The sequence below is a fragment of the Canis aureus genome, chromosome 6 (genome assembly GCF_053574225.1).
Source record: "Canis aureus isolate CA01 chromosome 6, VMU_Caureus_v.1.0, whole genome shotgun sequence".
NCBI classification, from domain to species: domain Eukaryota; kingdom Metazoa; phylum Chordata; class Mammalia; order Carnivora; family Canidae; genus Canis; species Canis aureus.
Window position 1 is genome coordinate 37,685,625 of NC_135616.1, and position 101,964 is coordinate 37,787,588.

A 101,964-nucleotide genomic window follows, 5' to 3' on the forward strand; every position below is an offset into this window, starting at 1 on the left:
ATGGGACGCGATCCTAGGGCTCCAGGTCCATGTCCTGAGCCAAAGGCAGATGCCCAACCGCTAAGCCACCCAGGCATCCCAGGAAGTTCATTCCCAGCAGTGGGCACAAGGAACTCCCTACCAGCCCCAGACACTCCTGCTCAGTGCAGTTGTCCTCTCCTGAGCCCTGTGACCATTTTTGCGACCCTCAATCTGAGTGTCCAGGGTAGAGAAGATCAAGGATATTGAGCCCGGTTACTGGGTCATCCTTTTGCTCTTCAGCTACCATCTGCCAAGGGTTTGCTGTGCAGACACTGACCCAGCTGTTTGTTAGGAAGATTGGAGCCCATCTGCCTCAGTGGAGCAGGTAACTCCATCTGTGCGTTTAAGCCTCACATTAGGTGCAAAGAGGTTTTTTGTTGTTGTTAAGTTTTTAAAGGGATCTTGGGACCACAGAAAAGAGATTAGAGCTGGACCTTGAGGGCAGCCCTGGTGGCACAGCGGTTTAGAGCTGCCTGCAGCCTGGGGTGTAATCCTGGAGACCCTGAATCGAGTCCCACGTCAGAGTCCCTCTGCCTGTGTCTGCCTCATTCCCTCTCTGTGTCTCTATGAATAAATAAAATCTTTAAAAAAAAAAAAAAAGCTGGACCTTGAAAGTCACTGGGATCCCTGGGTGGCGCAGCGGTTTGGCGCCTGCCTTTGGCCCAGGGCGCGATCCTGGAGACCCGGGATCGAGTCCCACGTCAGGCTCCCGGTGCATGGAGCCTGCTTCTCCCTCTGCCTGTGTCTCTGCCTCTCTCTCTCTCTCTGTAACTATCATAAATAAATAAAAAAATTAAAAAAAAAAAAAAAAGAAAGTCACAGTTTGGGGCACCTGGGTGACTCAGTGTGTTAAGCATTACACTTGATCTCTGCTTTTTTTTTTTTTTTTTAAGATTTATTTATTCAGAGAGAGAGAGAGAGAGGCAGAGAGAGAAGCGGGCTCCATGCAGGGAGCCTGACGTGGGACTCGATCCCTGGTCTCCAGGATCACGCCCCAGGCTGCAGGCGGCGCTAAACCGCTGTGCCACCACCACCGGGGCTGCCCTCTGCTCCTATCTTTTTTTTTTTTTTTTTTTTTTTTTTTTTTATGTTCTGTCTCCCTTTCTGATATTTCCCACTCATTTCTTCTCCTATCTTGATGAGGGTCGTGAGTTCAAGCCGCACACTGGGCCTGGAGCCTACTTAAGAAGTCAGGAGAGGGGATCCCTGGGTGGCTCAGTGGTTTAGCGTCTGCCTTTGGCCCAGGACATGATCCTGGAGTCCCAGGATCAAGTCCCACATCAGGCTCCCTGCATGGAGTCTGCTTCTCCCTCTGCCTATGTCTCTGCCTCTCTCTCTCTCTCTCTCTCTCTCTCTCTCTCTTTCTGTGTCTCTCATGAATAAATAAATAAAATCTTAAAAAAAAAAAAGTCAGGAGAGTTTCACAGAAGAGTAAGAATCTCCCAAGCACAGAAGCCTAAATGTGAGTTGCCTGCTGGGGAGGGAGTGTTCAGTGGGCCTCCATGCCAGGGTGGGAGGCAAGACACAAGGTCATGTAGCCTGGAGCCCACCTGTCTGCTAAAGAGCTTGGGCTTCATGCTTTGGGTAATGGGGAGTCTGCAAATTTTCAAGGAAGCTCGTGGGATGATGTACATACACATGATGCTGGGAGACCCTGTGGCTGTCGGGTTGGTGTGACCACTGGAGCGGGCTTGAACCTGCTCAGTGCAATGTGGCTGTGGAGAAGCCCACACCCTCAACGGTTTCCGCAGGGACATCTGGGCATCGGTCAGACACAAAGAGGCAGTTGGAGCAGCCCAAGCAAGCTGCCTGTCCCCATGGTGACCCCATGATGTCTGATCTGGAACCAATGGCAGCACTGCTGCCCACGGTCCAGTCGAGCCTCCACCACTGCTTCCCCCTCCTACGGCCTCATACCCTAGAAGGTGCCAGGCCTCCAGGTAAGAGCAGTTGGCTGAGGATCAGGCCCCCGCATCTCCCTCCCCTCTCAGGGATTTCCTGAGGTCTCGTTACTAAGCCCTGACAGCAGGGCTATGCCCAGACCAGCACCATAAGCCAGGCCCAAGAAGCTGGGACCTGGGACAAGGGCCTGGCCTCTGTCCCCTCTCCTCTTCCTACGAGCTGTCCTGTCCAGCCCTCTGAAGCCTAAATGCCCTTCCCCCAGTTTCCCAGGCAATGTGGGAGGGGCAAGGGGGCCCCATCCTCCATTTCTCTGGGCTCTGGGGACCTCTTAAGGATTCACTCCCCACAAACACAGACGCAGTTGACAGGGTCTTGAGTTCTGACCCAGGACCTCCAGATACCATCTCCAGGCTCCTGGTGTGTGGGACAGGTGTTGAGCTGCCACTGGCTGCCCTCTACTGTGGGAGTGGGCTCTCTGGCCTGCCCTGCACTCTGATCAGTGAGGGTCCTGACTGACCACATGGCCCAGGGGCAAAGGACAGCAGGATAGGGGGACCTGAGGGTGGAGACAGAGGCCAAGACGGCCATGGGGCCTGTGATAGCGGTAACAGTCCTCGGTCATGGTCCTCTAACTGTGTCGGGCAGGCTGGCCAGGAGGCCCCAGGAAACCTCTTTAAAGTATTCACTTGATTCTCTATTTAAGGCTTGATTTATTGGATTTCTTTGCCCTTTAGTGTAAGATGGTTATCAGCTAAATATTTATACCTATCTGTGGTGTGATCTTGTGGTTTATAATAAGAAACGTGTATTTGGTCCTCATCCCCTTCCTGGCACAGAGCTCCTAAAACCCATGGAATTTCCTGTGATAAGAGCTCTAAAGGTGTCTTTTGTTATGCTAAGGAGGTGGCTCCAAAAGCCCCTAGGTAGCCTAAGGATGGAGGCTGCTTGCCAGGGGAACCAACCTGTGATTGGAGCCCCCCCAACCCAGACCTCCAAGACAAGAGATGGGCTGGAGGTCCAGTCCATCACCAGTGGCCAGTGACTTAATCAATCATGCCTCTGGAATGAACCCTCCATAAAAACCCAGAAGACAGGGTTCTGAGGGCATCCTGTTGGTGAGCACGGAGATGTGGGGAGAGTGGTCCCCCCGGAGGGCGTGGGAGCTCTGTGCCCCTTCCCACACGTGTACCCCTCTGCATTGGAGTTAGATCCTTTTATAATAAACCGGCGCTCCAGTAAGGAAAATGCTTCTCTGTGACCCATAAGCCACTGCAGCAAAATAACTGAGCCCAAGGCAGGGGCTCTGGGGACCTCCAGGCTACAGCTGATCAGCCAGAAGCACAGGTGACAGGCTGGGCTTGCCTGTGACTGGTATCTGAAGGGGGACAGCCATCGTGTGGGACTCACTTAACCTGGGGGATCCGGTGCTGTCTCAGGTGAGGTAGGGCCAGGACTGAGTTCTCAGATCCCAAAAGACCTTGGAATAAGATGTGCACACAGTGGAAAAGCTACCTGGACGTCTTGGGCGAAATGAGTTCTTCCAAAATGCCCTAAAGCTTTCTCCTTTGCATTTTACCTCTTAAATTCTGCTTAAACCTGTTTAATGCACATGTTCCAAAGGAGTCACTTAGGTTGTCACCAGACCTGGACTTTATACCTGACCAAATGGCAGTTTCCCTCCCCCAGAAACTCAGTCTTAACTGGTCAGTCGTGATTATCCTGGTCAGCACCTGTCAGGAGCCCGCCACCCCCCACACCCCTACCCCATGCCCAAGAAGGTGAGGTCATCTGCAGACCCCTCTGCTTTTACCCCCCAAGGGAAGGGGACCTAGCCTGGAGCAATCCTTCTGTTTCTTTTGCTGATAACTCTTTACCCCACCCTCCCCCCTACAAAACCCTTCCAGTCTGTATGGCTCTCCAGAGTTGCCCTCTCCTGCCTGATTCATGACCTGCTTTAAAAAGCCAATTAGATCTCCAGATTCGTTAAGTTGAAATTTTGCTCTTTAACAAACTGAAAGCACATCCTCTAAAGGAATTTCATTTCTGGAGAAAGCCAGGTTAGCAACCAGAGAGAGGAGATTCAAGGAACCTGAAGAGATAACAGGCCAGGCCTCTGCAGCCTTCCCACACTCCTCAGCGCTGCCAGGGCCAGGCAGGACTCCACCTCAGCTTCTGACCCCTTATTTGTTTTGTTTTTTTTTGTTTTTTTTTTTTATTTTAATTTTTATTTATTTATGATAGTCACAGAGAGAGAGAGAGAGAGGCAGAGACATAGGCAGAGGGAGAAGCAGGCTCCATGCACCGGGAGCCCAATGCGGGATTCGATCCCGGGTCTCCAGGATCACGCCCTGGGCCAAAGGCAGGCGCCAAACCGCTGCGCCACCCAGGGATCCCCATGACCCCTTATTTGTAAGCAGGAATCCTGCAGTCTGACTGGTGAGCCCAGATATGGGGTTTGTGGGGGCAGCTGCTCTCCAGAAGGCCTTCTGCCAGCTCTCCCCATTTCCACCCCATCCCTGTGCTGATCCTTCCTTCCTCTCTGCCATTGAAGCATCATAGGGTTCCCTCAACCAAATTCTGATCTCCCAGAAAGCAGGGTGGATGAGCAAATTCCTGTCCCCTATCTGTGATGAAGTTTTGGAATATAAGTGAGGCCTGGAGCCAACGACCAAGAAAGAATTCTTGAGACATCTTTGGTGCAAAATGGTGGTTTTATTAAAGCCCTGGGATGGGACCCGCGGGCAGGAAGAGCTGCTGCCCCGGGGATGTGAGGGGTGGCTGATTATATACCTGGGAGTTGGAGGGGTTTGGCGATAGCGTACTCTCTGAGGAATCTTGGGAGCAAGGTTTCCAGGACCTTGAGGGGGCTAGCTGTGGTTGGGGAAAGGTTATTACCGTCTGATAAACCCTGAGTCATGAGACCCTTCAGATGGATATGGGTGGGCCATGTGCTTGGCGGATGACTGCCAACATGTATCTTGGGGGGTAGAGATAAAGGAAATTGCTGAGGAATTTTTATATGTTAAGGTAGACTTCCAGCCTCCTGGGGGTCCGGCTAAGATTGCCTTTTGCCCTCAGCAAAGTATGAACATTGAGGCAGTGGAGTCCGTAGAGGAATGTCCCTTTGCCTGTTTCAAGGACTTGTCAATGTGCTGCCCCAGGCTTGTGCCTTGTCCTCAGCTACCCCTGTGTTCCCCCATCATTAGGACCTGACTCTAGGGCCCCTCCCCCAATCAGGACCCTCTGAAAACCCTGACCACCCATCCCACTGCCCCACCCAGGCTCTGGACAAAGGGCATGGTGTGGCTGTACCCCGTGCCAATGCAGCTTCTCCCTGTGCATGGTCCTCAGGACCTATCCTGACCCATGGCCCGCAAAGAGGGGGCAGGTCAACCTAAAATCTCCTATGGCCTCTATGGGCAAGCCAAGAACTGAAGGCCACGGTTCTAACTCTGTAACCAGCAGGGAGGGAAGGCTTCTACACCAAAGACTTTGTGCCCTGATGCCTGGAATTCGATAAACACTTATTTTTTATTATTATTTTTTTTTTTATGACAGTCACAGAGAGAGAGAGAGAGAGAGAGAGAGGCAGAGACACAGGCAGAGGGAGAAGCAGGCTCCATGCACCGGGAGCCCGACGTGGGATTCGATCCCGGGTCTCCAGGATCGCGCCCTGGGCCAAAGGCAGGCGCTAAACCGCTGCGCCACCCAGGGATCCCTTTCTCTGGGTCTTTTGCTATAAATATAAACTTTACATCAGTGAGGTGTCAGAATGCTCTTTTTTCTAAGCTTCAAACCCAGCTTTTTTTTTTTTTTTTAAACCCAGATCTGGAGGACCCGGACCCCGGCCCCGCCCGCGGAGGCGCGGTTTCCCGGAAGTCCCCAGGCCACGTCCCGCCGGCAGCTCCCCGGCGCCCCCCGGCGGCGCACTTCAGCGCAACTCCAGTTCCCGGCGGCCCGCGCGGCAGTTCCCGGCGGAAGGGCTGCTCGTGATGGCGGCGGCTGGTTCCGCCGCAGTGTCTGGGGCAGGGACCCCTGTGGCGGGTCCCGCAGGCCGTGACCTCTTCGCCGAGGGGCTCCTCGAGTTCCTGCGACCGGCCGTGCAGCAGCTGGACTCTCACGTCCACGCCGTCAGGTCCGAGACGGAGGGGCGGGGCGGGGCCGCTCCGCGGGTTGTCCGGGGGCGGGGGCGGGGTGGCCCGGAAGCGGCGGGGCCTGCGTCGGAAGGGGCGGTGGGGCTGGCGGGAAGGCGCGCGTGGTGGCGGCGTCTTCCGGCGCTAGGGGAAACCCTAGGGAGTGGGCTTTCCAGTGTGGGCCTCGTCCCTCTTCGCAGAGAGAGCCAGGTGGAGCTCCGGGAACAGATCGACAACCTAGCCACTGGTGAGTAAGCGCCCCGCACCCTCGGGGCCTTGGGCTGAGGTGACCGCGGGGCCTCCATCCGGTGTCAGCGGCTCCCTCCTTCCACCCCAGAGCTGTGCCGAATCAACGAGGACCAGAAAGTGGCCCTAGACCTCGACCCCTACGTGAAGAAGCTGCTGAACGCGCGGCGGCGAGTCGTCCTGGTCAACAATATTCTGCAGAACGCGCAGGTAAATCGTCTCCCCGAGCTGCGAAAGCAGAGGGAGCGGCCTGCGAGGGCTGGCCCGAGCAGCCCCCTGCTCCCTCGTATTGGCTCGCGTCCTGGATGGAGCGAGCCTGGGGGCACAGGGAGCGCCAGGTCTTCCACGGAGCAGTCAGCGTCCCACATCTTGTCTCCTAGGAACGGCTGAGGCGGCTAAACCACAGCGTTGCCAAAGAAACAGCCCGCAGGAGGGCCATGCTGGATTCAGGACTTTACCCCCCTGGCTCCCCAAGCAAGTAACCGGCAGGAAGAGGGAACCCGAGCTGCCCTCTGGCCTGCCCTGTGTCCTCCGGGGCGCCCGCAGACCTCAGGACATGGAGAAGGCAGCCCCGGCGGGTGTTGGAAGCATTTATATCTTACCCGTGTAGAGCGGGACTCAAGATCCCAAAGGATTATGGCTCTTTCTTCCAAGAGTGAGCTGAGGCTTCTACACATTCACTTGATCTTAGCCAAAAGGCCGAAAAGCGATGCCTCTACACATTCAAAGTCCAACTCCTCTGCCTTCAGCCCTCGTTAATGAGGCGCTTCCTGGGTTGCATGTTCTCTGACTAGTTTTCCTTTATTTATAGAGGATTTGGAGAAGAGGGCAGGCAAAGTCATGGGAATGACTTCTGCCTACCCTCGTATTGATTGCACTTGGCTTGAATATAGTGGCAGTATTTCTAGAACCATTTAATTAAATAAATTCTTAAACAGTGTTCTTACTTTACTCTGGTATATGGAAAGGTTCCAAGAGTCTTCGTGCATTAATTCTAATAAAGCTTTAAATTGTGATCTAGCGTTTACGATGAAAAGACTCAAGTATCCTTTTCACTGAAGACTATGGAAAGCAAAAAAAAAAAAAGGTTGCCAGATGCCAAGGAAAAACAAGACCCAAGAGCCCTACTAGGAAGTATTTTAATCATTTTTCTTAGAAAAAAAAAAATTCCAGACACTTAACAGTTCACAACATTTCAACAACAAAGTACTGGTTGGAGAGGTTTTCAAGAACTGGGTTTTCTGAAGTCTTAGGAGAAAGGCTGGTATTGTTTCACTATACATGGATGGCATATGTCATAAATGGAAGACTTCTGGCTACTGAGCCAATCAGAACCCAGTGGAATGACACTTCCTGTCTCCTCTATCCCTCAGAAATGCCCCCTTATTAAAGCCAGGAGCAGTTAACTTAGGCTGCAGTCTTCCCCTTGGACAAGAAAGGGGGTGAAGAGAAAGGAAGGTCACTCTTGAGTCTCCATGCTTTCCTCTTCCTCTCCTTGAGGTGGTTCTTCCGTATTCTCCTCCTCTTCTTCTCCTTCCTTCTTCTCTGGTGGCTTCTCATAAGCTTTTTCTGAAGGTGTCACTATCACTCCATCCCAGGTAGATATTTCAGAAGCAAGATCTAGAAAAGAAAAAGTGATTTCAGGCCAAGTAGCCCAGCATACAATTAGTGATCTACACAGTGGAAATACCAAGACTATCTGAGTAGTGCAATGCTGCTTTACAGACCACAGAGTAGCATTAACAACCCTTGATGCAGTGATCACTCACAGCTGGCATCACCCTCCTGGCCAAGAATCTTCCGAAAACCACCATGTGAGAGGATACGGACCAGAGTCTGAGCTGTATAGCACACCATGTCCTGAAGGAGAACCAAGTGAGGATAAACAAGGTGAATCAAAATAACATTCTCATGAAAATAAAGATGAAGACAACTTTAATTTCAAGACCAAAGTCTGAGAACCCCCAAATCCGGACCCCTAAAGACATTCCCTTTGCATTCTGACCTGGAGATTCAAAAGTGGGTCACAACAGACTGTATCTGAGCCGTCCAAATACCTGTTGTTCCAGAGTCATGACTGTGTGTACTCTAAAGTTGCCACTTTCACAGGGGTCAGTGATTCCCACTGACCCTGGCAAGAACAGTCCTGCAGCCAGAATCTGTAAGCAACGCCTGAAACACAAGAACATTGAAAGAACAGACAAGACCACATATATCCAGCCCCAGACCCAAAACAGCATGTTTTACCTGTATGCCACATTTAGGGCCAAAGGCTGTCTGGTGGGATTGTTCATCACAGCATAGTGCCCCTGAAAAATAAACAATCTGGTTGGTGTCCTATAAACAGGACAAATCTAGCCAAGCAAACTGAGACCCCAAATCATCACAGAGAAAACTGGTTACTACGGCCTAGCTACAATGTTTAGAAGCAATTATGAAATGGTTGCTCCTTCAGTAACTTCCTTCCATTATCACATTATTAAAATGACATCAGTAATGAAAAGGCATAGTGGCATCAATTACTCCTTCAACTGAATATTCCAAAAACCCAACAGTAATTACTAAACATTTGAGTATTTACTGGATTACTTGTCCACCACGAAAATTTATTTTCAGATTCACCAAATTTCAGACCCTGATAGGTTTCAGAATAACTACTGTTAAAGAGGGATGATCAGAAACTCCCAACTGCCCTTGTTAACTTACGAGTAGGTCAAGGATCCAGGGTGTGAGTGGCTCAAAGCCAGGAAAACGAATCCTCAGGTCCTTCAGCAGTCTAATGAGAACTTTAACTCTGAAGATAAGAGGGACCGAGGCATTAAAAGTAGTAAGATCATGTATTTCCACCCCTGAGGTACAGAGCTAATGCTACTTCCAAAACTATACATTCTGTTTCTCTCAGTCTAAATTTGTTTAAAGTTTAAAAAAAAAAAAAAGAAAAAAAAAGAAATTATAGCCAAAAAAGTTCTGAGAGAGGTAGTATGGGAGATCTTGCTACCACTTATTACTAATACAATTAGAAGGATTAGATTATTTTAACTCAAATAAGGACTCACGTGGACTGAGAAGCATTTTCCTCAAACCAGCGGGCATGTCTGATGGCTGCTAAGGCACTCTGCAACACCTTGATATCCACTATAAGACAAATACAATAAGCTACGATGAAACACTCCTGTTATTAAGTGAACATTTCGACCCCATTAGCATAGTTCAAAATCTTGGAAGGAGACAGGTTAACTTCCTAACTTCTTAAACCACCCCATATTTCTCAGATTAGCGAATCACTTGTCCAAAAATCACACTATTCCTCCCCCAAACCAAATTTATAAGCATGCAAGATCTACCACTTTCCCAGAGAGCCTACACCCTCCATAAATATTTCTTCAATCCTTAAGTCCTGCACTCCAGTTGCTTTCTTGGCTATCCCATTTGACAGTTTCACTAACAACCTGGTAAAACGGTCTCCAAATTCCAGAGGGAAAGTCTGGGGATCAATCTAGGTCCAGAAGGTTTCACATGGAATAGCAACAAGCTAATAAGTAAACTCAAATGCAATCTTATGTACCATGTTTTGAATTTCCCAACTATCCCAGCAACGGAAAAAAAAAGAACTAACAATGGAGTTCTGGGTCCAGTTTTCGGAGATTGGGTGGCACTGTTGTAATGAGAATCTTCACTGTAGCATCAGAAGAACTGATCTCAAAGCCAGTTTCATTGGTCAGCATGGTTAAAACTGAAAGAAAGTAAAAGACTATAACTTTCCTATTTCCTTTACACGACCAGAGATAAATCTACAGTGGGAATAAGGGAACAGATAGGTTTTTAAAAAACAGCAAGAGTTCAGGGACACCTGGGGGACAGTCTACTGGGCTGTTGGCTCTTGGTTTTGGCTCAGGTCCTGATCTGTCATGAGATTAATTAAGCCCCGTGTGTGGCAGAGTCTGCTTGTCCCTCTCCCTCCCCCTCTGCTCCTTCTTCCCTGTGAAGGAACTCTCAAATAAAATAAATTAAAACATTAAAAAAAAAATTGCAAGAGTCCAGAATGAGGATTCAGAATACAATTTTTAAAGTAACAGAGATGGGGGACCTGGCTGGCTCAATTACTAGAACATGAGAATCTTGATCTTTAGAGTATTAGTTCAAACCCCATGTTGGGTGTAAAACTTACTTAAATAAACTTAAAAAAAAAAAAAAAAAAGGGCACCTAGGTGACTCCGTGGTTGAGTGTCTGCCTTTGGCTCAGGTCGTGATCCTGAAGTCTCAGGATTGAGTCCCACATCGGGCTCCCTGCATGGAGCCTGCTTCTCTATCTGTCTCTCTCATGAATAAATATTTTATTTATTTTTTTAAAGATTTTATTTATTCATGACAGACCCTGAGACAGAGAAGCAGACACAGGCAGAGGGAGAAGCAGGCTCCATGCAGGGAGACCCAAGCGGGACTCGATCCCGGGTCTCCAGAATCAGTCCCTGGCCTGAAGGTAGCGCCAAACCACTGGGCCACTGGGGCTGCCCTAAATATTTTAATAAAGTAATAAAAAACATAAAAAGCAGGAGCGCCTGGGCGGATCAGGTTACGTGTCTTACTCTTTTTTTTTAATTTGTTTATGATAGGCACACAGAGAGAGAGAGAGGCAGAGACACAGGCAGAGGGAGAAGCAGGCTCCATGCACTGGGAGCCCGACGTGGGATTCAATCCCAGATCTCCAGGATCGCGCCCTGGGCCAAAGGCAGCACCAAACCGCTGCGCCACCCAGGGATCCCACATCTTACTCTTAATTTTAGCTCAGGTCATGATCTCAGAGTTGTGGGATGGAGGCCTGCATCTGGCTCTCCACTCAGCACTTAATCAGCTTGTCCCTCTGTTCCTCCTCCTGCTCTAAATAGATAAAATCTTAAAAAAAAAAAAAAAAAAAAAAAACTAGGGGTGCCTGGGTGGCTCAGCTAGTTAAGCATCTGCCTTCAGTTCAGGGCAGGATTCCAGAGTCCTGGGATCCAGCCCAGCATCGGGCTCCCTGCTGAGCAGGGAGCCTACTTCTCCCTGACCCTCTGCCCCTCCCCCTCCCTCCTTATGCATGTGTGGGTGCACTTGAGCTGTCAAGTAAATAAAGTCTTTAAAATATATACATATATATATATATATATAAAGTAAAAGTAAAAGAGATGAACAGGATCTTAAACACTGGAGATCAGTGGCAAAAATTTCCCCAACACTGTACTCTGCATTCACTCCTCCTTCTAGCCTGATCTGGCTTTATTAAAAGTGTCCTTGTAGTTACAGACCTGCCTCCTATGACCATTAAATACATGTTCAGCAACAAACTCAAACCTTCAGAAGGATCCTGTGCTCTCAGGCTTTCCACAACTTTGTTCCCTAGGGCAGCAACAGCTTCCACTAGATTGAGAGAAAAGGACATCGTGAATATTATAATGATTTCTAGACATTCTATACATGTCTATACCACTCCACATTCTGATTTCTGCCCCACAGGCAAGGCTGGAGCAAAGGTAAGCAAGAATTAACACTTTTACAGGGGAAACTAGCACCTGAACACAAAAACTGGAAGACTCAGGGAACAGGATACCTCCTAGACCCACACCCTTATTTTTTATAGTACGGTTTCTCATCAATGGCACAAATGCCACTTGGGGCTGGATAATTCTTTGAGGGCTGAAGGGCAGAATATGTCCTATGCACTGTAGGATGCTTAGCATCATCCCTGATCTCTAATTCCTTTATTGCCAGTAGCCCAAACTGTGTCTAGACACTGCCAAATAGTCCATGGAAGAAAAAAATCACCAATTGAGAAACACTACCCTTTAGTAACAGCCATACATTCTTTCAGACACACAGTCCAGACCTTGTCCCTTATTACCCCAACACACGTTAAAAAATGACCTTTCTCACAAGAAATTTGGGCTTTGAAGACACCTATGCCTCAAACTCAACTTTCTGCTCCTGTGGCCAGAAAGAGATGCACTCACATGTTGGCAGAATCTTTAGGATTACCACCAGGTCAGCCACATTGTGTCCTGTAGTCATTGTTCCTTTTTTATAGGATCCCACCTGTCGCACTTCTTCAATTTGCTGTTGGAAAAGGGATTGGGAGATGCAGAAGTGAAAAAGACTATCTAGAGGGGCCTGGGTGGCTCAGTCAGTTAAATGTCTGAGTCTGACTTTGGCTCCAGTAGTGGTCTTGGGGTCCTGGGATCAGTCAGGCTCCCGGCTCAGCAGGGATTCTGCTTGTCCCTCTTCCTTTGCCCCCGCCCAATCCACACGTGCTTACTCTCAAATAAGTAATAAAACCTTAAAATTAATAAAGGACTGCCTAGTTCTTCTCAGAACTCAATTACAACACAATTATTACCCAGGTTTATTTTTTTTAAATGTTTATTTATTTATGATAGTCACAGAGAGAGAAAGAGACATAGGCAGAGGGAGAAGCAGGCTCCATGCACCGGAAGCCCGATGTGGGATTCGATCCCGGGTCTCCAGGATCGCGCCCTGGGCCAAAGGCAGGCGCCAAACCCCTGCGCCACCCAGGGATCCCATTACCCAGGTTTAGAAGTAGCAGAAGTCAAATCATAAAATAACCACATGGAGATGCCTGGGTGGCTCAGTGGTTTAGCCTCTGCCTGTGGCTCAGGGCAAGATCCCAGGGTCCTAGGATCCAGTCTCACATCAGGCTCCCTGCAGGGACCCTGCTTCTCCCTCTGCCTGTGTCTCTGCCTCTCTCTCTCTCTCTCTGATTGATAGATAGATAAATAAAATCTTTAAAATAATCTATCAACCGATCAATCAATCTACCCCATGAAGAGCCTAATACACGGCTAGCTGATAACACTGATACAAGTCTTGTCCCCAAGATCACCACCACAAAGGGATCCCACTGTACTTTCCTTCCCATCTTAGGCTTGGCTTTGGCGAATAAGTAACTGAAGACTTAAGAGACAGGAGGAGCGAAGGAAACACTACCCACACCACTAAGGCTGCCCTTTCCAATGATTAAATCACTAAAACTCACCACTTCGAATGTCCCTGGAGCCACAATCAAATTGTCAATCACATTGTTGATTTTTGTCACCAGAGAAAGGATAGATGCCTGAAAAACAGCAGGAAACAAAGATACCCTAAAGTGAAAAATTATAAGCAACTTCTCAGAGTTGGGGTATTTTTCCATAACTTTTTGACCTAAAGACGCATCCCTGAATAAAAACATAAATGCACATGGAATCTGTTGATATAATCTTGTGACACTCTCCCTGTACCCACAGTGAGAAATGAGATCAGCTGAGCCTCTGCGGAGTATAGGCTCTGGTAACAGCAACCTGGGTGGGAGGTTTTTAGAGAAATCTCAGGGAGAAAGCCCAAGAAGTAGACCTGTTCAGCAGAATTAGGAGCAAGGTCCTGATTCCTCTTCAGCAAGGCCTCACTGAACGAAGTTTCGTCAGGCGCTGGCTTGACCCGGGGGAAAGCCATCTCACACTAAGGCACAAAGAAACGACATGCTATTTACAAAAAATACTTGTTTTTACTCGTTAAGGTACTCAAACCAGAGTACTTGCTGGAAGGACCAGCCATCGTTTAAGTTCTCATTGCGCTACAGAAACAGATACACCAAAGAGGGCATTCATCATCCAGAGCAGAGACCACAGTCCTGTTAGCGCCCACAGGAGCCCCGTGAGCACACGGGCTTTGCAGGCGACCCGAAACCCTGCTGCTTCCTGCCGGCCCGAGCTCCCCGTGAACCCCGCGCACCCGCGGCGAGGCACGGGGTTCCAGGGCACTCGAGGTCAACGAGGGTCAAAAGGAGCTAGTTACTCACCAGATAGAAATCAAATGGAATATGTGGCACAAACGGCCGGAACCTGAAAGAGGAAAAGGGATCCCCGTTACTCCTCAGCCAACTCTCACCGCGAGCGGTGCCTCTGGCTGGCGGGCACTGGGGACCGGCACTCACCCGCCTCCTGGGCCTCCTCGGGACCCGAAGCGCCCGCCGCGCCCTCGTCCTCGGTCACCCCTAGGAAGGCAGACATTCCCGGAGGTCTTCGCTGCGTCCAAGGCACCGCCACCGCGCCGAGCTCCCCGCTCCCAGGGCCCGGGCTCCAACCGCGCGTCCGGGGGACGTACACCCCGGGATTCCCGGAGCCGTCGCCCCAGGTCAAGGCCAGTCCGCCCGCCGCCCGGCCCCCGGCCTGCCCAATCCTCGGCCCCTGGGCTCCGCCCGCCGCCTTCCCGCCCCGGCCCTTACCTCATGGCGCCCTAAGCCCCGAACAATGGAAGCCACCCTAACCGCCCCTCGCCTCGGAGGAGCAGACACCAGAGACGCGGCTGGCCGGAGCGTCCCAACAAACTCTGGCCCGATTGGCCCCCGCTCTACGCCGCCGCTAACGCCCATTGGCTTATTTTCGCAGACCGGCCTGCAAGCCAATAAGAAGCGCCTGCTGTGTCAGAAATTAGCCAATAAGAACAGATTTCACAGTAACAACTTTTTTTTTTTTTTTTTAAGGCAGGCACTAGGTGGCGCGGTGCAAAAATGACTGGACAGAGCTTCGTCTAGGACGCTGAGAGGCTACCGACACCAGTAGCAGAGTGGCGCAGCGGAAGCGTGCTGGGCCCATAACCCAGAGGTCGATGGATCGAAACCATCCTCTGCTATAAGGTGTTACATCTTTTCCTTGGGTGCTGCACGTACTTTTAGTGCTTATAATCACCTTTTCCTCCCTCAAAAATGCAGCCTTTAGAACCGTTTTTGCCAAAATGCAGTGAAGGGGATGGGAAGGGACTTCAGGCAACGCTACACGCCTGGGCGGGGCTCACCGAAGGCGGGAACCTGAGGCAAGAGAAGCTGATCAGACTCCTATCAGACGGAAAGCCCTGATGACAACGGGTTAGACTAGAGGAGAAACCGAGGCAGCCTTTGAAAGACCCTTCAGGGGCACCTGGGTGGCTCAAGGTGTGATGTCGGGGGTCCTTATATGTATTCCCGCATCAAGCTCCTTGCCTGGAGCCTGCTTCTCCCTCTGCCTGTGTCTCTGCCTCTCTCTGTGTGTCTCTCATGAATAAATAAAATCTTAAAAAAAAAAAAAAAGGTTCAGAAAAAGCGCTGAGGGGAGGCTGCAGAGGAGGAGGAACCCGAGTCGCCTGGGGAAGGTCTCGCTCCCCCAGGTTCCCCTCCCTCCGCGACCCCCAGGGCACCTGCCCCCCACCCCCGCCAGGTGGCTCCGAGCGCGCATAGGCAGGCGCTCTTTCTCCCGCCCCCGAGTCGCGGGCAGCCGGTCCCTCCCGGGTCCTTTCTCTCCGGCTTCTCGCCTTCTGCACCGGATACGTTTACTTCACTGCCCGCACGTTTTCTACTTTCAGCAGAGATTTGCGGTCTGTGTGCTTCCCCGCTGGTGGACAGTGTAGGGAGGACTCCGCTGCAGCCCCAGGGTCACACGCGGTGGCTGCTGGGTCACCCACTCAGGGAAGGCCAAGCAACATGCAGCACCGCAAGCTTTTCCTCTACTTTAACTGAGTGATGGGCTCCGCCGCGCAACCATCACCCAGGTGAGGACAAAGGACTTGTGTCTGCGCTCCTGACCCTCTGCCCGCCCGACGGGCCACCCCAACTCCGATTTCTGTGAGCACAGGTTGGCTGCGTCTGTTCTCAACTTCACAGAAATGTCTGTACTTTCTGTCCAGTTTCTCTTGCTTGACACGGTTCAAGCCCCTCCCACGTGTTTGCATGTATCAGCAATGTGCCGATTTTAGTTAGGAGTAGCATTCCATGACATCAATTCGTCCACTCCCCTGTAGAGTCCCTCTCCCACGTACTGGGCCCCGGGAACACATTTGGGTTGTTTCCACTTGGGAGCCATTATGAATAAAGCCGCTGGGAACATCTGTGTGCAAGAGTCCTGGGGCCAGTTGCGTGCATTTCTCTTGGTAGGTGTGTATGTATACAGAACTTAAATCCTGTATGTATTTTTTTTCTTTCTCTTTTGTTCTTTCTTTCCTGAGTTCAACATGGGACTCAAACTCAGGAGCCTGAGATCAAAAGTTGGGGCTCCACAGGCATTTAGCCACCCACGTGCCCCATAATTTTCTCTGGATAAGGAACTCTAGCTTGGAAGTTATTTTCTTTCAGCACATTTGCTATATTAGTTTACTATCTTTGGCCTCCATTTTTGCTGTGAAAAAACTTTTTTTTTTTTTTTTGCCAACCTAATGGTTGCTCCTTTGTTTTTTTTTTTTGTTTTGTTTTGTTTTTATTTATGATAGTCACACAGAGAGAGAGAGAGGGGGGCAGAGGGAGAAGCAGGCTCCATGTATCAGGAGCCCGACGTGGGATTCAATCCTGGGTCTCCAGGATGGCGCCCTGGGCCAAAGGCAGGCGCTAAACCGCTGTGCCACCCAGGGATCCCATGGTTGCTCCTTTGAAGGTAATCAGTCATCTTTTTTTCTATTTTAAATATTTTTTAAAGATTTTATTTTTTATTTATTCATGAGAGAGAGAGAGAGAGAGAGAGGCAGAGACGGAACAGGAGTCGGATGTGGGACTCAATTCCAGGACCCCAGGGTCATGACCTGAGTCAAAGGCAGAGGCTGAGCCACCCACGCATCCCTATGTTAAAGATTTTGCCTTTGATTTAATTTCCTGCTATTTCACCCTGGTGGGTTCAAATGTGGACGTCCTTTTTAAAAGATATTTTATTTATTTATTTATGAGAGACACAAAGATAGAGAGACAGGCAGAGGGAAAGGCAGGCTCCTTATAGGCAGTTGGATGCGGGACTCAATCTCTGAATCTGGGATCATACCTTGAGCTGAAGGCAGATGCTCAACCTCTGAGCCACCCAGGCACCCCCAAATGTAGACGTTCTTAATCTTGAGATTTGTTGAACTTCTTGAATCTGTGGCTTTATTCCCCACTCCTTCCTGGGTTCCAAATAAAGGTATGTCAGATTTTTTTCACATTATCCTATCTGTTTCTAACACTCTAAACACATTCCTGTTTAATCTGTGCTTCATTTTGGGTAGTTCCTCCATTCTTTCTTCCAGTGCATTACTTGCTCTTCACTTGAGTCTTACTGTTAAACCTATTGATTGATTCTTAATTTTCTTTTTTTTTTTTTTTAAGATTTTATGTATTTATTCATGAGAGAGAGAAAGGCAGAGACACAGGCAGAGGGAGAAGCAGGCTCCATGCAGGCAGCCCGATGTGGGACTCGATCCCAGGACTCCAGGATCACGCCCTGAGCCAAAGGCAGACGCTCAACCACTGAGCCACCCAGGCGTCCCCAATTGTGTTTCGTTTTGTTTTGTTTTGTTTTTAATTTAGGGCTGTGAATTTTTTTACTTCTGGTTTACCCAATTCCAAGGCTTCCCTCAGGAGGGCAGCTTTCAGGATCCTAAACCCAAATCAGAAGGTGGTTTGCCAGGTTTCTCATTTTGGGGGACATTTGGACTATAATTTTTGTCTCATTTGCCCCACACAGCTCATTTGCTGCCACCAGTTCCAATCTGCAAACAACCCCAAGATAAAAGCAGTCCTACTACTGGTCTCCCCTCTCTGCTTTCCTGTCTTTCATGTTCTTAACACCAATAATTCCTCACTGTCTTATTAGTGCTGTGAGTTTTCAAAGTACTTCATCTAACATTTTCAGTTGTCTTCAGCTCAGGGATTGGGCAAATTGTTCCATTCATTATTGGAAGAGGCGCTCAATTACTAAATTAGTTTTGAATGTAGTCGTTTCTCCTGAGCTCCACTCCACTAATCCAATAGGCCATTGGACACTTCCACTTGGGGATCTATAGGCACCCCCCCACACACCCAATAAACTAAAATTGTTATCACTCCCCAAAAACCTGCTTTTTCAGCTCTTCAGCAGATGGATCGATGTCACATAAACTTCAATTATGTGTATATTGTCTTTTCTTCTTGAAGTCCAATTGATTCTACTTATAAAATATTTCTCTATAGTCAACAATATTATGCACTTAAAAAGTTGTTAAGAGGGGCACCTGGGATGTAGTTAAGCATCTGCCTTTGGCTCAGGTCATAATCCCAGGGTCCTGGATCATGCCCTACATCCAGCTCCTTGTTCAGCCTCTCCCTCTGCCCCTCCCTGCGCTCATGTTTATCACTCTCTTTTGCTTGCTTACTCTCTCTCAAATAAATAAATAAAATCTTTAAAAAAGGAGGGGCATCTGGCTGGCTCAGTCAGTAGCACATGTAACTCTTGGTCTTAGGGAAATGACTTTGAGCCCCAAGTGGGGGATAGTTTACTTAAAAAAATAAAGGGGTTAAGGATGCCTGCGTGGCTCAGCGGTGGAGCATCAGCCTTTGGCTCAAGGCTTGATCCCGGGATCCTGGATCCAGTCCCACAACAGGCTCTCTGTGGGGGGCCTGCTTCTCCCTCTGCCTATGTCTCTGTCTCTCTCTCTCTCTCATGAATAAACAAAATCTTTAAAAAAATAAAACAAAGGGGTTAGTTAAAAACATTTTAAGAGGGTAGATCTCATGTTAAGTGTTGTTAATACACACACAAGGACACAAGGAAACAGTGGAGGTGATGGATATGTTTATTACCTTGATGTGGTGGTGATGCTTCACAGATGTAGTATGTATGTCCAAACTCATCAACTATATAAATAAATATGTATCGTTTATGCCATATCAGTTATACCTCAATAAAACTAATTTTTAAGAATGCCCCCCCCAAAAAAAGTGTCCCAATCTCCTATTTATCTCTCTTATCCTCCCATATAGGACAGACATTAGGTCTACCACACAAATGCTTGCATGACCTGCCCTCTACTGCCCTCTCTTGCCTCTCCTAGTCATTCCTGCATGCTTACATCACATCTCTGGACTGAAGACATAAACTCCTACAGCAGCCAGGCAGGTGGAGCACACTGGACAGGGTGGGTAGGAAGGATCTGTAACGGACTAGATTCACCTCAAGGAAGGGATGCAAGACTTATCTATTGCCAGCCCTCTGATATTTCAAGACAAGTCAGAAATCCAAATGTTCATGTGCCATCTGCAGATTTTATTTATTTACTTTGAATAAGCTCTGTGCTCAACTTGGAGCTTGAACTCAGGCCATCAAAGAGTCCCACCCTCAGGGCACCTGGCTCACTCAGTCCGTTAAGCATTAGACTCTTGATTTCGGCTCAGGTCATGATCTGGGGGTCCTGGGGTTGAGTTCTGTGAGGGGCTCTGTGCTCAGTGGGGAGCCTGCTTGAGGTTCTTTCTTTCCCTCTGCCCCTCCTCATCCCATTCTCTCTCACTCTCTCAAATAGGTAAATAAATCTTTAAAAATAAAAAGTAAGGGGATATCTAGGTGGCTCAGTGGTTGAGCATCTGCCTTCAGCTCAGGTGGTGATCCTGGGGTGCGGGGATCATGTCCTGCATTAGGCTCCCTACAAGGAGTGGTCTTCTCCCTCTGCCTATGTCTCTGCTTCTCCCTCTGCCTATGTCTCTGCCTCTCTGTGTCTCTCATGAATAAATAAATAAATCTTTTAAAAGCTAATAATAGGGATCCCTGGGTGGCGCAGTGGTTTGGCACCTGCCTTTGGCCCAGGGTGCGATCCTGGAGACCCGGGATTGAATCCCACGTCGGGCTCCCGGTGCATGGAGCCTGCTTCTCTCTCTGCCTCTCTCTCTCTCTGTGTGACTATCATAAATAAATAAATAAAAATTTAAAAAATGAAAGCTAATAATAAATAAAAATTTTAAAAAGAGTCCCACCCTGACCGAGGCAGCCTGGCACCCCTCATTTGCTGATTTTTAAGTGTAGGCAATTAAGTCAAATATAGAGAAAGAGAATGAATGCAGTCAGAACAAAACATTCCTGCATCTGAAGTTGGTCCCAGGGGTATACCATTTGTTCTAGACCATAAGAAAAAATGGTCCCAAAATTCTCCAAAAATTCCAGAAATAGGGAATATACTTCCGTATTCTGCTCTCTGCACAGAATCCCTGTTCATTGTTCTACTCTTGCTGAATTATTTCTCTTAGGAGATTTTCCTGGTCCCAAAGCAAGCAAAAGTTAAATCCTCACCTGGGCCTCTTAGCAGTTTATCCATCTCTGCGCTGCGGTCCTCGGTCAGATCACTCAGTACCACCACTCGTCCCACGCAGGCTCCTCCAAGGCACTACCGTCCGCATACTCACCTTCAGCCCACGCACAGTCGGCGGGCGGGTGTCGCGAAGGGGTCAGTGACCCCTGCCCGCCGCGAGGGGGCGGAGCGGCTCCACAACGGGGACAGGCGGCGGCGGTCAGGACCCCTAACCCGGCGCCCAGTGGATGCCTCCGGTGGTCGTTTCCAGCCCCGTCTCCCGCCGCCACTGCAAATCCCACTTAAATATCCCCCTCAACCCGAAACAAACTCACACTTGCCTTCCGGGAGCGGCCCCGGCGGTCCCCGGTCGTCGTCCCCCGCACCCCAGCTCCCCATCCCTAAACCTGTGTGGGAACTAAGGGTTAACTCCGCCCGGCCGCTGGGTCCCTGTACCCCACGAACCCGCCCGACCCGAAGCTGGGGGGCGGGGGCGGTCCTGGATGAGCCGAGTCACGAGGACCCGGGGCTCCCCCACTTCCACGCCCTTTCCAGAAACCCGCCCCCCTCGCGTCCACCCGCAGGCACACACACTTGCGCACACTCACACCTTTCCTTGCCAAGATCCCCAACAGCACAGCCCCCCCCACGGAGCCAGGGAGGGGGAGGGGCGAGGTGGGGCGCACCGCGGTCCCGCGGCCCCCTCAAGTCCCCTGGGTCCGCTCCCGCGCGCAGCAAGGAGGCCCCCGCCGCGAGCGCGGCCCTCGGAGCCGGAGGGCGTGGAGGGTCCCTGGGGAAAGCGCGCGGGCTGGGGGCGCGGGCAGGTCCGCCACTTCGGGGCGGGGACGAAGGGGTTAAAGATCCAGTCGCCGAGTCTGGGAGGGGAAGCGGCGGGAGGAAGGACTCGGAGCAGGGCTCGGGACCTCCCCTGTCCCCCCCGGACGGCCGGACGCCCCCGCTGGCACCCTCCCGGGGCCGGCGCTCACGCGCGCACACACACTCCACTCCCCTTCCCTCCCTCGCGCCCTCTCCCACCCTCCTCCTCCGACCGCTCGCTCCTCCCGGCACACACGCACCGGCGCGCTGGTCCTCCGCGCCCAGGTCCCCGCGGCTCGCGCCCACCTGCCCCCCCGCCGGCGCCCGCCACGCGCCCCCGACCCCGAGCGGCCCCGCTCGAGGGGGCGGCGTGCCCCGGGGTGCGCGCGCCGGGTGCCCGTGACGGCGGGCCGCCGAGCCGAAGGGGCGGAGGAGGCCGTGTACGGGGCGCACTCGCCCGCCGAGCTGCCCGCCGAGGCCATGCTGCGCCCCGGGCGCCCCGCCGGCGCCCTCCCGCTCCCGCCGCCGCCGCCGCCGCTGCTGCTGCTGCTGCTGCTCCCGGGCAGCCAAGCGGGCAACCTGACGGTGGCCGTGGTGCTGCCGCTGGCCAACACCTCGTACCCGTGGTCGTGGGCGCGCGTGGGGCCGGCGGTGGAGCTGGCTCTGGCCGCGGTGAGAGCGCAGCCCGACCTGCTGCCCGGCTGGACGGTGCGCACGGTGCTGGGCAGCAGCGAGAACGCGCTGGGCGTCTGCTCCGACACGGCCGCGCCGCTGGCCGCCGTGGACCTCAAGTGGGAGCACAGCCCCGCGGTGTTCCTGGGCCCCGGCTGCGTGTACGCCGCCGCCCCGGTGGGGCGCTTCACCGCGCACTGGCGAGTGCCGCTGCTGACCGCCGGCGCCCCCGCGCTGGGCTTCGGGGCTAAAGACGAGTACGCGCTGACCACCCGCGCGGGGCCCAGCCACGCCAAGCTGGGCGACTTGGTGGCGGCGCTGCACCGACGGCTGGGCTGGGAGCGCCGGGCGCTGGTGCTCTACGCCTACCGGCCGGGCGACGACCAGCCCTGCTTCTTCGTGGTGGAGGGGCTGTACGTGCGCGTGCGCGAGCGCCTCAACATCACCGTGGACCACCTGGAGTTCGCCGAGGGCGACCTAGACCAGTACGCGCTGCTGCTGCACACCGTCAGGCGCCAAGGCCGAGGTGAGGGGCGAGCGGGCCGGTGTCCTCCAGCTCCGCGCAGCCCCCGGGGCCCCCGGCCTCCGCCCGCTCGCCCCGGGGTCACGGGGTGGGGGGTGCCTGCTGCGCCCTGCCGCTCCGGGGGCCTCGGCTTCTGCCCGGCCCTCCTCCTCCTCCATTTTCGGCCTCCTCCCAGCGGCCTCTCCCTCCATCTTCCCCCCACACTCCCCCTCCCGCCGGCCCGCCTCCTCTCCCTCTCCGGCTGACCCCACCTTCCCCACCTTTGGCTCCGCCGGCCCGCCTCCAGCTAGCTTTGCTCCTTCCACCGCGGGCGCCCACCGACTCCTCCCAGCGCTCTCCACCTTTCTCCCGCCGCGGTCTGGAGCAGCCCGGAGTCTGGGGACTTCCTTCCCCGAGTTCCCTGACCCACTCCGCCGCGGTCTAGGCTTTTCTCTCTTTCTGACCACCCCCCTTCCTCCCCAGTTATCTACATATGCAGCTCCCCGGATGCCTTCAGAACTCTGATGCTTTTGGCCATGGAAGCTGGTCTGAGTGGGGAGGACTACGTGTTCTTCCACCTGGACCTCTTTGGACACAGCCTGCAAGGTGCCCCCGGCCTTGCTCCCCACAGGCCCTGGGAGAGAGGGGATGGGCAGGATGTCAGTGCCCACCAGGCCTTTCAGGTGTGTCCAGGCTGTAAACCCAGGCTGTGGGACTCTGAGCTTGTGGCACCTAGCTTCTAGGCCCTAGGTTCCTCCTCCAGGTCTGAAGGGGTTCCAGAAAAGAGGCTCTTGATTGCTCAGGAAGGTAGGTAAGCAGGCCAGGAGGGCTGATGGCTGTATAGAGAGGGCCGGGAGACTTCTGAGCCAGGAGGCTAAAAAGATGAGCGAATGGGCTTGAGGTGGGAGGATGCTCCATTGCCACCCACCAAGACACCTAGAGAAGCCATCCCATTGGATCCATGCTTTGGAGCAGGCAGCATCTGACAGCCTTTCCACTTTGCCCTTGAGCGAAGCAGAGATGCCCTGGGAGAGGTGGGCCCCAGGCTACTGGGAGGACTGGATCAGCTCTGACCCTTTCCTCAGGCTGCTAAAATCATTACCTATAAAGAGCCGGAGAATCCTGAGTACTTGGAGTTCCTGCAGCAGCTAAAACACCTGGCCCATGAGCAGTTCAACTTCACCGTGGAGGACGGCCTGGTAGGAGGGGTCCTGGGACCCTCCAGCATGGACATCCAGCCCCCTCTCCATGGCCCTCTGCTGGCAGCCAGCCTGTTCTCTCAGCCCTCTCTGTATGCCCGTGCCTCCCCTGTTTCCCCTTCCCCCAGTTGCCATGTTCTCCTGACGACCAAGAGGGACCTTGACAAGTTGCTCAGCTTCAGAAACTCAGGTCGTCATCAGTAAAATGATGATGACTTGTCCTGCCCTATCTGCCCAGTAGCATTCAGAAGCAGAGAGATATGTGGAGGCATCTTAGAAGCAGTAAAAATCTCTGTCCCGTGGGGATGTTTCCTCTCACCTTCATCCAAGCCCCCAGGGCCCCCATGTCCTCCCCCCATAGGGCCCACTTGGAACCCCTCATCCCTCCCACCCCAGCCTAGCTCTGCTGGCACCTGCAGGTGAACACCATCCCAGCGTCCTTCCACGATGGACTCCTGCTCTATGTCCAGGCAGTGACAGAGACTCTGGCACATGGGGGAGCTGTCACAGATGGGGAGGCCATCACTCAGCGGATGAGGAACCGAAGCTTCCAAGGTCAGAGGCTGGAGGTGATAGAGATAGGCTACTGTGGGGTGCCCCAGGCAGGAGGTCCCAGGAAGCCTCTAGCCTACCGCTAAGGGGGTCACTCAGCCATGCCTGTCCTTCCCTTTCTTATATCTTCCCCGGGGCTCTTTCCCATCTTCCCTGCTCTCTAAAGAAGTCCTCCTAAGTGCCCGACCTCATTCATTCCTACTGCTGAAACATATGCCCTTTCTGTCGTTATTAGTAATACATGTGTGTATATCATACACACACGTGTTTAGAGGGCAGAGAAGATCAAGGGGTAGAGATAACCTGAGGGGAGTGTGTGGAACTTCCACTTTCTCAAAACAGCCATCTTCATGCATGCCACAGGTGTGACAGGATACTTGAAAATGGACAGCAATGGAGATCGGGAGACCGACTTCTCCCTCTGGGACATGCATCCTGAGACTGGCACTTTCAGGGTGAGCTTGTGGCCTCAGAGGACGGTGCCCCCTGGGAATGACATCTCATGCTCCCCCTCGCCACCACAGCCCTGCCAGGGCATCTGTCTGCTCTGGGTCACCCTACCATGCTAGCTCACTTTTGGAGAGCCCTGGGTAAAAGACCTGGAGGAGCAACTGGAATGATAGTGACTCATAGGTGTTAGCCTTGGGGAACCCCATGTCTGAGGGGGGGAGCACAGCCTACCCTCAGGAAGTCCCATGTCTCCTAAAGTGGGCAGGACCCTCTCCCAGCAGAAACAGGCTGACGTGGGGACCACACAACTCTTCAAGTTCAGGAGCAGGAGGGAATTGAAGCCACACACACTAGGGAGCAAATCATCCAGGGAAGACTTCCTGTAGGAGGGGTGCACAGGTTAGGCCTTGGAACATGGCCTGACAACATGGCCTTTTCCTGTTTGCTATGTGCTCCTATCGGAGATTATAAACTTTCTCAATGTCAAATTTGGGGTTCTACACAGAGTTCTCTTTATAAAGCCAGACTTTTCCACTCGGACAACATGGGTACTCATCAGGCTTGCTAAGTTGTGGACGGCCCGATACAGGCCCTGGAAGCAGACATGGGGTGTGCGGGAAGCAGCCCTGCTCCCCTGGACTTGAGGCATTACCCCAGGTTTGGCCCACCTACCACTCTGGCCCTCCCATAGGTTGTTCTGAACTACAACGGGACTTCCCAAGAGCTGGTGGCTGTGCCGGGGCGCAAACTGAGCTGGCCCCTGGGGTACCCACCTCCTGACATCCCCAAATGCGGCTTTGACAACGAGGACCCAGCTTGCAGCCAAGGTGACTGCCTCTTGCCTTCCAGGCCTCCATTCTGGAGACATTCCATCATCTCCCTGCCTCAGGAATCAGAGGTGTTCCTCTCCCACGCTGTGGGCTTTCTGGAGAGAATCCTCCTGCCTTTTTCCTCCCTTCATCCATCTTCCTAGTTCACTGATTAACTATTAGAAGTTTCCTCCTCCTGTTCTCGAAGCAAAATCTCTCTTCCTGTAACTTGAACTCCTATACAGATCACTTTTCCACCTTGGAAGTGCTGGCTTTGGTGGGCAGCCTCTCCTTGCTGAGCATTCTGACCGTGTCCTTCTTCATATACAGGTGAGCCTTGGGATGAGTGAGGGTGGGGAGTGAGGCTGGGAGGCCTGCAGAACCAGCAGAGGAGGCAGCAGGGACCTGGGGTGGGGGAGGGGCAGTGGAGGAAAGCCATAGGAGATGGGGAAGGACAGAGGCTAAAAAGCCTTAGGACCCAGGGAGAAGAGAAGGAGGAGGGCAGGCGAGTCTGGGAGATAGCAGGTGGGCATCACAGGTGCCTGGGTCTGGCCTGGGGGCTGCTCTGTCCTCCCTTCTGACTGGCGTGCAGACCTGATGGAGCATGATGGTTCAAGCCCTGTAGCACTGGGCCCTGCCAGGTGAGCAGGGGTGATGAACAGTGCCGGGTGCTGGGTGCTGGGTGCTGGACCCAGAGTGGAGGAGGATGTGAAGGAGCCCCGCTCCTGCCTTCCAGTGGGAGGCCAAGATGGAATGCAGATGTTAATTCCAGAAGAATGCAAGGAGGGGAAGATGAGTGCTGCTTGAGCCTAGACTGTGTGCCAGGCCCTGCCATGCACTATTTCTTTTCATTCTTATAATAATGCTTTGAAATAAATGTCGAGGTCTCCAGTCCCCAAATCAGGACACTTGGCCAGGAGGACAGGAGGCTGAGACATGAAGTGACTGCCCAAGGTCCCCAAGGGGCAGGCAGGACTTCCCCCACACATCCTGACTCTCAGCTGACAGGAGAGGACTCCCCCAGCCACCTGTCAGCACCTGCCCTGCTCCCAGGGCTCTGAGGTGGGGCTGCTAAGCTACCCAGCACAGGGTCAGGGGTTCAGACGTGGGTTCAGATGGAGGTCTCACACCCCAGGAAGATGCAGCTGGAGAAGGAACTGGCCTCAGAGCTGTGGCGGGTGCGCTGGGAGGACGTGCAGCCCAGCAGCCTTGAGAGGCACCTCCGGAGCACAGGCAGCAGGCTGACCCTGAGTGGGGTAATAACCCTCGTGGTGGGGGGGTGGGAGTGTGGGTGGGGGCAGGGCAGTGCCTGGTGCTAGGGTAGAGGGCCTTTGCTTGCTGTGTGACCTGAGGCGAGGCCTGCAGCCCCTCTGAGACCACCTCAGATAATGATTACGTCCTTGCAGCCTCTTTCATAGGAGGCTTTCAAAGATCAAAAATAGTGTATGCAGGACGCCTGGGTGGCTCAGCAGTTGAGCATCTGCCTTCCGCTCAGGGCATAATCCTGGAGTCCCGGGATCAAGTCCCACATTGAGTCCCACATCAGGCTCCTGCAGGGAGCCTGCTTCTCCCTCTGCCTATGTCTCTGCCTCTCTATGTCTCTCATGAATAAATAAATAAGGGATGCCTGGGTGGCTCAGCGGTTGAGGCCTCCCTTCAGCCCAGGGTGTGATCCTGGAGTCCTGGGATCCAGTCCTATATCAGGCTCCCCACAGGGAGCCTGCTTCTCTTTCTGCCTATGTCTCTGCCTCTCTCTGTGTCTCTCATGAATAAATAAATAAAATCCTTAAAAAAAAGAATACATAAGTAAATCTTTTAAAAAATAGTATACGCAAAAATACATTTAAAGAAGAAACGAGGGGTGCCTGGGTGGCTCAGGTCATGATCTTGGAGTCCTAGGATTGAGCTCCACCTCGGGGCCTCCGGTTCAGTGGGGAGTCTCCTGCTCCCTCTGCCTCTGCCCCTCCCTCCCCACCCCCCACTTGTGCATGTGCGCTCTCTCTCTCTTTCTCTCTGTCCCTCTCTCTTTCTCAAATAAGATCTTAAAAAGAGAGAGAGAGAGAAATAAGGAAAGAATTTGATGATGTGGACTGAGAAGCAGGATGACACAGAGGTTAGGCCGCTGGGCCAGGGACTCGTGCGTATGGTGGAGCTCCCAGGCTGACTGCCTGTCCTCTCCTGCTCTCCATCCCTCCAGAGAGGCTCCAACTACGGCTCCCTGCTGACCACGGAGGGCCAGTTCCAAGTGTTTGCCAAGACAGCGTATTATAAGGTGGGCCAGAGGAAGGACTGCTGTCTTCGGGGTGGGCACAGTGTCCCTGGAGCACTTGGAACCCCACCACTGGGCCATCTCAGTGACATCCTCCATTCCTTGCCCAGGGCAACCTCGTGGCTGTGAAACGTGTGAATCGTAAGCGCATTGAGCTGACGCGAAAAGTCCTGTTTGAGCTGAAGCATGTAATGTGGGGGAGTGAGGCAGGGGCCTAGGGGAGAGTCCCAGAGACAGGGAAGGTTACAGGGGGACCACAGGGTGTTCCAGGACAGGGATGGACCCTCAAATACTGTGTGTGGAAGAAGAGACTAGGAGAGGCATCCTGGAGGAGGGACGGGAGATTGGGGCCCCATGAGGGGCCCTATCTAATGCCTCTGGGGATGGAGGCATTAGGAGGCCCAGTGGGCAGGGAGCAGATTCTGGGGGAGGGTCCTTTAGGACATTGGTGGGAGCCACCAGGGTCCTAGGATGTCTGCCAAGTGAACAGCGCATGAGGAAGATGGAGGGGTCCCTGAGGGTGGGGGGACCCTTGGTGAGGGATAAGATCTCTGTCAGACCCTTGATACTGGCTCCCACCTCCAGATGCGGGACGTACAGAATGAACACTTGACCAGGTTTGTGGGTGCCTGCACTGATCCCCCGAACATCTGTATCCTCACAGAGTACTGTCCCCGTGGGAGCTTGCAGGTGAGGGAACAGGGGGTGACAGGAGACCTGGGTCTCACCCTGATTCTGTCCCCTACTGGCCATAGGACCTCAGGCAAGCTTCTCCGTCTTTCTGACCTTTATTTGCCCCATCTGTAAAAAGGGCGGGGGGATGGATGCACTAGAGTAAATCCAGAGCTTCATCCCGTCGTGCCAGGGTCTGTGGGCAGGCCTTTGCACCCCTCCTGGAGTCCCCGAGGTGTATATGTGACTCATTGCCTAGCAGGACATTCTGGAGAATGAGGGCATCACGTTAGACTGGATGTTCCGGTATTCTCTCACCAACGACATCGTTAAGGTGGGCGCACAGGAGCCTGGGATGTGTAGGGGAGGGGCTGGGCATGCTTCTCCCCGACTTCAGGTCTCACACCCCAGACCTCTGCCCCCCCACAATCTCCCAGGGAATGCTGTTCCTACACAACGGGGCCATTTGCTCCCATGGCAACCTCAAGTCATCCAACTGTGTGGTGGATGGGCGCTTCGTCCTCAAGATCACCGATTTTGGGCTGGAGAGTTTCAGGGACCCGGAACCAGAGCAAGGCCACATCCTCTATGCTAGTGAGCCCCAACTCTGACTCCTGAGACACCCCCCCCTACCCAGGCCCCACCCAGCAAGGGGATGGATGTCTGGCTTCTGAAGGCTGTGGCACACCTTTCTCATTCCTGGTTCAGTTCATTTGCCAGCAGAAAGGGCAGCCTGATGCCATGGTCTCCAGGCTTTCTCCGTAGCATTGGGCATGCTGGCTCCAGATTGCTCTGGCCACATCTTCCAGGACTTCCTTTCCTCCCGCCCTTCGCCCTGTGACTCCTGACCTCTGACCTGCAGAAAAGTTGTGGACAGCCCCTGAGCTCCTGCGAATGGCCTCACCTCCTGCCCGGGGCTCCCAAGCAGGTGACGTCTACAGCTTTGGGATCATTCTTCAGGAAATTGCCCTAAGGAGCGGTGTCTTCCATGTGGAAGGTTTGGACCTCAGCCCCAAAGGTGAGAGAGAACCACCCTGTCCCCAACCCTGCCACAGCTGCAACTAAAGTGGCCCCAGGGCGAGAGACCCAGAGCGAGGGACCCCTGGAGTCACCAGCATGCTGCCACCTGGAATGTGGTTCAGCCCCCAGCCTCTGTGGCTCTGCTGCCAGGGACCCCGATGCATGCCTGCCCCGTCCCCGGCCTGGCCCTCTCCCTGTCTCTACCTGGCCCTCGGAGGGCCCCTCCTGTCAGTCCCTCTGCCCTCACCACAGAAATCGTGGAGCGCGTGACTCGGGGTGAGCAGCCCCCCTTCCGGCCCTCCCTGGCCCTGCAGAGTCACCTGGAAGAGCTGGGGCAGTTGATGCAGCGTTGCTGGGCTGAGGAGCCGCAGGAGCGGCCACCCTTCCAGCAGATTCGCCTGATGCTACGCAAGTTCAACAGGTTGCTGGTGTAGTTCCCAGCCCCTCCTGCCCCCTAGAGTGTGCCCCACACTGCCCCACACATAAGTCTTCTTCCAGAGGCAGAGGGACCCCACTGCAGCTCCCACTCTATGTGTGCTGCGTGACCCAGCTGTCCCACCCCTCCCAACATCGCCCCAAGGGCCCCTTGTCTAAAGGGGTGCAGGACCCATGGAGCCCATACCCCCCACCTCCTGACCCTCCACAGGGACTTCCACCCCACAGAGCCCTCCACACACCCCTCTGCCAGCCTGGATGTCCGCACTCTGTCCCCATTTGTCCCCCGGCCACCTCCACCGCAGCCTCCTTCTAACCAGCTTGCGCTCCACAAAGATGAACACAGTAGCCACTCTCTCTGCAGCTTCAGGCCTGACTCTGGGGTCTGGGAGATGAATGCCCGGCTCCCCCAGCCCGACCCTGCCCGGGGCCCCACCGCAGCCTGGGGATGGGCTGGCCTGGAGCCTGGGAAGGGCGAGTGCCAGGGTGGGCCCTGAGTCATGTGCTGGTCCTCTTTCACTGGCCCGCCGCCCCCTTGCCTGCACCGCGGCACCCCCGGGCCTCAGGGAGAGCAGTAGCAACATCCTGGACAACCTGCTGTCCCGCATGGAGCAGTACGCCAACAACCTGGAGGAGTTGGTGGAGGAGAGGACCCAGGCCTACCTGGAGGAGAAGCGCAGAGCCGAGGCCCTGCTTTACCAGATCCTGCCTCAGTGAGTGCCAGGGCCTGCTACCGCCTGCCGCCCCCAGCTGCCTGCCACCCCCAGCGGCCGCGCCTTGTGCTCTGACCCTGCACCCATTCTGCCCCCACAGCTCCGTGGCTGAGCAGCTGAAGCGCGGGGAGACGGTCCAGGCCGAAGCTTTCGACAGCGTCACCATCTACTTCAGTGACATTGTAGGCTTCACGGCCCTGTCCGCACAGAGCACGCCCATGCAGGTGAGCCAGCACAGAGCACGCCTGCGCGCCAGTGCAGGTGAGCCCAGGTGAAGACCAGACACGCGTGCTTGGCCTGGCATCTCCACCCTATCAGGCCTGCCCGCTGCTCTCCCCACCCCATCCCAAGAGGAGGCCCAGACTCCTGATACCCTTGGGCTTCTCATCCCTTGCAGGTGGTGACCCTGCTCAATGACCTCTACACTTGCTTTGATGCCGTCATAGACAACTTTGACGTGTACAAGGTGAGGGTGGGAATAGAACACATAGTACTGGACGGGGTCAGAGAAAGGTAAAGGGCGGAATGACATAGGGCCTTAAGAGATGAGACCGTGAGACCGAGAGATGAGGACAGAGGCTGTTACCTGGAGCCCAGGGACAGGCAGAGAAACCTGGGGGATGGGGGCGCTGATCAGCACACAGTGCACATGGTGGCACAGGGAATAGAAATTGCCGGTTCTCGTGCCCTGCATCTTCTGGCGGGCCCCACAGGTGGAAACCATTGGTGATGCCTACATGGTGGTGTCGGGGCTCCCCGTGAGGAACGGGCTGCTGCACGCCCGAGAGGTGGCCCGCATGGCCCTGGCGCTGCTGGATGCAGTGCGCTCCTTCCGCATCCGCCACCGGCCACAGGAGGAGCTGCGCTTGCGAATCGGCATCCACACAGGTGAGGGAACCCTAGGGGCTGGGGCCATCTGCAGGCCCGACTGTCCCCAAGGGACACCCCCCTCACCCGCCCCAACCACACACACACCACCTGGATTCCCAAGGGCCTCAGGTCCCACCTCTTGACTCTCCGGGAACACCTCAGACCTGCCCAGCAACCAGCATCCATTCCACCCACCGACCATCCTTAACACCCTTGCTCCCTGTGGCTGAGGGGCCTTCACTCCGTCCAGGACCCGTGTGTGCCGGTGTGGTTGGGCTGAAGATGCCCCGTTACTGTCTCTTTGGAGACACGGTCAACACTGCCTCCAGAATGGAGTCTAACGGGGAAGGTAAGGTGGCTGCCCCGGGCAGGCTGAAGAGAGCAGACAAGCTAGAGCCAGGAGGGGCCCTTTGGGCAGCACCCTCACCCAGTGTACCAGTCCCCCGCCCCGACCTTCTTCCTCCCAGCCCTACGTCAGCAAGGGCACATCACCTCCCATCCAGTCAGAGATCCAGCTCCCCGCCTGCCAAGTGGTTGAAAGTCTTTCCAGGCCAGTGTCCCATCAGTCCCCCAAGGGAAGCCCATCCTTAGCAACCCCCTGCTGCCTCCTGCTTCATGCAGCCCATCGAGGTGTGAATCTTAGCTCCACAAACCACACAGCTCCATTTCCTCATCTGTCAGATGAGAATAAAACACCTTAGAAGAGTTATGTGTGAAACCCATATAACATGACTAGGTCATAATCGTGGTTCAATTTTTCTGAGCTTCAGCTGTTTATCTATAAAACGATACCTGTCTCAGCATTGTGGAAAACCTAGCACAACCCCTGCATTCAGTAGGTACCTATTAAATACTTGCTCCTACCTCTTCCCTAGTCTTATTTCCTGCCATATTCAACACTATTCAATTCAGTAAACATGTATTGAGTGACTACTCACTGCCAGGCCTTGTGGTATTAAGACGCCCCAGACCCAATGGAGGCAGTTTATGCAGACCCCATCCAAGACTCATGGCAGGAAAAGGGCTACATGGGCACCCAGAGGGTCTCGGTTCAGCAGATACTCCCTGGTCCCTGGGTCTGGAACAGTCAAGAGTAGGAGAAAGGCCCTCACTGAGGTCCAGTCTTCAAGGAGCACGTTCTCCAAAGTGGTTCAACAACAAAACAAGGCCACTATGATATAGACCCCAGGAGTGGCAGGGGCAAGGTAGAGGTGTGGGGAATACTAGGCCAGGGGCCAGATCTCCTCCACTAGGCCTCTGCTCCCTCAGCCATAAAAAGAGTGTTGAGTTAAACAGGAGTCACAATGACCACATACAGACTGCTTCCTGTGTGCCAGAATCTGTTTAAATACTTTAAGAATATTAAATTTAATCCTCATGACAAGGCCTTGAGGTGGATACTGTCACTAACAGCATTTTACAGAATAGGAAAATGAGGTACAGAATTTATTCTACTTCCCCAAGTGAGTATCTGAACTGGGATTTGCTAGACAGAGGAGGATCTGAGCCACCATGCTATACTGTCTGTCTGGAACCTGGTGGCATTCTAGAATGTTGTCCAGTATGTTCTTTAATCTGTGCTGTCCATTGGAGTAACCTCTGTCACAGGAGGATATTGATCACTTAAAATGTGGTTGTGCAGGGTGCCTGGGTGGCTCATTCAGTTGAGTGTCTGACTCTGGATTTCAGCTCAGGTCCTGATCTCAGGGTCATGGGATCAAGCCCTGCATCAGGCTCTGAGCTCAGATGGGAGTGTGTTGGAGAGTCTTTCTGCTCCTCCCCATACTCCTGCTCTCTCTCTCTCTAAAATAAATAAAACCATTTGGGACGCCTGGGTGGCTCAGCGGTTGGGCGCCTGCCTTCGGCTTAGGGCATGATTCCGGAGTCCCGGAATCGAGTCCCACATCAGGATCTCTGCATGGAGCCTGCTTCTCCCTCTTCCTGTGTCTCTGCCTCTCTCTGTGTGTGTCTCTCATGAATAAATAAATAAAACCTTTAATAAATGGTAAAAAAATAAAATCACTTGTTTATTTTAGAGAGAGCATGAGAATCGCTTCTCGGCCTTTTGGCTAAGATCAAGTGTGTAGAGAACATGAGACAGCACAGAGGCAGAGGGAGAAGCAGACTCGCCCCTGAGCAGGGAGCCAGAAGTGGGCCTCCATCCCAGGACCCTGAGATCATGTCTTGAGCCCAAGGCAGATGCTTAACCAACTGAGCCACTCAGGCACCCTGAAGATAAATAAATAAATCTTTAAAGAAAAAAAAAGAAAGAAAGAAACATGATCGATACAACTGGATTTTTAACTGTATTTAGGTGTTTTTTTTTTTTTAAAGATTTTATTTATTCATTCATGAGAGACACACAGAGAGAGGCAGAGAGAGAAGCAGGCTCCATGCAGGTGGCCCGATACGGGACTTGATCCCGGGACTCCAGGATCACACCCTGGGCTGAAGGCAGGCGCCAAACCGCTGAGCCACCCAGGGATCCACTAACTGTATCTAGTTTTAATTATTTTTTTAAATTAGGCTCACACCCACTGTGAAGCCCAATGCAGGGCTTGAACTCACAATGCTGAGATCATGGCCTGAGCTAAAATTGAGAGTCAAGAGTCAGACACTTAACTGACTGAGCTACTCAGGCACCCCTAGTTTGAACTAATTTAAATTTAAATAGCCACAAGTGGCTACCAGTTGGACAACACAGCTCTAGAATTCTAAGGTGGAGGCCAGTATGGTCAGACTCTCCATATGGAGGGGTGGGGCTCTGAATTAGGAGGCTTTCAGGCCAAAAGAAAGGAGAGAGAGCGTCCTTGTACCCTGCAGTTCCCAATCTCCCCTGCTCCCAGTTCTTGCATCCCTCACCTTCCCTTCTTCTCCCTTATCCTTCTCAGCCCTGAAGATCCACTTGTCTTCTGAGACCAAGGCCGTTCTGGAAGAGTTTGGTGGTTTTGAGCTGGAGCTTCGAGGAGATGTAGAAATGAAGGTAGAGAAGAAGGCCCCTGCCCTCACCATCCCTTGGGGTCCCAGAGGCGGTTACCTTCCCCCAGACCCTTTCTCAAGCAACCTCACTGCCATCCCTAAACCTGTCCTCTCATTTGGGAATGTGGGTAGGTGTGCTACTCCCCACCTCAACCGCCTCTTCTTTTCCCCTCCAGGGCAAAGGCAAAGTTCGCACCTACTGGCTCCTGGGGGAACGGGGGAGCAGCACTCGAGGCTGACCTGCCTCCCCTCCTGGCTGTCCCTTCCTTGGGCCGAGGTAACAGAGGTGCCAGACCTCAGCCTCACTCACAGCCCCGCCATTGCCAAAGGATCAGAGAACGTTTGAACAACTCAAATGTGCTAGCCCCAGTGGAGACACCAGATACGACCCCCGAAGGAGGACTGTGTTGGGAGAACTTGGGGAGTTCATGGACCTGGAGCACACAGTCCTGCCCAGTGGCACACACACAGACACAGGCACCCACTCTCCACCCTGACCCAAGTCAAGTTGCTAGGGTGTGGACCCCTGGATCCTGTGCCCCCACTCCTTCAATAAATAAAGCAACACCAAAGGTGGTTGCTACACTGGGACTTCTAGGGGGATGAGGAAAAGGGATGATAGGTGAATCTAGGAGACGAGGGGAGTCCACATCTGGGCCCAGCCCATGTGGGCATAGACGCTCCTGTGTTCCCTCCCCAGCCCAACACTGGGCACACTGCATAGGGGAGAGGAACAGTTTGCAGGGGTTGTGGGCCCGTACATCAATTCCTCCTGTGAGCAGAGGCCATTAACGTCTTTATTCTAGTGACTGTCTCTAGAAGGAGAGTAGGTTGCCAGAAGACACAGCCATGTTCCCTACCCTCTACTCCAAATGAGACATGCTCCTGGAGCTGGAAATGGAATATCTGACAATGGCTGCAGGTCCCTCCAGCTACCTGATAGCCTGTGACCTTCCCTAGTAGTGCTGACACTTGTGGTCCAAGGACCCATTTACACCCTTCACAATCACTGAGGGCCCCAAAGAGTCCTTGTTTATGTGGGCTAAATCTATCCATATATACTGTATTAGAAATTAAAACAAGTCCTATTAACTCACTTAAATAAGTATAATAAACCAATTGCATGTTAATATTTTGTTGTTGCTTTACCAAGGACATTCTTAAGAGAAGCTGGCTTTTTATTTTATGTATTTTTTTACTGCCAATGTGGAGTCATGAAGAATAGAGTGCCCATTCCTGCCACTGCCTTGATTTTTAGCTAAAACACCAGCCTTTTGCCTGCACTGCCTCCCTATCCTCAATGTACCTGTCAAGTCACGAAGAGGACGCCTGTGTTGGTATGATGATGCAAAGTGTCTTGACCTCATCTATCCCCTGAAGGGTCTCTGGGGGCTCCCAGGGTCTGCGGACCACAGCAGTTTGAGGAACGCTCTGTTGTCCAACACCGGAGCCGGGGAGCCAGGAAGGAAGGTGGATCCTCTCTTACCTCCGTGGAGATGTGGATTGGCCACCGGCCCCTCCATCCCCTGCCAGTGTAGACAAAGTGACTCTCGGCTGGCCCTGCTCCTGCTCTGGCCACCCACCCCAGCCCTTCCGGAGCAGGCGGGCAGGAATGCGAATGAATGCGGGGGAGAGGTGGCCGCAGCCTCACCTCCCCCGCTGGGAGAGAAAGTGCCAGGCATTTCTTCGGGCCATCCATCAAGCGCGGACAGGCCCTTCCCGGGGCGTGCAGGTGGGGCGGGCCAGCCCCCCTCCTGCGGCTCTGCGTCCCCCGCCCACCCTCGGGGCCTGCCAGGTGGGCCCCGCCCCGGCCGGACGGTCGCCCCGGTGACCACGCGGTGCCCCGGGCGGGCGGGGACGTCCGGGAGGCCGGGGCCGGGAGGGGGCCGGCCTGGAGCGCTGGACGCCCGCGGACCGCGTCCAGAGAGACAATGTCAGGAAGTGGCCGGTCAGATCCTTCCGGGGCAGCCCGGCTCCAGCGCGGGCGCTCCGGGGGAGGGGGGGGGGCTGCTGTGGCTGGGCTCCCCAGCGTCCCTGGGGCAGGGTAGACCGGGCAGGCCGTGGGGGTGGGGGTGTGCAGGGTGGGGGGGGTGGGGGTGTGCAGGGTGGGGGGGCTGGGGGAGACGGGGCAGGCCGTGAGGTGGGGGTGTGCAGGGTGGGGGGGCTGGGGGAGACAGGGCAGGCCGTGAGGTGGGGGTGTGCAGGGTGGGGGGGCTGGGGGAGACAGGGCAGGCCGTGAGGTGGGGGTGTGCAGGGCGGAGGGGCTGGGGGAGACGGGGCAGGCCGTGAGGTGGGGGTGTGCAGGGCGGAGGGGCTGGGGGAGACAGGGCTGGGCGTGGGGGTGGGGGCCGAGGGAGACGGGGCAGGGGGTGGGATGGAGGTGTGTAGGATGGGGGGGCTGCAGGGGGCAGAGGAGACCCAGGCGGGCCGTGGTGGTGGGAGGCCGGGGGCGCCAACGGGATTTCCCTGGAGAGGGGTCACAATGAAAACCACAGCCCTCCTTGGCCTCCAGCGGAGCCTGGCCGCTGACAAAGGCTCGCACGCGGTGAGCTCAGCGCCCACGTGACGCAGGACCAGGCAGGAGGGTCCAGCCAGGGTCCAGCCGAGCTGCAGCTGGGGGGCCCCGCCCCAGCGCCCGGGGACTGCAAGATAAAATAGCGGGAGCAGGAGGCAGTTATCACCCCCCCCCCTTTTCTCTACGTCAAAGACCTTGAATTATTTACTTGTCATAACAATACTTTTAGTAATAATCATATTTTTTAATGACTTATACTTTTCAGGACGGATCTATGGAATCTAGTTAGCTGTGGAGGCCAGTTTTGCATGCTGAAAGTCATTTTTTAAGTGCAGGAGTTGTAAGACTATAAAAATAAATTAATTAACCACAAAAAAAAATTACTAATGCTGTCCAGGGAGATTTATTCTCATTGAGTTGGAACAAAAGTAAGATTCCAGCAGAGGTGTTTATCACCAGGGTGAAGGGTTGGGATACTGATGAATTTGGTGTTGCACAAGGCAGAGGCAAGGAGGCTTGAGAGGTGAGCGAGACCACAGGAAGAGGGCAGGTAGGAATCAGGAACCCTCCTGAGAGCTAGTACCAACCTCAGGTCAGTGAGGGGTTCCAGATAGGAAGAAACCCCACTCACCCAGGTCCCTATCACACAGGTGGCACAGTGAGTGAGTGGGCTGCTTGCCCTTTAAGAACCTGTCTACAGCAAACAGAGATTCCAGAGTCTGTACACCTGTCAGTCACTGTGATGCCCCTTCTGGACAGGATGCAACTATCCCACTACTACTCTGCCTTTGGCTTTCAGATGTGGACTGCATATGGCATACTTTGGCTGTTGATAAGTCCTGTGATCAGGTCAGCTTTCTTATCTCAGCCCACCATACTCACAGCAGGCTAGAACCAGGCCAAAATACCACATAGATCTCCGTATTCAGAACTGCAGCAATTTCAAACCTCTGTCAAGTGAGAGGCATCATCATGTTGATTAGGAGGCTAACTTGGAGACAGCCTGCCTGGATTCAAATCCCAGCCCTGTCCCTTCATGATACATGGAACCCAGGCAAAATCCTCAACACGGGAATGATCGTAATAAGACCCTATCTCATGGGCTGCTGTTGAGGATTACATGAGTTAATTCCTCCTGTTACATGCTTAAAGGCTGACTGGCAGGTGATCCAAACTAGTTAAGTCTTTGTTAGTGTTATGAAGAGTCTACATTATGCAAACCACAGTGGTAGGTGTAAGGGGTTCTTAATGTTCAAAGAATATTTGGAAATGAAATGCAGCACATAATTGGACACTTTAGTGAGAGGTACTGGCAAGATCTAAAAATGTGAGAGAAGGGGATCCCTGGGTGGCGCAGCGGTTTGGCGCCTGCCTTTGGCCCAGGGCGCGATCCTGGAGACCCGGGATCGAATCCCACATCTGGCTCCCGGTGCATGGAGCCTGCTTCTCCCTCTGCCTATGTCTCTGCCTCTCTCTCTCTCTCTCTCTCTGTGACTAATAAATAAATAAATTAAAAAATTAAAAAAAAATAAAAATAAAAATGTGAGAGAATAAGAAATAGAGGTTACACAGTCCAACTGCCTATCCCGGGTCAGCATCCTTCTTAAAATATCTGGTTTTTCTTTCATGTTCTATTGGAAAACTTTCAGGGACTTGGAACTAAGACCATTCTATTTTTGAACAACTGTAATTAGAATAATCTTACTAGTATAAGGAAGATACTCTAATTATCAGAATTTCTTTTGAAGGAATCCTTTTTTTTTTTTTTTTAATGGACAAGGGGTCTTGCCCCTTGAACTGCCATCTAAGGAAGATGCATTTTGCTGGGTTGGGAAGTCCTTTGTTTTGACAAGCTTGGAGCTAAGTTTTTGAGGTTTTTTAAAAGATTTTTATTTAACTGCAATAGAGCATGAGCTGGGGGAGGGGCAGAAGGAGAGGGAGAAGTTGCTTCCCAGCCCCACTCGGGACTCAATCTCAGGATCCCTGAGATCACGACCTGAGCTAAAAGCAGATGCTTCACCGACGGAGACCCCCAGATGCCCGGGAGCTGAGTTTTTATATAAATTGTGAAGCTCAGGATGAATTAAATCTGCTTGTGTGGTAGTTGAGAGAAGCAAGAGTAAAGGTAGCTCAGTAGCTGAATCGGGAGTTTGGAAGCCAGATATATCTAATGAGACTTAAAAAAAAAAAAAGATTAATGACTATATTGTCTACTAGAAATGACATGTACTTACATAAACAAGTAGAGATGAAAATCACTTAAAATCCTGCCATTGAGGTAGTCATTGTTTTTTTGTTTTTGTTTTTAAGATTTTATTCATTTATTCATGAGAGATGCAGAGAAAGAGAGAGAGAGGCAAAGACACAGGCAGAGGGTGAAGCAAGCTCCATGCAGGGAGCCCGACGTGGGACTCGACCGGGTCTCCAGAATCATACCCTGGGCCAAAGGCAGACGCTAAACCTCTGAGCCACCCAGGCGTCCAAGGTAGTCATTGTTTGATGAATATCATTCCAATGTTAATGTTAAGTTGTTTGATGGTGGTATTTAATACAAACTCTACATTTATAAAAAAGGCAATCTGCCTCTCACCTCTCTCCCTGGTCCTAGCACTGCCCTTCCTACCTCTTTTCCAACCACCGTGCCCGCCCCCTCCTACTAGAGTCTTAGAACAAAATTTCACTAGTTTTCTTTAGAGATTTCTCCAGATCTGACTCCAAACTCTTTACCATTCTGGGTGAGCTCCCATGGTCACCCTCCATTGCCAACATCCCTGTGACAACCTGCCTCCTGGGCTGGAGCAGAATCATTCAGGTATAGTCTGAGGAGTGCAGAAAGCAGGCAGCAGTCACCTCCCTGCCTGTGTCACACAATGGGCTATCACAGAACCTGTGGCCACCCACAACCCCTCCCTCCAACCCCACAGGTTTTTCTCACCTTGCTGCCTTTTTTTTTTTTTTAAGATTTTATTTATTTACCCATGAGAGACAGAGAGAGAGAGAGAGACAGAGACATAAACAGAGGAAGAGCAGGCTCTCCACGGGGGGAGCCCCATGTAGGACTCCATCCTGGGACTGTAGGACCACACCATGAGCCAGAGGCAGATGCTTAATCGCCAAACCACCCAGGCGCCCCTCACCTTGCTGCTGTTTTTTTTTTTTTTTTTTTAAGATTTTTATTTATTTATTCAAGAGAGGCACAGAGAGAGAGAGAGAAGCAGAGACACAGGCAGAGGGAGAAGCAAGCTCCATACAAGGGAGCCCGATGCGGGACTCAATCCCCAGACCTGGGATATGCCCTGAGCCAAAGGCAGGTGCTCAACCTCTGAGCCACCCAGGCACCCCACCTTGCTGCTCTTAATCTAAATCTCACCCTATTTTGTGTAAAATTTTAGAGAGAAAAATACCCATTTTTCTAAAATGTTCATACAGGAAATGGGGAAGAAGAGAGTTATGTCACATAGAGCACAATATTTCTATTTAAAAACACCACTGGGGAATACCTGGGTGGCTAAGCGGTTGAGCACCTCCCTTCCACCCACGGTATGATCCTGGAGTCCCGTGATCCAGTCCCACATCAGGCTCCTTGCATGGAGCCTGCATCTTTCTCTGCCTATGTCTCTGCCTCTCTCTTTGTGTCTCTCATGAATAAATAAATAAATAAAATCTTTAAAATAAATAAATAAATACACCACTGGACAGTGCGCCTGGTGGCTGGGTAGGTGAAGCATCTGCCTTCAGCTCAGGTAATGATCCCAGGGTCCTGGGATGGAGCCCTGTGTTGAGCTCTGCCCCGTGGGGAGTCTATTTCTCCCCCTCTCTGCCCCTCTCCACCACTCATGCTCTCTCTTCCTCTCTCTGAAATAAAGAAATGAACTCTTTTTAAAAATATATAAAAAATATATATATATAAATAATACAAAATTAGGTACAAAATAAATATTTAATTAGAATGCAAAAATAAATTACACTGGCTTAGTCTGGAGAGTACTTGACTCTTGACCTCAGGGTTGTAAGTTTGAGCCCCACACTGGACACAGAGAATAAAGATCTAAAAAAAATTTTTTTTAAAGATTAAAAAAATTGAAAAGAAAAAAAAGGAAGCCTGGGTGGCTCAGCGGTTGAGCGTCTGCCTTTGGCTCAGGCTGTGATCCCAGAGTCCTGGGATCAAGTCCCACATTGGCTCCCTGCATGGAGCCTGCTTCTCCTTCTGCCTGTGTCTCTGCCTCTCTCTCTCTCTCTCTCTCATGAAAAAATAAATAAAATCTTCAAAAATAATAATAATAAATTGGGTTTTTAAAAAATTAAAAAGAACAGTCTTTGTGAATTGCAGTTAAAATATCTCACTTTTGGGACACCTGGGTGGCTCAGCGGTTGAGCACCTGCCTTTGGCTCAGGGTGTGATCCTGCAGTCTCAGGATCGAGTCCCACATCAGGCTTCCTGCCTAGAGCCTGCTTCTCCCTCTGCCTACATCTCTGCGTCTCTCTTCTGTGTCTCTCATGAATAAATAAATAAAATCTTTAAAAAAAAAAAAATATCTCACTTTTGCAAATTTTGCAAACACTTGTGAGCATCCTGGGTGAGTAGCCTGCTTCCCACCCCCAGAGGCCCTCCCCCAGGGGCCCGAAAACAGAGCAAGTGAGTGACTCTGAAGCCTACTCTGTGTCAGCTCCTTGCTGAAGCTATGTCTATCTCCATCCCTTTGCACTGAGATCTCCCAAATTCCCCAGGATCCAGCTCCCAGGGACCTCAGGTCGGTCTCTCTGAAAATAAACCAGTTTAGGTGCTTGCAGAGGAGAATAAACATGTCTTTCTCTAGGGCAGTCAAAAATTAATTAAAATAAGTCAGTTTAATTATAAAATCAGCATTTCCACAGTTTGAAAATAAATATATATGTAAAGATATAAAGTGAAAAGTTTCGCTCATGTCTGCCCTGTTACCGTCTATGTCCACATACCTGTGAGTGAACACTTTAATTAACTTCTTGGTCCTTCCAGGCCTTTTTAATGGGAATATAAGTGCATACTGCTGTATATTTTCCTCTCTCCCTTCTTACACAAAAGATAAGCTCACTTGCTTAACTCACTTAATAATATGTCTTGGAAAAAAATAATAATATATTGGAAGTCCTTCCATATTAGTTTGGAAAGAGCTGCCTTATTCTTCCTGTAGCTGCATAGTATCAATTTTATGGATATGTCATAGTCTATTAACAGGCTGATGGACTCTGACATGTCTTTAGCTTGCTGCTGTGATACACAATGCTGCAATGTTTAAGCTCATACTTAATGTATAACGTCAGCTCTCTATCATGTTCCATGTGGTATATCCATTTGCAAGACAGACTTCTAGAAGTGGGATTGCTGTGTCAAAGGATAGATGTGTTTGTCATTTTTATATGTATTCCAACTGCCCCCATATGAGGTTTACCAACTTGCACATCCACCAGCAATGCTTGAGTGTCACTAACTCCCTAAATAAAATCTTAAATAAAAAAAAAAAAATAAATAAATAAATAAATAAATATTTAAAAAAGTAAAAACAAAAAACTTTTTAAAAAATATTTTATTTATTCATTCATGAGAGATACAGAGAGAGAGAGAGAGAGAGCGGCAGAGACACAGGCAGAGAGAGAAGCAGGCTCCACGCAGGGAACCCGACGTGGGACTCCATCCTGGGGCTCCAGGATCACGCCCTGGGCTAAAGGCAGACACTCAACCACTGAGCCACCCAGGCACACCTAAAAATTTTAATACATTTCAAACTTACAAAAATGTTGCAAAGTACTAAAAAAAGAAAAAAGAGGGACACCTGGGTGACTCCATCAGTTAAGTAAGTGTTTGACTCTGGGGGCAGCCTGGGTGGCTTAGCGGTTTAGTACCACCTGCAGCCTGGGGTGTGATCCTGGAGACCCGGAATCGAGTCCCACATCTGGCTTCCTGTATGGAGCCTGCTTCTCTCTCTCTTTCTCTCTCTCTCTCTCTCTGTGTGTCTCTATGAATAAATCAACAAAAATCTTAAAAAAAAGTGTTTGACTCTGGACCTCAGCTCAGGTCTCAATCTCAGAGTAGTGAGTTCAAGCCCCAAATTGGATTCCACACTGGGCATGGAGCCTACTTAGAAATAAGAAAAGAAATGAAAAAGAAAGGATTACTAAGAATCTCTGTATTCCCTTTAACCAGATTTACCAGTTAACATTTATCACTTTTTTTGTACCATTCTCTTTTTGTCTCTCTGTATGATTATACAATCTATGTGTAATACAAATGGTTAAGGTTTTATATGTTGTGTAAATATATATATTTACATATTACTTTTATGTATGCATAAATATTATATATAATATATATATAATTCTAAAGAACAAGGACACTCTCTTATGTAACCACTATTTGTCAAAATTAGGAAACTTGCTCTTATCTATAGTATGTATGCAAAATTTTCAATTTCCAGTTGTTCCAATAATGTACATTATACAAATACTTTTTTTTTTTTCAGTTCAAGATACCGTTCCAGATCACATTATGCACTGAGCTGTGGTCTTTGGGTTTGTTTTTTGTTTTGTTTTGTTTTTTAAAGATTTTATTTGTTTATTCATGAGAGACAGAGGCAGAGACACAGGCAGAGGGAGAACCAGGCTTCATGCAGGGAGCCTGATGTGGGACTGGATCCCAGGTCTCCAGGATCAGGCCCTGGGCTGAGGGCAGCACTAAACTGCTGAGCCACCCAGGCAGCCCAAGGATTTTTCTTTTCATTGTAGCTATTTTATTTCTGAAAGATTTTATTTACTTTAAAAATATTTTATTTATTTTTAAGATTTTATTTGTTTATTCATGAGAGACATACAGAGAGAGAGGCAGAGATGTAGGCAGAGGGAGAAGCAGGTTCCCCGTGGCGAACCCATGTGGGAATCGATCCCAGGACCCGGAATCATGCCCTGAGCCAAAGGCAAATGCTCAACCACTGAGCCACCCAGGAGTCCCTAAAATATTTTATTTACTTTTTATTAGAGATTAAGAGGGGCAGAAGGAGAGAGAGAATCTTAGCAGGCTCCATGCCTAGAGAATGATCCAGACATAGACTCCATCTCACTACGCTGAGATCATGACCTGAGCTGAAATCAAGAGTCCAACGCTTAACTGACTGAGCCACTCAGTTGCCCTTCATTATAGTTCTTTATTTAGTTATTTTTTTAAATATTTTATTTATTTATTCATGAGAGACACAGACAGAGAGAGGCGGAGACAGAGGCAGAGAGAGAAGCAGACTCCATGCAGGGAACCCCCTTGTGGGACTCAATCCTGGGTCTCCAGGATCACGCCCTGGGCTGAAGGCAGATGCTCAGCCACTGAGCCACCCAGGCGTCCCTCATTATAGTTTTTAAAAATTATTTTTTACTGTGGTAAAATACACATAACACAAAATTTGATATTTAAACCATTTTTAAGTCTGTAAATCCGTGGGATTAGTCATATTCACAATCTTATGCAATCAGCACCACTATTTCCAAAACTTTTTCATCATTTCAAATAGGAGCTCTATGACCATCACACAACAACCTGCCATTCCCACATTTCCCAGCCCCTGGTAACCTGTATTTCACGTAAGCAGGATCATACATTGTCTTTTTGTGTATTGTATTTTCAAGGTTCATCTATATTGTAGCATGTATTTCCCTAATGACTAACAATGTTTAGAACCTTTTCCTGTCCTTGTTGGTCATGTGTGTATATTCTTTGGACTAATGTCTATTGAAGTTTTCTGCCCTCCATTTAAAAAAATTCAGGCGAGGGGGATCCCTGGGTGGCGCACCAGTTTAGCGCCTGCCTTTGGCCCAGGGCGTGATCCTGGAGACCCGGGATCGAATCCCACGTCGGGCTCCCGGTGCATGGAGCCTGCTTCTCCCTCTGCCTATGTCTCTGCCTCTCTCTCTCTCTCTGTGTGACTATCATAAATAAAAATTAAAAAAAAAAAATTGGTGAAGGATGCCTGGGTGGCTCAGTGGTTTAGTGCCTGCCTTTGGCCCAGGCTGTGGTCCTGGAGTCCTGGGATAGAGTCCCGCATCAGGCTCCCTGCATGGAGCCTGCTTCTCCCTCTGCCTGTGTCTCTACCTCTCTCTCTCTCTCTGTCACTCATGAATAAATAAATAAATAATTTAAAAAATTTTTTGGTGGGCTCCTTCCATGGAGCCTGCTTCTCCCTCTGTCTGTTTGTCTGTGTCTCTCTCTCTGTCTCTCATTAATAAATAAATAAAATCTTTTAAAAAAACTTTAAAAAAATTTTTGAGGGGATGCCTGTGTGGCTGTGGTTGAGTGATTGTCTTTGGCTCAGGTCCTGATCCTAGGGTCCTGGTATCAAGTACCCTATTGGGCTCCCTGCAGGGAGCCTGCTTCTCCCTCTGCCTATGTCTCTGCTTCTCTCTGTGTGTCTCTCATGAATAAGTAAATAAGATCTTTTAAAAAAAAATTTTTATGTAAGCTTTATGACCAATGTGGGTCTTAAAATCATGACTCCAAGATCAAGAGTCACGTGCTTTACTGGCTGAGGCAGCCAGGCATCACAATTGTCTATAGATTTATTCTTTTATTTCTGGATTCTCAATTTTATTTTATTTTAACATTATTTATTTATTTATTCATGAGAGACACATAGAGGCAGAGACATAGGCAGAGGGAGAAGCAGTCTCCATGCAGGGAGCCCAATGTGGGACTAAATCCCGGAACTCCAGAATCACACCCTGAGCTAAAGGCAGACACTCAACCGCCGAGCCACTCAGGGATCCCTTTATTTTATTTTATTTTTTCTTTTTTTTTTTTAATTTTTATTTATTTATGATAGTCACACACACAGAGAGAGAGAGAGAGAGAGAGAGAGGCAGAGACAGAGGGAGAAGCAGGCTCCATGCCCGACGTGGGATTTGATCCCGGGTCTTCAGGATCGCGCCCTGGGCCAAGGGCAGGCGCTAAACCGCTACGCCACCCAGGGATCCCTATTTTATTTTTTTAAAGATTTTTATTGGGATCCCTGGGTGGTGCAGCGGTTTAGCACCTGCCTTTAGCCCAGGGCTCGATCCTGGAGACCCGGGATTGAATCCCACGTCAGGCTCCCGGTGCATGGGGCCTGCTTCTCCCTCTGCCTATGTCTCTGCCTCTCTCTCTCTCTCTCTCTCTCTGTGACTATCATAAATAAATAAAAATTTAAAAAATATATTTTTATTTATTTAGAATGCAAGCAAGGGGAGGGGTAGAGGGAGAGGGAGAAAGAATCCCAAACAGTTGCCTCACACAGTGTAGAGCCCAACACAGGGCTCAATCCCACAACCCTGAGATAATGACCTGAGGTGAAATCAAGAGTCGGATATGTAACTAACTGAACCACGGCCCCTGGACTCTTAGTTGTATTTCATTGATATATATGTATATCTTTCTGCCAGGACAACATCATTCCATTATTGTAGCTTATTATAGTAAAATTTGAAATTGGGAAGTATGAGTCACCTGACTTTGCTCTTCTTTTTCTTTTTCTTTTTTTTTTTTTAAGATTTTCTTTTGACAGAGAGGAGCACAAGCCATGGGAGCATCAGGCAGAGGGAGAAGCATGCTCCCCGCTGAGCAGGGCGCCTGATGTGGGCTTGATCCCAGGATTCCGGGATCATGACCTGAGCTGAAGGTAGATGTTTCACCAACTGAGCCACCCAGGCACTTCTGCTCTTCTTTTTTAAAGATTATTTTGGCCATTTAGAGTCCTTTTTGGTTCTGGTGAATTTGTGGATTGGCTCTTCCATTTCTGCAAAAAAAGGCTGTTGGAATCTTCTTCTTAAAGATTTTTAAAGGCTTATTTATTTATTTTTAAAATAAGCTCAGGCAGCCGGGGTGGCTCAGTGGTTTAGCGCCACCTTTTTTTTTTTTAAGATTTTATTTATTTATTAAAGACACAGAAAGAGAGAGAAAGAGGCAGAGACACAGGCAGAGGGAGAAGCAGGCTCAGTGCAGGGAGCCCGGAGAGGGACTCGATTCCGGGTCTCAAGGATCAGGCCCTGGGCCGAAGGGGGCGCTAAACCGCTGAGCCACCGGGGCTGCCCTTTAGCGCCACCTTTGGCCCAGGTTGTGATCCTGGAGACCCGGGATCCGGATCGGGTCCCAAGTCGGGCTCCCTGCATGGAGCCTGCTTCTCCCTCTGCCTGTGTCTCTGCCTCTCTCTTGCTCTGTGTCTCTCATGAATATATAAATAAAATCTTAAAAAAAATAAAAATAAAAAAATAAAATAAAATAAAATAAAATAAAATAAAATAAAATAAGCTCTATGCCCAACATGCAGCTTAACCTCATGACCCCAGGATCACAAGTCACATGCTCTACAGACTGAAGCAGCTAGGCCCCTTATTTATTTGTTTGTTTGTTTGTTTGTTTATTTAAAGATTTTTTTTTGAAGATTTTTATTATTTATTTGAGAACGAGAGAGATTGAGAAAGAGAGAGAGGGGCAGCCCAGGTGGCTCAGTGGTTGGGCGTCTGCCTTCCGCCCAAGGTGTGATCCTGGAGACCTTGGATGGGTCCCATATCGGGCTCCCTACCGGGAGCCTGCTACTCCCTCTGCCTGTGTCTCTGCCTCTTGCTCTCTGTTTCTCATGAATAAATAAATAAAATCTTTAAAAAAAAAAAAAGAGAGAGAGAGAGAGAGAAAGCACAAACAAGGAGAAGAGCAGAGGCAGAAGCAGACTCCCTGCTGAGCTGGCAGCTTAATGCAGAGCTGCATCCTGGGACCCTGGAACAACGACCTGACCAAGCCAAGCCACCAGGCCCCCTGATGAGGTCTATACTTTTATTCAAGCTTTCCTGGATTTCCATGTGTCCATTCTCAGAGCAGCCTGCCTTACTTTTCACTTGAAGGTAACCTGAGGCTCCAGGACAGAACCTGGCTGCAGAGGTCCACAGGGCAGCACGTCCCTCTCGCAACACTATGTCTGGAGCCCTCCCTCTGCTCCATGGTCTCTGCAGCTGACAGCAGTAGGACTCAGGTACTTTGTGTGAGCCTTTACAGTAACCAAAAACTTGCCCAAAAGACTAATAGCCAGACCAAACATTTCTGGATAAAAGTTGAACTGGTACTTGAGTTTGGCCAGCCACTGAATTACTTCCATCTCTGGGTTGCAGAAACATTCTCATTCGTAGGTTTTTTCAGCACATTCACCTTCCACACCTGGGCTTTCCTAGAAATTGCCTTTTCTTTTCTCTCTCTTTTTTTTTAAAAAGATTTTATTTATTTATTCATGAGAGACACAGAGAGAAAGGCAGAGACACAGGCAGAGAGAGAAGCAGGCTCCATGAAGGGAGCCCTATGTGGGACTGCTGAGCCACCCAGGCGTCCCTCAATGCCTTTTAATTGCTCTAGAATTTCCAGTATCTCTTTGTAATTTTAATTACCCTAATAATTGATAATGTTGACACTCTTTTCATATGTTTATTAATCATGTGATGTCCTCTTTTGTGAAATGCCAACTCAAGTCGTTTGTGGACTTTTTACAAATGAGTTGTCTTTTTTTTTTTAAGATTTTATTTATTTGGGACACCTGGGTGGCTCAGCGGTTGGGCGTCTGCCTTTGTCTCAGGGTGTGATTCCAGAGTCACAGGATCGAGTCCCAGAGTCCCACGTCGGTCTCCCCGCAGGGAGTCTGCTTCTCCCTCTGCCTATGTCTCAGCCTCTCTCTGTGTCTCTCATGAATAAATAAATAAAATCCTAAAAAGAATTGTTTATTTATTCATGAGAGACACACAGAGAGAAAGAGGCAAAGACACAGGCAGAGGGAGAAGCAGACTCCCTGCAGGGAGCCCAACATAGGACTGGATCCTGGGTCTCCGGGATCTGACCCTGGGCCAAAGGTGGCGCTAAACCGCTGAGCCACTTGGGCTGCCCAGGTTGTCTTTTGTCTTTTATATATCTATATCTATCTAACTCTAGATACACATTTATCTTCTGATACCAGTACTTTGTCAGATATATGCGCTACAAATATTTTCTCCTAGTCCATGGCTTGTGTTTTACCTTAATGGTCTTTTAATGGATAGTTCTTAATTTTAATGAATTCCATCATTCCATTATGATTTCTGTATCTATTTGAGAAATCTTTGCCTATCCAACTTCATGAATTTTATTATTTTTTTTTTATTTTTTTAAATTAATTTATTTATTTATTCATGAGAGAGACAGAGAGAGAGGCAGAGACACAGGCAGAGGGAGAGGCGGGCTCCCTGCCGGGAGCCCGACGTGGGACTCCATCCCGGGACTCCAGGATCGCGCCCTGGGCCAAAGGCAGGCGCTAAACCATTGAGCCACCCAGGGATCCCCTTCATGAATTTTTTTAAAAAGAGATCTTATTTATTTAACAGAGAGAGAGGAAACACAAGTAGGGAGAGCGGCAGGCAGAGGCAGAGGGAGAAGGCAATTGAAGTTACAAAGAGCCAGGGATTTTTTTCTTTTGAGGGGGTGGGGGCACCATACTTGTCTTTTATATGAATCAAATAATTAGGCCTTAGAAAATCAAGAAAAACTGGGGCACCTGGATGGCTCAGTTGGCGAACCATCTGCCTTTGGCTCAGGTCATGATCCTTGGCTCATGGGATGTAGTCCCAAATTGGGCTCCCTGCTCAGCAGGGGAGCCTACTTCTCCCTCTTCCTCTGCCTGCAGCTCTCCCTGCTCGAGTTTCTTCTCTCTGACAAATGGAAGGTCTTTTGTTCTGGAAATCAACTGGGGTGTGTGGGGGGGAGGATAAGGGAAGAACTAAAGTTCTTCAGATATGAGGAGAATTTTATGAGGTCATTAAATAGAGTGAAGTAGATCTCTATGTTTTGATTTGGAAAAAAAATGGCCAGGATGTATTTTCTTTTTCAGGATATATTAATTTTTAAAAGCAAAATTTCTAGAACGTGATGTCATTTTTGTTAGAAACCAAACAAAAACAGTTGATGAGGATTAGCTAAGGACAAAGCACAAGCCTGAGACAGCACATTGACAAGTCCTTGAAACAAGGAGAGTGACATTCCTCTGTGGACTCCACTGCCTCTATGTTAATACTTTGCTAAGGGCAAAGGCAATCTTAGCCCGACCCCCAGGAGGCTGGAAGTCTACCTTAACATATAAAAATTCCTTCAGAAATTTCCTTTATCTCTACCCCCCAAGATACATGTTGGCAATCATCCGCCAAGCACATGGCCCACCCATATCCATCTGAAGGGTCTCATGACTCAGGGTTTATTAGACGGTAATAAGTGACCTTTCCCCAACCACAGCTAGCCCCCTCAAGGTCCTGGAAACTTTGCTTCCAAAATTCCTCAGAGAGTACGCTATCGCCAAACCCCTCCCAACTCCTAGGTATGTAATCAGCCACCCCTCACAGGCCCCGGGGCAGCAGCTCTTACTGCCCATGGGTCCCATCCCAGGGCTTTAATAAAACCACCATTTTGCACCAAAACATCTCAAGAATTCTTTATTGGTGGTTGGCTCCGGACCTCACCTATATTCCAAAACTTCATCACAATCAAGTAAAGAAATAAAATGTGGGTATGTGATTATCTATTTATACACATTTTTTTAAAGGTTTTATTTATTTATTCATAGAGACACAGAGAGAGAGAGGGGCAGAGGAACAGGCAGAGGGAGAAGCAGGCTCCATGCAGGGAGCCCGATGTGGGACTCAATCCAGGGTCCCCAGGATCACACCCCAGGCTGCAGGCGGTGCTAAACCGCTGTGCCACCAGGGCTGCCCTGTTTATACACATTTGAAAAAGTAGAGGATATACAACAAATTGGTGACACTGATGATGCAGAAGTGAGACTGGATGGATGGGGTAGACGAGAAAAAAGAGGGTTCATGTGTATTTTTTTATCTTTTATCTGTCTTAAAGATTTTATTTATTTATTTATTTATTTATTTATTTATTTATTTAGGGTAAGGGGAAGAAGCAGAGGGAGAGAGGGACAAAGTCCAATGCAGGATGGGAGCTCACGACTCTGAGATCACAACCTGAGCGGAAACCAAGAGTCAGAGGCTCAACTGAGGCTCAACCATGCCACCCAGTCATCTCTGAATTTTTTTGACAGTGCCATCAATTTTTTGGAGTTTATTACAGTAAAAATGCTTTTGTTTACCCATAACTCTGTTCTTTTTCCTTTTTTAAAAAAATTTTATTTATTTATTCATGAGAGACACACAGAGACAAAGTGAGGCAGAGACACATGCAGGGAGCCTGATGCAGGACTCGATCCTAGTCTCCAGGATCAGGCCCTGGGCTGAAGGCGGCTCTAAACTGCAGAGCCACCTGGACCGCCCCTGTTCTTTTGTTCTTGACCCTATTGTTTTTTGTTGTTGTTGTTACTTAAAAGTAATATATACTTACTTTAGTTTTTTTTTGTTTAAGATTTATTTTTTTGACACAGAGAGAGATAGAGTGCGTGCAAGCAGAGGAGGGGCAGAGGCAGGAGAAGCAGGCTACCTGATGAGCAAGGAGCCTGACACGATGTATGGGGGGGGTTTGATCCCAGGACCTTGGGATCATGACCTGAGCTGAGGGCAAACACTTAACTGACTCTGCCACCCAGCTGCCCCTTTAGTACATTTTTAAAAAAACAATAGAATTATAAGTTAGAATTTTCCAAATCCCCACTCCACTTCTTTTACTTTTTTTTTTTTTTTTTTTTAAGATTTTATTTATTTATTCATGAGAGACACAGAGAGAGACATAGGCAGAGGGAGAAGCAGGTTCCACGCAGGGAGCCCGATGCAGGCCTCAATCCCGGGACTCCAGGATCACGCCCTGAGCCAAATGCAGACACTAAACAGCTGAGCCACACAGGGATCCCCACTTTTTTTACTTTGTATTAAGAAAATGGCAGTGTGATGTAGGGGTCAAATGTGCTTGCCCTGGGACTCCTGGGGTTCATATCCTGGCTATATTAGTCTGCTTTGAGCTATTACAACAAAACTGTAGACTTGGTGGCTTAAACAGAAATTTATTTCACCGTTCTGGAGGCTAGGAAGTGTAAGATCAGGGTACTGGCAATGTAGGTTTCATTCTGAGGCCTCTTCTTTTGGCAGTCATCACCATCCTGGTGCCTAAGATCACAAGACCCCTTTATTTGTACTTGTTGTGGAGGAAGGGGTGGTCCTTTTATAGGGGTGCTAATCCCATCAGAAGGGCCCTACCCTCAGGACCTCAGTTAAATATAATTACCTTCCTGAGGTCTGGTTTCCAAACACCAGCACATTGGGGCTTCAACATATTAATTTGCAGGGACATAATTCAGTCCTACATTTCCTAAACCATATGACCTCTACAAATTATTATTTTTTTAGATTTTGTTTATTTATTCATGAGAGACAGAGAGCAGAGACAGGAGAAGCAAGCTCCATGCAAGGAACCCCATGTGGGACTCAATCCCAGAGCTCCAGGATCACACCCCGAGCTGAAGGCAAAGGCTCAACCGCTGAACCACCCCAGATGTCCTGATCTCTATAAATTCTTCAACTTTTCTATGCCTTAGTTTCATTATCTGTGAAGTGGGGAAGATAATACTAAAATCAAGGGTGTAAATGAAATAAAACATGTAGTATTGCAATGATGCCAGGTATGTAGCAAGCTCTGGATAAATGTAAGCTGTCATTTTATTCATAAGAAGCGGAAAAAAAGTTGAAAAAGTGCCACCTGGCTGGCTCAGCCCAAGGGGCCATGGGACTCTTTTTTTTTTTAAGATTTTATTTATTTATTCATGAGACACAGAGAGAGGCCGAGACACAGGCAGAGGGAGAAGCAGGCTCCCCGCGGGAAGCCCAATGTGGGACTCGATCCCGGGACTCCAGGATCACACTGAGCGGAAGGCAGACGCTCAACCGCTGAGCCACCCAGGTGTCCCCAATACTAGAGCTTATTTTCTGACTAAAGTATTGGAGAAAGGAAGGTATGCTTTCCAATATATATGTATACTAATATATACATACATGGTGTATATATATTATATATACTAATATATACAGTAAATACACATAAATACTAATATATATATATATGGGGTTTTCAAAGATTTTATTTATTTACTTATTTAAAATATTTATTTATTTATTTATGATAGACATAGAGAGAGAGGCAGAGACACAGGAGGAGGGAGAAGCAGGCTCCATGCCAGGAGCCCGACGTGGGACTTGATCCCGGGGGTCCAGGATCACGCCCTGGGCCAAAGGCAGGTGCCAAACCGCTGAGCCACCCAGGGATCCCCGATTTTATTTATTTATTTGAGAGAGAGAGAGCACATGCACACAAGTGGGGAGAGGGGCAGCGGAAGAGAGAGAAACAGACTCCCTGATGAGCAGGCAGCTGGATGTGGGGCTACATCCCAGGACCCTGAAATCATGACCTGGGTTGAAGACAGAGGCTTCAGCGACTGAGCCATCCCAGTGCCCAAAAGTTTATATATTTACCTAGGTAATCTCTACACCCAATGTGAACTGGAACTAAACCCCAAGATCAAGAGTCATGTTCTCTTCCGACTGAGTCAGCCAAGTGCCCCTTGAGTAAAGTTTTTTTTTTTTTTAAGATTTTATTCATTTATTCATGAGACACACACACACAGAGACAGAGAGAGAGAGAGAGAGAGAGAGAGGCAGAGAGAGAAGCAGGCTCCATGCAGGGAGCCCGATGTGGGACTCCATCCTGGGACCGCAAAATCACAGAATCAGTCAACTGCTGAGCCACCCAGGCGTCCCACTGAGTAAAGTATTTTTAAATTAGTACTACATTTAAATGGTGCTCAATTAAAAAAAAAAAAAACAACCCCGAAGTGATGAGGGGGAAGGCAAGATGAGGACAAAGCACAGGCTGACACTCTGCAAACCACACCCCACACCCCACTGGGATACACGTGACATTCCTCAGGCACTCCTAGCAGTCCTAAAACTAAGAAAGGGAAAAACAAATGATTAACTGGCAAAGATCACAGTCATCAGGACAAGAGTCTTCCCTCAGTTTAGAAATGTCTCACCGACAAACAAGGAAAAAGCATTCTTATCCATAGCCTAACTGCCAGAGATCCATAGATTCAATTTCCTGGAGCTCCAACATCACGCTCCCCTTCACAGTGATTTGGAAACGAAGGAGTGGTGTCGAAACAAAGGTAGAGGGAAATGCAGGTAAAATTAAATTTCCTTATAAAATTTATGCCGCCCACTGACAAGGACTTGTGATGGGGACAGTAGAACCTTCCTCCAAGAAACTCTCCCTGACTTGATGCTTTACTAAAGGGAAAACTACCTTAGCTGCACAAAGGGAAGGCCTCCTATCCGGAAAGTCTGCTTTACCATATCAAAGTTCCTTGGACACCTCCCTTTTTCCTTACCTCCCTCATCTCCCAGCCACGCCTCAGAATCCCCTGCCCACGGTCCACCCGGGCTTTTTTTTTTTTTTTTTTTTTTTTTAACCGCCTTTTTGCACCAAAGCCGTCTGTCTCCAGAGTTCCTCCTCGGCCGCGGGCCCGCCAAGCTCTCCGACATCCCGAGCTCCCACCGCGTCTCCCCGCCACCCAGGGCCAGGCGCTGTGAGTGCTGGCAGAGTCGACACCCTTCCCTGCCTTCCCGCTCGGGGAAGCCCCCACACGCAAAGGGAGCACGCCGCCCTGCGCTAACCCGGACTCTTCTCGGTGGGCCTTCCGTCTGCGTCCAGGTGCCCGCGCAGGCAGAGCTGCACACCCGGCCCACAGCACCCACAGGCCTGCAGTCCGAGTTCGGGGGGTGGGGGGGGCGCCAGCCAGTCCGCGGCACTGCACACGCAGGAGTGGGTTCATACACAGAACGAGGTCGGGCACGAGTCACCCCAAAGATCAACCACATCGTCTCAGGGCACGTGTGCAAAGTATGAAGTCATAACAAGTGTGCAAAAAGAGCGCCCTGCAGCCACCATCTGCACAACTTCGCTGACACAGTGACCCTCCGGAAGGCAGCCCCGAGCGCCCCGCACACAGCAGGCCAGGCGCCCGGGTCTCGCGTCCCGGATCTAAGCCGTCGTCAGGGCTCCCGAGGAACCGGCAGCGCCGCGGCTCAGACCCGGTCAGCACGAGGGCGGAGCCGGTCCGCGTACCGGTTCCCGCAGCAGCCGACGGCGCCACATCCTCAACCCCGGCCAAGAACCGCCGGCTCGCGGTCCGCGTACCCACCCCGCCCCACGCTCCTGGAAGGAGAGCAGAGGCCGGCCACGCGCATGCGCGCCAGGCCACGCCTGTCAGCGCGCGCAGGCGCAGCCTCCCCTTCCTGATCGCCTCGCGCTCCACCCCTCTCCAGGAAGCCTTCCAGTCCCGCCCCCCGAGAGCAACGGCGAATGCGATTGGGCACTCTGGTTGTCCATTAGGCTGGCCTCACTGCCATTGGCCGCCGGGGGAAAAGCCTGCCGCTGGTCTTCGGCCTGCTCCTGCGAGCCTCCGCGCCACCGCGGAAGCCGCCATTGGCGGAGGCTGGGCTCGCGGCCGCTCACTTCCGGTTTCCGCGCGCCCTCCCCGCCGCCGCCGCCGCCGCCGCCGCCTCCACCGCCGCCGCCCTCAGCCTCCCCGCCCCCCGCCCTTCCACCATGGCCGCCCGTGTGTGGTGTGGGGAGAAGCTGGTCCTCCGTGTCGCCCTGTAGCGCGCACTGCCTCACCCTCACCCCGGGGGGCCGGATCCAAAGGGACCTCGGGGCCCCAGCCAGGAAGGGGCTCCCACCCCTACCTCAGGGGCAGGACTCCCGAGGCAGACACTTAGGGGCTCCTGTGCCTGTCGGGGTGCGAGACCGAGAGGGCTCCGTCCGTCCCGCGGGGCGGAAGGCTGCCCTGCGCGCCTCCGAGAGGCAGACCCTCAGCCAGCGCCCCGGGCGGCAGCGCCCCTGCAGGCACAGGACCCAGAGGGGGTCCTCGGCGCGGGGACCCCTGCCCGGCCCCGCTCGGAGCGCCGGCCCCCGGGCCTCCTCCCGTCTGGTGGCCGCAGCCATGGAGTTACAGAAGGGAAAGGGGGCAGCAGCAGCAGCTGCTTCGGGAGCAGCGGGAGGTGGAGGAGGAGCGGGAGCAGGAGCCCCAGGAGGGGGGAGGCTGCTACTTTCCACCAGTTTGGATGCCAAGGATGAGTTAGAGGAGGTAGGTGTGGGGGTGGGGAAGGGATCCAAGCCACGGGCCGAGGAGGGCCCCGGAATGGACACGGGCAGGGGGGGTCGGGGACGCGGCCTGCGGGGGTTTTCCGAGGCGACGCGAGCGCCGCTGCAGACTTCCTGCTCCTGGAGGAAGGAGCGCGGGCCAACTTCCTGGACAGGTTGTCATGGCAACAGCAGCCCCGGGACCGAGACGGGTGGGGGGCGTTCGAGGCTCTGCCGGCCGTATTGTTGACATTGGTTTCCGCGCGGAGGCCCCAGCTCGCCTGCGCACCGGCCCTGCCTCGGCCGGGGTGCCGGGGTGGGGTGTCCACCGCACTGACCTGGGGACGGGACCCGAGAAGCAGGGGTGCGCACGAAGTCCCAGCCCGCGCAGCGGTGCGGTGACTGGGGGCACCGCCCTTGGGAAGCAGACGGCGCGCGGCTCCAGGGAGGTCACGCTGCGCACTGGGACCCCCCCGCCCCCCCCCGCCATGCCGCCTTGGCCCCCTCCCTTGGCCCTGACGGGCCAGAGCACTGTGGGGAGACCCAGGGCTGAGCCCTGACTGCGGAGCCCTAACGCAGTCGACTCCGTGGTTATCCGGGCGCCTCCCTGGCCCGTCTCCCTGCTTCTGACGCGGTCACTGCTGCTACCACTACCTGCTAGTACAGGGTGGGCAGGCACACAGGAGGAATTCATGGTTTAGGTTTGAAAAAATGATGGAACAGATGCAGAAATGAACTTTGAACAAGGTGGCTGGATATGGCTTTTTGGATCATCCACCGACAGATGTATGCTCACGCTGCTTTTCTGTCCTGCTTCTCCCCCATAATTCTGTGTGCATTTAGAGAAATCAGAATTTTTCTACTGCTATTTCTGTCAGCTGAGGTAGATAGAATTAGGAACATCAACAATGCTACTAAAAATAATGTATTCCCAAAACAAATAAAAATGACTGGGATTGTCTGGCACTTTGAATTACCCACTTTTTAAGGAATGGCCAGAGTCGTTGTCAGAGTGTTTATTAAGCCCAGTCTGGTACCGCAGCCCTAGAATTGTAGAAAGAACATGGTTGATCCCAGTTTGGGTGGAGGGGAAAAGACCCCAAGCTTGGATGAAAAATCTGTTCCCCACCCTGATTGGCAGGGTTCATCTTGCCTCTGCAGAGTGGTACAGCATCCTGCTCTGAACAGGGACACTTGCCAGTGAGCTCAGTGGTAGGACAGGAGAGAACCATAAAGGAGGAAACATTTATTTATTTATTTATTTATTTAGCTTTTTTGGACTGAGCATGAACTTTCAACTGTTTCCGGGGGGGGGGGATGCTCTCTCTCTCTCTCTCTCTCTCTCTCTCTCTCTCTCTTTTCCTCCTGTCCTTCCTGTTGTAGATATTTCCAGCATGTCTTGGCTTCCCTGTTTCCTTCTTTGGCCTTTACCCTTTGCATTTGAATTTTCCAGCCTCGCCATTGCTTTTAACCCATATGTGTAGTTCCCGCTGGACCAGAGTGTCTCTAAGGGTCCGACTTACTGGCTTCTTTCTCTGGGTCTCCCCACAGAGCTCTGCATACAGACGTTATCAAAACCTGCTGTTGACTGGTCTCTATTCTGCTGTGGTGGTTTGCATCCCAGGCCTACCTGTTGCGCAGGAACACAGAGGGAGCTTCCTAATCGTGTATGCTTCCTATGCGCAGAGTCTCAGGAAAGTAGGATGAGGGAGACCCACATCTGCTTTACAGAGCTTATCATCTGAAGATTGAGTGAGCATGCCCACAAGGAAGGGGAAAAAAACAAACACCCACTCCTGCACCTGGTCAAAGTAGTGAAGAGGCTGGGGTCATTGTAGCTGGACATGATGAGGAGAGGCCCCTGGGCATCCTGGACCATGAAACACTGCTGACGAGTATGCCCACCAGGCCTGTGACTCTTACCCAAGGGAGTGTTTGTTGGATCCTTGCTTCTCTTTGGCTCTGTTCCTCTCTGAAGGGGAGATTCTTGCCCGACCCTTTCCAGTTTGGGAAATGAGATAAATATAGTGCCAGAGATTGGAGCTGGTTGGAACATTCAGCTCTTAGTCTCTGGGCCCACAGCTGTCTTTCATTCCTCATTAGGAAGGACCTGGTCCACTTTGAAGTCAGGCTTAAAGCAGGACCAGTGGCTCGGATGAGTTAGAACTTCCTCCCAAGCTGTGGACAGGTCTAAGGTTGCACTGGGTCAAGGTGTATCCATGCCTTGTCTGAAGAATCTCCAGGGAACAGGCTTTGAGCTATCTCTCATTTTTTCCCCTGAAATCCTCATTTCCCTGATGTGGGATTCTTGGCTGTAGAGTACTTGGAACCTAGCGTATTCCTATTTAGTAGCTCCTCACCAATGTAGGCTTTTGAGGACTCTGTAGATTGGAGCACATCTTCTTTTCCTGAAGAGAGTGGTATTTCCTCTTTCAGGGCCACTGACTTCCCGTAAGAGAGCAATATGTGTAGTATGTTCACCTGTCTGAGGGAGCAGAAACTGGGAGGTTAGGGGGATCTCTCTGACTTTAGTCCCCAGTCCAACTGGCCACTTGGAAGGCCTTCCCCTTCTCTGCCTCTGCTCCGTCTATTGCTTCTGTCAGGGAAGAACATGGTCAGGTAGTCTTGGTACTAGAAAAATGATTTCAGGAGCTCCTAGCAATGGTAAATATTTACTCAGCTCTCTGAGGTCCTGTCATGGAGGGCTTACTCTGAAGCAATTGTTGGCAACTGCATGTATGATTACGTGTTTACTGAGGGCCTCTGGGGACTGGGGGAGTAGTAGGGGTACTGCTACTTGGTTGTAGGGTTTGACATCCTGCAACCCTCTTTGACAGGTTGTAGTCCTGTGGCTCTGAATCCTTTGTTTTTTGTTTTTGTTTTTGTTTTTTTTAATCCTTTGTAATTAGGTCTCCCATCTCTGTTTGGAAAAGTTATTTCTGTAGTTTGGGAAGAGCAGAACCTTTTACATTTCAGTTGCCTGGAAAGGACTGGTCCTCACTTTTCTCTCCTCATGGCTTTTATCCGTCCCTCCAGATTCTAGACTCTCCCACTTTGTATGTCCTTAACTGGGCCACTCTATTCCAAGAGGCCGCTTTTGTCTTGACTGGGCAGTGACCCGAAGAAGTGACTCAAGCTTCTGAGTGGAGCTTCGAATATCAAGGAGGGGCCTAGAGAAATGTGGTTCTGTCCAAGGTCTCTGTGTGTTACATCATAGCCAGAAACTCAGCCATTCCTTAGGGTCGTGTACCCAGCTTTGCATGCAGATCGTGGTGCAAAGCCCAGAAGTCATGCCTTCTCCCACCTCTGGCACCCTTCCTTTCCTCTTCTCTCCTAGAAGACGAAGTGTACAGAGGGTAATTAGGACAGGAAGCTTTCACATACATTATCTTGTGTAATCCTCAGACTAACCTCATAATGTTCGTTTTTTTTTTTTTTTTTAAACAAGCAACGTTTTAAAACTTAAGTAATTAATTTTGAGAGAGCATGAGCAGGGGAGGGGGTAGAGGGAGTGGAAGAGAGAATCTCAAGCAGACTTCCTGCGAGTACAGAGCTGACCTGGGGCGATCCTGAGATCGTGAGATCATGACCTGAATTGAAATCGAGTCTGATGCCCAATCAACTGAGCCACCCAGGTGCCTGTTTCTGTTTTTCAGATGAGAAAAATCAGAGTTTAGAGAGTCCAAGGAACTCACCCCAGATTAGCTTAAAGTGGCAGGCAGTGGGGTGCTTCTCTGCCGTGCTTGTCAGTGTGCTCGTTAGCTAGCTGCTGTTTGACTTCTCTTGCATCTCTATTGATTCAGCAGAGACTTCCTCCTCCGAGTAGGAAGTAATCTCTAGAATTTTAGGATGCAGATGTAGTAACTGGAGGAACTGGTTCTCCAGTCACTGATAACTACCTTGGGTTAGACAGGGATGCGATTTAAAAAGGGAGAATCCATTCTAATGTTTTTCCTTCCCTCTTCTCCTGTGGGAGCCAGAGCCGGAGCTGGAACTCACAGCTCAGCTTTCATGTGATCGATGCGCCTCACAAGTACACAGGTGCTTTGTGTGAAGGCTCAGTGTGCTCATCTGACCTAATTTGGAGGCTAGTCAGACCTGATGGGCAGTGAGATTGTGATACCTTCAAATTGGAATGGCTTTGGGCTTGATATAGGTCAGAGGTTTGTGGTTGTGGGAACTCCTTGCCATAACACTCAGTTCTCTGCACCATCCTGTGCTTCGGGTCAGGAATGGATGCTGGCAGCCTTAGGGTGCTATGAAGGGAGAGACGTATGACCATCCTTCATTCCTACACCACTTTTCCATTGCCTTTATTCATGGGTTCCTCTCAATGCTTCAGTGGATTCACTTCTCAGCAAAATGTTTGTGACGACCTGTAGGATTGGAGGGAAGTAAGTTGCCTGCCTCTGTTCAGTTTGCCAGCATCACCATCACTGGGAATTGGGTATTGGTTTTCCTTAAGAGTTTTGGAGTTAGTCCTAAATATAAAGTTTTAAATGATGCCAAGAAGTAATTTAGGTGGTGATAATGGAGAGGCTTGCTGATTTAATGAGAGATACGTCTGTCAGTATCTTCTCAATATTTAGTGTTTAGCTTCTTTGGAACAGGGACCAGTGACTAAGATCTCCTTAGAATAATGAGCACCTGCCATGTTAGACTTGGCCTTTGAAACTTAGAGTGGCTTTGGGTGGGCTTTAATGCAGCCGTCCCCACCTTTGTGTGACCAGAGGCTTGAGCAATTTGGCCTTTTGTTCATTAGTCCTTTTCTCACATTCATTTTTTTTAGTTTATTTTTAACTTTTTGGGGGGACATTTCAAACATAAAAAAGTAGGGAGAATAGTATGATTCCGCTGGAGCCACCACTGTGCTTTGGTACTTACCAGTCCACAGCAATCTTGTTTTATCTCCCCCTAGTCTCTGGATTATTTTGAAACAAATCCAGTGATATTTATCCAAGATAAATAATTTCCTTTGCAGATACTTCATCTGTACGTCTGTGAGGGAAGAATTTTTTTTAACATAACAATGATGTCATGCCTAAAAATATTAATAGTAATTCCTTAATGTAATAAAATATTGCTCAAATTCATTGTCTCATAAGTTCTTTTTATAGCTGGTTGTTCAAATCAGTGTTCAGACAAGGACTGCAACGTTGCATTTGATATGCTTCTTTAATTTTTTTTCTTAAGATTTATCCATTTTAGAAAGAGAGAGAACAAGGGGAGGGGCAGAGAGTATCTTAAGCAGACCTTGTACAGAGTGCATAGCCCAACACAGGGTTCGATCCCAGGACCTGAGATCATGACCTGAGCTGAAACTAAGAGTCAGATGCTCAACCGACTGTGCCACCAAGGCGTCCCAATTTGTTTCTTTAAATTTTTTGTAAAGATTTTATTAGAGAGAGAGTACTGGGTTAGGGGCAAAGGAAGAAGGAGAAGCAGACTCCCTGCTGAGCAAGGAGCCCAATGTGAGACTTGATCCCAGGACCCTAGGATCATGACCTGAGCCGAAGGCAGACTCTTAACCCACTAAGCCACCCAAGGCACTCCAGTGTTTCTTAATTTTTTAAAAGCTTTTTATTTTAAAATGATTTCATAAATAAAATCTTTAAAAAAAAAATGATTTCAAGCTTAGAAAAATAATACCTAGAACTCATATATTCTTCACCCAGATTCAACAGCTACTGACATTATTTCTCTGTATACATATTGTTTTAAACTTTTGAGAATAAGTTGCAGCCATGAGGCCACTTAGGATTTAAATACTTATTGTGTATTTCCTAAGAACAAAGATCTTCAGTTACATAACCACTGTTCTGTTGTCAAGATCAGAACATTTAACATCAATATGCTACTGTTACGGAACATACTCAGTTTTTTTTTTTTTTTTTTAATTCATGAGAGAGAGAGAGAGAGAGGCAGAGACACAGGCAGAGGGAGAAGCAGGCTCCATGCAGGGACCCTGATGTGGAACTCAATCCCAAGACAACTCTGGGATTATGCCCTGAGCCAAAGGCAAGACACTCAACCACTGAGCCACCCAGGTGTCCCGAACATACTCAGATTTAACGGTTGTCCCGATAATGTTGATATGGTGTCTAGGATCACAAGTTGAGTTTAGGTGCATTCTATAATCTAAAGCAGATTCTTAGTCTCTATTTTTGATGACTTTAAACACTTTAGACAGGTCGGTTATTTTGTAGAATATCTCTGAAATTGGGTTGTCTGAAATTTCTTCCATGACTGGGTTGAGATGATTCAATTTTGGCCAGAAAAGAACAAGTACTGTTCTAGTGTCATCAGTGCATGGTGTTGAGGCATATGTGTCACGAGTCCGTTTGTGTCCTTATCAGTGATAACTAATTTTGATCACTTGCTTAAGGTGGTATCTTCCAGCATTTCCTGCAGTTATTCTTTCCTCTGTGTAATTAAGTATTTTGACCCACGTAAATATTCTCTTGTGCAGCTTCACCTCTGACTTAGTGCCCATTGATGACACTCGCCTGAATCCCTTCTTTATTTTTTAAGATTTTATTTATTTATTCATGAGAGAAAGGTAGAGACATAGGCAGAGGGAGAAACAGGTTCCTCACAGGGAGCCTGATGTGGGACTTGACCCCCAAATTGGGATCACATCCTGAGCCAAAGGCAGACGCTCAACCACTGAGACACTCCTGAATCCCTTCTTGTTCCTGTTGTTTCTAATGCATTATTAGTTGACATTCCAGTGTGAGGGAGAGCTTTCCTTCTCTATGTATTCATTATGGGTGTATCTATTAGTATGGATTCTTATTTTATTCAATGGGTTATAATCCTTTCTTTTTTTTTCCCCCAGTAAACTCTATACCCAACATGGGGCTTGAATTCATGACCTCAGATCAAGAGTCATGTGCTCCACTGACTGAGCCCCCCCTCAGTGGGCTATAATCTTAAGCCTATTTTAATACATGGGTCTCCCCCTTCCTGCTTTTTTTTCTTGCAATTTGTACGTTAAAGACCTAGGTACTGGGCAGCCCAGGTGGCTCAGCAGTTTAGTGCCGCCTTCAGCCCAGGACCTGATCCTGGAGACCCGGGATCGAATCCCACTTCGGGCTCCCTGCATGGAGCCTGCTTCTCCCTCTACCTGTGTCTCTGCCTCTCTCTCTCTTTCTCTCTCTCTCTCTTTCTCTCTCTCTCTCTTTTTTTTTTTAAGATTTCATTTATTTATTCATGAGATACACACACACAGAGAGACAGAGACACAGGCAGAGGGAGAAGCAGGCTCCACGCAGGGAGCCTGAGGTGGGACTCCATCCCAGGTCTCCAGGATCAGGCCCTGGGCTGTAGGCGGCACTAAACCACTGAGCCACCCAGGCTGCCCCAAATAAATAAAATCTTTTATTTTTTTATTTTTTTTATTTATTTTTTTTTATTTTTATTTTTTTTTTCAAATAAATAAAATCTTAAAAAAATAAAAATAAAAAAAATAAAGACCTAGGTAATCTGTCATGTTTTCCACCCTCTGGACTTAGCTGATTATATCCCCGTGTAACCTCACTTGTAAACTGGTAGATCTAGAGTATGGTGAGGTTTACATTTCTTGAAAACTTTTTTTGAGGTCAGAAATACTTTGTAGATGGTGGTGTGACACACTCTGAACTTTTTCTCACCCCTTCACAGAGATTAGAAAGATGCATGAGCATTGTGACATCGATGACTACTGGTGTCTCAGAGAGGGAGGCCAATGATGCCCTCAATGCTCACGTGAGTATTATGCTCTCCTCCGTCCACTTCTGCTTTGGAAGCTTTGAGATGTGATCCAAAAGAAAGAAAGACTTAAGTGGTTGGGAATCGAGTGTGAAGTAACTGTCTAGGCTCCTGGAACTGGGCTTCCCAGCTCCCCTCTCTCTCTCAATGTGGGAATCTGTCTCTTGGTGCTTAGGTGACTTTAAATAACAACTTTTAAAAATAACTCTGTTCTTTAGTGACTTTTTTTCTTTGCAAGTTATTCTCGCATATTTGATCCTTTACACTCTCCCCCCCCCCTTTTTTTTTAGAGGAAGGGAGGGGCAGAGGGAGAGAGATTAAGCAGGCTCCACACCTAGCACAGAGCCCAACTTAGGGCTCCACCTCATGACCCCGAGATCAGGACCAAAACAAGAGTCAGAGTCAAAACCAAGAGTCAGATCCTTAACCGACTGAGCCAGCCAGGTGCCCCATGATCCTTAATATTTCTTAATCTGTAAGATTGAAAGGACTTTAAATAGTACCTGTAAGGATCTTAGAGTAATTCCTGGCACATAGTGAACGTTAAGTAAATATTTCCTTTTTATTAGTAGTATATTATTTTTATTGTGTCTTCACCTTACGAATACCACAGGCTCAATGATTTGTCCAAGGTCTTGACTTGATAAGTATGCTTATCACCCCGTGAATTGCTCTGCAGCTTCTTCCTCCCTCCTAAAGGCTGTTAAGGTCTGGTAAAGGTGGTAGAGTAGGATTTTTTTTTTTAAGTTTTCTCTAAAGATTTACTTATTTTAAGACTTTGTTCATTTGAGAGAGGGAGAGCACACGCATGTGCACAAAACAGTGGGGGCAGGTGGCAGAGGGTGAAGCAGACTGTTCCCTGAGTAGGATGGAGCTCGATGCGAGACTCCATCCCAGGACCATGAGGTCATGACCTGAGCCAAATGCAAACTCTCAACTATCTCAGCCACCTAGACACCCCTATTACTTATTTTGAGAGCACAGGCACATATGAGAGAGGGAGGGGCAGAAGGAGAGAATCTTTCATGCAGAGTCCCTGCTGAGTGTGGAGCCTGATGTGGCTCCATCTCAGGACCCATGAAATCGTGACCTGAGCCAAAACCAAGAGTGGGAACCTCAACTGACTGAGCCACCCAGGTGCCCTTAAAGATTTTAAGTAACCACTGTATCCAACATGGAGATCAAGAGTTTCTCACTCCATTGACTGAGCTAGCCGGGTGCCCCTTTTCTTTCCACTTTAAACACTTTCTTATCTTCTCCTGGCCTGTATCAACCCTTGGAGAAAACAGTAGGCTCTGTCCTTTCCCTCCACCTCTTTCCTGAAACAGATAAATTCATCACTTTTAGGAGAAGGAAGTCATCGGATAGAAGATTTAATGATTCTCCTATGCAGATTATTCAGGAGGTCCCAAGTTTTCTGGGAGAAACTGTTCAGGAACTTTCCTCCTGTGAGTGACAACTAGTTTTTTTTCCCTTCCTCATATCCTAGGTATGCAAAGGCCCCCCACAGCATGAGGAAATCTGCCTGGGCCTCTTCACCCTCGTCCTCACTGAACCTGCCCAAGCTCAAAAGGTAAGACTCCCTACTCTGGACCACAGACTCCCCTCATATAGTCTGAGGATATGGTGGAACCTAATGGTTAGCTGGCATAGTGCTGGCCCTGTTAGCCAGAGCTGGGCCACCTAGTTGTCTGGATATGTTTACAACTGCCTGACTTTTTTTTTTTAAGATTTTATTTATTAATTCATGAGAGACACAGAGAGACACACAGACACAGGCAGAGGGAGAAGCAGGCTCCTCACAGGGAGCCCGATGTGGGACTTGATCCCAGGACTCTGGGATCATGCCCTGAGCCAAAGACAGACACTCAGCCACTGAGCCACCCAGGTGTGCCTACAACCCCCTTTTTATTCTCAATGAATTGGTCATTCTCTGACTCCGATCCTTTCTCTATCTAGATCCTGAAGCTAAAGGGCAAGAAAAGTATTTGAAGAGTTGTACATTGTAGGTTGACGAGTCAGGGCTATGAGCGTTGGGATTCAATCCAGAGAAGACAGAATGAGTACAACCAAGTCCACTGAGAGTTCTTACTCTCAGAGGAGTGTGACTTGCAGTTTTCAGGTTCTGTCATTGGTAGCTTAACATCAAAGCATATAGGATTTAACAGCTTAATACTGGTAATTGATTTAGCAGTAGTGTAGTGACCAGGAGAACCTTGGATACCACTGGAGCCAGACTTCCTCAGGAATACTATGTGAAAACTAGTCTGGGGTCTTCACAGCCAGAAAAGTATCTTTTTTTTTTTCTTTTACAATTGTATTTTATTTTTTCATGAGAGACAGAGAGGCAGAAACATAGGCAGAGGGAGAAGCAGGCTCACTGTGAGGAGGCTGATGGACTCAATCCCAGGACCCTGAGATCACAACCTGAGCCGAAGGGAGACGCTCAACCGAGCCACCCAGGTGCCCCTAGAAGAGTGTCCTTAATGTGGAATGGTTTAAATGGGATCCTTGCCTGGGGTGAGGGATTGGGAAAGATGATCTTTTTGGATTCTACTCTTTCCATAATAAAGCAGCAAAATTCTCTTTTGCGTCTCCAGATTTCGCTTTTCTAGCAGTTGGGTGTCCCTGGATACTTGGGGTGATGATTTAGAAGTATGTGTCTGGTATCTGGCATTAACTATATGACACTACAGAGGGCAGCTTCGAGGGGTTAATTCCGTGTTCTCATTGGCCCTTCCTTGAACAAGTATGGAAGGAAACACACATGCTTGGTGGCCTGCTATGTTGGGCTCCATCTAGACAAGATTTCATTTAATCCTCTCAAAAGCCATATGAGTTTGGTGGTGTTGTCCCCTCTTTCCAAACTGCTCCTAGTTTACCTATAAATTAACTGGAGATCAGAGACCTTGTCATTTGTTCAAGGAGAAACAAAGAAAATCATTCCCAGGGACAAGGACAGGATGCCCCTGGCTCCCTGGCATAGCTGCTTGAATTAACCTCAGGGGAAGGATCTATGGGTGTGGCAGCTTGCTGTGTTTATACTCCTCTGATGCCAACTGGAGTAGCGTCCAAGATGAGGATAGGTGGTAGAACAGCAGGTAGTCACAGGTCCTTGGTGTCTCAGGCCATTTTGGGCTGGAATCTCACTGAGTTAACTTGACATTTCATTTTCATACTGGATTTATCACCGAGATCTTTGAAGACAAATGAATGTCTCCAATTTGGTGCTGTTAAACAGTAATATGACCTGCTATAGCTACTCTATTGAGAAGAAATTGTTATAAAGAAGATGTGGTATCTATATTCAATGGAATATTACTCAGCCATCAGAAAGGACAAATACCCACCATTTGCTTTGATGTGGATGGAACTGGAGGATATTATGCTGAGTGAAATAAGTCAGTCAGAGAAAGACAATCCTCATATAACTTTATTCTTCTGTGGAATATAGGAAATAATGAAAGGAACCATAAGGGAAAGGAGGGAAACTGAGTGGGGAAAATTAGAGAGGAAGTCGAACCATGAGAGACTCCTAACTTTGGGAAACACACAAAGGGTTGCAGAAGGAGGGTTGGGGCAATGAGGCAACTGGGTGACGGGCATGGAGGGGGGAACGTGATGGGGTGAGCACTGGGTGTTATACTATATGTTGGCAAATTGAATTTAAATAAAATATTTTTTAAAAGAAAATAAAAAAGAAAAATTGTTGGCAAAGATGGGGGTGGAGAGGTTGAGATTAAGATTTCATTTTCTTGGGATCCCTGGGTGGCGCAGCGGTTTGGCGCCTGCCTTTGGCCCAGGGCGCGATCCTGGAGACCCGGGATCAAATCCCACGTCGGGCTCCCAGTGCATGGAGTCTGCTTCTCCCTCTGCCTGTGTCTCTGCCTCTCTCTCTCTCTCTGTGTGACTATCATAAATAAATAAAAAAAATTAAAAAAAAAAAAAAAGATTTCATTTTCCTGGGCAGCCCTGGTGGCTCAGCGGTTTAGCGCCGCCTTCAGCCCAGGGCGTGATCCTGGAGACCTGGGAATGAGTCCCATCGGGCTCCCTGCATGGAGCCTGCTTCTCCCTCTGCCTGTGCCCTCGTGAATAAATAAATAAAATCTTAAAAAAAATTTCGTTTTCGGGATCCCTGGGTGGCGCAGCGGTTTGGCGCCTGCCTTTGGCACAGGGCGCAATCCTGGAGATCCGGGATCGAATCCCACGTCAGGCTCCCGGTGCATGGAGCCTGCTTCTCCCTCTGCCTGTGTCTCTGCCTCTCTCTCTCTCACTGTGTGCCTATCATGAATAAATAAAAATTAAAAAAAAAAAAATTTCGTTTTCTCTTGTGTGGGTTTTCATAAATATAGTTAAAATCTCGTGTAGTCACCTCAGTGCAAATTTGTCTAATCTGCTGGTTTTGTTTGTTTTGGGTGGGATCTGAATCAGCAAGGTCCGTCAGTAAACCTTGTGAAGGGGACGAGATGTGGGTGGTATTTCTAGCTTTTTGCCTCACCTGGCAGTGAAAGGCCATAGCCGCTCTGCATTGTGAATGCCTGTGAGGTTCTGAATTCAGCCATCCAGACATGGCAAGGACTAGAGCACTTTGTCTTTGTGCCCTGGGATAGCCCCATGCGGGCGGCCCAGGCTCTTCTTTTTCCTTGGGCCTCATAGCTGTACCAGGATTGTATTCACACGCTGTTTCCAAGTCAGTCCCCTCCCTGGAGCATATGGGGCTAAGAGGCCCCTGTCAGGGCTCTTTTTAAAAAAAAAACAAACAAAAAAAAAAAAACATTTATTTATTCATGAGAGAGAGAGAGAGGCAGAGGGAGAAGCAGGCTCCATACAGGGAGCCTGACGTAGGACTTAATCTCGGGTCTCCAGGATCACCCCCTGGGCTGAAGGTGGCGCTAAACCGCTGAGCCACCCGGGCTACCCTAGGGCTCTTAAGATAAAGCAGTGTAGTTGGGTTCGGAAGACAGCTGAAGAATTGGCAGGTGGTAAGTCACTGAAAGACCTTGAGCCAGGTCAGAGTGTGGAAAGAATTGGTGGCATATCTCTGAGGTGCTTTGATCCTTTCCCTAAAAGGGTGATTATCTTGTGAAATCCTTCTGTCCTACAAAAGTTTCGGGTAGGAGTTGCTGATGAGGACTGATTCTGATGTGTTGTTTTCGGCTTCAGCTTAAAACAAGGGGCCGATGTTTTCTAAGGGTTTGTTTGCAATTGACTCTGTCTCTGGACCAGAAACCTCAGGATGGAGTAGAGATTTGGTTCCTAGAGATTCTCAGGCTGAGAGGTAGGAGCAGGAGTGGTGGAGAGAGTGGTAGTGGAAACAGTCTTGAGTACATTGCAAACCTGCTCTGGGAAAGCAGGAGCTAAGGAGTGGGAGGGTGCTGGTGGGCGGGCTCAGACATCCGGGCCCGTTCTCTGCACTAGTTGGTGCAGCAAGGGCCGGTTGGACAGGTGCAGAAGAGCACTCAGTTACCGATAAAGCAGGCTGGGTTTTGGTGGAGACTGGAATGTGCATGGGGTGGGTTTTGTTCTAGTTGTATACCTTCTTTACTTTCTTTTTTTTTTTTTTTTTTAAGATTTTATTTATTTATTCACGACAGACAGAGAGAGAAGCAGAGACACAGGCAGAGGGAGAAGCAGGCCCCATGCAGGGAGCCCAATGTGGGACTCAATCCGGGGTCTCCAGGATCACACCCCGGGCTGAAGGCGACGCCAAACTGCTGGGCCACTGGGGCTGCCCACCTTTACTTTCATCTGGCCTTTTGGCAGCTCTTCCGTTTATAGTCTGAGTTTATTTCTTTTCTATTTGATGTCTGAGCTGAATAGCTGGGAGCAGGCCTGATTGGGAGATGGAGGGGCTGTAGCAGTCAGTAGACAGAGCGGATAGGAAAAGTATAGCATCAGTGAAAAGGTTCCTTCTCCTGGAGAAGTCAAGGCACCAGGCCTGGAGGCTGCATAGGCTCAGGCTGGAGCACTGCCACTGCCAGCACCCTTGGGGCAGAGGCACTACCTCCTCACTATCCAGACCTTTCCTTTCTTTGGAAACTCTCTGCTTCTCTTTCAATGGCACAGAAGTTGGTGAGGCAACTGGCGGCATCAGGATGGGGCATCCTAGTGCTCAGCTGCACGTGTGAGCAGCAGTGTGGTTGACCAGGTCCCACATGGCACGTAGAATTAGGCAGACAGTATCTGCTTTCTTCATCTGTCCCTGGTGTCTCCAGAGACACTTGTCCTCCTTCCCTGTCCTGTGTCTATTCTACATTTCTGCTTTTGATTGAACAGACAGGGCTCCTCTCTGGTGAGTCTGGTCTCTGTCTTTGTCCTGACAGAATTTCCTTCTGCCTCTGTCTCTCTCTTCTCTGCCCATCCTCTAAGTTGTATCTGCAGGGGAGGCTCCATTTACTGACTGGTATGTTGGCAGTAGTTCACTGGTTCCGTGTAGACGTTCTTTATTCCCTCGTTTGGGCTTTTTGATCTCAGACAGAGCCAGAGGATAATCAAATCCTCCTTGGGGTATGAAGAGTTTGTGGCACAGGAGAGATGTGTAAGTGTTGGTGTTTTTATCAGATCAGTCATTTGACTTAGGGCAGTAGAGGCAAGAGGAAGTGACAGTAGTTTACCTCTCGGGAGTCCCTCCTTACACTGAGGCCAGAGAGTAGGAGCACTTCTCTTCTGAACGACACTGATGAAGGCACTCAGGAATATGGTCTCAAAGCCACCCTCAGTCCCCACCTCCCTCCCCAGCATGCTCTTCTCCTCACAGCAATTTCTAGCCCTGGTAAAGAGGTGTTAAGAGCATGGAATCTAGATAGAGAGACTGCCTGAACTTTGATTCTGGTTCTTCCGTCCCTTCAGTGACCTGGGGCGAGTTACTTTACTCTCTTCTACTTGTTTCTTCATCTGTAGGGGTAAAGAAAATAGTACCTATTTCAGAGGGTTGTTGTGGGATTCAAATGCAACCATATATATGATTGTTGATGCCACTGACTTTCTGAGGTGGTGGGGTGCAGCCCACCTCATTTTTACCCTTTGTGCTGAGACCCTCCCCGAATGGAGCTCAGCAGGCCAGTAAGGCCCCCTAAGGCCTTTGTTCTGGAGTCTGGTCTCTAGAGAGCCAGGAGACTGGGAGCAAGAACACTCAGAGAAGATTGGCACACCCTCCCACACCTTCCCGGGGTTGGGTATCCTTACAGACTCCTTCCTTTTCCAGTCTTGGCAGGAGCAAAGGGCAGCACAGAGAAAAGGAGAACAGTGTTTAGTTAAGGAAATTCACTTTGGTCCCTCCCCTTCCTTCTGGGGCCTTGGTCCCTGAGATCCCCTTCCCTAATGCTCCTAGCCCTTTGCTTCATCTGGCCAAGTCAATACTGGTCTAAAAACCTCCTTGGGGTTCTTTCTAGTCTGTTCAAACCCATTCTGCAGTGACCTTTCACTGGCAGATGAAAAGCAGATGGCCTCCACAAGTTTTGAGGAGAGAGAGAGGCAGACAAGGAGCCTTTTTTTTTTTTTTTTAAGATTTATTTATTTGTTCCTGAGAGACAGAGAGGCAGAGACACAGGCAGAAGGAGAAGCAGGCTCCCTGTGGGGAGCCCGATGCGGGACTTGATTCCAGGATCACGAGCCAAAGGCACACGCTCAACCAGAGTCACCCAGGTGCCCTGACAAGGAGCCTTAGCAGAGTAGCTTTGCTCCTTCTCCTCACCTTGTGTGACAGGGCCAGGGGTGGGTTCAGGATGGAGGAGCCCTGTGGAAGGACAGCATCCAGAGCGGAAGGTCTTTTGTTGCCACTTAAATCCCATGGGTGGAATTTAAGGGGAAAGGGGGGAGCCTGTCCTCAATCTGCCGGCTGCTTAAAAACCTTGCTTCTCACAGTGTTACCGGGACTTGGCTCTGGTGAGTCGTGATGGCATGAATATCGTCCTGAATAAGATCAACCAGATACTCATGGAGAAGTACCTGAAGTTGCAGGATACCTGCCGTACTCAGGTAAGGCCAGGAGAAGAGAGATCCAGCTCAGAGACATCACAGATGATGGGTCCTCTCTCCTAAAGGGAAGGGAAGGAGAAATTGGGGTAACACACCCCTACCTTTATACACCTGAACTGTAATGTGCTTGGATTCACCCCTTACTCAAATTCACAGGCCCTCCTCTTCATCCATCTTTTCCTCTCTCCTTTAGTTGGTGTGGTTGGTACGGGAACTAGTGAAGAGTGGGGTTCTGGGAGCCGATGGTGTGTGCATGACATTCATGAAGCAGATTGCCGGTGAGTTGATGGCAAGAGCATAAAGAAGAAAGGAAAGGAACCCAAAGGCTAGATGCGGGCGATGGAGGACTAAGCGCCTGGGGGTCTCAATTCCTGGGTTGCCTCGACTCTCTTTCTAAGATAGGTCTCCTCTGGCCACACATTGCAGAAAGAAACATAAAAGTCAATGGGGTCTTTTGAAGCAATAAGTCTGCCTTGTTTTCCTTCCTGCCAAATTCAGGGTCTGATATAGAATAGTTGGCCTGTGTTGGCCAGTCCTCATTCTGTGGCTCCATGGTATGTTGGATCAGGAAGGATCTGAAAGGAATGAGAAGTGAGGGCACATCATTTGTCTCCATCACATTATGCTTTCAGAAATCCAGTGTCTTCCTGGGCTTCACCCCCATGTTCTGAATGCTTGCTTCCAAATAGTTATGACATGTGATGGGAACCAGTTTAAGGGAGGAACTATGTCATAGAAGAGACCCTGACATTTGGGTTTTATTATCTCCTTGGCATCAGTGATCTCTGTCCAAGCCACTAAATACCCAAAAGGCCTGCCCATGCTACCTCTTCTATTCCCAATATCACATATGTTTGTTTAAAACCGACTCTGCTCTCTATCTCACTATTCCCATTAGCTCTTTGCTTCCTCTATAGGATTTGCTGTAACACCAATACTCCTCTTCTGTTGTGCATAAGCCTTACTCTGTGTGATATGTGACTATGTGAACATTGACTTTTAAATTTTTTTATTATTATTTTTAAAGATTTTATTTATTTATTTATTTATTTATTTATTTATTTATTTACTCATGAGAGACAGAGAGTGAGAGAGGCAGAGACACAGGCAGAGGGAGAAACAGGCTCCCTGTGGGGAGCCTGATGTGGGACCCGATCCTGGGACTCCAGGATCATGCCCCCGGCTGAAGGCAGGCGCTAAACCTGCTGAGCCACTCAGGGATCCCAACATTGACCTTTTAAATTAGGACTGGAGCAGGCATAGTGTTTTGCTGGCTTTTACCTCCTGGCATTGCCTTCCCAGTTTGGTCCATAGTCTCCTCTTCCCATCCTCAGACCTTGGTCTGGCATCACCAGGTGTTACTTCTGTCCCAGGAAGTTCCATAGCAAGCACGGAAGATCATGATACCTGGAAGCAAGAAACCTTTGGCCTGTCATGAGCCTGACTTGGGATTGGGGACACCCTGATGCTGTACTGCCAGTGTCACTGGCCACCTGCACCACAGGCCCTATTTGAGGTGTCACCCTTTCTTCCAACCAGGGGCTCTTCATGTCTCTCCCAGACATGCCCTTTCAAGGGTCAGAGTATTCCCATTCCAACACCCAGTCTCTGGAAAAGTCGCAGCTCTGGTTTCTGGAAGAATCTAGAGCTTCCCTTCCTTTCCCTTCTTTCTCTGAGGATGCAAAGGAGAAACTTTAAAGCCTGACTGAACAGAAGGCAATTTTTCCAACACTCAGAACCTCCATGACAGGATTAACAGTTAGGGATGGAGAAGCAGGATGGGTGAAGAAATGTGTTGAATTAGCTGAGTCGTTAATCAGAGCCATTTTCATTTTGTTTTCTCTTTCTTTGAAATCAGGTGGAGATGTTACTGCAAAAAATATCTGGTTGGCAGAGAGTGTCCTGGATATCTTGACAGAACAGAGGTAGAGTCTGCCATGACAGGCAAGAGCGTGGGCGGCAGGGTGTGAGGGCTGGCAGGCGGCCTAGGAACACCTGGAGTTAGGGTGAGGTGGGGGAGGGAGAGGCAAATGAAGGAATTAATGCCATGGTCTGGCCCAAAGGGATGAAAGGGTGGGATAGAAGGTCTCAGAGCCCAGGAAAAACTAGTTTCATCTGATAAGGGTCTATTTTTGATCCAGACCTCCTTGGAATGTTTATCTTTGGGGGGAGATGGGGGAGAATGAACTCAGCATAGTGGGGGCCAGCCAACCACCCAGGCCTGGCAGGTACCCCTTTCTCCTTCTGAGGCTTTGCACCCGAACTGTGCTCTCCTGAAGCCTCAGGGCCTCAGGGGGAGTGGTGGGGCACTGAAGGAACAGGCCTGGGAACTTGGCCCAAGTTTGCACACAGGGCATAGAGGGCACACCAGGCTTCTGGCTAGTTCTTTCCCTTTCCCATCGAAGGAAAGGACCAGAAATTTTATGAGGGCTGTACCATATCTGCACTTGTTTGGGGTGAGGCCTTCTCTTGGTCCAGTGGCCTGGTCTTCTCCTTGCTTGACTTCTGAGTGCGTGTGTGCAAGGGCAGCGCAGTAGTCAGACGATTGAAAGGGCTAATGGTGTCTGTATTTCCTGTGGATAGGACATACCTCCTCCCTTACTCACACTTGTTCTAAGCCCTGCACGGTGGAGGGCTGGGTCAGGTGCCTTGCAGCGCCACCTAGTGCCACTTAGTGCCCTGGACGCAGCTGGGGCTGTAGCTGGGGCTGCAGCTGAGGCTGCAGCGCGTCTTCCGCCCCACCTTTCCTGCCTCCGCACTGCAGTATCTTGCTGGGTCTCTGCCTTTCTAGCGTCCTGGGTCTGATAGCTTCACCTTCCCTTTCTCTCCATTACCCCATCCCAGGATTCAGATACATCGATCACCTCTCACCTCTGCTCACAATCTTCCTGAAAAGTGGTTTTTCTCATTTTGTTTCTGGTGCCAAATACCTCCTGCTCCTGTAAAGCTGAATTTTCCTCATTTGGGCAGTTAGAGTAGTCTCCATGTACAAGAGTCAGATAGTCAGAAGAGTCTCTTACCCTCCAAAAACTCAAATCCTTTGGTGCAAATGAGTCCCTGGATGTTTAAGACTGTCTTCTACAGTCTCCCTCTCTCCCTCCCAAGTGTATGTTGGGCAGCAGAATTAACAGAGAGCAGGTGGGGAGGGCCTCCCCAGTGTCCTTGGTTACTGCATTTGTTCTGTGAAAAAAGACCAGAGTTCTTTAATTAGGTGGCTTGAGTGCTTTTCCAGAATCAGGATATTGCCTGGTTGGATTAATTAAACTCCTCGGCTTCTTCCTCAGGTTCCTTGCTTTCCAGCAGAGCTGCCAAAGCCCGGATAGCTACTTGCTTGGGAAGCATAGTTCCCCATTTGGGCACTTTGAGGCAGCACTGGAGAGTTTCTGTCATCTCCCCACTGTCTTTTTAGCTTTATTTTTATTTTTTTTTAATTTTAAATTAAAAAGAAATTTAAGATCTATTTGAGATAAGAGAGTGTGAGCGGGACAGAAGGAAGGGGCTGAGGGAGAGGGAGAGAGAATTCTTTTTTTTTTTTAATTTTTTTAAAATTTTTATTTATGGGGATCCCTGGGTGGCGCAGCGGTTTGGCGCCTGCCTTTGGCCCAGGGCGCGATCCTGGAGACCCCGGATCGAATCCCACGTCGGGCTCCCGGTGCATGGAGCCTGCTTCTCCCTCTGCCTGTGTCTCTGCCTCTCTCCCTTTCTCTCTCTGTGACTATCATAAATAAATAAAAATAAATAAAAAATAAAATAAAACAGGATCGCGCCCTGGGCCAAAGGCAGGCGCCAAACCGCTGCGCCACCCAGGGATCCCAGGAGAGAGAATTCTTAAGCAGATTCCCCACTGAGTAAGAAGCCCGATGCAGGCCTTGATCCTGAGATAATGACTTGAGTTGAAACCAAGAGTCAGCTCCCTAACCAGTTGAGCCATGCAGGTGCACAACTTAAAAAAAAAAATTTTTTTTAAAGATTTTATTTATTTATTCATGAGACACACACACACACACAGAGAGAGAGAGAGTGGCAGAGACACAGGCAGAGGGAGAAGCAGGCTCCATGCAGGGAGCCTGACATGAGACTTGATCCCAGGTCTCCAGGATCAGGCCCTGGGTTGAAGGCAACGCTAAACTGCTGAGCCACCTGGGCTGCCCACTTTTAAAAAATTTTTAAGTGAGCTCTACACCCAACATAGGCCTTGAACTTAACAACCATGAGATCGAGTCCACACTCTTCCAGCTGAGCCAGCCAGGCATCCCCTTCTACTCTTTTTAAAGCAGCAGGGAACACAGTTCTCTTATTACCCTCTTTTCCCCCCGGGAAAGTTCTAAAACTCCTGGAACAATAGGCTTTGCCATCCAAAATCATGTTGTTCTCTTCAGATTGTGATTCATTGTCTGGGAGTGGGAGCAGTGGCCAGAGAGCCAGCCAGGGAAAGGCATATAACATGGTGGGCTTCTAATGGTAGGTACAATGGAAGGGCTGACACAGTGTGTCCTAAATCCTCCAGGGTCCTCAAAGGGTCTTAACCCCCTAGTGGTCCTCATTCCGTGCTGTTAGAGCTGCTAACTTAGGGATACCTCTAGAACCTCTTTCCCCCACTCTCTGAGCTGGGGGGCAGCTATGGTGTAATCTCTGTCCCTAATACCTCACATGATGTTTGGCACATGATAAGCATTCACAGTTACTTTATTGGAAGCTAAGTAGTTATGTGAAAAAGAGTTTGCTTTCATTTGGTGCTTTATTGGGCGCCTGATAGAGCAGTAGGAAGTTGTCTCTACCTTAGCCAGTTGATGGTCCAAGATAGATAATGAGCAGGCAGTCAAGGAATCAAAGAACCACTTCCCCATATTAATCATCAGACATTGCTGAGGCCCCAGAGCCACATGTGGGAGGTGAATTGGGAGAGTGAACGGGCCCTGAACAGAGCCCAGGTGCCAGGTGTCCCCCCTTCTGCAGGGAGTGGGTGCTGAAGAGCAGCATCCTCATTGCCATGGCTGTTTACACATACCTCCGTCTCATCGTCGACCACCACGGGACTGCCCAGCTCCAGGCCCTGCGGCAGAAGGAAGTAGACTTTTGCATGTCACTGCTTCGGGAACGGGTGAGAATGAAAACAGTGTAGGCAAGTGAAACCCAGGATGGGAAACTTACGTGAGTTTTGTGAGGTGATCTAGGCCAAGGATGTCGTTTTGGAGAGATGGAGGTTTTTTTTTTTTTTTTTTTTTTCATCCTTCTGAAACAAAGGTAGGGGGAGGGTGGGGAATCGTGCGGGCTAGCCCTGGCTCCTACAAATGCTGTCTATTGAACTGGCATCCTAGGGATTTTCCTGGTCAGCTTCAGGAATGCTGTTACACACCACAGACATAAAGCTGCCAACGGTTATGTCACCTTCCTGCCTGCCCACCCGGGTGATGGCTGTGCTCAAGTGGGTTGTGAATTGTCTGCTGTCAGATCTCCCAAGAGAGAGCCCAGAGCTATAATCTCTAGTAGCCACTCCCCACATGTGGCAATTAAAGTTAACTAAAATTAAAAATTCAGTTACTTACTTGACTTAGCCACATGTCAAGTGCTTGTTAGCCACATGTGGCTAATGGCTATCCTTTTGGACAGCACAGAGATAAAGATCATTTCCATTATCACAGACTGTTCTGTTGGACCAGGGGGTTTGGGGAAAGTATCTGGGGCTCAGCTTGCTAGTCCTGTCCTGTCCTCTTCATCTGGGAGGGCAAGGGAACAAGTTCATGCGGAAGTCAGCAGGGCTTCAGTAGTTTCCAGTAACCTGTCCTCTTGAGCTCAGCCCCCAGCTTCTAGCTCTGTTCCCCTTTGGTTCCAGAAGAGAAGAAACCCTCTTGTCCCTTGGGCCCCCCTTCCTTCCTTCCCTAGAATGAGCTGCTCCTTGGTTCTTCCCACAGCAGGTAAAATAGTCTGTGTTTCTATTCTCTCTTCACTTCCTCCCCTCATCAAGTTCATGGAATGTTTGATGATTGGCCGGGACCTCGTACGACTACTTCAGAATGTTGCTAGGATACCAGAATTTGAACTGCTTTGGAAAGATATTATCCATAACCCTCAGGCTTTAAGTCCTCAGTTCACAGGTAAGTGAGGACCAGGGCATCCTGCCCTTGAGAGGTGGGAGGTCAGTGTATGTGTGCTGAGTGAATCAAGAGGGTAGAGGCTGGAGGGCAGGAGAGGCTTTGGCAGCCAAATACAGGAAGCTTGGGGTAGGGCAGGGTCTGCCAAATACAGCTGGATGTGGGAATGGCAGAGGTATAGAACAATTCATGTGGTTCCCAGCAGCCCCTGCCTGGCAGACTCCAGCTGCCATTGCTCCTAAGAAGAACTGAAACAGAACTGTGATCATCCTCCTCCTCCCCCTGCAACTCTTAGACTTGGGAGGTGAGCTGATGATCAGCCTCCAGCCTCACTGGGTCCAGAGAGGGAGTCAGAGATCAGCTCATAGACTGAGTCAGCAGAGGGGCTGGAATTAGCCCTGTAAGAGTGCAGTCTTGCCTCTGAATTCCAAGAATCCCACTTAGCCAAAATTCTCTTCAGGGAGAGAGTCTCTGAGCTTCTCACTGACAAGGTCCTTTAGATTGCCCTTTCTGCTTTTCGGGTTCCCCACCCCTCCTCCAGCACACATGTGTGAATAGGCAGATCGTGTGTGTGTGTGTACATGGGTGTGCACATGGAAACAGTCGCCTAGGCCCTGCAGAGTCAGGAAGGAGAGGAAAGGAGAGGAAAATCCTGATTCTCCTTATATCATATTGCTTTTATATTGAACATGTGTTGAGTTGTTTTGAGTGCTTACTGTGTGCTAGACACATGTATGTTAACTCATTTAATCCTCAGGACAACCCTGTAAGATGGATATTTTACTTTCCATATTTACAGATAAAGAAAATGAGGTTCAAGGAGATTAAGTATTTTGCCCAAGGCCACACAGCTAGTGAGTGTCAGAGGCAGGATTTGGATCCAGGTCTGTCTGACTCCAGAGCCCGTGCCTATCCCACAACACCACATTGCTCCCAGGACCCAGGGATGGGACCGTCAGGAGCAGAAAGCAAGGCTAGGGTTTCCCCTATTTCCCCTAACTTTCCCACATGTTGCCACCTGGAATAATGTGAGTAGAGGGCTCTGGATGGCCAGGGACAGAGGAGAAGTCATGTATCTGGTCCTCGGGATGGTGGTTGGTTGGAGCAGAACATGCAGGTGCTGATTAGAACCCCTACTTGTGTCAGTGCTGAACTGTCTTGGTCTTGTCTTAGAACCTCCCCCAGAGCAAGACCACTGGCCATCAGTACCTGGGCCAACTTCCCACCTGCCCTCCATTCCTTCTGGTCCTCAGGGTTCTCTCTTTTCTCTTCCTTTACACACTTGGTTCAGGTATCCTGCAGCTTCTTCAGTCAAGAACATCCCGAAAATTCCTAGCATGTCGTCTGACCCCTGACATGGAGACTAAGCTCCTCTTCATGACCTCTCGGGTAAGCTAACCTTTTGCAGCAGGAACAGAAACTGCAGGTTGGCTGGGTTTCTTTGTCCAGCCTGCAGATGCCTTACCACTGAACGTCGACTGGCAGAGTGGTGGTCAGGTAGGAACACAATCTACCTGGCATTGGGCAGGGCGCTACAAGCTGGGGATTCAGGGTTGAGTAAAAGAGGTGCAAACAGTTGGAGCTCTTGTGAAGCTTCCAGTCTGTCTAAAATAGTCTTTAATAATTACACACAAATGATATAATTAACAAGTGTGATGTACCGTAAAAGGGTAGAGTGAGGTGTTCATTCTGGGAAACCCACTGTTCCTCTGGCTGCAGGCAAGTTCTCAGGAAGAGTGCAATGGCCATTTCATTTCCAAACATGGCTGAGTTATGGCAGAGTTGCTTGAGCAACATGTTAAAAATACACCTTCCTGGATCCTAGTCTCCCAGATAATCTGATTGAGGAATCTATGTTTTTAACAGGGTTTCCAGGCAACGGCTCCTCTACAGTCTATCTGGGGTTGGGAAGCCACTGGCCCAGTCCACTTTTGGTTTCCTGAGTCATCCAGGAGAACCATCCAGATCTGTGCTATCCCATGTGGTGGCCACTAGCCACGGGTTGCAATTTCAAGCCAGTGGACCGTGTGACTTTTGATCTCGGGGTCATGAGTTCAAGCCCCACATTGGATGTAGAAGATGACTTTAAAAATCTTGTAAAAAATAAATAAATTAGCTAAGGTTAGATAAAATTAAAAATTCAGTACCTCAGTTGCATTGTAAGTGGTCAGTAGGCACCATCTTTGCAGGAAGTTCTACTGGATAGTGTTGGTCCAGGAGTATCGTTTTATTCTTTCTACTCTGTGTTTTGGGTATGTTTGGAGAACAGAAGAGGAGAAAACCCAGCTCTCTCCTCTTACTTGGTAGAGTGTGATCAGGGGAAGGCATTGTTGCAAGAAGGCTTGAGAAGTCTGTGACCCCATAGGTCACTGAGTGTCCATGCTGAGTGGCAGACAGGCTTTGCTCTTGTTCTCGAGGAGTGTGCCTTGCTGGCCACAGGGGCTCGAGATGATGCTTAGGACTGAGCCTCAGTGACCAGCACAGGAGAAAGGAGCCAGAAATTGGGGGGCAGGGGTGGCAGAAACAAAGGCATCCTGGCACAACAGGTGAGTGAGGAAGAATCTCAATACTGTTTCCAGTCAAGGAAGATTTAAACAAGGACGTCTTCCCAAAGAAGGAGAGAATAGAGGAGAAAGTGAGTTAATGAATGAATCGAGGGAAGAGACTGAGGTCTAGGTGAAGCCTGGTGGTTTCCTCTTCCCAGAGACCCTGCGCGTCTCTCCCAACACCTCTTTCCTGCAGGTGCGGTTTGGTCAACAGAAGCGTTACCAGGACTGGTTCCAGCGCCAGTACCTGTCCACCCCAGACAGTCAATCTCTGCGCTGTGACCTCATCCGCTACATCTGTGGGGTTGTTCACCCTTCTAACGAAGTGCTGAGTTCCGATATCTTGCCCCGATGGGCCATCATCGGTTGGCTCCTGACAACGTGCACGGTGAGGGGTGAAGGGCCTTACTCTAAGATCCCCCTATTTCCAAGCTTCTTCCTGATGCTCTGGGCGTCCTGACCCCGATGGGCCATCCATTCACTTTTTTCCTGCTGAATGTCTCAGCCTTCGTCTAGCCTCTAGCCGGGTCTCTGGAAGTGGACAGTACTCGGTACTCCCCATCTGTGTTTGGGATTGAACAGGCCCATCTCTTGCCTTTATTGCTGATCCCCAAGCCCAGATTTCTCAGGCCTCCCTGTCTTTCCTTTTAGCTTTCAGAACCATGTGTGGTCATGTCTCTGGGATGGCTCCTTCCTCAGATTCAGGGCCTGTGTTCCTGAGACCCTCACTTAGCAGCCTTTTAGCATCTACTTTGGATAGTTCTGCAAACATAGGGACTCCATGGGGGCAGCCATGTCTTCCCAGCACTTTTCTCCCTATTCCTTGTGTGGGAAACTCCACACTGTCTGCTCTCTGTTCTCTAGCTGCCTTCTGACCTGGTCCTTGGAATGTGCTGTTTCAGACATAACAACAGGCTGTCCTTCAGGGGTCTTTCAGTCAGGAATGTGCCTGGGGAGCCCAGCCAAGGCAGCCTAGGCGTGTCAGGGCAACGCAGAGGTGTGTCAGCTAGGCCCCCAGTCTCATTTTCTAGGCCAGGGATGTATGAAAACTCAGGTCAGTCCTTGGCCCCCTGGTCAGTGAGACCATGGCCACTCACACTCATGTGCAGACTTGAGTGCCTGTCATCCCTGGGGGGCTCTACCCGTTTCAGTAGGACCTGAACTTATTTCATACATAAGCAACAGTGGGTCTGGAGTCTGCCTTGGGCTTCTGAAGCTGCTTGATGAAACCAGCCCTCCTTTCTCATCTCTCTTCCAGTCCAATGTCGCTGCCTCCAATGCAAAGCTGGCTTTGTTTTACGACTGGCTGTTCTTTAGCCCAGACAAGGATAGCATCATGAACATAGGTATGTGACTGGACCTGGGCAGCACCACCTCTGTCTCCTAGGCCCCGCCCTGGCCTCGGCAACAGTGGTTGTAAATCTCGGCCATGTCAGGGGAGGCAACATATCTGGGAGCAGTTCCTCACCAGTGCTCCCTTGGTGTAGAAGGGAGATTGCTTTTGTGAGGCCAAGGGCTCACTCCTGCTCTTTTGCACTAAAGCTTGGGCTTGGGCTTCCGGGGCGGGGGAGGGTTGTTGCTTTCCTACCACCTCCCTCGTCCAAGCCTCTGGGGACAGGGGAGATATGGGCTAGAAGCTGCTTCGGGAGTTGTCTGCTTTTGGGTCTGGTCAGTGGGAATCGGGGGTAGGGATACAGCTCTCTCTCAAACCATTCCTATGTATCGACTGATGCCTTGTTTCATGGAACTGGGAATGGACTGTCTGATGTGGGGGCTCTTTAATTCCCCCTTCCCCAGAACCAGCTATCCTGGTCATGCACCACTCCATGAAGCCACACCCAGCTATCACCGCCACACTCCTGGACTTCATGTGCCGTGTAAGTGTGTGTCCCTTCACCTTATGGGCCCGTAAGTGCCCTTCGTCATGGGAGCAGCTGTGGTCATAGGTCCTGCCCCTCAGGTTAATGAATGCTCCCCTTCCATATTCCTACCACGTCTTTCCATGTCTTTCTTGATCTCAGGGATAATGACTTAAGGTAGAATCCAGTCTCTCTGAGGAACAGCTAGGTCTAGAAAGAATGAGCCATTTTAGTAACCTGAAATGGTGAGGAATATTCCAGACCTTTCTGCAGCCATCCTCCCCAGTGTTTCCTTTTCAGAACCAAAGCAGCTTTTTAGCTCTACTTCAGCAGAACACTCTGTGTTGTGTGCTTATTCTCTCTTCTTTTCTTCCCTTCCAGATCATTCCCAACTTCTATCCACCATTGGAGGGCCATGTGCGACAGGGTGTGTTCTCCTCCCTCAACCACATTGTGGAGAAACGGGTCTTGGCGTAAGAACTTTATGTGTCTATAGACGGGGGAGGCTGTTTTCTCATATGTCACTAGGTCAGGCACATTCTGATACTGTCATACCCCTTGCTGACCCTTTTTTGAGTGGTACAGAAAGTATGGCTCTGTGTCAGACTGCTAGGATGACTCCTAGAGGAATTTCTGTCTTGCCAGCATAGTCCAGGAGTCTGAGTCGTACTAGTTGGCATAGACTTCTCTCTAACCGAAGTGAGGAGCTCTGATGTTGACCTTTGTCATGTTCCCCACTAGGCATTTGGCTCCTCTGTTTGACAATCCTAAATTGGATAAGGAGCTGCGGGCAATGCTGAGGGAGAAGTTTCCTGAGTTCTGTAGTTCGCCCAGCCCACCCGTGGAAGGTATGGGGCCCTCCCATTCTGTCACCTGTTTGAGAAGAGGCGTGGAGACACCCAGGGCGCTCAGCCTGAGCTGTATGTCTGTCACCCTGGGGCGGTTCTCTACCTTCGTGACTGTCCCAGGTTGTCATTCCCTACTTTCTAACGTGTTTCTGTGTTGTCTTCTTTGGTCCTCCCTCTCCATCCAATCTTACCTGCTCCTCAGCTCCTGTATCTTCTCTCAGTAGCCTCTCCTCCATAGGGAAGGCTTTTGTGGGACCTGTGTTTGCCTTACATACTTCCTGCAGCTCTTCTCTCTTCTCATACCCGGGCCCCGAGCCCCGATGAGAGGTGGTCATGCTGGGTCTTAAGTCTTGCTCCCAGTGATACACACAGGTCTTTCTTTGTTATGGTGTAAGGCTTAAGCCAAGCAGAGCTTCCCAGCTTGGTTTTCAGGGGAAGAGCACTTGGGGCTGTCCCTGGTCTCAATCTGCTTGCCGATGCAGGCGGAGCTCAGTGGGCATGTCCCACACCATTCTTGTTCCTGACAGGATTCCCCTGCGAGTTGTGGAAGGTTGTGAGGACCAGATGTCTGTCTTTCCAGGGTCCATAGTCCATTTTGGTCATGAACTCTGTAGAGGCCCCTGTCCCCTACCCCCAGCCCAGCATGTTAGGTCACTGGAGACCCTCAGATTGCCTTGTCTCTCCTTCCAGTCAAACTTGAGGAACCGGTTTCTGTGGAGATGGATAACCACATGTCCGACAAGGATGAGGGTTGCTACGACAACGCAGAGGCAGCCTTCAGTGACGATGAGGAAGACCTGGGCAGCAGAGGTGGGCGCAGCCCTGGTCCTGGCCCCGAGAGGACCGGGGGTGGCTGGAGCAGCTTCTCTGTTGCCTTAGCCCCCTGACTTCATTTCGTCAGCAGGGCTAGTGGGTGGGAGTCCAGGGCGCAGAGCCCCACCCTCAGCCCTGAAGCAGGAGGGGAAGGAGGAACCGTGGTCCCTGAGGCTGAGTATGCACATGTCCAGGGCACATGCCGAGGGCTCTCTGCACCGCCGGCATGTGGCGCTACCCCTGTTGCTGGAGTCTGGGCAAAAGACTGCTGTCCTGAATCTTTCCCTTCAGGAAAGAAGAGGGAGTTTCGCTTCCACCCTATCAAGGAGACAGTTGTGGAGGAGCCGGTTGATATCACCCCTTACCTTGACCAACTGGATGAGTCCCTCAGGGACAAAGTGCTCCAGCTCCAGAAGGGGAGGTGGGTGCAGCTCCTGCCCTCTACCTCAAGAGGCTCAGCCCCAGGCTTTCTGCCCGCTACTGCGTGGGGTGGTGGGAGGACCAGGGTAGGGTGGGGTTTTGGAGGCTCTGGGGGTATCTTCTGCTGTTTGGGTCAAGTGGGCACCCAGATCACACTCTACAGCTTCTGAGAACCAAAGCAGGATAGTGGAGATTTCCCTGCTCTTAGGGCCTCTGCCGGGGGAGCCCCAAATTCTGGCCTAAAGCCTCCCCTACCCAAGCCTAGATTCACACAGAGCTCCTTTGTTTTGTCTGTGAGTGGGTTGTGTTGGGCGTGTGTCCTGCCCTCAGCTGCCATTTACATCTCTGATGTTTCCTCTCCATCCCATATGACAGTGACACTGAGGCCCAGTGTGAGGTCATGCAGGAAATCGTGGACCAGGTCCTAGAGGTGAGGAGGTTCCCCACCCCCAGGAGGAAGCAGCCCAGCCTACCCTGTGCAGATTTCCCTCCACGCCCAGGCAGCTGGCTCCTTCCTTCCTGTCCCTCCTGCCCCCAATGGGTCCCCACTACAGAGCAGCACTTTGTGGGTCCTGGAGTTGGAAGCATATTGTGTAGAGGCTCTAGGTCCTGTGGTGACGCCACTCACTTTCTCACCACCAGGAAGACTTTGACTCCGAGCAACTGTCCGTCCTTGCTTCCTGCCTGCAGGAGCTCTTCAAGGCACACTTTCGAGGGGAGGTGTTACCAGAGGAGATCACTGAGGAGTAAGGCTTATCTTTCCTGACCCCTGCTGGTCTCCAGGGGCCAGAAGTGGGTTCTTAGGGCCTTAGTCCAGGAGACATCTTGCTGTGGACTTGAGAGAAATAATCATTTCACTTTTTTTTTTTAATAATTTTATTTTCAAGCAATCTCTACCCCAGTGTGGGGCTTGAACTCAGACCCCGAGATCAGGAGTCACATGCTCCATTGCCTGAGCCAGCCAGGTGCCCCTCTTCATTTGTTCTTAATCTCTCATGTGCTGATTTACTTAAACAAGGATTCATTTTTGTCTGCTGAATGTGGAGCGTGGGGCAGGGATGTGCACCGTAGATAGGACTGGACCCTTGTCCTGGACCCTCCCTGAGGGGCAGGAATTATATTTTTCTTTTTTTTTTTTAAGATTTTATTTTTAAGTAATCTCTATACCCAACATGGGGGCTCAAACCCAAACCCCAAGATCAAGAGTCGTATGCTTCTCCAACTGAGCCGGCCTGGTGCCCCCGGAATCTCATTTTCAATGAGTCACAGCCTAGACTGTGGTGTATGTTAGGAACCTGCTTTCCCTGTGACCAAGCCTGTGAGGCGGCAGGAAGTTGCCCTTTGCTTAGGAAAGGGGACTCTGGCATCCAGCCTCCATAAGGTCTGCCTGCAGCCTGTCTTCTCCACTCACGGATCTTAGATGTTACCACCTTTTGCAGGTCCCTGGAGGAGTCTGTGGGGAAGCCTCTCTACCTAATATTTAGGTAAGGACCCAGCTGCTGGGCCATCTGTCCTTCCTGTCAGCAGTCATATACTCTCTCCTGGGGTGATGGGACCCCCTTTCCAGAAGGCCCAAGCCTCTGCTGAGGCTCCACAGGAGGGTCTGCTCCCTTCTTCCCATCTCCCACCTCCAGGAACCTGTGCCAGATGCAGGAAGACAACAGCAGCTTCTCTCTGCTTCTGGATCTTCTCTCTGAGCTTTATCAGAAACAGCCCAAGATTGGCTACCACCTGCTGTACTATCTGAGGGCCAGGTGGGTACAATCTCCCCATGGAGCAGGTGTCCTGGAGAGCCTTTCCTATGTGTGCTGACTGCCCTGCCCCACCACTGGGACCTTTCCATGTGTTGTTGGGGGTTTTTGTTTGTTTGTTTGTTTGTTTGTTAAGATTTTATTTATTCATGAGAGACACAGAGATGCAGAGACATAGGCAGAGGGAGAAGCAGGCTCCATGCAGGGAGCCCGATATGGGACTCAATCCCAGGACTTCAGGATCACACCTGGAGCCAAAGACAGATGCTTAACCACTGAGCTACCCAAGCGTCCCTGGATTTTTTTAATAATAGCTTTATTTATTTATTTATTTTTTAATTTTTATTTATTTATGATAGTCACACACAGAGAGAGAGAGAGAGAGAGAGGCAGAGACATAGGCAGAGGGAGAAGCAGGCTCCATGTACCGGGAGCCCAATGTGGGATTCGATCCCGGGTCTCCAGGATCGCGTCCTGGGCCAAAGTCAGGCGCCAAACCACTGCACCACCCAGGGATCCCCAATAATAGCTTTAAAACCACAATTCAGTGGTTTAAAGTATATTTGCAAAGTTGTATGATTATTGCTGCTGGCTAAATTAGAACATCTTCATCACCCGCCTGAAAAATCAAGTCACATTTAGCAATCACCTTCTCATTCTCTCACCTCACCCCTGTCAATCATGGATCTGCTTTCTGTCTTTATATAGATTGACTTCTGTGTATTTCATGTAAATGGAATTGTACAGTGTGTGGTTTCTCATGACTGGCTTTCATCACTTGGTGTAACGTTTTTGAGGTTTACTCCTGCTGCAGCATGTGTCAGGACTTTTTCTCATGACCAAATAACACTCCATTGTCTAGATCCTGCAATTTATCTGTTCACGCATTGATGGACATTTGATTTGTTTCCACTTTTTTGTCTGTTGTGAAAGGAGCTGCTATGCACATTCACATTTTTACCTGGATAGGAGTTTTCCGTGTTCCTGGGCATATACACCTTAAGAGTGGAATTGTCATCAAACAGTAGCTCCATCTTTAACTTTGAGGAACTGCTGAACTCTTTACCAAAGCAACTGCAACCACCAGCAGCGTGGAGAGTTCTGATTTTTTCACGTGCTTCCCAGCACTTGTTATTGTCTGGCTTTTTCAGTATAGCCATCCTGTTGGGTGTGAAGTACTGTCTTGTTGTGGTTTTGATTTGCATTTTCCTGGTGGCTAATGATGTTGAGTGTCTTTTCATGTGCTTGTCATTGGTCAGTTGCATATTTTCTTGGGTGAAATGTCTGTTCAGATCTTCTAGTTTTTTGTTTTGTTTTTTAAGATTTTATTTATTTATTCATGAGAGACACAGACACAGGCAGAGGGAAAAGCAGGCTCCATGCAGGGAGCCCAACGTGGGACTCGATCCTGGGATTCTAGGATCACACCCCGAGCCAAAGGCAGATGCTTAACCCCTGAGCCACCCAGGCGTCCCTGTTTTTGTTTTAAGATTTATTTATTTATTTGAGAGAGAAGACTGTGTGTTTGCATCAGGGACACGCAAAGGGAGAGTGTGCAAGGGGGATGCACAGAGGGAGAGAGAGTCTCAAGCAGACCTCCTACCAAGCATGGAGCCAGTGTGGGGCTCGATCCTATTACCTTAAAGTCAGGAGCTGAGCCACCCAGGTGCTCTTCCTCTTCTGTTTCTTAATTGGAGTTATTCATCCTTTTATTGTTGATTTTTAAGAGTGTTTTTTTTTTTTTTTTTTTTAAGATTCTATTTATTCATGAGAGAGAGAGAGAGAGAGAGGCAGAGAAAGAAGCAGGCTCCATGCAAGGAGCCCGATGTGGGACTCCATCCCGGGACTCCAGGATCACGCCCTGGGTCGAAGGCAGGTGCTCAACTGCTGAGCCACCCAGGCATCCCTTAAGAGTTTTTTATATATATATTCTGAATACAAGTCCTTTATGAAACAAGATTTGCAAATATTTTCTCATTTTGTGAGTTGTCTTTTCACTTCCTTGATGGCATCCTTTGAAACACAGAAGCTTTACATTTTGAAGAGTCCAGTTTTTCTCCTGGTACTGTGGTTTTGGTGTCATGTAGATTTTCTCCTGTGTTTTCCTCTTGGAGTGGTATGGTTTCAGTTCTTACATTTGGGCCTCTGAGTCCTTTTGAGTTGTTTTGATCAGGATGTGAGGTGGGGGCTTCCGTATATGGTTGCCCTCATTGCTTAGAGCCCAGAAAGCAGAAGTAGCTTTCAACCCTCACCAGTTAGCAGCTTCATTAACTGTGGTCAGCCCTGCGTCTGGAGCATAGGGGAAGGAGGGGAGGGCGGGGTGGGGGGAGGGCCAGGAGACTGATGAACCCAATGCATCCATCTGGGGCAACAAAGGGATTGTAAAGGAGGGCCTACCTGGGGGATGTCTGGGGCTGGCTGCTGGCTTAGTCCTACCTGCTATTGCAGCAAAGCCGCTGCTGGGAAGATGAACCTGTACGAGTCATTTGCCCAGGCCACACAGCTGGGTGATCTGCACACCTGCTTAATGATGGACATGAAGGCCTGCCAAGAGGATGACGTGCGACTGCTGTGCCACCTAACACCCTCCATCTACACGGAGGTCAGTGTCTCTGATGGAGTCCCTCTGGGACAAGGCCACATCTTGCCTGCCCTCATGTGCAGCTATGTGGGGTGGGCTCACGAGACTGCACCTCTCTCTGTGTGCAACCCTGACCCTCCTTCACCTACCTCTGCTGGCCACGGCAGGCCATTTTTTCTCTCACCACTCCTACCTACCCACCCTCCCATCAAAGCTTAAAAAATATCTAAAACCCCCAGAATTCCTATCCTGTGCTTCGTGGCATGAGCTGGGATCTGGGCCTCCACACTTGGCTTCTCAGCTTCAGCCCCCGACCAAGACCACATTCACACACTGCAGGCTTCTTGCCATTTCAGTGCTCACCCTCAGTTTCTCTGGTGGTTCCCAAAGACCAGGCCTTTGTGGTGGGGACTCGATGCTCACTTCCCACCTTCACTCACTATCTTTTCTAGGGACTGGGACGTCGGACAGGGTATCAGCCCTTACTCTTCTTAGTGAAAGTCCCTGGGAACAGGCATATCTGGGCACGGGAGTATGGGTTTGACCCGAGGAACTGTGGTCTCAGCCAAATACTGCAGGGGGGTGGGGTATGAGCCCATCATAGGGCACTTTCATCCTCTACTCCCTCCCTGGTCGGTGGGTCTCCCCAGGAAGGTATCCTGCCTGCCCTCATGTACCCTGAACACTCACACTGTGCACTTTTCTCCTTGGCTGGGAGTTAATATACATTAGATGCAAATGCTTTTTTTTTTTTTTTTTTTAAGATTTTATTTATCTATTCATGAGAGAGAGCAGCAGAGACATTGGCAGAGGGAGAAGCAGCCCTTCCCCCCCCAGGGAGCCTGATGTGGGACTCAATTCCTGAACTCCAGAATCAGAGCTCAACCACTGAGCCATCCAGGGGTCCCAAAATGCTTATTTTGTTACTGCTGCCACACAGCACTTACCTATCAACCAGTCCTCCTCAATTCTATCTTTATCTCCAGATGGCTCCCCATTCTTCCCGGAGACGCGTGCACGCTCACACACTCTTCGTGCTGTGAACACAAATAGCAAATTTGGGTTCTTGAAGGGTCACAGTCCTGGCTTTACAGCTGTGGATCTTTGTGTAGGTGTTTGTGTTAGGATCCCACGTCTGGCTAACCCAGACACCCCCTGAGCATGTGGGAGGAAAGGGGAGGGGATTAGGAGGTACATACCAAGGGGTGCACCACGGACTCTTTCCCCACCTTCCCTCATTTTCTGTCCAGTTTCCAGATGAGACTTTGCGGAGTGGTGAGCTGCTGAACATGATCGTGGCTGTTATCGACTCTGCACAGGTGCTCCAAGGGCTGTCATCCTGGGAGGCCTGGGCCTGGGGGGGTGGGGTATGCACCTGTGCATGGTTCAGGCCTGGGGGCTAGAAGGGAAATGGGTCTCCAGGGAGGCAGGGACTCCAGTTCCACACGGAAAGTGAGGAGGGTGGGGTGTTTTGTTTTTTTTTTAAGCTCTCAACTATCTGTCCCCAGGGCTCCGGGTGAAAACAGGCCATTGACCTTCCCACCATGTATAGGGCCTCAGGAGGCTGCAGCATTTCTCCTAACTGAGGTTCTGTGTCTACGCTTCCTCTCCACTCACTTGCCCCACTTAGGACAGAAGAGCCCTCTTTTTCTGCCTCCCTCCTGCCCACACCTGAGTTCAGAGCTCAGCCTTCTAGAGCCTGTCCCTCCTCCTCAGGCTCTGGCTGGCACAGACAATGGCCAGCTAGACAATTTGCCCGTTCTCCCCCTGCTGTCAGGACATGGAAACCGCTCATACAGTCTTAACTGTTTTTGCCCCACTGGGGCCTTCAGCTGTTCTTCACAAGCCTCTCCATCCTGCAGAGACTTGCCTGTGCCTTTGAACTAGGTTTTCCCTTCCTCTGGTTTTTTCCCCATGGGAGCCCTCCTGCTGCTGCTCCTTCTGGCTTCCTGGCTGCTTTTAGAAGCAATGGCTTTGACCTTCCTCCTCCTCCTCCTCAGCTCCAGGAGTTGGTCTGCCACGTGATGATGGGGAACCTGGTTATGTTTCGAAAGGACTCTGTCCTCAACATACTCAGTAAGTGAGCAGGCCCTGCTCCCTGGGGCAGGGGCATGACCTGAGGCCCTGGGTCTGAGGCTGAGAGTGGGGTAGATGCCCTGCTCTGAGGTCTCTTGGTATCTATGGGTTCGACTCTTGCTTAAGCTGTAGCCTTCCCACCTCAGGGCTGGTGGGACGATAGAAGCCACATGAAGTCTTTGAAAATAACAGTATGGAAAGGGAGAGCCCTTGTGGTGTTAGGATCACTGTCACCACCTGTGTACCACACCTGTGTACCTGCCTGCTTGGGTTGCTGCTGGTCTGTGGATTAGCCCTGTGTGTGTGTAGGTGTGTGTAGGAGAGAGGAGAGCCTAGCACACTCCCGTGAGCGAGCACGCCTGCCCTTCTCTGTCCCCTGCAGTCCAGAGCCTGGACTGGGAGACCTTTGAGCAGTACTGTGCCTGGCAGCTCTTTCTGGCCCACAACATCCCCCTGGAGACCATAATCCCCATCCTGCAGCATCTCAAATACAAAGGTGAGTAGGGCTGGGAGCAGGGAGAACTGGGAGAAGGACAGTCCCAGGCCCTCTGGGGCAAGGCTGGGCCCCTTGGCTCCTGGGTGAGCAGACCCACTGCTGACCCTCCATTCCTGCAGTCAGTCCCTTGGGCTCTCCACCTGAGCCCTGCAAGCCCGCTCTGAGCAGGCACAGCCTCGGGAGTTTCTGGACGCAGGGGACGGTCCAGGCCCCTTAGGGAAGACTGTCCATTCCTCCGAGTGGCTGTTGACTAGGGGGTGGGAGAGGTACCGACTTTTCCTGGAGCTACACAGCCCTCTGAGCAGCCTCTGCCTTCCCCCACAGAGCATCCGGAGGCCCTGTCCTGCCTGCTGCTTCAGCTCCGAAGAGAGAAGTGAGTTCTACTTTGAGATTCTAGTTCCGGGTCACAGCCTCCCAGAGAGGAGCATCCTGGGGCTCTGACACTGCTGCTCCGGCTGGGGGCTGGCCAGGGTTTTTCCTACTGGGGACATCTGCTTATCCTGCCCCTCCCCCCAGTGATTTACAAACTAGCAGCTCCCCTGGGATGTGGGCTTCCTCTGGACTTTACCTCCCTGCCCCCTGCCCCAGCCCTGGGAGGAGGGGTGGGGTGCATGGACGGATATCCGGCTTTCCTGCTCCCCACCCCTCCTCTGCTGAGGCCCCTGAGGCCCCTGAGGCTGTGGGGACTACAAGGGTGGGGCCTGCAGGGGGAACGGCACTTTTCCAATAGCCTAGATGAGCAGGGCAGCGACTGTGCACCTTTCCTTCCTACCTTCCTGCCTCCCTCCCACCTCAGTGTGTCAGGCATTGGTGCAGAAAGTGGCACAGAACTTCCTGAAGGAAGTGGGCGGGCTCAGGGCAGTGTCTTACCAGTCCCCTTCCCTGTGCCTTCTCAGGCTGCAGACTTCAGTCCTTTTACCACCCTGGCCCATTTCCTGACTGTTCTGGGCAAGGTGAGGGAGCGTTGGTGAGCCACCTCCCCAGTGTGCATGCCAGCTATGACAGCAGGAACCCAAGAATCCCTTCTGCCTCCTGGCTTCAGCTAAGGCTGAAACCAGCATTCCTTGGCCCCAGGAGAAGAGGGGAGAGGGTGTGAGAGCAGGAGGCTACGGCAACTCAGGTTGGGGAGTAAGCAGGTGGGAGTAACCAAGGGACCCTCAGGTCAGCTGTGTGAGCAGGGGACCCTCCTCCCCTCTCATGCTCCCCAGGCCAAGTGAGGAAATGGTGAAGATGGTATTGAGCAGACCCTGCCACCCCGACGACCAGTTCACCACCAGCATCCTGAGGCACTGGTGCATGAAGCATGATGAGCTGCTGGCTGAGCACATCAAGTCCCTGCTCATCAAGAACAACAGCCTCCCCCGCAAGAGGCAGAGGTGGGCCTTGGGCCCCGTGGGGGCTGCCCACATCCACAGGCCAGTGCCAGGGCTGGTCTTTCTTGGTTCGTGGGTGACACCTAGTGGTCTGACGCTGCCTGGTGTACAAGCCCACCCCAGCCTTTCCCCTCCTTTCCTAGTGCCCAGTGGTGGGTCCTGTTCCACCCTACCCTTCCTTGTCTGGGCTGTGCCCACCTTCAGGAGGGACCCTGGTCGGGAGGGTGGCATACACTGCCTCAGCCCTGCTCTGGGGCTCAGGCTCTGGCTGGGTGCCTTCCCTGCAGCCTGAGGAGCTCCAGCAGCAAGCTGGCCCAGCTGACTCTGGAGCAGATCCTTGAGCACTTGGACAACCTGCGTCTCAACCTGACCAACACCAAACAGAACTGTATGTACCATGCCCCTAGTGCTACTCCGGCTCAGACCAGTCCTGGAGGCGGGGGGGGGTGGGGCAGGGGCCAAGAGCTGAGGGGGCTCTGCCACTTCTCACAGGCCTTCTTTCCCTCTAGTTTTTAGCCAGACTCCGATTCTCCAGGCCCTGCAGCACGTCCAGGCTAGCTGTGATGAGGCCCACAAGATGAAGTAAGGCTTCTGGCACTTATGGCCTGGGAAGCCTTGGGAGGCCTAGGAGAGGGGCCCTGCTGGAGAGGAGGATGGGGTTGAAGAGAAGTAGAACCCACCCTGCAGGGGACAGAGAAGAGCCTGGGAGGAATGTGAGGGCATGTTCTTTCCCTCAGGTTCAGCGATCTCTTTTCTCTGGCTGAGGAATATGAGGACTCATCCACCAAGCCACCCAAGAGCCGGAGGAAAGCAGCTCTGTCCAGCCCCCGCAGTCGGAAGAATGCCACCCAGCCCCCCAATGCCGAGGAAGAGTCAGGCTCTAGCAGTGCCTCGGTGAGAGCCCTCACTTCTGCACGGCAGCAGGTGGGGCTGGATCCAGCAGCTGCTCAGGCTGATGACTGACCCCCTCCCTTCACCTCTTTCAGGAGGAAGAAGACACAAAACCGAAGCCCACCAAGCGGAAACGGAAAGGCTCCTCTGCAGTGGGGTCTGACAGTGACTGAAGCCCCGATTTCCCCATCCCACCCCCAGTTGGACTGCCCTCCCCTCCTTGGTGAATCAGAGGTTAATGAGGGCTGGGGAGATAGTGGGTAAATACCCTCTGCCCCTGCCCAAGGCTCACTGGTGGGAGGGATGAGCTTCTTCCTTGGCTCAGCCTGAGAAGCTGCCATGCAGCCCCAGTCCCCTCCTGTCCAGGGACCCCCCAGCCCCATCACACTGCTGCTCCCACCAACTCGGGTCCCACTGAAGCTAGTAGAGGCTGTGTGAGATCTGGGCTGGTGCAGGTCCTCAGCCCCTGCCCCTCCTGCCCCTCCCAAAGAGAAGAGGAATGGCAGGTGGAGCTGCTGGTTAGAGAGGATGGGAGAGAAGACAGTGTGGACACCCCTTCCCATGTTCACCATCTCGCCTTGATTTGCTCTCCATCTTCCAGTGTGAGATGGGCATTTCTTCAGCGACGTGGTGCAACTGCCCTTTCCTGGGCACGGGATGAGGGGAGAGGGAGGCTGGAGCCCCACCCCCCAGGCCACAGAACTATCAGATGGTCCTGCTTCCTTGGTTCTGTCTTTTTTGTTTTGGTTTTGTTTTTTGGCAGAGATAATCGCATTTTAAAAGTTTTTAAATGACAATAAAACATGCCAGAATTGGCCCATCTGCACTTCCTGGTGCACTCAGGTGGCCTTGGAACTTACTCTTGTCCTCCCTGCACACCCCCTTATCTGGGACAGGAGGGGCTCTGGCTTCGCTGCCCCCCACCTGACCGGCCTTCCTGCTGTCCTTGGGGCCTTGGGCCAGGCACTGACCTGTGCAGGCACCCATCTCCCTTTAATTGAACTCTCTTCCTCCCCATTCCTCTGAAGAAACTAGAGGCCTCCAACAAAAGTGAGTATGTAGTCCATTTTAGGTCTGTGTGCTTACCACCTACTGGAGGACTGCTAGTGCGTCAAGGATGCCCCCATCTCGGATTCTGAAGGATGGAAGTGGGCCTGGTGGGGACAGTGGAGTTACCAGCGACAAGGACCTTCCTCGTTGCTGTCTGGCCACTTGCCGTCCCCTGGGCTGCCCCGGAGGCTGGGTGGTGCCCTCGGGACTGGGGAGGCGGCCTGCGACCTACGACCTACGACCCACGACCCTTCTCTGGAGGCTTCTTCCTCTCCCCTTCCCGCCCCCTCTGCCCCAATTAAAACCAGAATGGAAAGCACTCCCTGGCTGGCCCCAGTTCTTGCGCCCTTGCCCAGAGGGAGGGGCCTCAGCCGGCGCCCCTCCGGAACCGCGGGTCAGGGTCCCCGCCCGTCCCCTGGGGCTGCCGCCGAAGCTGCAGGGGGGGCAGGGACCTGGCGGCAGGCCCGCTGGCGCTTTGCTGGCGACTTTCGACTTTCTCGGGAGTGAGCGGTGGCCTCCTGGGGAGTAAACCTGAGTGCGGGCCTGGAAGGGCGGGGGCCGCCGGCTGTCTGGGCGCTCTCTGGGCGGAGCGCAGCGGTGGGGGAGCCGCCCCCGCCCCGCCGGGAGAGGGAAGGGGGCGGGGGGGGGCCGGCTGGGAAGGGGCGTGTGCCGGCGCACGCGCGCTCCCGGGGCAGAGGCTAGCGGCCCCAGATCTAGGAAGGGAACCTCGGGCTCACGACGGGGGTACTATGGCCGCCCTCCTGCTGCTGCCGCTGCTCCTGCTGCCGCTGCTGCTGCTCGTGTGGAAGCTGCACCTCGGGCCGCGGCTGCGCTGGTTCGCGGCGGACTTCGCCTTCGCGCTGCGCGCCCTCCGCTGCAAACGGGCTCTCCGAAAGCGCGCCCTGGCCGCGGCCGCCGCCGACCCCGGGGGCCCGGAGGGGGGCTGCAGCCTGGCCTGGCGCCTGGCGCAGCTCGCCCGGGAGCGCCCCGCGCACGTCTTCCTCATTCACGGCGCGCGGCGCTTCAGCTACGCGGAGGCCGAGCGCGAGAGCAACCGGGCTGCGCGCGCTTTCCTGCGGGCGCGGGGCGGGGACGCGGGGCTGGGCGGCGGTGCGGGGGACGAGCAGGCCGCGGCCCCCCTGGCACCCGGGGCTACCGTGGCGCTGCTCCTGCCCGCCTGCCCCGAGTTCCTGTGGCTCTGGTTCGGGCTGGCCAAGGCGGGCCTGCGCACGGCCTTTGTGCCCGCCGCCCTGCGCCGGGGTCCCCTCCTGCACTGCCTCCGCAGCTGCGGCGCGCGCGCTCTGGTCCTGGCGCCAGGTGAGGCCGCGGGCCGGCCGGCCTCGGAAGAAGGCCGGAAAGGGTCCTTGGGGTTGCCAGCCTTTGGGTTTGCGAAGTGATGGAGGCGGGTCTTTGGTTCCGAGAACGGTGATGGGATGTTCACACTCTTCCCCTCGCCGGACAGCAGTGAGGTGGCGGGAGGGGCAAGGGAGGCGTAAATCGGCAGGGGTGGAGAAGCCTTCTGGGCCGCCCAGCCAGGCCTTCGCACCCCATCCAGAGTTCCTGGAGTCCCTGGAGCCTGACCTGCCGGCCCTGAGAGCCATGGGGCTCCATCTTTGGGCTGTAGGCCCTGAAGCCCATCGTGTCGGAATCAGCGATTTCCTGGCCGAGGCCTCGGCTGAAGTGGATGAGCCAGTGCCGGGGTACCTATCCGCCCCCCAGAGCATAATGGACACGTGCCTGTACATCTTCACTTCTGGCACTACGGGTGAGCACTGGACACCATGCTTCCCTCCCAGAGACTAAGGCAGAGGAAAGCAGAGGGCCAGCCTCAGTTTCCAAGCCGCTCCAGGTCGCTGGTCTCTCCGATCCCGCTCATTTCTCCACGTCCCTGAACTTCCCACGTTTCCAGGACAGCTTGGCCTCCCTTCTCAGCTTCAGCCTCGCCTCTGCCTCTTTCTGTGGGAACCTCAGGAGGAGCAGAGGGAGGCAGGGCCTGAATCTCAGACCCTTCCCGGGATCTCGCCCCCCCGCCCCCCACAGGCCTCCCAAAGGCTGCTCGGATCAGCCATCTGAAGGTTCTGCAGTGCCAGGGGTTCTACCAGCTGTGCGGTGCCTTCCCGGAAGATGTCATCTACCTTGCCCTCCCACTCTACCACATGTCTGGCTCCCTGTTGGGCATCGTGGGCTGCTTGGGCATTGGTCAGTCTCCCTGACTCCCACCCCAGCCCTCCCCCACTGTAGTCCTCCAGCAAGTGTTTTTCTAGTGAACGTTTAAGTACCTACTCTGGTATGCTCACCTGGGGAATGCTTCCTGAGTCCTTCAGCTAGAGAATCCTGAAGAAGGGGGAGGGGGCCACCTCTCCAAGAGCTCCTGGTACCATGGAGGAGCATCAGTCCCGAACCAGTAGGGAGGCCATTCACAGAACTCCAGACCCCAGGGGGCGGTGGGGAAGGGCTGTGGCTGGAGAAGAGCATGGACTGTGTGTGGATGAGAAGCAGGGAAAGGGCATTAACCTCTCCAGGCAGGTGGGAAAGGAAGCTGGCCCTGTGTTTGATTGTCACAGCAGGGCCTCCCCTGGGAAGGAGGGGGTTGGGGTGTCCCCACAGCCCAGAACCTCACCTTCCTGCCTGTCCTCCCCCATTTCTGGCAGGGGCCACGGTGGTGCTGAAGTCTAAGTTCTCTGCTGGTCAGTTTTGGGAGGATTGCCAGCAGCACAGGGTGACAGTGTTCCAGTACATTGGGGAGCTGTGCCGATACCTTGTCAACCAGCCCCCAGTGCGTGTGCTCAGGTCACGGGCAGGTCATGGGACACTGGGAGACAGTTGTCTGGGGGGAAGGAACAGCAGGGCAGGGTGAGGAGCGAGGCCAGAGCGGAAGGGGCCTTGGGGTGGGATACAGGACAGCAGTCTCAGGAGCTGGCATCACAGCATGGAACCTTCTGCCCGTCTCCCCTCATCTCAGAGCAAGGCAGAACGAGGCCACAAGGTCCGGCTGGCTGTGGGCAGTGGGCTGCGTCCGGACACCTGGGAGCGCTTCGTGCGGCGCTTTGGGCCTGTTCAGGTGCTGGAGACATATGGACTCACAGAGGGCAACATCGCTACTTTCAACTACACAGGAGAACTGGGTGCTGTGGGACGTGCCTCCTGGCTTTACAAAGTAAGGGAGGGTGGGAAAGAACCTGGGGTCCCCCCGGAGGTGGGGAGCAGGGAGGGGCTCATGCCTCTGAAATGACCCTGTGCTGGGTCTCCCTTCCCCTAGCATGTCTTCCCCTTCTCTTTGATTCGCTATGATGTCACCACAGGGAAGCCGATTCGGGATGCCCAGGGGCACTGCGTGGCCACATGTCCAGGTTTGTGCCTGGGGATGGGGGTGGAGGAGGGGCACAGCCAGCAAAGGAGGGTGGGGACTGGACAGTGGGGTGAGGCAGAAAGCAGCCTGACCCCAGTGACTCTGCCAGGTGAGCCGGGGCTGCTGGTGGCCCCAGTAAGCCAGCAGTCCCCATTCCTGGGCTATGCTGGGGGGCCAGAGCTGGCCCTGGGAAAGCTGCTGAAGAATGTCTTCCGGCCTGGGGATGTTTTCTTCAACACTGGGGACCTGCTGGTCTGCGATGACCAGGGTTTTCTCCGCTTCCACGATCGTACCGGAGATACCTTCAGGTATCTGACTTTCTAAGTCCGTTCCCAGGCATCCCATCCCTGTGACCCAAAGTCCCTAACCCTAACTCCCTAAGTCCCACCCAGAGCCAGACCTGTCCTCTCAGACCTCCTCAGCACCTGTGGCCAGTGAGCATCTGGCACTCCCATCTATCCTCCCTCCAGTGCCTTGTAGGTCTCAGAACCTCTGTCGTCTTGTAGGTGGAAAGGGGAGAATGTGGCCACCACTGAGGTAGCGGAGGCCTTGGAGGGCCTGGATTTTCTCCAGGAGGTGAACGTCTACGGAGTCACCGTGCCAGGTGTGGGTACAGGGGAGGTGGGGGAAGCTGGCTCCCCATCCTGGCATTCCTTGGGCACAGCTGCTGACCTCCCCCCCACCATCAGGGCATGAAGGCAGAGCTGGGATGGCAGCCCTGGTGCTGCGCGCCCCCCAACCGTTGGACCTTGCACAACTCTACGCCCATGTTTCTGAGAATTTGCCACCGTATGCCTGGCCTCGATTCCTCAGGCTCCAGGTGATCAGCTGCACCTGCCCCCCCACCCCTCATATCTGCCGCAGTTGCTAGTCCCCAATCCCCAAACCCACACAGGGATCCTCACAGAACACTCTCCCTCCTGGACATGCATGCCTCTGCCCTCCTTTAGGCGAGGCTCCTCTTCCCTGCCACCCCTTCCCCTAACCCCTGACCTCGTACCTCCTTTCCCCTGCCCCCTGAAAAAATCCAGGTGGTTCATCTGAAGCACCTGGGCAGAACATGTCTTCCCTCAACTCCTCTTGCTGTCCTTCTTCAGGAGTCTCTGGCCACTACAGAGACCTTCAAGCAGCAGAAGATGCGGATGACGAAGGAGGGCTTTAACCCGAACGCACTGTCTGACCCCCTGTACATTCTGGACCAGGCTGGGGGTGCCTACCTGCCCCTCACACCTGCCCGGTACAGGGCCCTCCTGGCTGGGGAACTTCGCATCTGAGTCCTGTTTGTGCAGGTGCCTGAGGCAGCAACTTGGTGGGTTGGGGGCATGGCAGGTGTACAGGGGGCATCCAGAATCTTTTTTTTGTTTTGTTTTTTTACCAGATTTGGAGTCATTTTATAATAAAAGGGGCCGGAGCCAGTCTAGTTCTTTCTGATCTGCGATCATTTGGGTCCTCCTTGTCTGTGGAACTCCTTTTTCCTGGCACAGAGCCACACACATCCCTGCCCTGACGTCACGTGGGTCTGGACCTCGGTGACCCCTCGTGATCCTTGTCCTTAAAGAGCCCCGGGTGGCAGATGTCATACCTGAGCATGGTGCTGGGCTGCTCTGTGGTGCTGGAGGACTCGGCCAAAAGGCACAGATGGACAGCCGGATGCCCAGAAATGCTGCCCCTGGTGGCTGGCAAGCCCATCCCCACCAATGCACCTGTGGCTGGAGAAGAGTCAGCCAGGCAAAACACAGTTTTGATTTGGGGGGAAAGGATAATACTCTTGACATCCTTCTTCCCTCACAACCTCTGATAAAGCCGGTCAGTGAGAGGAGAGGGGTACAGCACCCCCAACTCCAAAGTTTCAAATTTTACCTAGTCCTAGTCCTACATTCCCAGGTTGGGGTTTCTCAGGCTCTAAGGACACTTGCCTCTCCTGGGAGCAAGGCTCAGATGCCCGTGGCAGCAGGAAGAATGGGGGAATCAAAAGGAACAAGGCCTGGGTAGCCCCGGTGGCGCAGTGGTTTAGCGCCGCCTGCAGCCCAGGGCGTGATCCTGGAGACTCTGGATCGAGTCCCACATCAGGCTCCCTCCATGGAGCCTGCTTCTCCCTCTGCCTGTGTCTCTGCCTCTCTCTCTCTCTCTGTCTCTATGAGTAAATAAATAAAATCTTAAAAAAAAAAAAAAAACTTAAAAAAAAAAAGGAACAAGGCCTGTCCTTAGGCTCCAAATGAAACATCAGAAAAGTTCATCATCTCAACACTTGAAATGATGAAACTCCTGCTTCCAAAATAAGCCCTGCCTGTTGCGGCAACTCCTGGCTCAGTCTGGAACTCCAGTTTGGAGGTTCTTGATCTTCGGTTTGTGGGTTCAGAGTTCCATGTTGTGTGTAGATTACTTAAAAGTTTTTAGGGGGGGATCCCTGGGTGGCTCAGCGGTTTAGTGCCTGCCTTCAGCCCAGGGTGTGATCCTGGAGACCCGGGATCGAGTCCCATGTCGGGCTCCCTCCCTGCGTGGAGCCTGCTTCTCCCTCTGCCTGTGTCTCTGCCTCTCTCTCTCTGTATCTCTCATGAATAAATAAAAAAAATTTTAAATAATAAAAACCCCTCTGGGGGCACCTGGCGGCTCAGTTAGCTAAGTGGCTGCCTTTGGCTCAGGTCATGATCCCAGGGTCCTGGGAACGAGCCCCACATCTGGCTCCCACTGAGCAGGGAGCCTGCTTCTTCCTCTCCCTGCCCCCAGCTCCTGCTCTCTCTCAAATAAATAAAAAAAAGTCCCCTCTGTTTTGAGCTGTGGGTTCTCAACATTGTCTGCTACTTTACTTCGGGTTATCTTTTCACTTCAATTCCTCTCCCCACTGACCACCTCAGATCCCAATGTCTCACTCCTATTCCAAAACACGCAGATTGCCCCACCCTCCACCAGAAAACCCAGACAGCACGACCAACAGAATAACAGGTGCACACTGAGGTGTAGGTCGCTTCATGCACTGACCAATAAATGACAAATTTAGTTCATTTTGCTCACCTCTCTAATTCAGCCCAGAAAGAAAGCAATAGGCAGTGTATGGGGGAAGGGAGGGAGGTATCCTGCAACTGTCCTCAACCCAGCCCATTTCCCAGGACTGTGAGCTGAGGAGCCATCTCCTCCCTTATGGAATCGCATTTTTTCTACAATCCCTGTTTCATTAAAAAAAAAAAAAATCCGTGTTTCATTTGGCCTAAATCTGTGCTGTCCAATATGGTAGCCACTAGACACACCTGCCAACTGAGTGCTTGAAATATGGTTAGTCTGAAGCAAGATGTTCTGTAAGTGTAAAATACACATCAAGTTTCAAAGACTTAGTACATCCCCCAAAATGCGTTTTTTTAATTTTATATTTTATATTGCTTACATGTTGAAATAGCATTTTGGATGTATGGAGTTAAAACACTAAAATTAAACTTTTTACTTTTGTAAATGCAGCTACTAGCAAATTTTAAATGTCATATGTGTCATGTATTTCCAAGGAATGGTGTCTGGCCTCAATCCTGCCCGGCCCACACCTCACTCTGCAGACCTACAAATACCAAGCATAACAGGTCAGTGGTACTTGGGCAGCACATGCCCGTGAGCCAATATCTTGGCAAAGACAGCTGGAGAAGGGAATTCTGCTCCGGGATTGGCATGTGTCAAGACACAGCCCCAGTACAGACGTGATCAACAGTAGTAAAAACTGACAGCTGCAAAAAGGCATGCTTTTACATCCAGAAGAATTAGGTTTTCCGTTTACCACAATTATAAAAATAATAAATCTTAAAAGAATTAGGTTATCCTGGGCAGCCCGGGTGGCTTAGCGCTGCCTTCAGCCCAGGGTGTGATCCTGGAGACCCGGGTCGAGTCCCGCGTCGGGCTCCCGGCATGGAGCCTGCTTCTCCCTCTGCCTGTGTCTCTGCCTCTCTCTCTCTGTTTCTCGAGTAAATAAATAAAATCTTTAAAAAATAATAGAAGAATTAGGTGATCCTACCAAAAAAAAACCCCAAAGAAATAAAATAGAATGGGATCATGAGACAGCCTGCCAAAAGGAACTAGGCTAAACCTCCAGTACTTCCCCACTCGGAGCCGCTGCGTGGCGCGGGGGGGGGGCCGCGGAGGTGGAGCCCCGCCCCC

At 50.9% G+C, this 101,964-nt stretch overlaps 5 protein-coding genes, 3 long non-coding RNA genes and 1 other non-coding gene across 10 annotated transcripts; 6 read left to right on the forward strand and 3 right to left on the reverse strand.

The window, feature by feature from the left end:
* Positions 1-5,871: 5,871 nt before the first annotated feature.
* SNAPIN (SNAP associated protein) lies at positions 5,872-7,318 on the forward strand. The gene is made up of 4 exons (XM_077900732.1): positions 5,872-6,058; positions 6,257-6,303; positions 6,394-6,512; positions 6,683-7,318. The coding sequence occupies exons 1-4, from the start codon at positions 5,916-5,918 to the stop codon at positions 6,782-6,784; spliced, it is 411 nt and encodes a 136-aa protein (XP_077756858.1). The 5' UTR covers positions 5,872-5,915; the 3' UTR covers positions 6,785-7,318.
* A 107-nt stretch (positions 7,319-7,425) lies between these two features.
* Positions 7,426-14,707, reverse strand: ILF2 (interleukin enhancer binding factor 2). The gene is made up of 14 exons (XM_077900731.1): positions 14,554-14,707; positions 14,263-14,322; positions 14,128-14,170; positions 13,683-13,787; positions 13,327-13,404; positions 12,287-12,389; positions 11,631-11,696; positions 9,919-10,035; positions 9,359-9,437; positions 9,009-9,096; positions 8,550-8,611; positions 8,360-8,474; positions 8,072-8,162; positions 7,426-7,922 (listed from the first exon to the last, which is right to left on the reverse strand). Exons 1-14 carry the CDS (start codon positions 14,556-14,558, stop codon positions 7,762-7,764), a joined length of 1,173 nt encoding a protein of 390 aa, XP_077756857.1. The 5' UTR covers positions 14,559-14,707; the 3' UTR covers positions 7,426-7,761.
* A 181-nt stretch (positions 14,708-14,888) lies between these two features.
* TRNAM-CAU (transfer RNA methionine (anticodon CAU)) lies at positions 14,889-14,960 on the forward strand. The gene has a single exon. It is a non-coding gene; the product is annotated as a tRNA-Met (tRNA).
* Positions 14,961-15,526: 566 nt separating this feature from the next.
* On the reverse strand, positions 15,527-21,023 carry LOC144315743 (uncharacterized). Its single transcript, XR_013381532.1, has 3 exons — positions 20,354-21,023; positions 18,877-18,930; positions 15,527-17,222 (listed from the first exon to the last, which is right to left on the reverse strand). It is a non-coding gene; the product is annotated as an uncharacterized LOC144315743 (long non-coding RNA).
* Positions 21,024-21,647: 624 nt separating this feature from the next.
* Positions 21,648-35,439, forward strand: NPR1 (natriuretic peptide receptor 1). Its single transcript, XM_077902560.1, has 22 exons — positions 21,648-22,365; positions 22,825-23,024; positions 23,427-23,540; positions 23,960-24,095; positions 24,456-24,547; positions 25,234-25,369; positions 25,597-25,681; positions 26,487-26,607; positions 27,549-27,623; positions 27,731-27,808; positions 28,206-28,310; positions 28,555-28,626; positions 28,730-28,886; positions 29,155-29,310; positions 29,565-29,733; positions 30,314-30,460; positions 30,561-30,684; positions 30,858-30,926; positions 31,174-31,348; positions 31,581-31,679; positions 34,222-34,313; positions 34,486-35,439. Exons 1-22 carry the CDS (start codon positions 21,648-21,650, stop codon positions 34,546-34,548), a joined length of 3,183 nt encoding a protein of 1,060 aa, XP_077758686.1. The 3' UTR covers positions 34,549-35,439.
* A 1,254-nt stretch (positions 35,440-36,693) lies between these two features.
* LOC144315750 (uncharacterized) lies at positions 36,694-50,974 on the forward strand. The gene is made up of 5 exons (XR_013381543.1): positions 36,694-37,673; positions 39,135-39,309; positions 46,364-46,492; positions 47,712-47,839; positions 50,768-50,974. It is a non-coding gene; the product is annotated as an uncharacterized LOC144315750 (long non-coding RNA).
* A 4,389-nt stretch (positions 50,975-55,363) lies between these two features.
* INTS3 (integrator complex subunit 3) lies at positions 55,364-94,800 on the forward strand. Of its 2 annotated transcripts, XR_013381534.1 has the most exons (31): positions 55,364-55,963; positions 63,622-63,705; positions 65,198-65,281; positions 71,572-71,685; positions 71,879-71,963; positions 73,544-73,610; positions 76,642-76,786; positions 77,651-77,780; positions 79,069-79,166; positions 80,520-80,711; positions 81,582-81,669; positions 82,121-82,200; positions 82,564-82,655; positions 82,924-83,030; positions 83,721-83,840; positions 84,135-84,264; positions 84,639-84,693; positions 84,906-85,009; positions 85,703-85,747; positions 85,898-86,017; positions 88,463-88,616; positions 89,846-89,914; positions 90,596-90,671; positions 91,054-91,167; positions 91,492-91,540; positions 92,376-92,543; positions 92,828-92,928; positions 93,050-93,122; positions 93,278-93,434; positions 93,527-93,665; positions 94,504-94,800. XR_013381534.1 is itself a non-coding variant. In XM_077900733.1 (30 exons), exons 1-30 carry the CDS (start codon positions 55,820-55,822, stop codon positions 93,602-93,604), a joined length of 3,123 nt encoding a protein of 1,040 aa, XP_077756859.1. In that variant the 5' UTR covers positions 55,364-55,819; the 3' UTR covers positions 93,605-94,800. The 2 variants fall into 2 exon arrangements, 1 of the variants encoding a protein (XP_077756859.1); XM_077900733.1 differs by having other exon boundaries at positions 93,527-94,800.
* LOC144315752 (uncharacterized) lies at positions 71,236-73,905 on the reverse strand. Its single transcript, XR_013381546.1, has 3 exons — positions 72,967-73,905; positions 71,830-72,260; positions 71,236-71,744 (listed from the first exon to the last, which is right to left on the reverse strand). It is a non-coding gene; the product is annotated as an uncharacterized LOC144315752 (long non-coding RNA).
* A 430-nt stretch (positions 94,801-95,230) lies between the features above and the next one.
* On the forward strand, positions 95,231-99,250 carry SLC27A3 (solute carrier family 27 member 3). Its single transcript, XM_077900734.1, has 10 exons — positions 95,231-95,798; positions 96,037-96,246; positions 96,522-96,680; positions 97,133-97,257; positions 97,444-97,638; positions 97,741-97,831; positions 97,940-98,138; positions 98,337-98,434; positions 98,520-98,650; positions 98,928-99,250. Exons 1-10 carry the CDS (start codon positions 95,231-95,233, stop codon positions 99,102-99,104), a joined length of 1,953 nt encoding a protein of 650 aa, XP_077756860.1. The 3' UTR covers positions 99,105-99,250.
* The last annotated feature ends 2,714 nt before the right edge of the window (positions 99,251-101,964 follow it).

Coding starts and splice junctions, on each gene's coding strand:
- SLC27A3 (XM_077900734.1), top strand. CDS start 95,231: ATGGCCGCCCTCCTGCTGCTGCCGCTGCTCCTGCTGCCGCTGCTGCTG. Junction 96,247..96,521: donor CTTCACTTCTGGCACTACGG/GTGAGCACTGGA, acceptor CGCCCCCCACAG/GCCTCCCAAAGGCTGCTCGG. Junction 98,651..98,927: donor CTCGATTCCTCAGGCTCCAG/GTGATCAGCTGC, acceptor GTCCTTCTTCAG/GAGTCTCTGGCCACTACAGA.
- NPR1 (XM_077902560.1), top strand. CDS start 21,648: ATGCTGCGCCCCGGGCGCCCCGCCGGCGCCCTCCCGCTCCCGCCGCCG. Junction 28,887..29,154: donor AGGCCACATCCTCTATGCTA/GTGAGCCCCAAC, acceptor TCTGACCTGCAG/AAAAGTTGTGGACAGCCCCT. Junction 34,314..34,485: donor GAGGAGATGTAGAAATGAAG/GTAGAGAAGAAG, acceptor TTTCCCCTCCAG/GGCAAAGGCAAAGTTCGCAC.
- INTS3 (XM_077900733.1), top strand. CDS start 55,820: ATGGAGTTACAGAAGGGAAAGGGGGCAGCAGCAGCAGCTGCTTCGGGA. Junction 91,541..92,375: donor CTTCAGCTCCGAAGAGAGAA/GTGAGTTCTACT, acceptor CATGCTCCCCAG/GCCAAGTGAGGAAATGGTGA. Junction 93,123..93,277: donor GATGAGGCCCACAAGATGAA/GTAAGGCTTCTG, acceptor TCTTTCCCTCAG/GTTCAGCGATCTCTTTTCTC.
- SNAPIN (XM_077900732.1), top strand. CDS start 5,916: ATGGCGGCGGCTGGTTCCGCCGCAGTGTCTGGGGCAGGGACCCCTGTG. Junction 6,059..6,256: donor TCTCACGTCCACGCCGTCAG/GTCCGAGACGGA, acceptor CCCTCTTCGCAG/AGAGAGCCAGGTGGAGCTCC. Junction 6,304..6,393: donor GATCGACAACCTAGCCACTG/GTGAGTAAGCGC, acceptor CTTCCACCCCAG/AGCTGTGCCGAATCAACGAG.
- ILF2 (XM_077900731.1), bottom strand. Junction 14,171..14,262: donor CGAGGAGGCCCAGGAGGCGG/GTGAGTGCCGGT, acceptor TTCCTCTTTCAG/GTTCCGGCCGTTTGTGCCAC. Junction 13,405..13,682: donor CTCCTAATTCTGCTGAACAG/GTCTACTTCTTG, acceptor GCTGTTTTTCAG/GCATCTATCCTTTCTCTGGT.